Source organism: Notothenia rossii (genome assembly GCF_949606895.1).
Source record: "Notothenia rossii genome assembly, chromosome: 7".
In the NCBI taxonomy this organism is placed as follows: Eukaryota; Metazoa; Chordata; class Actinopteri; order Perciformes; family Nototheniidae; genus Notothenia; species Notothenia rossii.
The window spans coordinates 77,982,286-78,124,420 of NC_136905.1; the positions used below are offsets into that span (position 1 = coordinate 77,982,286).

General features: G+C 39.9%; 12 protein-coding genes across 25 annotated transcripts in view; 7 read left to right on the top strand and 5 right to left on the bottom strand.

The window, feature by feature from the left end:
- The first annotated feature begins 7,488 nt into the window (after window positions 1-7,488).
- Window positions 7,489-12,461, top strand: LOC307046604 (uncharacterized protein). The gene is made up of 5 exons (XM_079693050.1): window positions 7,489-7,632; window positions 8,265-8,387; window positions 8,675-8,855; window positions 9,280-9,830; window positions 10,558-12,461. The coding sequence occupies exons 2-5, from the start codon at window positions 8,265-8,267 to the stop codon at window positions 11,242-11,244; spliced, it is 1,542 nt and encodes a 513-aa protein (XP_079549176.1). The 5' UTR covers window positions 7,489-7,632; the 3' UTR covers window positions 11,245-12,461.
- Window positions 12,462-14,014: 1,553 nt separating this feature from the next.
- mavs (mitochondrial antiviral signaling protein) lies at window positions 14,015-21,024 on the top strand. Its single transcript, XM_079693329.1, has 5 exons — window positions 14,015-14,228; window positions 16,654-16,776; window positions 17,044-17,224; window positions 17,635-18,329; window positions 18,974-21,024. Exons 2-5 carry the CDS (start codon window positions 16,654-16,656, stop codon window positions 19,685-19,687), a joined length of 1,713 nt encoding a protein of 570 aa, XP_079549455.1. The 5' UTR covers window positions 14,015-14,228; the 3' UTR covers window positions 19,688-21,024.
- Window positions 21,025-21,432: 408 nt separating this feature from the next.
- pank2 (pantothenate kinase 2) lies at window positions 21,433-28,046 on the top strand. Of its 2 annotated transcripts, none has more exons than XM_079693849.1 (7): window positions 21,433-21,817; window positions 22,299-22,651; window positions 23,177-23,430; window positions 24,495-24,671; window positions 25,063-25,186; window positions 25,797-25,922; window positions 26,018-28,046. In XM_079693849.1, exons 1-7 carry the CDS (start codon window positions 21,604-21,606, stop codon window positions 26,066-26,068), a joined length of 1,299 nt encoding a protein of 432 aa, XP_079549975.1. In that variant the 5' UTR covers window positions 21,433-21,603; the 3' UTR covers window positions 26,069-28,046. The 2 variants fall into 2 exon arrangements, with proteins under 2 accessions (XP_079549975.1, XP_079549976.1); XM_079693850.1 differs by having other exon boundaries at window positions 24,495-24,638.
- A 1,133-nt stretch (window positions 28,047-29,179) lies between these two features.
- On the top strand, window positions 29,180-48,870 carry loxl3b (lysyl oxidase-like 3b). Of its 5 annotated transcripts, none has more exons than XM_079694162.1 (16): window positions 29,180-29,433; window positions 31,961-32,311; window positions 32,610-32,773; window positions 33,828-34,045; window positions 37,432-37,497; window positions 39,106-39,162; window positions 39,943-40,147; window positions 40,774-40,954; window positions 44,103-44,257; window positions 44,995-45,165; window positions 46,359-46,518; window positions 46,865-47,108; window positions 47,331-47,446; window positions 47,590-47,726; window positions 47,844-47,955; window positions 48,154-48,870. In XM_079694162.1, the coding sequence occupies exons 2-16, from the start codon at window positions 31,969-31,971 to the stop codon at window positions 48,240-48,242; spliced, it is 2,418 nt and encodes an 805-aa protein (XP_079550288.1). In that variant the 5' UTR covers window positions 29,180-29,433; window positions 31,961-31,968; the 3' UTR covers window positions 48,243-48,870. The 5 variants fall into 5 exon arrangements, with proteins under 5 accessions (XP_079550288.1, XP_079550290.1, XP_079550291.1 ...); XM_079694164.1 differs by having other exon boundaries at window positions 29,180-29,428; XM_079694163.1 differs by lacking the exon at window positions 29,180-29,433 and adding an exon at window positions 31,691-31,787.
- Window positions 48,871-52,899: 4,029 nt separating this feature from the next.
- Window positions 52,900-57,348, top strand: LOC307045993 (uncharacterized protein). Its single transcript, XM_079692080.1, has 7 exons — window positions 52,900-52,962; window positions 54,575-54,622; window positions 54,695-54,808; window positions 54,916-54,968; window positions 56,053-56,216; window positions 56,304-56,384; window positions 57,128-57,348. Exons 3-7 carry the CDS (start codon window positions 54,697-54,699, stop codon window positions 57,300-57,302), a joined length of 585 nt encoding a protein of 194 aa, XP_079548206.1. The 5' UTR covers window positions 52,900-52,962; window positions 54,575-54,622; window positions 54,695-54,696; the 3' UTR covers window positions 57,303-57,348.
- Window positions 57,349-57,450: 102 nt separating this feature from the next.
- Window positions 57,451-66,810, top strand: LOC307046457 (cilia- and flagella-associated protein 100-like; the record flags this gene model as incomplete). Its single annotated transcript, XM_079692853.1, has 8 exons — window positions 57,451-57,458; window positions 57,579-57,734; window positions 60,542-60,584; window positions 60,679-60,833; window positions 64,151-64,280; window positions 64,830-65,032; window positions 65,913-66,006; window positions 66,592-66,810. The coding sequence occupies 8 exons, from the start codon at window positions 57,451-57,453 to the stop codon at window positions 66,715-66,717; spliced, it is 915 nt and encodes a 304-aa protein (XP_079548979.1). The 3' UTR covers window positions 66,718-66,810.
- Window positions 66,811-67,431: 621 nt separating this feature from the next.
- mrps26 (mitochondrial ribosomal protein S26) lies at window positions 67,432-69,666 on the bottom strand. Its single transcript, XM_079640748.1, has 4 exons — window positions 69,263-69,666; window positions 68,497-68,643; window positions 68,237-68,360; window positions 67,432-67,840 (listed from the first exon to the last, which is right to left on the bottom strand). Exons 1-4 carry the CDS (start codon window positions 69,481-69,483, stop codon window positions 67,709-67,711), a joined length of 624 nt encoding a protein of 207 aa, XP_079496874.1. The 5' UTR covers window positions 69,484-69,666; the 3' UTR covers window positions 67,432-67,708.
- Window positions 69,667-70,752: 1,086 nt separating this feature from the next.
- On the bottom strand, window positions 70,753-73,997 carry neff2 (neuronal intermediate filament family member 2). Its single transcript, XM_079692699.1, has 3 exons — window positions 72,840-73,997; window positions 72,190-72,314; window positions 70,753-71,953 (listed from the first exon to the last, which is right to left on the bottom strand). Exons 1-3 carry the CDS (start codon window positions 73,845-73,847, stop codon window positions 71,893-71,895), a joined length of 1,194 nt encoding a protein of 397 aa, XP_079548825.1. The 5' UTR covers window positions 73,848-73,997; the 3' UTR covers window positions 70,753-71,892.
- Window positions 73,998-76,247: 2,250 nt separating this feature from the next.
- On the bottom strand, window positions 76,248-77,899 carry LOC307013763 (nanos homolog 1-like). The gene has a single exon (XM_079641304.1). It carries the CDS (start codon window positions 77,768-77,770, stop codon window positions 77,093-77,095), a length of 678 nt encoding a protein of 225 aa, XP_079497430.1. The 5' UTR covers window positions 77,771-77,899; the 3' UTR covers window positions 76,248-77,092.
- Window positions 77,900-97,787: 19,888 nt separating this feature from the next.
- LOC307046306 (uncharacterized protein) lies at window positions 97,788-112,458 on the bottom strand. 3 transcript variants are annotated; one of them, XM_079692701.1, is made up of 18 exons: window positions 112,303-112,458; window positions 112,062-112,111; window positions 111,196-111,271; window positions 109,875-110,029; window positions 109,609-109,692; window positions 109,458-109,514; window positions 108,602-108,802; window positions 107,610-107,828; window positions 107,198-107,252; window positions 106,842-106,932; window positions 106,125-106,266; window positions 105,840-105,944; window positions 104,481-104,649; window positions 104,109-104,298; window positions 103,618-103,692; window positions 103,417-103,519; window positions 102,113-102,216; window positions 97,788-100,452 (listed from the first exon to the last, which is right to left on the bottom strand). In XM_079692701.1, the coding sequence occupies exons 1-18, from the start codon at window positions 112,328-112,330 to the stop codon at window positions 100,317-100,319; spliced, it is 2,040 nt and encodes a 679-aa protein (XP_079548827.1). In that variant the 5' UTR covers window positions 112,331-112,458; the 3' UTR covers window positions 97,788-100,316. The 3 variants fall into 3 exon arrangements, with proteins under 3 accessions (XP_079548827.1, XP_079548828.1, XP_079548826.1); XM_079692702.1 differs by having other exon boundaries at window positions 104,538-104,649; window positions 108,602-108,805; XM_079692700.1 differs by having other exon boundaries at window positions 108,602-108,805.
- A 1,079-nt stretch (window positions 112,459-113,537) lies between these two features.
- On the top strand, window positions 113,538-133,096 carry alms1 (ALMS1 centrosome and basal body associated protein). 3 transcript variants are annotated; one of them, XM_079640668.1, is made up of 18 exons: window positions 113,538-113,697; window positions 114,639-114,819; window positions 115,113-115,233; window positions 115,324-117,193; window positions 118,337-118,496; window positions 118,799-119,830; window positions 120,278-120,393; window positions 122,239-123,265; window positions 124,217-124,339; window positions 125,685-125,840; window positions 126,277-127,217; window positions 127,361-127,478; window positions 127,735-127,929; window positions 128,821-129,065; window positions 129,229-129,394; window positions 129,573-129,630; window positions 131,162-131,261; window positions 132,203-133,096. In XM_079640668.1, exons 1-18 carry the CDS (start codon window positions 113,683-113,685, stop codon window positions 132,245-132,247), a joined length of 6,669 nt encoding a protein of 2,222 aa, XP_079496794.1. In that variant the 5' UTR covers window positions 113,538-113,682; the 3' UTR covers window positions 132,248-133,096. The 3 variants fall into 3 exon arrangements, with proteins under 3 accessions (XP_079496794.1, XP_079496795.1, XP_079496796.1); XM_079640669.1 differs by having other exon boundaries at window positions 114,639-114,813; XM_079640670.1 differs by having other exon boundaries at window positions 114,639-114,795.
- Window positions 132,544-142,135, bottom strand: part of dctn1b (dynactin 1b) — a 40,563-nt gene continuing 30,971 nt past the window's right edge. For all 5 annotated transcript variants that reach the window (XM_079640674.1, XM_079640675.1, XM_079640673.1 and 2 more), the window contains 9 exons: window positions 142,097-142,135; window positions 141,870-141,998; window positions 141,637-141,779; window positions 141,394-141,560; window positions 140,372-140,499; window positions 139,483-139,669; window positions 138,263-138,336; window positions 138,014-138,103; window positions 132,544-135,537 (listed from right to left, as the gene is read on the bottom strand). The exon at window positions 142,097-142,135 is cut by the window's right edge and continues 93 nt beyond it. In XM_079640674.1, coding sequence (XP_079496800.1) covers window positions 135,400-135,537; window positions 138,014-138,103; window positions 138,263-138,336; window positions 139,483-139,669; window positions 140,372-140,499; window positions 141,394-141,560; window positions 141,637-141,779; window positions 141,870-141,998; window positions 142,097-142,135 — 1,095 coding nt within the window. In that variant the 3' untranslated portion in view covers window positions 132,544-135,399. The remainder of the gene's footprint in view (window positions 135,538-138,013; window positions 138,104-138,262; window positions 138,337-139,482; window positions 139,670-140,371; window positions 140,500-141,393; window positions 141,561-141,636; window positions 141,780-141,869; window positions 141,999-142,096) is intronic.

Genomic DNA, 142,135 nt, shown 5'->3' on the forward strand with positions numbered 1-142,135 from the left:
ATTCATTACAAATCAACTGAAATATTGCAAGCCTTTTATTATTTTAATATTGCTGATTATGGCATACAGCTTAAGAAAACTCAAATATCCTATCTCTAAATATTAGAATATCATGAAAAAGTATACTAGTAGGGTGTTCAACGAATCACTTGAATCGTCTAATTAACTCGAAACACCTGCAAGGGTTTCCTGAGCCTTGAAAAACACTCAGCTTGGTTCAGTAAACTAAATCACAAGTATGGGGAAGACTGCTGATCTGACTGCTGTCCAGAGGACCGTCATTGACACCCTCCATCAGGAGGGTAAGACACAAAAAGAAATTTCTCAAAGAGCAAGCTGTTCACAGAGTGCAGTTTCAAAGCACATCCAAAAAAAGTCTGTTGGAAGGGGGAAATGTGGCAGGAAACGCTGCACAACCAAGAGAGATGACCGCAGCCTTAACAGCATTGTGAAGAAGAGTCGCTTCCAGAATTTGGGGGAGCTTCAAAGACAGTGGACTGAAGCTGGAGTCCAGGTATCAAAAGTCACTGTTCACAGACGTGTCCGGGAAATGGGCTACAATAGCCGTATTCCCATGGTCAAGCCACTTCTGAACTCAAGACAACGGAAGAGGCGTCTGACTTGGGCTAAGGAAAAGAAGCACTGGACAGTTGCACAGTGGTCCAAAGTCCTCTTTTCAGACGAAAGCAAGTTTTGTATTTCATTTGGAAGTCAAGGCGCCAGAGTCTGGAGAAAGGCTGGAGAGGAGCAAAATCCAAGTTGCTTGAAATCCAGTGTGAAGTTCCCACAGTCAGCGATGGTTTGGGGAGCCATGTCAGCTGCTGGTGTTGGTCCACTGTGTTTCATCAAGCCCAGAGTAAATGCAGCTGTGTACCAAGAGATTTTAGAGCACTACATGCTTCCGTCTGCTGAAAAGCTCTATGGAGATGAGGAATTCATTTTCCAGCATGATCTGGCACCTGCCCACAGTGCCAAAACCACCAGTAACTGGTGTACTGACCATGGCATTACTGTCCTCGATTGGCCTGCAAATTCCCCTGACCTGAACCCCATAGAGAATATGTGGGGTATTGTGAAGAAGAAGCTGAAAGACACCAGACCCAACAATGCTAATGAGCTAAAGGCCGCTATTGAAGCATCCTGGGCATCCATAACACCTCAGCAATGCCACAGGCTGATTGCCTCCATGCCACGCCGCATTGATGCAGTAATCCGTGCAAAAGGATTCCCAACCAAGTACTGAGTGCATTAATGGACATTTTCAAATGTTTGATTGTGTTTTGCTGTTATAAATCTTTTTTTTTTACTTGGTCTGAGGAACTATTCTAATTTTTTGAGATAGGATTTTTGAGTTTTCTTAAGCTGTATGCCATAATCAGCAATATTAAAATAATAAAAGGCTTGCAATATTTCAGTTGATTTGTAATGAATCCAGAATGTATGACATTTTTGTTTTTTTAATTGCATTACAGAAAATAAAGAACTTTATCACAATATTCTAATTTTCTGAGACAGTCCTGTATAGCAAAGTCTTTATTGTATGTTGACCTTAATATTTATAAATTCAGTTTAAAATGTCTGTATTATATGTCCGGCAGTGGCTCACTCAGTAGGGGCTTGGACTGGGAGCTGTAGGGTCGCCGGTTCAAGTCCCCGACCAGAACTAAAAAATATGGAGTGTGGACTGCTACTTAGAGAGGTCCCAGTTCACCTCCTGCCCTGCCGTTGTGCCCTTGAGCAAGGCACTGGACACCCCCCTCACTCCCATTGCTCCCTGGGCGCTGTAAAGTAGTGGCCCACTGCTCCTAGTGCTAGACTCCTGGTACTAGGATGGGTTAAAAACAGAGAACACATTTCACTGTGTGTGCTGTGTGCTCTGCATGTGTGACCATTAAAGAGGGTTTCATCCCTCCCCAATTCTATATAAAAGTGTCACATATGATATTTAAAGATGTGGTGGCCTGCTTTGTCTTTATGTTTTCATTCTTTAAATATTTGTATCCTTATTATTGTTCTATTTCAATTTTTTCAATTTTTTTATTTTCTTAATTGTCTTCTTTCTGGAAGGTTTGTGTAAAGACAAAATCAACATAGTTTGACATGTTTACATGCTTTAGTGTTCAAAAAGTGCTTTATTTTTAAACGAGAGGCCTGTCTGCTCTGATTGGTTAAGTGTTATGATTGATCAACCGCTTACAGATGTCCCACCCTTAAGCCTGTTACACACAACGCGACGGAGCGCTAGCCAACAGATTGTTACGCAGTCATGTCAATTACAGAAGTAAACAACCTAGGCGTTTCGGGCAGGGGGGGGGGGGGGGGGAGTGTGTGGGAGAGAAACTCCCTCTGGATGGAACTTCTGGATTTTAGCATTTGCAGACCATTTATATGCACAAAAGCCTATATAACACACAAACAGCATAATAGGGCCCCTTTAATATAAGCCTCAATATGCACAGCCTACCAATGTGCATGAAAGTGGTTGTGCAATGAGCATGATTTAACTTCATGATAACATTGGTGAGATTTAAATAAGAATGCAGGCCCTTTGCTATAAATAGTCAATTCTATGATGAAAGAATGAAATTAATTGGTGTTTAATGATGCTCTTCCCATTCTGTTTGCTGCCTTAACTGGGTTAGAACCCCAATGGTGATTTGACCTTTGACTCGATGGTGTTAGTTCATGTGTGAGCAATACACGACTCAGATCACAGACACAGCACTTTACGGACAACCGCCATGCACTCAGCAGGGAGTCAGGGTCGAGGTCAGGGTACTTTGTCATAACCCACAGCGATATGACACAAGTATCATCAATTTTCCCTCCTTCATGTTACTATCACATGAAGAGATACTATTTGCAACAATCTCATTAGAAGTTAAATGTTCTCAGAGATACAGTAAGTGGTCATTTCCATCATCAAAGAAGCCATAATGAATCCTGGTATGTAATGCTACAGTAGGCTATGTAAGCAGCAACAATGCATGGTTCACTTGGCTATTTAAACATAATAGAAATTGAATCCTTCAGGGGATGAGGTCCATACGGTCCCATTTCTGCTTTACATAGCTCCCTTAAGTGTGCAGCTAAAAAATATACCAATGAAAGCCATCCCATGCATCATTCATGCAGACACTGAGCTCCTTCATATGTGGGTCAAAGGTCATCCGTCTCAGCTGAAGGCTGAACTCATCAACTTCAACCAAAAGCTGAACTCATATTAAATGAAGACGCAGTCAGGTTTGATTAGCAAAAGGAAAAGAAGAACAAGAAGGTAGGATTAAGTAGCAGATGTCACTTTATGTATACTTCAAAAGGAAATATTGTACATTTTTGCACAGTTTTTTGACAACCTTATAGCTACATTAAAAATAACCTATAATGAAAATCCTACTTAAAGGGCCCTATTATGATTTTTGGGGTTTCACTTTATTATATAGGGTTAGGGTTTTTGTTCATGTAAATGATTCTCAAAGGCTAAAAAGTTCCCTCCGGAGGTATAGTGTCTCTCCCACACACTCCCCCACTGCCCGAAACGCCTCCATTGGACTCCTTTGTTCACTTCCATGACATAATGACATCACACATGTGAAGAGGTTCAGCCTTTCTTTTTCAGAACTTTCATGATTTTGATTCCTTTGATAATTGTGGACTGTAAGGGAAACTTCTGAAGCAATGGAGAGTCAGGACTCAGAGAGACAGGAGGAGAGTTGGAGCTTTGATGTAAAACTCTGATGGTTAATTACAAGTATCGGCCGGAGGATTCACGTCACAAGTCACAGCAGCCAGAGGTTCTGACTGCACGGGAGAGTTGCCACGTCAATTCTGCTGAAGAGCCTCTCTCTCGATAGACCTTTTAACTACACTGAACAAAAATATAAACGCAACACTTTTGTTTTCGCTCCCATTTTTCATGAGATGAACTCAAAGATCTAAAACATTTTCTACATACACAAAATAACCATTTCTCTCAAATATTGTTCACAAATCTGAAAAAATCTGTGATAGTGAGCACTTCTCCTTTGCCAAGATAATCCATCCCACCTCACAGGTGTGGCATATCAAGATGCTGATTAGACAGCATGATTATTGCACAGGTGTGCCACAATAAAAGGCCACTCTGAAACGTGCAGTTTTGCTTTATTGGGGGGGTCTGGGGGGGTCTGGGGGGGTCCGAAAACCAGTCAGGTTTAACCCTAACCCTGAAAACCAGTCAGGTTTAACCCTAACCCTGAAAACCAGTCAGGCTTAACCCTAACCCTAACATGTCAGTGGGTGACATGTTAGGGTTAGGGTTAGGGTTAGGGTTAAACCTGACTGGTTTTCGGACCCCCCCAGACCCCCCCAATAAAGTAAAACTGCACGTTTCAGAGTATCATATAGTTAATAGCCTACATCAAAATGAGCTTTTACACTAATACATGAGCAAAAATAATGTAATGATAAAATATGTAATAGCTTAACAGTCACAGAGAACCCTTTTCTGCATTCATAATTTCATTTGTAATACTTGAAATACCACTAAAGCTGAGTGGAAACATCTGTGCAGTCCTGTGCAGCATTACATTCTTTCTATGAACACATTTGTGAGCAGAGCGCTGTAGTTTTAAAGCTAAAGTCTTCTGACAAGAAACCAGTCCTGCTCTTTTATTGAGACGTAGATGATGTTATTTTTCCCCACTCAACCGTGATGGATGATTGATGTTGCCCTCAGGCTCTCGCTGTGGCTTTATCCGAGTGCTTCATCTTGCAAAAGAAGCAATGCCCTGCAAGATGGGATGAAAGGTTTGACTTAATTCAAAACAAGACTCACTAGTTTTAGCTTTCTCTGAGCTGCATGTTACAGGGCTGAGGTAAAGATGGTTTGTTGTCTACATTTGTTAATCTCTTGATATTTTGCGCCAGAATGAGTCTATGTGATTCAGCTACACTTTTTCTATGTCCCTGACAGAAATAAAAAAACACTCCGATGTATAGACTGGGCAGTGCTTTGATCAAATATCTTTAGAATGGTTTTCATAAAAAAAACTTTTTTTTCACACACTATGGAAAAAGTCCTGTGGCACTGAGATGCTTTACACAGTTTAGTTGGTCATATGTGATATTGAAGACAAAACAGTTACTTTTAAAAGACAAAAATAATTAATAAGTGGTCATTCAGGCATTACATATTAAGGGTTATTATCTTGTTTTGACATGCAGCAATCTTTATTTGGCAAAAATGGAAAATAACCATCATTTAAAGTTCAATATTAAAATGCATCCCAAATGATTTAAATATTTTACTCATGGATTTATTGTTTTGGTGCTTGAAATTGGTTATCTGTTTGACTGTTTCTATACACCGATTGCATGTATATGTATAGGTGTGTATTCATGGACACATGTATGTGTGTATATGTATATGTGTATGTTGATATGTATGCATATGTACATGTGTAGACATTTGCCAGTTCAAACAACCCCTGTGTACTTTTTCGTTTTTATTTTTATTTTGACTAATTTTGTTTGCTATTTCATTTGTCACTTTCGGGTCTCTAAAAATATGATTTGAAAAACTGTACTTTTAATATAATAAAGAAAGAATAAAAAAATAAAATTAGTTATCCAAGGTCATAGGTTCATGAGAGTAGTGTATTTATATATTAGAAAGGGAAAAATAAATGTAAAATATGTCATTCTGTTTTTTAATTAAAATTGGTATCTGTACGTCTACTCACACCCTAGAAGAATACAAATGGGACTCATTTATAACTTCGCTCTAGATACATCCAGCTTCTCTACGTAATACAGATATGGTTTAAATGTCTGAGTTGCAGTGAGTACACATACTCTAATCTAGGAATAAATTGAGCGGTAAAGTAGGAAAGAGCACCACCTACATGCAGTGACCAACAAATGCATGACAGTTTGTCAGTGCAAAGCAACCACAATAATCCAATTTTTAAAAATGGCAATTTTTTATGAGACACTTTGGCAGATGTAGCTTTACTTTAACATGAATAATGCAAAAATAATATTACATCTTTACAGACATTAAAAGAGCATTTAATCATGAAAAACCTCTACATTCAAGCAGTGCACTTACATGTATTCAATCCCTGTAACTGACCTGCTATATAATGAACGAACATCCGTCCTTGTGTCATTATCCCTGCCATAATCCTTCAGTAATTCAGATTACTGGGATCCTGTTCATGTTAACTCACTTCTGGCATTACCACGATAAGAAACCTTGAGAATAAGACGGCAATTAAAACTAATTATGTGTTTCTTCTGGACCAATGACACAATAGTTGGGAATTTAACAATATATTTACCCTAGACAGTTTTGTGTGTAGTGTACTTGTTTTTTCTTCCATAAATAGATTAAATTGTAGGATTATTGTCATACAAAAGACACATCTTTTTGTAATATCATTGAAGGTCTTTTTTTTGTATTCAGCAGATCTGACAGGGGAAGGCAGATAGACCTGTACAGTATGTTGCCTCACACATTGTTTTAGGGAGAGATACATAAATAATGTATTTGGAGCCTAAAAGTGTACAGACCTTCTTTCGGTAATAAAAAGGGGGTTCATAATAATGATAATATTTGTTTAAAAAAAGTTCTTTAAAGAAATGAATTATGGATAAATGGTGAGAGTAGGTATACTTAAAAATAAATAATAAATCTATAAATAAATAAATATTGCCACTGCAATGCTCATCGTTGTCTGTATAGATTAGTAATGATTAAATGTGGATTACTTAAATTCTGTGCTGCATACTAAAATACATTTGTATAAATCTGTATTTATTATCAGTAGTGGGGCGAAATAACTACGTACATTTACTGCAGTACTGTACTAAAGTATACATTTGAGGTACTTTATGTATTTAAATGTCAAACTACCAAACATATTCATTTATTTAACATTGATCTAGTCCTCACCATCAAGTACCTGGTGCTCCTCTTAATGTAGCTTATTGTGTATCATGTTTTATGTAGATGTGGTTACGGTATCAATTTAATAGCAGATATAGCACAATAAATATTTCAACATTTTGCACGCAAAAAGGTAGGCAAAGCATTTTCTATGCTATACTAACATTTCACCACTGCCTGCTTTAATGCACCTGGATTGCCTGTTGTAGAATACCAGCTTTATTACAATTTTGAAATACAAATGAACTGGTGTGTGTGTGTGTGTGTGTGTGTGTGTGTGTGTGTGTGTGTGTGTGTGTGTGTGTGTGTGTGTGTGTGTGTGTGTGTGTGTGTGTGTGTGTGTGTGTGTGTGTGTGTGTGTGTGTGTGTGTGTGTGTGTGTGTGTGTGTGTGTGTGTGTGTGTGTGTGTGTGTGTGTGTGTGAACCAGAAATCCAGATCCAATTCTGCAGACATTCAAAACACAGCTCAGCAAAAATCAAGATTAAGCACGCCCCGCCATCTTTATAGTTTGGCCTCAATCCTATTGGTCCATTCTTTGATCGACGGTGCTTTTGTCCAATAGGAATTGAGAACGGGGAGTTCGAAGGTAACCTCTGCGCAGATGTGTGTGAAGAGGAAACAACAACGCAGCTTTTAGTGTGAGAGCAGGAATAGCTTTTGCGAAGGAGTCACATACTGCCGAGGCACCACAACTCGAAAGGTGAGCACTTTATTACGATACATTAAACTGAATGTAATGTGTTTCCCCTACCATTGGATGAGGATTTAATACATTTAAAAAAAATCCCTCGATCTTGCATAGTCATTTTTTCTTCTCCAAAACTTGATCGATGGGTTATTTCCTCATGCCAATATGTAGATCTAAATATATCTGCTCTCACTTCTTGTCACTCTTGTTTGCTTGTCCCTACTTGCAAGCTTTCTCAGTAAATGGGAGTTTACTGCTAGATATTTGACCCACCGTCTTGGGAAGGCAAAGATACTGCCAAGTAAAGTGACTGTCATGTCCTGCCAATATGGTTAGGGGCCTGTGCAACTTCTTACAGTAGTAGGCTACTGCAGACAGCTGCAACCTTGAGAATAGGGAGCACTGTCCTCCCATTGAACCCTGTAAGTGTGGTTGTAATCATTGAAGACAAAAACGATTTCCTAAGACTTTTTTTGAATACTTTCACATCTCGCATGTCATAAATATGCCTTGCCAACAGAAGAAGTACAACTTAGCGAAATTGCACTGTAAACAAATGGCGTTGGAATTTAGAGGGGGAACAAATATGGAAGTTGAAGTCTTTACTATCTCTTTGTCTTTTTTTCTATTTTCTAATTTCACAGATGTCATTTGCCAGTGACAAGCTGTACAATGGGTATCTGCGGCGGCAAATGCCGACCATTGTGCGCAGTGTGCAAGTGAGAGAAATAATTATCCACCTGCCTTGCTTGACCTCTCACGACAGGGTAAGTGTTAACAGGAAGAAGGGCCTGACGCAAGAGCTGGGGGTATCAAATCTCCCAAAATTGTTGTCAAATGTTTTTGACAAAAACCCCTAATTAGCATTGACAAGGATGTTTACATTTGTTTATTGTAGGTTGGGAGATTGACAGTTTAACAATACAGTTAATTATCATTGATGACAGAAACAGTTGTTTGTGAATAATAAACTCCACTAAAAATCATCAGCAAGTCACCAACAAGAAGCTGAGGAATTGATGTATGTGTTTTTTTTACATCATCTCAATTATAGGAAAACATTGAGGCAAAAAGAGAGATTTGTGGGAACAGTGAAGGCATGGTGCTTCTGCTGGACTGTCTGAAGAGGAGAGAAAACTGGCCCGACCAGTTAATCGAAGCACTCGAGGCGTGTGAGCATCCATCTTTAGCAGCTGGGCTTAGAAGAGAATACAACACTCTGCGAGGCACCAACAGTAAGTCTTTAATACAGTACCTAGAACTGTGTATTAATGTGTGGAGTTATGCAATTATCGACGAGAAGTTGTGAGTTCAAAATATATTACTACAGCCAAGGGGCATCGTTAAGCATGAGATGTACTGTATAAGATACAGTAAATCTTACCCTGAGAATTTAAGAGGTTTATTTCAGTCCTACACAACTTTCTCAAAACACAGTCATCTCTGATGGTTGCTGTTTTACTTCAACTGTAAAAAGAGTGTATAAAGCTGTGAACTGTCCATGCAGGGGCCAGAAATGTGCAGGATAGATGTGTACCAATGCAACACACAGTGTCTATAAGAGATAATAAGAGTCTGTCATTGAGTGTCCTGGGCTATGATATTGTGTATTTGAAAAAGGATTCAAAATCGATTTGATGATGTCATCATTTGCTTTAGCACCAGCTCCTGCAGAGCCACTTGCCCAGGCCTCACCGCCTCTGGAAATCCCTGTGCAGCCACAAGCCCCCCCGAGTGCAAAAGCCAAAGTTCCTGAGGTGGTTTCCCCTCCACAGCCAACTCAGGGTGAAGTGGAGCCCCCTCCATCAACCCCTCCTCCTGAGTGCAACTCCCACCAGGAGCCGGTGGAAAACTGTGAATCAGACATCGAGGATGTCTCCGGTGATGATGCTGCGATGCCCGATCAGGAGAGCGCAGGAAACAGTGAGGTTTTGATCGACACTGTGGCCCCTCCGCAACCACCTGCTGAGGAGCTTGAAACAGAAACTCCATCCATCCAAGATCCTGTCGAAACAACAATAACCTCCACGGAGATCAGTCCTCCACAGAGTCCCTCTCCATCTCAGATGAACTCGGATGTGACCGATGGATCCTCTTTCCTCACTTTAACCCCAGAGAGGCCTCCGGTCCAGGACACCACCCCCCCTGTGGACATGAAACCTGCTCCTTTCCTGCTGCCTGAAGAGACGTCTGAGCTGCTTGCGACACAGGTGAATACCAAAATAAATGAAGTTTAAAAAAAAAATTCAACTCATAAATACCTTTCACAGAACGTAAATATTATGCAGGGTAAAGTTGCATTCTTTGAGCTTTACTATGAAGGCATTGACCAATCATGTTGTGTGTTACAGAGGTCACGTCAAAACATACACTATGAGTATCTTTATGAGGATTATAAAGTCTCCATAGTCTATACAGTAACAAGGCTGCAAACTTTATCGTTCCTTTCAACATTGGAAAAGGCAGCACATACCAGATCCTTCTGTCCATACCTTTCACAATAAAAGCCCAAGACATATACAGTACACTGCGTAACTGTTTACAAGAGGGGACTTCAGAGCATTTTGCTAAAGGGAATTCAATTAAAATGTTCTGCAGATCTATGTGAACCTTTTATTGAATAAGTGTTGGAATTGTTGCTACTTCCAATTCCTGCCGTAATAAATTGCTGTTATGTTAAATGTTTGCAGAAAAGTATTCATAATGCAAAAGTGATACGTGAAAAGCTACTTTTTGTCAGCAGCATTTTAATACAAATGAGAGGAATTGTATACAAGGCCTTCAATCATTTCTTACCTCTATGGAGCTTATGATGTTGAGTTTTTGTTTAACAGTGAATCAGAGATAGATACATTCATTTAAACTTTGAACATATTGTCTACACAGATTTTAAAAAACAACAACTAGATTTTCATGTAACATGATTGTCTCCTGCAGGTTATTGAAAGCAGCCCGCAGACAGAAACTGAAGCTGCCCCCTCCCCCCTGCCGGTTGCTGCAGAGACGGACACCCCTATCTGTGATGACAGCTCTGTGTGTCTGAGCAAACCTGGCCCACTCCTCAGCATCCACCCTCAACAAGATGCTATCCCTGAACGAAGAGAGCCGGTGCAGCTCTATTCGGGGAATAGTGAGCGTCTGGAAATCAGCGATGCTGCATCAGAAGCTGTGACCTCTTCCCTCCTCCCCGCATGCTCCACCACTGTGAATACCGCACTGCCATGCCAGGAGAACGGCATCGCTCCTAACCACAGCGAACCGGAGGAAAACCAGTACGACTCTCCCTGTGAGAGTTTGGATATGCAAGTGCTGGAGAATGTCGGGCATATATCCGAGGAGCCGTCTATCCTTGACCTAGACGGCCAAAGCTCAATACCACGAGCTCAAATCATGAATGGTGACACAGCCAGAGAGATCATCCCTGCACCACCAGTATCCACCAACACTGTATTGAGTGTAAACACCCCCTCTGGTGAGAACTGCCTCCCTTCTGAGCCCACACCTGCTGATATCTCCCCAGAGCCGAAGACGCTGCAGAAGAAGTCGAATAATACTAAATACATTCTGATGGCTGCGGGAGTGGGCGCCTGTGCCCTGGTGATAGCGTGGAGGTTTAAGAAATAAGTGGATTGAATAAATTACGTGTTACTTGTTAGACACTTTTATCCAAGCGACTTACATACTCAATACTGTGGGCAATCCCCACAGGAGCAATTTGGGGTGAAGTGTCTTGCCTAGGGACACAACAACATCCTGACTGCAGTGGGGTTTGAACCAGTTCTCCCCTGATCGGAACACCTACGCACTAGCCCACTGCACCACACGTCTCCTTGTATATATAATAATAATTGTTTTTAAAGGAGGAGAAGATTAGGCTTTAAAGGGGACCTATCATGCAAAGTGCACTTTTTGATGTCTTTTATACATAAATATGTGTCCCCGGTGTGTCAGGGAACTCACGCAACATCAGAAAATGAAACCCTCTCTCTTTCCCTCCGTACCCAAATCTCTAAAAACGGGGGTACAACGGAGCTGATCCAGATTTGCGGACCCACAGCACTATCAGAAATGTTGCTATCAGAAACATTGCCTGACTGTTTTGGACGTAATATGGTCGGTGTTTACATTAGCATCGCTCACACTCAGAGCTAACCTGTACTGGAGAGCATGTGTGTGAAGAAGCAGGAAATAAAAAGGAACTCACCTTGTGGTATAACCGGCAAGAGAGAAAGCCTTTGAGCTCCATACTGTTTCAGAAATAATCATTGATAATCCATTTACTATTTCGTTTAGACAGTTGCTGCTGGATCCCACATGAGCTCTGCCCTAGGACTGCTCAATTAATCGTATTTTAATCGCAATTACGATTTTGGCCTGCAACGATTACAAAAACAACATAATCGAAATAAAACGATTGTTTATTTTATTTATTTGTATTGGTTTTTCAGTTGAAATATACTTACAGTTCAGGGTTCAACTGTTAAAAACATACTATTAAACATTTTTTTTTCAATAAACGGATGTTTTCAAAGTAAATGATCAATTATTAACCCAAATAATCGAGATTATGATTTTTGCCATAATCGAGTAGCCCTACTCCTTTCTTTTTTTAAATCAATTTTTTATACCCAAAATCAGCAGTTTTGAAACAGGAAGTGAAATAGAGGGATATGAAGCATGGCTACAATGGGTGATCTGTTTGGTATTTTGAGCAAAACACTTCATAGACATGTTTTTTATATATTTTTATATATCTGAGACCTATGCTATTGCCCAAAAATAGCATGATAGGTGCACTTTAAGGCTTTTTAAAAGAGGATCTTAAGTTTATGGTGCCTTATTGTAGTCAGTGAACTTGGAGGGTTCTAGGCAGCTGTGTAATAGCCATGTTATGGGTGTTGTTGGTGTCTCAGTTTGCTTTATTTATATTTATACTGCAACATTATTTTGGACACTTGGTGGCGTGGGTTAGCTGCACTGGGTATGTAAAAAGGGTCATAGGTGACAGGAAAGGACGAGGACACAGGAGGAAGAGAGCATACCGATTTCACCAGGCCGGCAGATGCTCACCACAACTATTGACTGTATGATAAACCTTGGTATGTGAAACGCAAAACAAAACATCATTCTAAACTGCAGCAAAAGACCGGAAAATCATCTGTTTGTGTATGCGTCTGGATCACTCTCCAGCCCTCCTGTGAAGTAATGACAAAGAATATAGGACATTGGAACATTAAAATTGCCATTACCTTTAGTAATAATAGCTGACTTGCCAGACCTTTGATCATGTCATTAATTACAAGTATGTTGTTAAGTTGGGCCGTGTATTATTATTTGACTGTTGAATAAAGTTTGCCCTAGTAAACAAAAAACAAACTTATCCATTTATTTGACATTGATGTAGTCCTCACCATCAAGTAACTGGTGCTCCTTTTAATGTAGTTTATTATGTATCATGTTTTATGTAGATGTGGTTACTGTATCAATTTAATAGCAGATATAGCACAATAATAATAGATTTAATTTGTTAGCGCTTTTACTGCTGCTCAAAGACGCTTTACAGATATAGTGAAGAGAAAAGAAAGGAACAACAAAAAAATATATAGTTAAAGTTAAAGTCAAATAATACAAAAACAATCACACATTAAAAGCCAGATTGAAGAGGTGAGTTTTTTGAAGGTTGTGAGGTCAGTGCAGTCTCTGATGGGTTGTGGGAGTGAGTTCCAGAGGGAGGGGGCAGCGACGGAGAAGGCTCTGTCCCCCCAGGTCCGGTGATTGGTGCGGGTGGGGATGGATAGGAGACAAGAAGACAAGACATATTTCCACATTTTGAAACTAAAAAGGTAGGCAAAGCATTTTCTATGCTATACTTTCACCACTGCCTGCTTTAATGCACCTGGATTACCTGTTGTTGAATACCAGCTTTGTTACAATTTTGAAATACAAATGAACTGGTCCTATTTTTTGTGAAATGTATGTATTTAACAGTTGATTACCCTGAACTTTAAGTATAATTCAACTGAAAAACCAATACAATTTTTTTTTTAAATAAATAAATAATCGTTTTATTTCTATTATGTTGTTTTCATAATCGTTGCAAGCCAAAATTGTAATTGCGATTAAAATACGATTAATTGAGGTGTGTGTGTGTGTGTGTGTGTGTGTGTGTGTGTGTGTGTGTGTGTGTGTGTGTGTGTGTGTGTGTGTGTGTGTGTGTGTGTGTGTGTGTGTGTGTGTGTGTGTGTGTGTGTGTGTGTGTGTGTGTGTGTGTGTGTGTGTGTGTGTGTGTGTGTGTGTGTGTGTGTGTGAAAGGATTAGGATCAGGGATTAAAGACAGATGTATACCAGAAATCCAATCAAATTATGCGGTCATCCCCGCACATCATGGTCAAGATTAAGCACGCCCCGCCTTCTCTACAGTTTGACCTCAATCCTATTGGTCCATTCTTTGATCGACAGTGCCCTTGTCAAATAGGAATCGAGAACGGGGAGTTCGAGGGTAACCTCTGCGCAGATGTGTGTGAAGGAGACAACGCAGCTTTTAGTGTGAGAGCAGGAATAGCTTTTGCGAGGGAGTCACATACTACCGAGGCACCACAACTCGAAAGGTGAGCACTTTATTACGATACATTAAACTTAATTAAATGTTTAATTCCGTGTAAATGTTGTTTAATTAATGTCAATAAAGTTAACTCAGGAAACATCAGTGACATCAGCTTGGTTGTGTCGTATTAATCAGCTGCTAACTTTTAAATGCCGCCGTTCAATTCATTTTTGCTATCTTAATTGCACGATATCTTATGTATTACAGGCAAACATTTGTCCCTAATCGTCATTTTTATTGTTGTTCAGGCAGGTTCTTTGTCTATCTAATCTTTTTAGTGAACTTTGTTATCCATAAAAAGGTTAAAAGAGTATATTTCACGACATATTTCAGTAATAAACAGGCAGGAATCTGTCTCTAATCGTTCCTGTTTGAGCAAAGGCTCTTTATTTTTATTTATAATCTTCTTAGTCCTCTGTTTTACCACTAAATACCCCTGATAAAGTATATTTCACGAAATATTTCAATATTTTACAGGCATATTATCTCAGTCTTTAACGTCCTGCCAGTTTTATGCACAGTCTTATATTTCCTCTCCGTAGTTAAGTCACGTGCTTTAATCCAAACACATGCCTGACAAAGTATATTTTACAATATATTGTAGTTCTTTAAAGGCAGATATCAGTCACTTCATCCTTTTTGTTTGTGTACAGGCTCTTTTAATTCTTTATAATCTTCTTAGTCAATTGTCTCACCCATAAATAGGCGTTAAAATATATCTGTCGCAATATATCTCAATATTTTACAGGCAGATATAAATCACTGTCTTCCTCGTTGTTTTTGTAAAGGTGCTTTTAATTCCTAGAGATATTGTTAATCAGATTCCATATTAAAAAAAGTCTTGATAAAGCATTTTCACCATATATTTGTTGTTTTATACACCAACCATCCTTGATTCATGTTAGCTGCCCTTTTAATCACTCTCAATCTTCTTATGTAGACATTTAACACAACAAAAGCTTGACAAATGTTCATGATATTTCAGTTATAACCGGCATATACGATATACCACTATGTCACTATGGTCATTGTTGTAAGTGTGCAGCTTTTTAAACCCTCGATCTTGCATAGTCATTTGTTCTACTCCAAAACTTGCTCGATGGGTTATTTCCTGATGCAAATATGTAGATCTAAATATATCTGCTCTCACTTCTTGTCACTCTTGTTAGCTTGTCCCTACTTGCAAGCTTTCTCAGACTCAAATAAAACTTGCTATAATAATAATAATAATAATAATAATAATAATAATAACTTGGATTTCTATAGCGCCTTTCATGATACCCAAGGTCGCTCGATGCATGAAATTTGACCCACCATCTTGGGAAGGCAAAGATACTGCCAAGTAAAGTGACTGTCATGTCCTGCCAGTATGGTTAGAGGTCATTCATTGGGCTCAGCTTAGCATAACTCACCCTCGTGTCAAGGTGCTTTTTTTTCTTCTCTCACACCACCTTCCTTGTTAATCTGCAATCTCTCATCAGTTTACACTTAGATGCATGCCTGGATATAATACGCCTAAATATTCCCTTTAAGGCCTGAACACAATGGAGTATATAGGCAAGGCAAGTTTATTTATATAGCACCTTTCAACACAAGGCAATTCAAAGTGCTTTACAAAAATGAAAGACATTAAGAAAATGGCATTTAAAGACAGTCATATACCCAACTGTGTGTTTGTGTGTGTGTGACAGGTACAGTAAACCCTGGCCTATGAGGGCTAATGATACAGGGAGAAAGACTTTGCTCTTTGTTCCTTCCTGTGACATTTATTCCAGACTGCTGCTGCTAGTGCTCTCCCACGTTTACACTAAACTTGAAAGTACTGCTCTATTTGACCTGGCCAGAGATGAACAGATGAACCTGTCAACAGATTATTTCAGCTGACTGTTTATATACAAGCAAAGTGAAGGTTTTATGGTGTATCGGACACAGCAAGCTTGATTTGACCCTGAAAAGGACATGGTGACTTTTAAGAAGACTACGCTGCACATTTGAAGTTTGATATTTGGACCGAGGGTGATTAATCAGTGACTAGTAAGGGCCTGTGCAACTTCTTACAGTAATACTGCAGACAGCTGCAACCTTGAGAATAGAGACTGCTATCCTCCAATTGAAACGAAAGGAAGCTCAGTTTTTATTTTTTATGTTTCCTGTGAACTGCAAGGGAATTTTTCTTTTTACCACTAATGCTGCAGCGTGGCTGATCTCCACTTTTACTTTCGGTTTCTTCGGGTAAAAACCCTGTGAGTGTGTATGAAATCATTGCAGACAAAAAAGATTTCCTAAGACTTTTTTTGGGTACTTTCACATGTCATACATATGCCTTGCCAACTGAAGTACAACCTTGCAAAATTGCAATGTAAAGAAAAGGCATGGGACTCGAAGTCTTTACTATCTCTTTGCCTTTTTTCTATTTTCTAATTTCACAGATGTCATTTGCCAGTGACAAGCTGTACAATGGGTATCTGCGGCGGAATATGCCGACCATTGTGAGCAGGGTGAAAGTGAGAGAAATAATGATCCACCTGCCTTGCTTGACTTCTCACGACAGGGTAAGTTTTAACTGACACTAAATCTGTGAGGGATCAAATCTCCAAAATATGGTCGTCAAATGTTTTTAATTGGCATTGAAAAGGACGTTTACATTTGCTTATTGTAGGATGGGATATTGACAGGGATATTGATACATTTTAATATCATTAATGAAAGGAATATTTCTTTGTGAATAATAAACTTCTCAGAAGATTATCAGCGAGTCACCAACAAGAAGCTGATGAATTGATGTATGTGTTTTTTTTTTTATGTAATCTACATTTTAGGAAAACATTGAGGCAAAAAGAGAGGTTCGTGGGAACTATGACGGCATGGTGCTTCTGCTGGACTGTCTGAGGAGGAGAGAAAACTGGCCCGAGCAGTTCATCGAAGCACTCGAGGCGTGTGAGCAGCCAATTTTAGCAGCTGGGATTAGAACAGAATACGACACTCTGCGAGGCACCAACAGTAAGTCTTTAATACAGTACCTAGAGCTGTGTATTAATGTGTGGAGTTATGTAATTAAAGACGAGAAGTTGTGAGTTCAAAAGATATTACTACAGCCAAGGGGCATCGTTAAGCATGAGATGTACTGAATATCTTATACAGCCAATACAGTAAATCTTACCCTGAGAATTTAAGAGGTTTATTTCAGTCCTACACAACTACAGAGTTATCTCTGAAGGTCGCGAGTGTATAAAGCTGTGAACTGTCCATGCAGGGGCCAGAAATGTGCAGGATAGATGTGTATCAATGCAACACACAGTGTCTATAAGAGATAATAAGAGTCTGTCATTGAGTGTCCTGGGCTATGATATTGTGTATTTGAAAAAGGATTCCAAATGGATTTGATTACGTCATAATTTTCTTTGGCCTAGATTCCAACCCCAGCTCTCCTCCAACAACTGTCGTCAGGGCACACGTGCATCCAGCACCATCTGCCAGTCATCTGTCCACCACAGAGAGCGGTGCACACAGTCAGGCTGCTGCTGCTGCTCTGCCAGCTGAAGCACCAGCTCCTGCAGAGCCACTTGCCCAGGCCTCACCGCCTCTGGAAATCCCTGTGCAGCCACAAGCCCCCCCGAGTGCAGAAGCCAAAGTTCCTGAGGTGGTTTCCCCTCCACAGCCAACTCAGGGTGAAGTGGAGCCCCCTCCATCAACCCCTCCTCCTGAGAGCAACTCCCGCCAGGAGCCGGTGGAAAACTGTGAATCAGACATTGAAGATGTCTCCGGTTATGATGCTGCGATGCCCGATCAGGTGAGCGCAGGAAACAATGAGGTTTTGATCGACACTGTGACCCCTCCGCAACCACCTGCTGAGGAGCTGGAAACAGAAACTCCACCAATCCAAGATCCTGTCAAAACAACAACAACAACAACAACAACCTCCACGGAGATCAGTCCTCCACAGAGTCCCTCTCCATCTCAGATGAACTCGGATGTGACCGATGGATCCTCTTTCCTCACTTTAACCCCGGAGAAGCCTCCGGTCCAGGACACCACCCCCCCTGTGGACATGAAACCTGCTCCTGTCCTGCTGCCTGAAGAGACGTCTGAACCGCCTGCGACACAGGTGAATACCAAAATAAATGAAGTTTTTAAAAAGTATGTCGGTAAAGTATGACGTAATTTGTTTATGGAACAAGGTTGCATTCGTTGAGCTTTACTATAAAGGCATCGACCAATCACGTTGTGTGTTACAGATTACAAGGCTGCAAACGTTATTGTTCCTTTCAACATTGAAAAAGGCAGCACATACCAGATCCTTCTGTCCATACCTTTCACAATAAAAGCCCAAGACATATACAGTACACTGCGTAACTGTTTACAAGAGGGGACTTCAGAGCATTTTGCTAAAGGGAATTCAATTTTAATGTTCTGCAGATTTATGTGAACCTTTTATTGAATAAGTGTTGCAATTGTTGCTTCTTCCCATTCCTGCCGTAAAAAATTGTTGTTATGTTAAATGTTTGCAGAAAAGTATTCATAATGTAAAGTGATACGTGAAAAGCTATTTTTTGTTGGCAGCATTTTTCATTAGAAATGAGAGGAATTGTATACAAGGCCTTCAAATAATTACCTCTGTGGAGCTTATGATGTTGAGTTTTTGTTTAACGGTGAAACAGATATGGATACATTCATTTAAACTTTGAACATATTGTCTACACAGCTTTAAAAAAAAAAAAAACTAAATTGACATGTAATTGTCTCCTGTAGGTTATTGAAAGCAGCCCGCAGACAGAAACTGAAGCTGCCCCCTCCCCCCTGCCGGTTGCTGCAGAGACAGACACCCCTATCTGTGATGACAGCTCTGTGTGTCTGAGCAAACCTGGCCCACTCCTCAGCATCCACCCTCAACAAGATGTTATCCCTGCTATCCCTCAACGAAGAGAGCCGGTGCAGCTCTCTTCGGGGAATAGTGAGCGTCTGGAAATCAGCGATGCTGCATCAGAAGCTGTGACCTCTTCCCTCCTCCCCGCATGCTCCACCACTGTGAATACCGCACTGCCATGCCAGGAGAACGGCATCGCTCCAAACCTCAGCGAACCGGTGGAAAACCACTACGAGTCTCCCTGTGAGAGTTTGGATATGCAAGTGCTGGAGAATGTCGGGCATATATCCGAGGAGCCGTCTATCCTTGACCTAGACGGCCAAAGCTCAATACCACGAGCTCAAATCATGAATGGTGACGCAGCCAAAGAGATCATCCCTGCACCACCAGTATCCACCAACACTGGTGATACGGTATTGAGTGTAAACACCCCCTCTGTTGAGAACTGCCTCCCTTCTGAGCCCACACCTGCTGATATCTCCCCAGAGCCGAATACGCTGCAGAATCCAGAGAAGAAGTCGAATAATACTAAATACATTCTGACGGCTGCAGGAGTGGGCGCCTGTGCCCTGGTGATGGCGTGGAGGTTTAAAAATTAAGTGGATTGAATACCTTTTTGAAGGAGGGGAAGATTAGGCTTTAAGGCTTTTTAAAAGAGGATCTTAAGGTTATGGTGCCTTATTGTAGTCAGTGAACTGAAAGGGTGCGAGGCAGCTGTGTCATAATTACCTTTAGTAATAATAGCTGACTTGCCAGACCTTTGATCATGTCATTAATAACAAGTATGTTGTTAAGTTGGGCCATGTATTATTATTTTATTGTTGAATTAAGTTTGCCCTAGTAAACAAAAACCAAATCTACCCTTTTTATTCTAGTTTGGGAACTTCATGGAAATGGGTTCTTTGCTAAGTTTGTAAATAAACACTTGTGCTGTGTATTAATTATACAAATATTTGTGTGTCTGATGCACTTTTAAGATAAGACTGTTGGATATCATCCAGGGAAGATAAGTGTACCAAGGACCTTAAACTACTGGATCTTGACTGTGGAAGAAAGAGTGCCAGTATCCCACTCTGTAAACGTTGGCTAGTGCACTGTGTATTTATTTGTACATATATAGAGATTATAAAGGTATCCGATTATGTATTTTAGGAAAATGTGATGTCAAAAACATTCCAATGCAATGTCTGCTTAAAAACGATGGCACTGCTTCAAAGTGAGTTTTCTTTAATAGCCCTGTCCTGTTTCTTTTTGAGCCAGAGATTAAGACGACTTGATGTTCCCCAAAACGCACATTCATTTCCAGCTTTACCCAGTCCAATCACACAACTTCAAAATGCTCAAGCAAGTTTTAAGTGAGAGCCAACAAATCATTACATGGAAGGTATTAACTTTGAGCTATCATGTTGTTAGCTGCACATTTAACTGGGTTTTTAAATGTTCACTTTTGTGGTTATGCTAATTTCTTCCGTTTTGATGTTAAAATAGGAACATTTTAAATAGTTGTTAGTGTAAACATCCTCTAATTGTTATCCTTTTAGATCATTACAAAAAATACTCAATAAAATAATAATAATAAAATGTTTTAAAGTATCCTATATGCACTTTGAAAAAAATCAAATCTCATCTCAAACATTTACACCAGATGATGGCCATGAAGCTTTCAAAGTTGTTCCTCTATTTTAAAAAGAAAGTTGGAGAAGAGGTTTTATTGTAAATAGCATTGTTAATATAAGAAATGTTCGGGGGGGAAATACATGTTTTTGCACATTTTATCAGGTTATTTGAGCTGCAAAGATTCTTAAATGTATTCACTATAGAAAACATGTAAATTGTGATCTCAGTTTACGGTTTATCAAAAAAATGTAAAGACTGTCTCTGGATACCCACTTGGCAATTATACCAATAAACCTGAAATAAAACAAATATTTGTTGAGTGTGCATGTTGATTTCACAGAAGAAATAGCACAGATTTATTTTAAGTCCACAATAACTTTTTGGGACTAATGTCACATAGAACAGTTGTTGTTATTATTATTATTATATGTAAATAATACATTACTAACATTAAGAGAGCTTCTACTTATGGATGTTTCATTTAAATCAATAATCTTTCCTAATCTGTAAATGTATAATAGTTATTGCCGGGATATAGCTATACATATGGTGCTTGTTTTGATTTTCATGCATTCTGAAAAACAACAAAATGTGTTTTTTTAATGTGAAAAACTAAAGACAAATGTGACACCAGCCTCCTTTTGCGAACTGTTTTCTGACTGGCTAACTCGCATTCTGATTGGTTCTGGCGTCTTTCAATCAAACGTCTGACCCCGCCCACCCCCGGCTTGACAGCGAGAATAAAAAAGGACATGTACACACGGCCGTTATAACGACACAGCTACTTAGCTAGCTAATTAGCTAGGGCCTAGACTTCATTGTCCACATAAATCATTGACATTTAATAGTTTTATTTATCATAAAGTGACAGTATGTATGTCGTGATTTAGTCATTTTGATGGCGTCCAATGGCCACCAAGGCGACGATGAAAGTATCGACGAAGACGAAACGCCCACGAAGCAGCCGCGGTCCGACAGGGAGAAGCCCGGGTGTTTCAGAAATGAGCCCGACAATGAGGCTGCATCGCCCGCCGGAAGAGCCACATCCCAGCGGCAGACCTCCAACTCGACGGCGAGGCTTCGGAGCGACTCGGTGAAGAAAACAAGGCCGCGTAGGTGTTACCGTTACTAGCATGGGCTTAGTGTATTTACTGGGGATTGTATCGTATACATAAATTAAAAGGCGTAGCCCACAAAAGACAGTCAATAATAATTGAGATTTAAAATGAAGATGTATATACATAAAGCGTATTTAAAATGCATTGTAAATGTGTTGATATTGGTGAGAAGATTTTAGAACTGACAACATAATAGTGGTCTTTGTAGTACAATGTAATATCTGAGGTGTAGTGGCAGTGAATAGCCAGGGTCTATTTTGCAACAAGATGGCGTTCACGGTACACACTGTACTTCTGCCTCTATGGATGAAGCTGCTTTTCCTTATGTCGTTCAACAATCATACATCACCTCTATTTGTGACTACTGTCAATAAGCATTTAAATATGAAATATATTATGTTATGCAATGTTAAATAAAATGAATATTGTGAGTGATTTTTTGTTGTTGTTGCATTGATTATTTCACATAATGCAGCATTTCCCTGGTTTGGGATGGACATTGGAGGCACTCTGGTGAAGCTGGTCTACTTTGAGCCCAAAGACATCACAGCAGAGGAGGAGCAGGAAGAGGTGGAGAACCTGAAGAGCATCCGGCGCTACCTCACCTCCAACATTGCCTATGGTAAAACTGGCATTAGGGACGTGCACCTGGAGCTGCAGGACCTGACGCTGTGCGGCAGGAAAGGCAACCTGCACTTCATCCGTTTCCCCACGCATGACCTACCGGCCTTCCTGCAGATGGCCCGCAGCAAGCACTTCTCCAGCCTCCACACCACCCTCTGCGCCACGGGTGGGGGGGCGTACAAGTTTGAGGCGGATTTCCGCACGGTGGGTCCATGCAGGTGTTCTCCCCTGTTTGCTTTTACAGGCTGGATTGTGGAGATTGACAGGAAGGAAAGAGGAGAGAAAATAGTGAAGTCATATTGAAGATATTTATGGAATGTGTGTGATTCTTACTGAACAGAATTTGATGAAGAGCACCTAAATACAACTTTTAAAGATATAATGCAATTTTGGCATTAATAACAAGGACAAAGACAGCATGCATATCCTCATGAATTTAGCATTAGGCTACCATTGTTTTTCCCGTAAGTACTGTGATAAACATCAATTCTCTAATAAGGACAAATTAAACTGTAATAACACTAAGATTAATCAGAATTGTGGCACTAAAGGTTCCTTCAATTATTTTTATAAAAATGGTGAGGCACATTTCAATTGAATTTTAGTGAAGGTTCCTGTTTTCTTACCCCCCTGCTTTCCCTCCTCCCTGCGTCTCCCTTCCTCTGTGTTCTCCTGACCACCTCCCCCTCAGTGATGTTATCTATGTTCTTTTACCCTCTCAAATAAAAGATGGCGGACCTGCAGCTTCACAAGCTGGATGAGCTGGACTGTTTGATCCGGGGGGTTTTGTACATCGACTCGGTGGTGTCCAGCGGACCCTCGGAGTGCTACTACTTTGAAAACCCCACTGACCCAGAACGCTGCATCCAGAAGCCCTACACACTGGAGAACCCCTATCCTCTGCTGCTGGTCAACATAGGGTCCGGGGTCAGCATCCTGGCCGTCTACTCTGAGACCAACTACAAACGAGTTACAGGGACCAGGTAATTATCAGCCATGAAGATGTAAGACCTTTAAACATCTAATGATCAAAAAGTAATACAAATACAAAAAATGAACTATTCCTAGAGGGCGTACAGGGTCCGCAGGGGTATGCTAATATAAATACATATAATAATAATTATGTGAAATTTAGTCAAATACCACATTTATTTTTGTATTCACACATATTACCCAAATCTATAACAGAGAGCCAAAAACAACTGTTAGTTGGAGTAATAATCTATAACTATTATATCAATAAGAAAATAGTGAAAAATGTCTTAAAATATAAGTAATAACAATAAAAAGAAGTAAGCTAAGACAAAAATAAAGAGAGAAAGATTGGATGGATTAAAAGATGGGAGAAGGAAAAATAAATTAATACAAAAAAACATACAATTCCTGATGAGTGCAACTCATTAAAGATGATATAGATGACGTTGAGACACTAGATGGCGCACTCCCCCTCCCCTCGCTTCATGACAAAGTACTGTGGCTGCTAGTTCAATGCAAAACTTGAATATTACGTGTCTAGATTCCCAGTAGGATAACTCAGAAACCTTAGTTTTGGCTTACCGGCCCAGTAGAAATGTGTCTTCCTCAAAGTTACTTTTTCAGTCCTCAAAGCGCCTTTAGCTCACTCCAACGATAATGTCTTCAAAGAAAAACCTATCTTATAATTAATGTCATCAGAAAAACAAAGCTGTGACAGTAGAGAGACATAAACAGGCTGAGACCTGATTAAGTGATACCTGGGGATTTGCAGATGGATGCACTCCAGTCAAGTGACGTCAGCCCTTCGTGTCCTCCTAGTGCCCTGATGTGAAAAGTAGTAGCATTTTTTTAGACATCTGCCACCCAACAACTTCCCTTCACTTAACTGTCTGCTTGTGAGTTGAAACAAAATAGTTCTGTGTTAGCTGGATTTTGTGTGAGACATGTCCCTTTTCCCCTACATTTTAGACTAAAATTGAGACCTTACAATCCAGACTGGTGTATTTTACATTTATAGAATATACACATTTACAATTTGATTCTCACCCTGTTAATCTGTGTGGTTTCACAGCCTCGGCGGTGGGACCTTCCTTGGTCTGTGTTGCCTGCTGACTGGCTGCTCATCTTTTGAGGAAGCTCTAGCAATGGCCTCTGAAGGGGAGAGCACCAAAGTGGACAAGCTGGTCCGAGACATCTACGGAGGAGACTATGAGAGGTTTGGGCTGCCGGGCTGGGCTGTAGCCTCAAGGTGCGGTTTACAGCAGCTTTTTACTCGAGGTCAAAAGCCTTTTTTTGGTGGAATCAATCAAAAGCACAGTCTCTGCTTTAATAAAACAGAAGCCAGTAAAGTGTGCTATGCTTTCTATCCCAATTAATTGACCAAAAAATTGACAGAATGCACAAAAAACAAAAATTTAAAGAAAAAATTTCACTCACACAGACATCTTGATATCATTATCTTTTGGCCACAATATGAAATTGTGATGGTCCTACTGACCAAATGTTTTTAAAAAATATATATATATTTGCTCTGAATCTTGTTTTCAGGATTCGCTGTTTGATGTATAACTTTGTTAAAGATTGAACGGGCTTTAGCATTTTTATTTATCTAAAATATTGCTTGTGTTTTGATTCGATAGTTTTGGTAACATGGTGTCCAAAGAGAAGAGGGAGACGGTGTCCAAAGAGGACCTGGCCAGAGCAACACTAGTCAGCATCACCAATAACATCGGCTCCATCACCAGGATGTGTGCTCTCAATGAGGTTAGTAGCTCATTCACTGTATATGCTGCAGAGTATTTCATTGGCATCTGAGTTTTGAATGGCATAACAATTCAGGTGGGATGGGACGAATGTCAAGATACAATGGAGAGGGGAAAGATTTCTTTTAGATGAACATGTCTGTGAAAACACCAGTTCTCCTCCAGTGTGCCTGCTGGGCTTTCCTCTTTGCGTTCAGCCTCTTTACGGTGCTGCCTTGTGACGTCTTGATCAAGCAGCATTGTACAGGGCTATGAAGGCGTAGAGGACGTACGCTGCATTATCAACACGTTCAACACAAACAATTATTAAAAACACAAACAATAATGAATCAGATGTGTCTATTGTTCCAGTTTTTTTGCTATCAAAGTAGCATGTCTCACATACATCCCCTTAATCTGGAGTCAAATAAACTGCTTTACAAATTAGATAAAAAAGTTAATATAAAATGAGGAGAGAGAGTGTGTGGACTTCTGATTACCAAGCAGTAATTATAACTTCCTCAACAGAGAAACAAAGCCAGAGTTTGTCATGTAGATAACATAACAGTGTTCATAAAAGAAGCTTGCCTTTTAACCAAAATATGTTATCCCCATTCTCTTGCCTAATTAAGAACATAGAGAGAGTGGTGTTTGTGGGAAACTTCCTGAGAGTGAACACCCTCTCTATGAAGCTGCTGGCCTACGCCATGGACTACTGGTCTAAAGGACAACTGAAGGCGCTCTTCCTACAGCATGAGGTAAATCACTCAACCCTTTATTTCACTATAAATGTACTTTTTTGCTTTATCGGCAAAATGATTTCTGAATCAATGTTCTTTTTTATGTATTTCAGGGTTACTTCGGAGCAGTTGGAGCCCTGTTAGAGCTTCTGCATCCGTCCTAATCCGTCCGAATGATATCCAAAGAAGCACTTGTCAGTCTGCTGGTAGAACATTAGCACTTTAGACCGTCCAGAATTGATCCCACAGCGGGATGCCAGCCAGCAGCCAGTTACTGGTACATTTTGGTTGTGAAAGGCAAAGGTCCTATTTTGTTCCCATAAATCAAGCTGGTTATGTAAAATGCTAAAACAACTCAGGATAAAATCACCACGGTTGCCTGAAATTCTTCGATTAAAACCTAAGCGTCACATAGTATAGTCTTGTTGGCTGCACTTACCCCTCGGTGGGTTACTGGCCAGGTGTATTTTACCCTACTTTGATACCAGGTGCATGGTTGAACGATTGTGTATAGTACGTTTATATAATGGGTGGTAGAACCGAAATATAATCACAGAAAAAAAAGCACAATTAATTGTTTATATCCTAAATGTGTTGTTTAACTGATCAGTCTAAAAAGGTAGAAAGATACCTACGTCTCCTAAATCAAATATGACGTCTTTCAAATACTTTATTAGATATTTGGTTTATTATCATATTAGACCAAAAAGTGCTCAAAAACATTCATATTTCAGAAACTGGAACTAGGATTATTTTTGTGACTATCATGTTGCAGATTATGATTGACTAATCCTCTCAGCTCTTCATACCAGTAGTTATTAATACCAAAATATAGGTAGTCAAACAAAGACTGGGACAATATCTTGGGAATTGTGATGATTGAACTATAGTCAAACACTAACTACCACTAACTTATTCAACTGATATGTTTTGTGTGCTGTAACATGACTGTCACGCAACATATTGTCTTGATAATACTCCCATTTACCTGCTATTCTTTTAGTAAAGATGAAAAAAAGCACTGAAAATAATTTACAACCACTTATTATTAGTCCTTTATGTTTTTGAGTATTTACTTATGTCACCAATAGGACTTTAAATGCGGTTGTGTATGAACAATTATGGTTTTTCTCGTTGGATAATTTACTAAATAATTGATGAAAAAACACAATTTCATCAGATTTACTCTTGAATGGAGATGTTAACTGTTACCGTTATAGAAATGATGAGTCCTTTGAACATATTTCCTGAATTAGATTTCAATACAGTTTTCTAAAGTTTGTTTACCGAGTTCTTTTACTTTGAGCTTTGCAAAGAAATCTGGACAATCATCTGTGGGGTTAGAAAGACTGGAGCCTATGGTATAGATTTAAGTCTCATTCTTACCCCAAACAACTCCCCTGCTGAAGTGCCCTTGAGCCACTGCATCCTGATCTTTGTAGAGAGAGAAATCAAAGCAATTGAAAATGTATTGATACTGAGGTAAAATCAGGGCATTTTATTCCTGCGTAATCCTTAGATTCAATTTTAAAAAAGAGGTTATTTGAATGCAGAAACGAAAAGCATCCCTCCAATGGAGGATTTAGGTCCTGTAACCCTAAACAATGTGTTTCTTGGTTTTGTACATTTGTGCTTAAATATTCATGTTTTGACCTAAATGTATGTTTTGGGAAGGCTTCCCAATGCTTTTGTTTTTCAAGAGGTATTTAAAGATTGATCTTGAACATGTTCAAGATTTAGTCTCTGATTGTCCTATTATTTCATGTAATGCTTTCCGTCCAATTTTGATGTCATCTGTTTGTTATATTGGTCTATTGCTGGATAACAGGGATCATGTTGAATCATTATCTACCCAAAGAGGGTTTTTCAGCTGTAAGTTTTCTAGGTATGAACGTTGTGACGGTTTATATAGTAAATATAAGTGCCTTTAATGTTTTAGTATAATGCATAAAATATTTTTCGCAGCAGGATTTAAACCAGGCAAACTGGGTCGTTGTTCTCTAGGTTTTCCTATTTGTTTGCTTTACATTTGTTTGCTTTACATTTGTAGCGTTACATTGAAAAGAAAACGTTGTACTATTTTTGTAACGAGTCATAACACATTTCTTACTGGGTTGTCTCTATTAAAAACAACTTTTCTAATCTTTGTGAGAACTGACTGTTTTTCTTGAAGAACATACATTATTAGCAGCAAAATATTCTTAAAATCAGAAAAATAAAAGGACATTATTTGCTGCTGGTAAAAAAAATACATTATAAATGAATTATATTTGCTATTATTAATCTGAATCTGCTAAGTAAATGAATGTAGTGGACTATAGAAGTACAATATTTGCCTTGAAATGAGTAGAAGTGTAAACTAGCAGAACATTTAAATTCTTAAAGTACCTCAACATTTTATTTAAGTACAGTAGCCTACCTTAGAGAAGTTACTTTACTTGCCACCACTATGTTTACCCGCGACATTAGAGCAGTGTCTAGTAGCCTACAGACAACTAAAGCCGAAGTTCGCCACCATTTATTATTGGAGTTGAGCGAATCGTAACAAGGGCAGGGAAATGTTACATTAAATGTTATGCAAATGAGGGCGACGTTAGTTCGCTTGGACCCCTGTTGTTTCTAAAAAAAATTAAAACAACGTTGATAATTTGCCTAATCTGACCAAATAAAGTCTCAGTTTGAAATGACGTTAAGTGGTTACTCTACCTGCTTTGAAGACGTTTATATTATCTTTTTTATCTTTAAACATTACACACACAAACGAAAACAAGCGAAAACTGTCAGGGACGATATTTAGATTTGTGTTTCTCCCAGCGGGACTTTCGGTAAGAATATTAAACTTTATTTTATTTTCACGAAAAGTCGAATTATTTAACTTTGGGTTCATTGGGGTAAACTGAGTTTTGGTTAATAGGTCCCTAACAAGAGGTTCCCAAGGTATCAAAATCATGAGGCCATAAATGACCATTTCAACTTTAGCACAAAGCCATAAACATGTCCTATGCAATATAAACTGTGGGTCAATGTGAGGATACTTAATGGATTTTGCAGTCAATATTCACTTTTCCCAATAAACTATTTGCAGCTTTTTTCCGATTGTAAATCTCCTGCGATTTGTCAGGCACGTAGCCTGCGTGTGACATAAGTTAAATGCACTTCTTTTATGCAAGAGACGACCGCCCGCCTGTTACAGAACCATTCATGAAAGAGTTAGTGTCTTTCCAGGGAATAAATCCAGCCCATTTCGGTCTCGCAGCCTCTTCCTCCTCCTCTTCCTCGGTGAGGGCTGCACAGCTGGCAATTTACAGAGAGTAGGCTAACTAACGCTGGAAGGAGTAATTGGCTGCTTGGTGGACCACTGCCCCGCAAATTGGACCCTTGTTTGGTGGAGGAGATGAATTAGCTGAATTTCTGGGATATTTATTCACCTTTAGTCCTTTAGGAACTTCGGGATCAGAAAGATTCAAGACCAAGCTCCCCCTCCTTTTTCACTGGAACCGTTATAACCTCCTCATACTGGAAACGTAAGGTAAGGCTATAGATGTTTAGTTGTAGTTTGAAATGAAGAGAATAGTGATTTTCCGCCAAAATTAACATTTTTTACAAAGTTATCATACTGTACAAAGTTATCATGCTGTACATACACTATCTGGGTATTATCTTCTACCTGATATATTGTATTTAAAGTATGTACTACTTTGATAACTCTGTTAGGCATCAAAGTGCTTTAAAGCCCCATTTATAGGCTAGTATGTATATTAGTAAAACAAACCTTCACTTTTAGGAAGCTGGATATCGAAGAAAAATGTGAGGAATGTTGCAACAGGAAACAAAATGTGTTCTCAAGCCAAATATTGACTTGGAAAAATAGTCTGAAGTGTTTTCACAGAAATCCCTGCTAGATGTCTTGTTTGGTGTACTCAAATGTGTTGGTAGAACTTTGTAATAATCATGTATCATTAGGGGTGAATATGTTTAGTTAGAATAGAAAATGAACTCCTCACACTCACAATATATGGGTTTTGGCCTGGATGCTCTGTAGCCTCTGTTTTCCAGAAAATAAGTGGTGAAAGGGTGCAGGTTGGGTTTTTCTGATTCTTTAACAATCAGAAAAGATTACCCTATTATTATGGTGATTTGTTTAATGTTTGAGTTTACATCCCAATGCTACAGTTGGATATTTGGATGTTGACAAAACAGTAAAGTGGATCAGAAAAACCAACAAAGCATTGCACTTTCTCTTTCTAGGAAATGTTTGACCACCACGTGTTTCCATTTCGATTTTTTCCCCTTCTTTATAGTGTCTTATCCCTTATCTATAATTCAGGTTCTTACATCATCCATTGTATTCCTGTTAATGTGGATCATGCACATATCTGCTTTTTCATATAAAGTTCCACAAAGTTCCTATGAGTTCAAATACATGCTGTGACAAGGCAGTTACATATTTTCTTTGCATCAAGGGAGCCTTTACTCATAGTTGGACAAAAGTTGTATGCTTGTTTTGGTGGGAATGTGTGCATTCAGTGTCTCATTAAAAGAATTTGTGATAACCAAAGTTTTCTGTATGTTGCGCTGGAGAACGGCTGCTGCTGCTGCTTGTTGATTTGAGACTTCCACAAAACCTGATCCATGAGCTCATTGGTATGGAGAGTCCCTCCTTCAGAGTGTGTGTGTGTGTGGGTGTTTGAGTGAGAGAGTTGGTTTGACTCATGCATAAGCACAATAAAATCAGATACTTGGTGGCCTAATGTCATGGAGGTTTCATGTAACAAAGGCTACAAAAGCAATAATGAAATGTTTTACATGAAAACATGAAATAATTGGTGTTTAGAATCATTATGATTGTTTGGTAGTGTGGCTCAGAAGACAGACTGTCAGCGTTGCAAACTTGACTACTTTTTTGTCTAATTTAGCAACTATTTGAGCTAATGCTGCTATTTTCTTTCATTGGGAAAGGGTTGGCCAAACTCAGCTGGGGTTTTACATTTCAAAATCTACCCTACTCTTCATATATTTCAAGGATTACCAACCCTAGCTTAAAATACAGAATATTTCCCCCCCCCCCGCCAAATGTGGCACGACTTGTGGCATGGCTTCAGTTCAGACATTAAAAGCTCCTGCAGACTAAAGCTTAGTGTGAACGCGTGGGTCATTCCATAATCTGTGAAATTGGACTCAGACTGCGCAGTCAGTCTCAGACATGTTTTTGAAAGGGCACCTTAAGTTTATGGTTTCTGTACAAATCACACTACTGTATGTGTGTCTCTGAAGGAACAACCCCCTACTCGCTATAAGCTAAGAAGAAGTGTAGCTGTCAGGGTATCAATAGCAGTCTTATGTTAGCATTCACAAACAGAGCCCTACAGGAAGGTTTAAGAGAGCAGGGTGAACATTTTGTGGGAAAAAGGTAGCTCGTTGTATCAGAAAATATAATGACTAATAACCAACAGGAAAAAAAAATCCTGAAACTGGCACGACAACCATGAATAAAACTGAACAAAAAAGCTGCTTAAAAGAGGAAAAGTTTCCAGTCAAAGGGCAGCTGTTAATATCAATAATATAAACATTCATGTAACTTTTGTGGTCAGCATGATTGTGCCTAAGCATTTTGGAATCTTCCCTGTTATTCTCCCCCATATCTGAGTCAAGTAAACATAACCAGATGGTTTGAATCACATTTCATCAATCTTACTTTACTATGAACTGAGTGTATTTTCAGCCCCTCTTTCAGAACACTCCCGGTTTTAACCAAAGCTATTTGTATAAATGTTTCAGAGTATCATTTAGAGGGCACCAGGGCTGACCAGAGTGGGACCCAAAAGGGTATTTAGGCAAACCGGAGGGTCATTTGAAGGGCGAACTTCAGCTGTTTCCCATCTGGTATGATCAAAACTGTAAATAAAAGTTTTCAAAAATGTAGCAGATTTCTCCAGGTTAAACATACCTTTTAAATTGGGGGGGCTTTTAGACATTAAGAGCAGAAAGGGGACACTTACCGGTCTGCATAAATGTTTTTATTGTCAACTTACTCTTTTCCTTTTTTTTATTTGCAGTTGTAACAATGGAGAAGTCAAGACGCAGGGAAAAGTTAGCAGTCTCCCTTCTGTTTGGGTTGTTGTTACCTTGCTGTTTGGCCCAGACCACACCATCAAACACAGCCACTCGGACCCCCACGCGGATCCCCACAACGTCTTCATCCCCGCAGACCGAACGGCTAAGGGTTAGACTGTCTGGATACCCCAGGAAACACAACGAGGGTCGGGTGGAGCTTTTTTACAAGGGAGAGTGGGGAACCATCTGTGATGACGACTTTGCGATAGCCAACGCCAATGTGCTCTGTCGCCAACTGGGCTTCGTGGAAGCCACAGGATGGACCCACAGCGCCAAATATGGCAAAGGCCAAGGTAAGAGTGACTTCAAAACACTTCCTGGTGTCAAGATTCTTACTTAATACACTGTGTGCTCTGTCATATGGTTATTTGGTGTTCAAAATGACAGGTTTGGATATACACAGAGGACCTTTAGATAATCCACTCATATCATTTTCTGTTAGTTATATTTTACTGTGAAGAACTTTCTGCCATGAGTGCCCAGAGCACCAACATTTCAAGCAACCAAGTGTCACTTCCAGGCCTGGAATGATTACTTTCCGCAGGCCTGGGAGTGTGCTGCAGTCTCACTGACAGTCTCCTGCCTGTCCAGGGAAAATCTGGCTGGACAACGTGCAGTGTAACGGGGGGGAGAGGAGCATCGACTCCTGCAAGTCTCGCGGCTGGGGCAACAGTGACTGCACTCACGATGAGGACGCCGGAGTGGTGTGCAAAGACGAGAGGATCCCCGGATTTGTGGAATCAAATGTTATTGATGTAAGTTGCTGAATTACATTTCTTTTTAAATCGTAATTTTCGTAACAAAACTGTTTTTGTGGTTTATTTGGTTGAGAATAAGATGAATTATTTTGTTTTGGTGTGATTTGTTTATTGTTGTCTTTTATGCCAGTCCCAAAGACAAAAATATACATGTTGTGACCACAAGCCTGATTTTGCTGCTGTAAAAATGAGGTTCATCATACAGGCTTATAATCTAATCTCCCACAGTTTATATACTGTCAGATTTAACCAGCATGGAAGTAGTTAAATGCCTCTTTGCCACCTGTAGCTGCCACACACATGCTGTTGATTAGCTCAGCTCTTTAATGTGTCTGAGCCTGGCAAACGTACAAAATGTAATTTTTAGCCCTCAATAAAAACATTTATAAAGGAGCAGTTTGGTGGTGTCTTGAAGTAGCATTGTTCCATCATTGCAGTCCGTTTTAAAACTCCATTAATATGGCTGACTGGTCCAAGGTGAACAAGGTTGGACCGGGGACTTGTTTTCAGACTCCTGGAAACAGCTTGAATGACTGGATATATGTGTCTCTGTTACATAGAAGGGTCTTATGAAAAAAAGTTTCATAAGAGTTAAGTGGGCAGACTTCCAGATGCGGAACCACTCTCACTCTATCCTGCCAGTTGCAGGCCCAGTCAAATGTGGCGTTCAGACTTGAATCTGTGACCACAAGCCAGTTTTGTTTCCAAATAAACCACAGCGGAAGTGACTCATTGCAAGGCTGAATCACGTTTACCACTTATGAGCTGTTTAGACCTAGAATTGTAGTCTGTAATGGCTGTGGCCCACTGTTTAGTCTGCTCCTCTCATTAAAGAGTCCTATAGAGACATGCTTCTGTGTGCATGGATGTGTCAGTAGGATCCAGTAAGGACAATACTGTGATTCTCTAAGCATCCTTACCTCAATTAAGTATCAAACATCAGTGTCCTTTTTTAACGAATCTACCTGATTTGATTTAGAAGCAAATTTGAATCTGGAATTATTTATTATTATAAAAAAACATCTGATTGTTCTCCACTTTCTCCGAACAGGCTCAGGTGGATGAGAAACAGATAGAGGAGGTGCGGCTGCGGCCTGTAGTCGCCACTGCCAGAAAGAAGCTGCCCATCACAGAGGGCGTGGTGGAAGTGAAATATAAAGACGGCTGGGCCCAGATCTGCGACCTGAGATGGACGATCAAAAACACTCATGTGGTCTGCGGCATGCTGGGATTCCCGCATGAGAGGAAAGTCAACAAGAACTTCTACAAGTAAGATAATAGCTCGACTTCAACCAATAATATCTGATTCTGGTTCATGAGGTTAAAGCTGTGACTTTTTACACAGATAGCAAAGTAGGATTTGACCATTAGGTCTTATAAATTGTAAAAAGGTTGTTCTAACCCTATATTTCGTAATTGAGTGGAAATAGACTGTTACTCATCTATATGGGAACTTAAAGGTACAATTTGATATTTTGTAAATTTGAAATACACTCACTTGCTTTCTTGTTAAGATAAATAAGAAGATTTGAACAACTCTTGTGTCTTTACAGTCAATTAGAAGCTACAGTTAGCAGCTTGTTAGTTTACCATTAAGATAAGAAACGCCTATAACGCGAGTAAAACAGGTAAGGTGTGCTAACCAGCATGATAGGTGCTTCCTGTTTTACTCTATTTCCTTTCTTAATGCCAAGCAAAGCTAAGCTGGCTTGCTGCTGGTGATGGCCTCATATTTAAAAAAAAAAAAAAAAGGATATGACAGTGGTTAAGATGCATAATTGTCATGTGTAGTTTGCCTTATGCAAGTGCCCAAAACAAGTTTCCAGTTTATGCAAATCTAAGAGACAATAAAGTATTCTAAATCTACCTCGGGGTTAGACTCAGATGTGCATAACCCAAAATGTGGAATTGCTTCATCTCAAACAAAGGGGCAGTCTAATTGTTTTTTGTACGCTGCTACATTAAACTATTAGACCTTTCTTTGTTTCCATGAACCAGCAGAGGGAATTAGGCCACTTCGCTCTCATGATGTAACTTTCTCCTTCACTCGGGATGATTGCTCCAGCCTGTTTGACATTCCTGGGTTTTAGTCTGTAAAACAAAGTGGCAACAATTTAACCGAACCACAAGCAGGATATTTAGACATTGTTCCCTGAAGAGTGGACATTATAGGAACTTCTGTTTACTGAAACCTTTTCTGCCATCTGCCAGAACTGCAGCTGAACAACAAACCACACGATGATTGTTCTCTCCCTTGTGCCTCTTGATATAGAAAAAAACACAACCTTTTTTGGTGTCTTGGTCAGGTCACATATTTCATGTTCTTGGTTTGTTTTACCACTTTAACAGGACGTGCCTGCAGAGATGGAAAAGTACAACCAAAGTGTGTTTTGTCCCTCATGTTTTTCATCCGCAGGGCTTTCTTTGACACTGATAGTTAAGACTATTAACAGACAACACATTTATATATATATATTTTTATATTGGGAGGGATGAAACCCTCTTTAATTGTCACAAGAGCACACAGCACAAACAGTTAAATGTGGCCTCTGCATTTAACCTATCCTAGTACCAGGAGTCTAGTACTAGGAGCAGTGGGCAGCTATTGTACTGCGCCCAGGGAGCAATGGGAGTGAGGGGGGAAGGGGGGTGTCCGGTGCCTTGTTCAAGGGCACCACGGCAGTGCAGGAGGTGAACTGAGACCTCTCCAAGTAGCAGTCCACACTCCATTTTTAGGTCTGGTCGGGGACTTGAACCGACGACCCTACGCCTCACAGTCCAACCCCCTACTGACTGAGCCACTGCCGGACTTTATTATCAATAAGGGATTGATACTTTTTGCATCATCATTCTCTTCATTTCACTGATCAACATTATAATATACTAGTTCATATTACCATTTTAATAGAATTCTACTTATTCATCTTGTGATTATATTAGAAAGAAAATAGATGAAGACTTTTTTTTCTCTCTCGATCTACTAATCCTAAAATCAGCAAATTGCTTCAGCCGTGAATGAAAATAATTGTTAGTTGTTGCCCTAAGATCAGGATCTATATTACGTAGGTCTTATATGTTATGTGTAATAATGCACACGTGGGCAGAAACCAAACATTAAAAGGTCAGGTTACAACGATGTACAAAACTATATTGACTTTAGACAAACCAGTGATATTTTAGGTGCACTTGCAGGCCTCCACTTTTTTTACCAAGTTTGTTCTTCCAGTATGACTGCACACATTCCTGGCTGCCCTCCAGCTGAAGCAGTTTTATTCAGATGGCTCACAGTAGTCTGAGGGGAAATGTGTTTTCTCTCAAATGTGTGTGAAGAATGAGGCTCAGGGGAATGATCCGGGGTTGGGGCGAGAGGTCACATAATGAACAGACAACAACGACTGGAAAGAAGCCAACATAAATTAACCAACAGTCAATCTGTTCTGTGTTGTCTGTCCTTATTTAGTCTTTTTGGGTTACATAGTCTAACAGGGGCTGAAGATGGAAAACCGACTTTTCACAATTGTTTTAAAGTCAAATCCAGGTTTAAATGTTACTGTATTCCTTGAAATGTACATACAGAGACAATAATCTTTAGATAATGCATTTTGTAGGTGTAAAATACCATCTGTGTTATTCAGGTCATCCAATTTCTTTACTTGGTTAAGGCATGCTTAAAGTTTAGGAATTTGCTTGGTTGATCTGGCTTGATCAGTAAATATATAATTGGGTACCATCTGCATAAAAACGAAAGTTTATGGAGTCATTTCTTATATTGTTTACGAAGTATATTTACTGTATATGTATTTATAGTGACTAAATACGAGACCTTTTTCTAATCCGTGTAAATTCTATGAGCAACTTTGGCTTGCGTGGAAGATTCATCGTTAACACACACAAAACTAAGAACCTTCAGATAAAAAGGACTTAAACCATACTCAATTTCCGCCTGCATTAAAATAAGTGTTCTGAAAGCAGTACCAACTTGAAATGCATCTACCTACTACTGGAGTTAAGGAGGATTTTCATGAGTCTTAATAGATTTTGAGGAATATTTAAGGGATTATTTTTGCCAAGAATGCACGAAGCAAGAGAGCTGTTCATATTTCTTCTCAAATACAATCAGGTAGAGAGCGCCAGCCATTAACACGTACTGTAGATACTGTATTTATTAATCAGTTGTAACGGCATGAGACTCAAGATAGCCTCCGTAGTTCTGAATAGTTGAAATGCCTCTGTCATTATGATCATACCTCGTTGACCTGAAGTCTGTAACCTGATATACTGGAGAACTTGTGGAATGTCAAAAATGTTATTCACCGCTGACCATCCAGTACTTCTTACCTTAAAGACATGTGCTTGGAGCCCAGAGGCAGTATGTGTGTGTGTGTGTGTGTGTGTGTGTGTGTGTGTGTGTGTGTGTGTGTGTGTGTGTGCGTGCGTGCGTGCGTGCGTGCGTGCGTGCGTGCGTGCGTGCGTGCGTGCGTGCGTGCGTGCGTGCGTGGTGTGTGTGTGTGTGTGTGTGTGTGTGTGTGTGTGTGTGTGTGTGTGTGTGTGTGTGTGTGTGTGTGTGTGTATATAGTTGCAGACTGTGTATATGTTTGTGTTTGCATGTAGTCTCACTCCTCTGTGTGATGAATTTGGATGTCTCACTGTTGCAGACGTCTGAAAAAGCGAGCAGCTGAGAAGGTCTCCAGGCCAAAGGTTAATGTTTCAGCCGGTGGAAGGTACACTGTCACCGGAAAACCCACCGTCTGCAAACTGTAGTTTAGACAGTGGGTTTCCTGTAGGTAGTAGACAATAACCATGTAGCGCCTCTCTTTAGCTAGTTGTCCTTTCTTTTTAATATCGTAGTATCATGATGTGCAGCATGTGAATATGTTCTAGATTTTAGTTATCTTGCTTAAAATACCGTTTGCCTTGCTTGGATGTTGAGTTTTCTCATTATTTCTATCTAATGACTGGTGTCGGTACATTTCTACAAAAAAACTCTTCTATTCTAACAACTGTATTGGAAAAAAGTGAATAACCCACTAACATAGACTGTTTGTTGTTCATGATATTACCATTTAATATCATGCTTTAACTATTACACCTACCTCTAAAAATCTAAAAGCAATGCCATACGCCAAACTTAATCAATGTGGTAACTTGAAGTTCACATTGGAACGATAGAAAAACTACAATCATGGTAGCCTATTGTTTTTACTAACAAACATAATGTTAATAATCATGCTTTACATGTCATACACTACATGGCCAAAGGTATATGGACAGCTAAACAGTAAAAGCATTTGGTCTACTTCCAGTTCCTCGAGGTGCATAGTCAGTGAGTTACAATAGATGGCGGTTTTGAAAAACAGAAAGGAATACCTGCACGGAAAGCAAAACATAAAGCGATACATTATTTAGCTTTGATTGATTGATTGATTGAAAAGTTTATTAACAGCTTGTATATTGGGTACAGTACAGTACAGCTCAAAACATACAATTGTTAAGGGGATGCAGACCAGAGAAAGACTTTCGTCTTGTTTTCATCAGGGTCCCCCATTTCCAATTCATCATATAATTTAAGACATACAAGACATATTTGACATACAGATGGCTTATTTACAATTTACATACAGGTGTTTTTTTACATACAGATGGCTTACTTACAAATTTCGTTTTAGATTTCGTTCTAATACATCCTAACCGGACATTTAAGACATACCAAGTCTACAGATATACAGTTAGTAACAGAGTCTAAAATGCGAGTATATACATAGATGGGGGGGGAAGCTGTCCATTGTACGACAGGTTGAGATTTGTACCATTACCGGAGCCTGCTGGTACTCCTGTCTGTTTCTCCAAACATCCACCTCTGCCTCTACTGTACTACTATAAGTGTAATTCACTGACTTTAGAAAAGCTCCGGTTACAACACCACTTTAAAATTCTGAACTATTCCTTTAAATATTTTCCAAAACTACACCAGAGTATGTCGAAGATTGTCCACATACTTTGACCATGCAGTGTATATGGGTCTGTCCTGATGAAACGTGTCAAAATAACTTTTTATTCCCATTTGTGTTTATTTACATATCTTTTTTGAAAGGATGTGTCACCTACAACAAATCTGTGCGACTTTTGAGTATAACATACCATTTAAAAGCATACTGAAATGTGTTAAAGACTGTATTGTAAATGTTGAAGGGGGCACATCCTTTTGAAGAGTGTCATTACATTTAACATAATTGTGCATCATGTAACCTTTTGTTACTATGATCATTTTCACTTTGTCACCTCATTTGTCTCTTCCTAACTGTGCGGTCTAACCCGTGTTTACCTTGCAGGCAGACACCCAAAGCTAAAGCTAACTCTAAGACTAAACAGAGCAGTCCTGGCAAAAGGTAATCTTAGGATAAACAGTTTGCTCGGTAAATAACCAAAACACTTCCCGAAGCCTCACAAACAAATGTCATTTAAACTAGACCCACACCTCCAGTGCGAGCACCTGGCCTGAAATTGTGGTTGGTTTCAGAACAAAATAACAAAAAGCTTTATCCACCAAACTGTGACTACATATTAAGCTTTTGTTTTTCCTTTTGTTCAATGTATTCATATTCATTTAGACAATATCTTTGGTAATTTGTGTGAGGATGATGTTATTCTTACTATAACATGAGCAGGTGGTGGGTGCTCATGTTTGTTCCTTTGTAGATCAGGAGCTACGTCATTCATTTATTTGTGTGGTCTTTTTAGTTATATATCTGTTTTTGTTTTTTCAGATTGTCATATTGTTAATTGTCACTGTATACTTTTAATGCTAGTAATGCATCATTTCATTTATTTAATAATTTGTATTGTCCCAAATCTAAAACATATACTAATTTGATGAATGTTTTGAGTTTGTAGTGTGGTAAAACCAGACATACAGCAATTAGTAATGTCAGCTGAACAGAAATTATAATACATTTTGATTGGTGCTGAACAGCTTAAAAAAAAGTTAGAAAACTGAAAAAATTACTATTTTAGTGTCTCTTGCTAAAGTTTATTTAGATATTGATATTTTTTGTTTATACAGCATACTATAGTGATAAGTATATAATACATAGGTCACACATTTGGTATGGATTTCGGACACAGTAGGCTACATTTTTTCAGACTTCACAGTCCTCTGCTTCCTCCAGGTTGTATTTGGAGCGTCAGAAGAATCACTTCCACGTCCACTCGGTGGCGTGTGTAGGCACAGAGATCCACCTGGCAGCCTGTCCTCTGGAGTTCAGCAAGCCCAACGCAACGTCCAGCTGCGAGGGCGGCATGCCGGCCGTTGTCAGCTGCATGCCGGGGCCGCTGTTCATTCAAAACGGCTTGAAAAAGAAACCTAAAATATCGGTAAGGCGGCTCGTTTTTCACATTTTGACTTGTCATTGTAGGAATGAAACACAGCTGTAACATATAACATGTGTCCCAATAAGCCATGACAGTGAGCCACCATGCCAGTATGAGAAACCCTGAAGCACCTTTGAGCCTGAAGCCAATATTTATTTATTATTTGCACATGTGCTTTTTCCGTCAAAATATACTATGGAAGTTAACGGCAACAAATATCTTCAAGTTTTCATTTTTTTTTATCAGAATCAGAATTATTACCAATTTATTATCAGGTAGGTTGACACGTACGAGGAATTTGACTTGTTGTCATGGTGCATACATAAAAGTAAAACAAAAATTAAAAAACAGAGATAGATAGAGAAGCATTTTAAGAAAACTAAAATAACATTCAAAAATATTAAAGATAATAAAATATATTGCTGCGTGATGTCCCCTTTCTTTACCTTTCCAGTCTTGTCTGTCCTGTCTCAACATTATGGGAAACATTGCAAATAAAGTCCTCTGTAAATATATCTCCATTACCCAGTTATTAAATATTATTACCCAATAATAGCCAAAGAGCCAAATGATTGCCAATGTTGGCCAGTCTGCTCATACTAACTTTAACGTGTGTTCTTGTTTTCCAGAACAACGTGAGGCTGAAGGGAGGTGCCAAGCTGGGCGAGGGTCGGGTGGAGGTGCTGAAGGACAACGAGTGGGGCACCGTGTGTGACGATCGCTGGAGCCTGCAGTCGGCCAGCGTCGTCTGCAGGGAGCTCGGCTTCGGCAGCGCCAAGGAGGCTCTCACCGGAGCCCGCATGGGACAAGGTAAGGAAAAACACGCTATGACTTAAGGACGACATCTAAACTCTCACTTAAAGGTCACCTATTAAGCAAAATCCATTTCTTCATGTCTCTTCTACATCAACATGTGTCCCCTCAGTGTAAAGAGATCCTGAAAGTTTCAGGAAAAAAGATTGGCTCACTTTGTGTCCTGATCCATTTATATAAAAACCTGTCTGAAAATGAGCTGATCAGATTTTGGCCACTTTATGATGTCATAACGATTTTTTGGCTTGTGTAACCATTAGACAATAACCAACCCCCCCACCTTATCACCTGAATCTCCTCCTAGAGCACCATTGAGTTATTTTTAACCAAATATCTCTCAGAGTGGCGTGGGGAGTGGCTCCCTATTTTCATCTAAAGTAACAGACAGAGAATCAGTACTTTGGAAACAGGGCTGAAACAGAGGGGATTATGGGATGCTGCAATGATCCGTTTGGTGTTTGGAGCCAAACACTTCAGAGACATGTTTGTATATATCTGAGACCTGTAATATATTGATGAAAAACAGTATAATAGGAGACCTTTGAAATGACATGGACTCACTCGGAATAATATTCTCAAACGTTTGTGAACCACTGATGGTTGGAGTTAAAGACTTTGTAGCTTCAGACAGAAGTCCAGTGATAAGTGGAAAGGAAGTAGTCAACCTGTGTTTGAGATGAGGCTCAAAAAATGTTGGGAAATTCAACCAAAGTTTGATTTGGCACGCCTTGTGAAGAGGCAGCGCTCCATCCTGCACAAAGGTCCAAAGGTTATCCCTGCATTCATAGATACGTTTCCAGCTAACCTCTCAGTTCTACTAACTGAGGTTTTACTTATCCAGTGATGGTTTTTATGCATCATTAGAAAGAAGAAGTATAATTTAAAGTGATGCAACCATATGGAGATGTTATTGACTTCAATACAAATATAACAGACACGCTTGAATATGACAAAATGGTTAAATTGTAAATTGTAATTTACACATTTCCTCAAGCAAAGCCAATTCTGCGATTTGCATTAAATCCCTCTTAACTGCTGAAGTGTATAACTTTCCTCAGGTCAGTCATCAGCTGTACATCTGCAGTCTGTCTTATCTCTCAGGTCACCTCTGACAATCTGTTCTCAAAAGGAGGGCACATTCCTGAACTGATTCCTCATTTGGAGCTTATTTTAATAAGTAAAGGAATGTTGTGCATGAAGAAAGACAGAAAGAAACAAAGGCATGAAAGAGGCTATGGAACATTTCACGAATTTTATAAATCCATCTTGTGTCTGGATAAAATAAAAAAAGTAGTATTATGATAAGTATTACAATATTTGTCTTAGTGTGTGTTTATCTTGAGAACATGGAGGTATGTGCACACTGTAAAATGTTTGGCTGTAAAATTACAGTACATTACTGATTACTAGTAGGATTTCACAGTAATTTACTTTAAATATTTCACAGTAATTTACTGTAGATATTTCACAGTAATTTACTGTAGATATTTCACAGTAATTTACTGTAGATATTTCACAGTAATTTACTGTAGATATTTTACAGTAAATTAGAATAAAAGTACAACTAAATACTGTGACTTTACAGTTGCCATGCCCATGGAATTACTGTGATATAGCAGTTCAGAGCTGTGGTATTATGGTACCTTGCTGTACAGAAATTACAGTAATTACCTGCATTTTCACGCGTTCACTGTAGAAGTAATGCAACACAGTAGCCAGTAGTTTACTGTAAATGTACAAATGTAAATAATACGATAATATATTGTAAATCTGACTAGTTAACTGGGATTTTACCATAACTACACAATTCAATCAGCTCAATCAACAAAGAAAAACAAAGAAAATGCCCATTTTAACTTTTTATTACTCCATTGAAGTGCAAAGTACATTTCACAGTGTCTTGGACATGTTGTTACGGACCCAACCTCTACTCCGCTGTTGTGGCTCGTGCTGAGACCCGCAACATGAAAGAATACACGCAATAACCGGTACTACTTGGTAACAAGCATTTATTGATAATCAGCCGTTTGCTCACACAAGCGAAACGGGAAACAAAAAGAGGTCTGGAGGACTGGCCAAAAGGAACAAACAGAAGGAGGGAACCCGAGCCAGCCACACCACGGACCGTAGGACCCAGAGCTTCCCCCCCTTAAGTTTTATGTAAACTGCCCGGAGATTCCACCAAAGAAGAAACAAACGGTCTTTTGAAGGGCGTTTCTCGGGACCGCTGGGTGGGGATGTCTTCTTTCGTGTGTGTACATCAGGATTTCTACCACAGAGGAAGTTGGGGGAAGAGACTCTTTCAACCTTCTCTGTGCTCAGAGACCACCTGGTTGAATTAATCTGGGAATTTTTCCTTAACGTCAACTCAGAAATGTCAGAATACAATCAGCTCATGGTGCAGTGATGGAGTGAGTTTAGAGCGTGAATGTAAACCAGGGTGACGCTGACGGGGAACATGCATGCTCAGCAAACATGCCTCAGGTTAAAAAGTGTTTGTTTGTCGTTTGAAAGGCATTCGAGACTGGAATCCCATAACTTCTAGTTCTTTGTGGAAACATGTACAAATTAAAAATTACAGCAATACAAATCTGAAAAACCTCAATTTAAAAATGCCTTTTTGTGGCTTTTTATGGTCTTTACTAAAATGCATTTAATTTTGTATCCATGAAATTGTACACATTAAAGATGAAAGAAAATTGCTACAATGGAGTTTTTTAACCAAACTAATCTGTTACCTGTGACATTATGATTTTGTTTGGGGGTTAAATGAAACAGTGAATTCACCTGCACCCAATTTTTCATTTTTCAAATGTGCATGATTTTTACTTTTCCCAGTTTTACCCCATTAAAACTTACTTTATTTTGAAACGCCTATTTGCTATTAATTAATATAATAATAGATTTTTAAATGACCTAATTCAATGAATCTTGATTTCATAGAAGTAGAATCTTAATATACACATATCTTATCTCTGAAAGTCAGGTTTTGAAAAGCTTTATATGTATTGTTTACTCAAGGAGCTGTAAATATAAAAGTGGAAAGAATGGATCCAGACCATCGCTTTGCTTTGAACTTAAAACTAAATCCATAAAAAAGTTGACCATCTTTCACTTTAAAGCTGCTTTCTGTCTTTCTGTACAGGAATGGGTCCGGTCTACATGAACGAGGTGAAGTGTGTCGGCCAGGAGAGATCCATCTGGAACTGCCCCTTTAAAAACATCACATCGGAGGACTGTCAGCACGTGGAGGACGCGGCTGTCCGCTGCAACGTGCCCTACATGGGCGTGGAGCACTCGGTCAGAGCTGAACCTCTTTACTACAACGCTCATCTTTAAACTGTGCTTCAAATTTGAGGAAGAGTTAGAAAACTGATTGAATGGTTTATACTGTTATTACACGATGTATTGCATTAGACAGTACAAGAAATGATATAGATTACTTGTGAAAATGCATTTTTTACTTTCTTATGCTTTCATGAATAGGCAAAAACGTTATAATGTCTCGTCTTGTATTTCCTTTTTTTCTTGCTCTAAAATTCCTTTTGGTTTTTCCTAACTAGAGATTTAGACCAGAGAAATCTCAAATGTTTCTCACAACCAATGCTTTTTCACTGCTTTCACCAAAAAACATGACATTTTGTTCAATATATTCTAAACCAGGTCCGTAACTTGAAACCCGCTCAGCTCCGGATTAATTTATGGTTTAGAAATGAATGAACACAAAGTATTTTTTTGGGAAAGCAGCAATTTCCTTTTAACACAGAGTATTTCTGGTTGTGCAGTTTGTATTTACCCAGATCATACTCTATTCCATGTTTCCTTTGGATACACATTCAGGCTGGATTTAGTGGAATGAAAAGTCTTCCCTTTTATCTTCATGATAGTTTTCAATTCGAGCTACACGCATTTAAACCATGTTACATTTCAAATGTAAAATAACAAACCTTCGAGAGATAAAGGTAGACTTTCTATCCAGCCTGGCCCTTGTGTATCTATGCTCTGCTTCCTGGTCTCTAACCCTCGGCCCCGCACAGATCCGGCTCGCAGGAGGACGGACCCGTTACGAGGGCCGCCTGGAGGTGCTGAGCTTGGACTCTAACGGGACGCTGAGCTGGGGTCTGATCTGTGGAGAGACCTGGAACACCAGGGAGGCCATGGTGGCCTGCAGGCAGCTGGGCCTGGGCTACGCTAACCAGGGCGTGCAAGTAGGTTACTAACAGCCCTAAAGCAAACCTCCTGCAGCAGAGCACCGCTGCCTTTTGGTATATTTGACATGTGCAAATATACCCAACTGAATACAGTTAGTGCTTTGCATATGTGTTCAAATATATCCAATACTTCTGTTCAGTCACATATTACCTTATATGTGTAGCATACTAAAACCTGTTATTAGAACTGGTAACACATTCAAACATAGTCCTTAAACTTAAACTATCATGCTACATTTTGGTTCACATGGTTTGAACTATCTCTTTAATGTCTGACAGTAGATTATACGTTTCATATTGGGGTAGAAGCTACTTTTCCTACATGGAAGAACACGATACTGTTGTGGTCTTTTTTATGTGGGCTGTCAAACCAGACTCACATGAAGTTTCTAATCAAACTCAAAGCTACTCACCACTCGAGCTGAAGTGGTGGCCTCATCTGGAAAACACTCTCCCGCCTAGAAAATCTAACCAAAGCTGCTGCTTCAATAAACATTTTCCACTTCTGGAGGGCTGTATATGATGTTAGCTTGAGCCCAGACAGTTCAGAGACAGGACAGGAAGTGTGTCCCGTCACTGACTCCCAGCAGGGCCTTTCTGCAGATCCGGATAGTGGGCGGCCGGACCACGTATGAGGGCCGGGTGGAGGTTCAGGTGGGCTCCAAGTGGGGCACAGTGTGCAGCGCAGGCTGGACCACAAAGGAAGCCATGGTGGTGTGCAGGCAGCTAGGGCTCGGATACTCCATGCATGCCATCACTGTAAGTAGGACAAACAAAGAATGAAGAGATTTGTTCTTCTGTGAGAAGTGGAACAAATGTATTCTTGACAGGATGAGAAGCTGTGGTGGAAGAAGTACCCAGATCTTTTACTAAAGTCAAAGTAGCAATCCAACAGTTTAAAAACAATCGTTTCAAACTAAAGTTTCCATCCAAAATCCTAAGAAAAAGAACTAAAGCACTTCAATGTTGCATTTGTTGAAGGTGGGGTTTATTCTTAATACTTCATATACTGCTGGGTACAAGGACTGATTTTAATATTTCAATATCTGCAGAACTTTTTACACTGTCATCCTGCAGCCATAAACGAGTCCTGAACATCTACTGTTTTCAACTGAACTCTCTGAATGGCTCTTTCCTGATCGATGCACCATGTTTCTCTCTGTTTGCACGTTTGTCTATCCCCATCTAAGGAGACCTGGTACTGGGACAGCAGCAATGTGACGGAGATGATAATGAGCGGCGTGAAGTGCACAGGAAACGAGATGTCTCTGAGTCAGTGTCAGCACCACAAAACAGTCAGTTGCCAGAAAGCAGCGGCAAAGTTTGCAGCAGGAGTCATCTGCTCTGACAGTGAGTGACAGAAACTAAATGAAACATATATATAATATACATATTATATAATTGATTATCATACTTTATTCCAGATTTAAAGATTCAAAGGCTTTATTGTCATATGCAAAAAAGGTACAACGTAGTTTTGGTAATGAAAATCCTAAGTCCCAGGCTTCTTTCACAATGCAACATACTATACTTAAGACACAGAAAGAATACAATTTTGACATAATGGTTCACGTAATAAACAGGAATAAGAAAAACAAGATAACATAGAAGTAAAAGTAAATAAGGTATAGTCAAATAAATACTGTATACTGAGTAAATGTAATCCATTATAAATGAATACTCCTCCTGTGTGCAGCGGCCTCTGATCTGGTTCTGAACGCGCCGCTGGTCCAGCAGACGGTCTACATCGAGGACCGTCCTCTGCACATGCTCTACTGCGCTGCGGAGGAGGACTGCCTCTCAAAGACGGCAGCGCAGGCCAACTGGCCGTACGGTCACCGCCGCCTGCTGCGCTTCTCCTCCCAGATACACAACATCGGCCGAGCTGACTTCAAGCCCAAAGCTGGGCGACACTCCTGGGTCTGGCACGCCTGTCATGGGTAATGTTGTCTTCATTTAACAGGTCTTAGAATACACACCAATTATTGCTCTCCTTTTTTTTTCATCCAGAAATACCTCAGATTTAACGGGATATTTGATTCTCTACTTTAAGTATAAACATTGTTTTTGAAGGGCATGGAATCAAATTGTTTAGGAAATGCTAGTTTACGGATTTTAAATGTACGTTTTTTTAATTTTGAAATTGTCTCTGTATTTTACAGCCACTACCACAGCATGGACATTTTCACCCACTATGATCTGCTAAGCGGAAACGGTACCAAAGTGGCCGAGGGACACAAAGCCAGCTTCTGTCTGGAGGACACAGACTGTGAGGAGGGTGAGTCTGATCAAAACAAATACAGTTTTATGTTAATAGCACAATATTACAAACTACAAATGCGCCTCAATCTATACAACATAACACTCCCTTTGTCCTTAGACGCCTTAATTCAAGATGAAGTTAATCATTTTGCCCCTCAGGTGTTTCTAAGCGCTACGAGTGCGCCAACTTTGGGAATCAGGGCATCACTGTGGGCTGCTGGGATTTGTACCGTCACGACATCGACTGCCAGTGGATCGACATCACAGACGTCAAACCCGGAAACTACATCCTGCAGGTGATCTTCTTCACAAAGCAAATACCACAATAATATTTGTGTGTAATGTACTGTTGTGTTTTAATCTCTGGGATTGTCTACTCTGTTACAAACATGTTTTTTTATGTTACTACACAGATTGTGATTAACCCAAATTACGAAGTGGCTGAGAGCGACTTCACCAACAACTGCATGAAATGTAACTGCAAATATGATGGACATCGAATCTGGCTCCATAACTGCCACATTGGTAAGCAGTCAAAAAAAAAACTACCAAATTAGCAAATGTTGTAAATGGTGCTCGTTTTCGGATTATTGTTTGTTATTTTATCAATATTTCTATCGTTCATACAACTTTAATGGGCCCAAATACTTGTGATTGTTCGTCTATGAATATAATTAGTATTCAAGTAAATGCATATTATTGTTCCTTTCTTCATCCCTACAGGTGATGCATTCAGCGAGGAGGCAGAGAGGAGGTTTGAGAAATACCCCGGGCAGCTCAATAACCAGATTCCTTCAATAAATCAACAATAACTTCCCGACATATGTGCCCCCAGAGTCGGGGAATAAAAACACACTTTACAGGTTTAAAAACAAAAGACAAACATTTATATTTTTGAAAACTGGATTTCCTCACATATCATTCGGAGTTATGGAAGAAGCCAACAGTATTTTCCTGTGTTGAATGTCTTTTTATATTATACTTGAATATTCAAGTTATTTTTCGTTTTTTTTCTCAGTCTAATGTGAGCTAATGCTATATTTTTTATTACAAAAGATTAAGAATGTTATGAATGTTCAGAGTTATGGGTGAAGCGTCTTTATGAAGATATATTTGTCTAAATATTATACAAGTTAGCAGATCAATAAGTACTATTTAAACAATTTTGCAAGTATAATACCAGTAATCTTGTCCACAGAACAAACCGTAACACACCTGCCTCCACACTATTTATTGCTTAAATCGGTACTCAAGAACAATTAACATTGTTATCAGTTTTCCATCTGCTTTAGTCTTGATGTATTGTATTATTTTTAATAAAAGTAATCTAGGGTTTGAATGTAGATGTTATCGGGCAAAAATTAAAAAAACTACACTTACCCTCAGCTACCTACAGCTGATGTATCACAACTGCTGCACCAAATAAAGAGGAGAGGAATACACATTGTGCTGTACCCTTTTTTTTCAACTTATTTAAAAAATAAAATGTTAGTGGGTTCCTGGAGGTTTAGGATTTCCGTTTCCGTTTCCGTTGTTAACCCTGACCTTAAACCCTATCCATACAATAATTAGGTGATTTTAATGTGAGTTTTGATTAACTTGTGTCTGTTAATGGGTTTAAAAATCTTCCTACAATTATTTTGCAGGATTTTACCAAAGTTTTGCAGATAATAATTACTTTTATTTTTTCTTAAGTGAGGTTTTAAATGTATGTGTTTTTGAACATCACATAAGGCATATATACATTTTCTGTTTTTATTTTTACTCTATTGAGGTGAGTGACACCATGTTTCAGTCAATACAATTACATTTTCCACTCTTCCCCTACAACTTTGGAGTATTAAAGTCCCAGAATATTTGACCAGCTTCTATGAACACATTTAAAAAATATAAACATATATAATGGAACGTGAACGTGTACAGTGAGACAAATATAAAAACACCATTTTATATTTCATACCATGGGTTGTTTTATTTATGAAAGTGTTGATTAAACATACAATGAATAAATAGAAGTACTTTAGTAACCAAAATGTGATACAGTAAATAATGTATACTGTATATGTTTACACACGTAAAAAGATAGATTTGTATTTTATTTTTAAATTAAATCTTTCTAATCCAAATTTTAATCCTAATTGTAATGGGCGAACCTGAGCTCCAGGAGAAATCCCAAAAGTGGAAGGGGGATACGGTGGCCCTGAAATGCAAGTCAAAACAACATTTCACAAAACACTTCAACATTTCACATTTTACGGAAAGGGTATTCCTTTAAGGAGAACATTTCTTGTTTGTGATTGGAGAGAGCCAGCCAGAGAAGCACTGCTGTGATTGGTTGTTTTTGCTGCCAGTCAAGAAATTATGCTTCGTGATTGGTCAGCACCCGGCCGACAGCATCCCGTATTTCCTGTTTGGTACTGTTCAGCTGTTTCTTCACGAATTGTAAACTGAGTTGGAAAGAATGGAAGAAGAGATGGAACGAAGGATATACATACGATGTTATCCTCGACATGCTGTCAACCCATCATGACATCAACATGTCCCTTAGAACCAGGGGTGTAGTGCTTGTGACTACCCGATTTGCATCTTTGCCCGACTTGCATTGCGCAAGCGCGAGATGATCCGCCGTATTGGACTGCTACATACGGCAATCCAAATAGGACACTTGACACAGTGGCGTTTGGCAAAGCAGAAAAAGAAAACAAAAAAAACCTGACAACATTAATCTGAACGATATATATATAAACAACATACATACATACAAACATATAACTCAAACAATTCAACACTATCATTTTACTTAAAAGACATCTTACATTCATTTAGAGTTTCTGAAGATGGGCTCATTAGGTCTAGGTCCTCCCTGCAGCCTCTGGATTTCGTTGCTCTCACTGAGACCTGGATTACTCCATCCAACACATCCACCCCGGCAGAGGAAGTGGCACTGGTCTCCTGCTCTCTCCCAAATTGAGCTTTTCCCTCTACCAACTACCTAACTTCACTCCTTCCACAAGTATGCAAGCTTTGTGCATAACTTTATTTAGCTGACTTCCGGTTTGTATGACTTCCGGTTTGTATTGTGTCCTGTAAATCCAGTGTCCAGCTTGTCGCTGTGTGACAACCATAGACTGTTTGTTGCATACCTGCAAGATTTACCTGTGACAAATGTCAGCGATGTGAACAGAACTGTCACCCTACTTTCACCTGCACCCAGCAGCAAGCGGGAGAACGATATCTCATACAGTCGACCCCTAAAACAGTTCACTCAGTAATGGAACAGTTGTTAAGCATTATTTTGTCCAAGTAGTCTACACATTATGAATTTGATGTTTGTCTAAACTGCTAAGAAGCTGACAGCTGAGTTAGAACAGGAAGACATGCAGGCCATAATCACTAGACGCTCAAAAGAGGAATGTGTGTGTAAGGCTTACATGAACTGAATTGAAACACATGTCCATTAGTTGATTAATAAACAAGACATTCAAGTCAAAGTTTTAGGCATTTTCATTTGTAGCACGCTGTAAATATGGACTATGAATGAACACATGCAATGTGGAAACACACAAATAGGTTTATTCTCAATACTCATCGTATCAGACACAATGACTTTACTGAGAGAGAAGATGACATGAACATAGTTACTGTATGGTACTGAAGACAACATACAGTATATTGCATTTACCTCTTCCTCTAACTCTCTCTCCAAAAGTGGCCTCCATTGTTGTGCACAACAAAGTGTTCAAGCTCAGGTTTCTAAGTGATCTAATTTTGTGCATTCTGGGTGCAGGGGCTTGATAATTGAGTGTGGTATTTCAGTGGCAGTGTTTTGCAAACAACACACAGGCTGTCGGTTTTGAATAACGTATCTAATGTAGGCTAAATAAGAGTGAGTAGTTATTTGCAAAAAGCGTATTTTGGAATATCAAACGTAGTGTAAAGCAGACGATGTGCTTATGATTTAGCATATCTGTTCAATAGATGAAATGCAACTTGAGTTTGTGGTTTTAATAATTGTGCCAAAAGTACCAGTTTGTGTCTTGGTAATTGCACAAAACTGTAATAGGCCACAAATAATCACATTTTTCTAATTAAAATAATTCTCTGATAATTCATATTGAATATAATCTATCATTGCAGCTTCACACACTATTTAAAATGTTGTTCTCCATCTTTTATTTTAGTTCATATCATAACCCTATTAACCAACCTGCACCATATGTTTGTTCCTGTTAAATCCTTCAGGCAGATTCTATTTACCTCAAATTAGTATGAACTATAATTATGCTATTATGTTTTTGTTTTAAAGCAATTTTGAAAAATGAATTGTACTGAATGTTGTTAAATGTTACAAAAGCTTTTTGTCTTGATCAGATTTTGAGTCGGTTGCAAATATAATCATTGTTTATTTATCTGTATCTCATTACTCTGAAAAACTACAGTGATTTAAGAAACACCAAACATAATTCTCAACACACATGTTTATTGACATTAATCAACAAACATTTGAGGCAGCTGTGCATGTCGGTAGAGTTGTCTCTTTTATCCCTTGGATCACGTCACTGTCTCTGACACCCTCCTTTTATTTTTGAAAAACTGGGTGACATACAGTCGCCCTTAAATCCCTCTCTCTTTTTCTTTCTCTCCTTTCTTTTCTTTTTTGAAAGCCTGACTTTGTTAGTCGTTGAGACATCGTACACACGTAAGTACTAGCATCCCTCCTCACATGCTCTCACTGGCTGCGTCTCAGGTCGACTATTTTCATTTCCTCGGTCGTCAGCGAGGAGCGATAATGGAGGAGCGATAATCGAGGAACCACCAGACCATCCTCCGATGAAATCCTCAGATACTCGCCCAGCCCCCTTACTGTGTATCGCTCACTGATTGGACGATGCAGTGCATGCACTGATCTGATGCTTCTTGACATGAGAGCAGTTTCCCAGCGGAGTGAAGAAAATACATGAAACTCACGACAGTCACTGCTCAGTTTATACTGTGTTTTGTTTCAATTAATGTATCATTTAGTTAAAAATATGTGATATATCTGAACAAAAAAGTGGTCAAAAATATTTGTATTCATTTATTGGAAACATTTTCATGATCGCTTTTTCGTTTATACATTTTAAGAATGGCGTTTATCTTTTTTGAGGATGAGTTCTTATTTTTATTTTATTTATTTGGGTCTACAACAGATGATACAAATGTATATGTCAGTAAATGTGTACGAACAGAGGCGGGGTTGTGTGTGAAAACAACAGGGACAGAGCTGCTGTCAGACATCAGCTGTGCGGTGTCATCACAAACAGACGTCGCTTCACGTGACTCTCCGGAGGAAAGGACGTCCCATTGCTCTTAAAACTAATTTCCCTGCTTTTCGTGATTTCCTTGCGTCTCTCCATGCTTCCCTGGTGGGAGGGACTAAACGCTGGGAAACGACGCAAGGATTCCATTTAATCGACCTGAAATGCAGCCACTCTCTGCTGCTAGAAAGTGCGGTGCCGCACAGCGTTTGGAGGCAGGACCAAACCATTACATGTAAATAGAGGGGGGTGTACAGAGGTTTTGGATAATTAACTTTTGGAAGAAAAGAAGTGAAATTAATCATAAGTTTAGTGAGTACATTATCAATATAAAGTTATATTAATGTTAATTATTGATGATTGATGAAAGGTTACTTAAAAAAAAATTCTTAATGTTTTAAAAATGTTGGGTGCCGCTGTCAGTCACGGGCCCTTAACAAACGGTGGCATCGATCTGCAATGTTTCCGTTTGAAGCTGTGTGGAAGGCAGTTACCATGACCGCAGGGCTACCAGGAGCAAGCTAACCTAACTAACGCTAAAGAGTTCAATTTACAGTAAGTAGAGCCTCATTATAATATATATATATATAAATACAACAATAATAATATATAAAGTTAAATACCTAAGTTATTTTAAATCGGTTTGCTTTAGGCTATGTATACTCTGTCAGAACAATTTTTGTTCAGCTATTATACATTGTTAAGCTAATTTAGCTTTATTAAGCCAAAGTTCAGTCCGCATAATGCCCCGCTCTGCAGGCTTACTTTTGTGTACGGCTAACGGTACTTATCGTTTAGGATACGCAAAATATTCTCTTCTCTGGAATCAGTGGTGTAAAGCAACAAAGTAGATTTAGTCAAGTACTGTAGGCCTACTTAAAGGTACTTGTACTTTTCTTTAGTATTTTAATTTTGTTGCTACTTAATACTTCTACTCCACTACATTTCAGGTAAATCATGTACTTTTACTCCACTACATGTATTTAATACGTAAGGGATAATGTGCAGCTACGCGGTCATTATGGGGAAAAGAAAAGCTGCACATTATCCCGCTTATTACATAGCCACATTCTCAACAAAGTAAAGATATGACTCCCAATATTAATTGAAATGCTTTTATGGATTCAGAAAAAGATTTTATTGATTTAAAAAAATAGTTAGTATTGATTTAAATTGACATGCATCCGCTAAGAAAAATAGGCCGTTGTTACTGTTTGAACTAATGTAGCAATGTAACTTGTCGCTCTTGTCTTGTCAGTTAGAAAAGCAAACTACATGCAGTTTGCTTTTCGGCCAAACTGTATACATTTAAATCGAACGGACTTGTTTGTGCAGATGTGAGCGTCCTTAACAACGGTCAATAAATCCTTGACAGCGGTCTGTCTGTTCTGGATTAACAACGTGTCACGTGTTCTGAATTGACCAATCAGAATTGAGTATTCAACTAAACCATGTAATAACTTTAGTTACTTTACAGATGTGGATGAATGATGTGAAATATAATCAGGTGTTAAATCAGACTTTAGTTCCACCTGGAGTAAATCCACAAGCTACCCTGCAGTATACAAAGTCATTCAAACTAGCTGCACCTTTACCAGCTTTGAGAACACTTTCATGATCAATCATTATAAAACACATCATATATATTATTCTGAAATGGACCAATCTGCACTATGACTACTTTGGTAGCCTACTTTAACTATATTTTGATGCTTGTACTTTTCTTCTTTCGTATGAGTAACATTTTGATTGCAGGACTTGTACTTGTAACAGAGTATTCCTCCAGTGCCTTCCCTTCTGTCTGCCTAGAATTGCCTCAATAGCTTTGAATTGTTACCGTTCTGCAGCTACTGTAATACGGAGGCAGCACAGCCCCAGAGGCTCAGCAATCTCAGGTTTGTCTCACTACAGGTAAGTATCTACTGTAAAAAATAACTATAATTATAATAATCTAATGCTTCTTTCAGACATGGATCAAATGGGGCAGAAGATAGATAATCCTCAACAAATACAGAATAACTCAGCTCCCTGTAAACAAAGACAAGACAGTCCTGACCAGAAGACATTCCTAAATGAACAAGGTGGTTGAGAATAAGATCAGAGAGCATGTTACATGTTGCAGAGGCATTACTTATGACTGGAAATGATTGCTGACTTCATATTGCAATTATCTTTCCTCTATCCTCAGAGACTGAGAGTGATGACGATCAGTACAATGAACTCAGGAGAAAAGATTGTGAGGTAAATGACAGACGCAGCAAGACTTTTGACAAATAAAAGAAGGCTAGACCCCATCACCCCTGTTTTAGTCTCTCTTCACTGGCGACCTTTCTGTTTTAGAATTTGTTTTAATATTTCACTGATTACTTTTAAAGCTCTTAACGGGTTGGCTCCTGATGACCTCCCTGACTTGTTGTGCCCATATGAGCCTGTCTGCAGTCTCAGATCCTCTGGTAGGGCTCTGCTGGCTGTTACCAACACCAGGCTAAAAACAAAGAGTGATCCAGCGTTCTCCGTCAGAGCTCCGCAGCTCTGGAACTCCCTGCCCGAGATCTGAGGCTGGCAGAATCAGTGACATCTTTGAAATCACTTCTTACAACTAATTTCTTCACTAAAGCCTTCAATGATGCCACTACTTGATTTTACTCAACATCCATGTTTTATTTGTTTTCCTTTGTTTTTTCCATTTGTATTGCTGCTATTGTTAAAACAATGTATACTACAGGGTGGTGGGGATTGTATTATTATACCTGCTACACCTGCTGTTCTACTTCTCGCAGCAATGCTCTGCGTGAGAAGATTGGGGGAGGGGGGAGGGGTGCGGGTAGATCAGAGGACGTCTCTGATTGCTAACTAAATGTTTCCCATAGAGTGGAGCGAAGCTGTACTGTGCTGGTGTTCCTGCTTAAATCACATGCATTGTAAGAGAGTCAGAGAGTGGGGGTTTCTGTTTATAATGTTGTTACTTATTACTTTTGGATCAAATATTGGTTGGATGAATTGGCTAACATGGGTATGGGCAGCACTAAGAGTAAATATAATCACCTGTGTGAGGCGTGTGTGGAAGAGAGGGTGAGAGGCTCGCTATATTTTCTGTTGACAAACTGTAGCGACTTCAAAGTCGCTGAGGTCGGGCCTGGTTGCCTTTGTAAGGCGCGCTATCAAGAATATATGCTGAGATCCAAAAATGTGTTCAACATAATCAATTGAATGAAAATGATCAATTTAACATAACCTGTTCATTCTTCCCTGATGACCCCCCCCCCCCCCCCCCTCTCATTAATGAGCCTCAACTCTCTTTTGCCCCTCATCCTTCCATCCTCAGGAGTCTCTAAAGACCAGCAGGTCAAAGGCGAAGAAGCTAAAGAAAGCCCTTCTTAAAAAGAGGGTACAAGTGAAACTAGTTGAATATAACTTTAAGGAAGTGAATTACATCTCTGAACAGTGCCAGAAGAAGTTTGAGGAGACATCCGTGAATGCCAGAATATTGTGAGCAGCAGTGGATTCTCTGTCATTTTAACTTCAGACTGGATACAATATATTTATCTAATGTTGGAATCTTGTCTCCGTTATCAGTTCTGAAAGACAAGGCAAGATCAAGCAGGAGAAGTATTCTTCAAATGAGGAGTTAGCCAATAAAATAAGGACTAATAAAAGGTAGGCCTATGCTAACATTGTGAATTGAACATAAATAAAGTATGTGTACATCTGCCCCACGCTAAGGCTGTATGTGAACATATGCCCAGTGGAGGAAGAAGTGTTCAGATGCTTTACTTGAGGAAAAAGTACCAATACATTTTTGTCAAAATACTTCTTTACTAGTAAAAGTCCTGCATTCAAAGTCTTACTTAAGTAAATGTACAAAAGTATTCTCAGCTAAATGTACTTAGATTGTAAAAGTAATTATAGTGCAGAAGAATTGCCTTAATGTGTGTATATAATGATATGTATACATGTGACATTTCTAGATAATATTGTTGCATCAAGGAGTATTTGACTGTTGTAGACAAACAAAGCTCTGATTTAGTTTTTTGTTAAATATTTAAATAATTTGACTCTTTTGTGACTTAAAGAGTCACTAGATACCGTTTTAGAGATGCATTTTGTTAAAAGCAGCTAAAGCTTTTCAATAAATGTAGTGGAATAAAAGTAAAAATATTTCTCTTTGAATTGTAGTGGGTTAGAAGTACAAAGTAGCAACACATTGAAATACTCAAGTAAAGTACAAGTGTCGCAAAATGATTCTTTAGTACAGTACTTGAGTAAAGTGACTTAGTGACTTTCCACCTCTGCCCATGGTTTATATGCAAACAGATATGAACCATTAGGTGCTTGAAAAAGGTTTTAAAATAAACATCTGCAATGAACATGGACCCAAACGTACTCTTTCTTCTTCATAGGGAGCCTCCCATGTTTGATGAGATCCGGCCTGAATACAACAGATACCTGAACATCCTGTTGAAGCGGCCGCCTTCAGAGTGGCAGGAGGATCTGAGAAATACACACCTCAGAGAGCCGGCAAGGGTGCAGGGTAAAGTGTTACAACTAAGTGAATCAACATCAGTTACAATATGAATGTATAAGGTATTATTTAAGGCAGGGGTTCCCAAAGTGTGGGAAGGTGAGCCTCCCCTCAGAGAACATAATCACAGCCGCGCCCCCCCTCCCAATTATTATTGCTATTATTATTATTATTATTATTATTATTGTTGTTGTTGCTATAATGCAGGGGTATTCAATTGCATTTGAAAGAGGTTGATTGGCTGAGCATCACCTCCTTAAAACATGAAACAATAGCTTTTTTAAACCTCTTTATCTGCGTCTCCCTTGAAGCTCTCTGGCGCCCCCCAGGGGAGGCGCGGCTCACACTTTGGGAACCCCTGATTTAAGGTATACATTTTTTAAATCCCCTGACTTTGGTTTGAAATCATCCCTGATAACAGGCTCGGAGAGACGTCTGGACTCCAGTGCAGGTGGAGTCCCCCCCGCCCCACACACTGACACGCTGTAAGGACACATCAACGCTCACATTCACCTCAATCACCGCTGCAAGTGTTGGTCTAACTCACATACTGTGGTTCAGTGTTTCATTCTCAAAGACTTCAAAGGTTTTATTGTTCTATACACAGAAGCTACAGTGTAGATATGGCAAGGACAATCTTAAGTGCCAAGCTCCTCCAACAATGCAACAGAATATATACAGTGGAGGAAATAAGTATTTGATCCCTTGCAGATTTTGTAAGTTTGCCAACCTACAAAGAAATAAACAGTCTATGATTTTAATGGTAGGTTTATTGGACTAATGAGAGAAAGAAATTGACAAGATAACATTTTATTTGCATTTAACTGAGGGAAATAAGTATTTGGTCCCCTTGCAGAACATGTGTTAGATCTTGGTGGAGAAAGCCTTGTTGGACACACAGAGGTCAGACTCTTCTTGTAGTTGGTCTCCAGGTCTGTGCACATCTCAGGAAGGATGTTGGTCCACTCCTCTCTGAAGACCCTCTCCAAATCCTGCAGGTGTTGAGGCTGATGCTTGGCTTCTGGAAGCTTCAGCTCCCTCCACAGATTTTCTATGGGATTAAGGTCTGGAGACTGGCTAGGCCCCTCCATCACCTGAATGTGCTCCTTCTTAAGCCACTCCTGTGTTGCCTTGGCCGTATGTTCAGGGTCATTGTCCTGCTGGAAGACCCCTCCATGACCCATGTTCAGAGTCCTGGCTGAGGGCTATCGGCCAAGATGTCCCTGTACATAGCCCCGTCCACCCTCTCCTCGATGCAGGGAAGTCCTCCTGTCCCTTTAGCAGAGAAACACCCCCGAAGCATAATGAACATGCTGACGAGGGGGATGGTGTTCTGGGGTTAAGCCCCGGTCACACTGTCCCGAAATTGACACCCGATGGACCCACGAATATGGAATTGTGAATTTCGCACGAAGATGGCCCCGAACCACACACGAAGGCAACATTTACATTACATTTAAGACATGCAACTGCAACGAAAGTAACAAAAACAATTATGTTAAAGTACTATGATACTGTACTGATATTTTCAGACTTTGTTCTTTACTTTCTCCGTCTTTATATGTAGAAGATATTACGTTTTCTCCGTCATGTTGTTTCCATAGCAACAACAACTTCCTCGCCTTCAAAATAATATATTATATCCTTTTTAGTTTCACAGAACACAAATTGGTTTATTTACATAATATGTTTACATGATTTTGTTGTGCAATAAAACAACCCGATGGACGCAAAGATAAAGGAAATGTTCAAATTCGACTGATCGTAGCAACATCGGGCCATTCGTGAGGGCATCTTAAGCCATTTTTGGCATGCCAAAGATTTTGCCACCGCTCCCGAAGTTGCTGCCGGAGCCTGATAAATTCCACCGGCGGTCATACGATGGCTTAAGATGCCCTCACGAATGCCTTACGAAGGGCAAAACGGACACGCGAAGTCAACACGAAAATGAACCTTCACAAGGTCCTTGGGCAATGCTTTGTGATGCCAAAGATGTTGCCACCGCTCCCGAAGTTGCTGCCGGAGCCTGAGAAACTCCACCGGCGGTCATACGATGGCTTAAGATGCCCTCACGAATGGCCCGATGTTGTTACAATCAGAGCCGAATTTGAACATTTCCTTAATCGTGTGTCCATCGGGTGTCAATTTCGGGACAGTGTGACAGGGGCTTTACAGTCAGCATCTCTCTTCCTCCAAACACGGCGTGTCGAGTTGCTGCCAAAGAACTCGATGTTGGTCTCATCTGACCACATCACCTCCTCCCAAGCCTTCTCTAAATCATTCAGATGTTCATTGTCAAACTTCAGACGGGCCGTTCATGTTCTTCTTGAGCAGGGGGGGGGGGCTTCAGGCGCTGCAGGATTTGATCCATTATGATGTAGTGTGTTCCCAATAGTTTTCTTGGTGCCTGTGGTCCCAGTTGCTTTAAGATCATTAACAAGTTCCTCCTGTGTAGTTCTGGCTGATCCCTCACCTTTCTCCTGATCATCAATACCCCACGGGGCCAGACCTTGTGTGAAGCCCCAGCCCGAGGGCGACTGATGCTCATTTTGTGTTTCTTCTATTTCTGAATAATGGCACCAACAGTTGTCTCCTCCTCACCAAGCTACTTTCTGATGGTCTTGTAGCCAGTCCCAGCCTTGTGGAGGTCTACAGTCTTGTCCCTGAGGTCCTTAGACAGCTCTTTAGTCTTGTCCATGGTGAAGAGGTTTGAATCTGATTGGTTGATTCTGTGGACAGGTGTCTTTTATACAGGTAACAAGTAGATATTAGGAGTACTTTCCTAAAGGAAGAGGACTTATGTAACCGGTCTGTGGGAGCCAGAATCCTTGTTTGTTGCAAGGGGACCAAATACTTATTTCACACAATTAAATGCAAATATATTTGTATCTTTTATATCATGTCAATTTCTCAATTTCTTTTGTATATTCTCACTCTCACTGTTAAAATAAACCTACCATTACAATTATAGATTGTTCATTTCTCTGTAAGTGGGCAAACTTACAAAGTCTGCAAGGGATCAAATACTTATTTCCTACATAGGACACAAAACAAAAACCAAGTAAATGCACGAGACATGTAAATAAAATAAGATAGACAAGTAAAGAAATTCAAATTAAATACTGTACAGTGAAATAAAATAAAATGTATTGTTTATTGTCGTGATATATAATAGAATAAATAAATGGTCGGATGCAAACAGATGAATTCTTTAGGTTATGAAGGCACTTCACAGGGCTCTGTGCTAAACCTTAATCTGTCTCCAGCACAAACCCTGTCTGTGGCATTGCAGGGTCACGGATGGTAACGTGGATGGCGACAGCTCCCAATCTGAGGTCAGTTTTCCTGCTGCTCTACCTCATTGTGTCTTGAGTGTATATTTGCAATGTTCACAGTGTACTCCCCCCCCCCCCCCCCCCCCCCCTGCAGGAGAAGCTGGAGCTCTTCTCCTCTGAAGCCCACCAGATACTGGACCTGGTGACAGAGTTCACAGATCAGGTCTTGTCACTGACTCGCATCTCAAACTGGGTGGATGAGCCACTGAAGGAGCTCATGCAGGACATAGAGACCAACTCTAGGAAAATGTAAGCATGATTTATCCTGAGGTTAGTTAGGTCAAGAAAAGAACAGCCCTAAATAATATGTAGAGGCTAAAGCATTAGATATATGGATATATGGATGTATGGATATATGGATGTATGGATATATGGATGTATGGATATATGGATGTGTATGGATGTGTATGGATGTATGGATATATGGATATATGGATATATGGATGTATGGATGTATGGATGTATGGATGTATGGATATATGGATGTATGGATGTATGGATATATGGATGTATGGATGTATGGATGTATGGATGTATGGATGTGTATGGATATATGGATGTATGGATGTATGGATGTATGGATGTATGTATGTATGGATATATGGATGTATGGATGTATGGATGTATGGATGTATGGATGTATGGATATATGGATGTATGGATGTATGGATGTATGGATGTATGGATGTATGGATATATGGATGTATGGATGTATGGATGTATGGATGTATGGATATATGGATGTATGGATGTGTATGGATGTGTATGGATGTATGGATATATGGATATATGGATATATGGATGTATGGATGTATGGATATATGGATGTATGGATGTATGGATGTGTATGGATGTGTATGGATATATGGATATATGGATGTATGGATATATGGATGTATGGATATATGGATGTATGGATGTATGGATGTGTATGGATGTGTATGGATATATGGATATATGGATATATGGATATATGGATGTATGGATGTATGGATGTATGGATGTATGGATGTATGGATATATGGATGTATGGATGTATGGATATATGGATGTATGGATATATGGATGTATGGATGTATGGATATATGGATGTGTATGGATATATGGATATATGGATGTATGGATGTGTATGGATATATGGATATATGGATGTATGGATGTATGGATATATGGATGTGTATGGATATATGGATATATGGATGTATGGATGTATGGATGTATGGATGTATGGATATATGGATATATGTATGTATGGATATATGGATGTATGGATGTATGGATATATGGATGTATGGATGTATGGATGTATGTATGTATGGATATATGGATGTATGGATGTATGGATGTGTATGGATGTGTATGGATGTATGGATATATGGATATATGGATATATGGATGTATGGATATATGGATGTATGGATATATGGATGTATGGATATATGGATATATGGATGTATGGATATATGGATGTATAGATGTATGGATGTATGGATATATGGATGTATGGATATATGGATATATGGATGTATGGATATATGGATGTATGGATATATGGATATATGGATGTATGGATATATGGATGTATAGATGTATGGATGTATGGATATATGGATGTATGGATATATGGATATATGGATATATGGATATATGGATGTATGGATATATGGATGTATGGATATATGGATATATGGATGTATGGATATATGGATGTATAGATGTATGGATGTATGGATATATGGATGTATGGATATATGGATGTATGGATATATGGATATATGGATGTATGGATATATGGATTTATGGATGTATGGATATATGGATGTATGGATATATGGATGTATGGATGTGTATGGATGTGTATGGATATATGCATATATGGATGTATAGATGTATGTATGTATGGATATATGGATGTATGGATATATGGATATATGGATGTATGGATATATGGATGTATGGATGTATGGATGTATGGATGTATGGATATATGGATATATGGATGTATGGATGTATGGATGTATGGATGTATGGACGGGGGGAGGGTGGGCAGACCCGGATGGATGGACGGACGGGTGGGTGGATGAATACTTTATTCATCCCAAATTGTGAAATAATGTTGTCGTTATCATTACTGTTTAGAGTCATTGAGCTCATATTTCAACATAATATCATAGAGAAAACACAACTGGTGTATATATGACAATGACAGTCTCTAAACAGGTTAAGATTTCTTATATTAGGGATGGGAACGATTAATCAAATATTCGAAATTATTCAGGTATTCGAATATGAGAATATGAGTTATGAATATATATATTTTTTTTGGGTGGGGTACCTAAGTTGATTACATATGATCAAATGGAATAATTCAATGTATACGACAGTGCCATAGATAAATGTGTTAGGTCTAAAGGTGTGTTTTGCTCCGCTCACCGGTCCCTCACAGCGGGCAGAGCTCCAGGTGCTGATCTCTCTCTCTCTCTCTCGTCCGGTTATACTACACTCGCGTTAATGTCCAAATTCCATCATATCTAGCTGGTTTAGCTAATAATATTCCAACTTCTGTTTGAATGTAATCATAAAGGTCTTCTAAATACACCATTAAACAAAATAGATGTTTTAAGTGATATTTACAGAAATTGAAATGTACTTCCCAATAGAAAGTAACCTATAAATGATGTTTTTGTATATATTAAGCTTATCACTATATAATTGAATGCCTTATGTTTAAGTAGACCATAACATATTCTTAGTAAATATCTATGTCTGAATACTTAATTGTTTTGTTAAATAGTTTTTCTTGTTGTGGCACTGCACTTTGCATCAATTTGGTAGAATGCCCCATATAGCAAAGTGAACATATTTTAGACATTACATTGGACATTTTGGAATAGTAAAATAAGACATACAGAGAGGTTAATAATCCTTCACCTCTTTGTATGTCTAACACTTTTGTATTGAGAAATATCATTTTATATTGTACTTTTTTATTTTTAAACAGTATTATTTGTATCTTTATGTTTGAAAAATATCACCGCTTCAATCTCAGGATCCATGTATTTGTGATCCTCTCCAGAATGGAAGTAGTCATCACATACAGAGCATCAACTAGTTCCTGAACAGTGTCCTTCACATGCTGATATCCAAGAGAGGGAGTTCCACAGTCACAAGATGGAGGAATAGAAAGCAGTATTCAATGTTTACTTCAGATTAGCTCCACGTCAGAAATGATCATGCTTGTCATATGTCTCTCTCCATAGAGGCTGAATCATCATGTTAATCACATAGCTATCATATACCTCAAACAGTCCTGATGCTCTTCTAGGTAATCACACATTCTGTCATGTTCACAGCTACAGTTGGGATACCTTTGTTAGCATGTTACTCTCATACTGGAAGAGGACATTCAGGATTTTCACAACACTTTACCATGTTGTGTGAGACTGGCTGTCAAGGAACTTGTTTTAATAAATGTCCAAAAGAAAATCATGAAGTGCTAGATACTAAGCTGTGACCAGCATGTGACAATAAACTGATGGATGTCTCTCTCCCCTGTGTGTGTGCAGGGAAGAGGATGATGAGAAACTTACGCTGCAGCTGGACGAGATGAAGGAAAGGATCGCCAGCGACCAGGAGAGAGCCGCCACGCTCAAAAGGAAGGTTCAGCTCCACGACTCGTTAAAGACAGAGGACCACGTAAGGAAGCCCAGTGTACTGTACGTTAGATGCAGCAGAGTAGAACACTTTCATTTGATTTAACCTACAATTTAAAAAGGAAAACAAAAAAGCAAGAAATCCTCTAAAGTGGTATCCTATCTCACTGTAGCACACATCCCAGCAGACTCAGGGACAGTTTCAGCCCCCAGGCCATGAGACTGCTACCACTTCATACCATCAATCTGTGTGCATCTGAAATATTGATCTATTATTACAATAAACAGTATTTTTTATTTCACTGTACAGAATGTAATATTACATTCTATCTTGTTTTGTTTTGTTTTATGTTGCATTGTTCGAGGAGCCTGTTATTCAAAATCCACTTGTTCATGTCTTTTATACATACACACATGTCCCCTCTGTGTTAAGAGACTCAGAACGTTTCAGGAACAAAGATTCTCTCTCTTTCTGTCCTGATCCATCCATATGAAAATGTAAAAATATAAAAAAAGACTTTGCAGAGGGGTGTGGCCTGCAGCATCTCATTCAGATGTTTTATATGTGTTTCTGTCTGTTCCCTACCTACAGGATACGATGTCAGATGCTCTGGGTGTGAAGATAAGTGAAGTGCATCGCTGCTGCGTGGACTCCCGTCTGACCTACCTCAGCACCTTGGAGAAGCTGTCCAGTGTTGAATACCGTATATCTTTACTGTTCCAGCTCTTGGAGAGCATCCCTAAAGAGAACCTGGAGACACTGAGGCTGATCAAGGACAGCGAGAGGAGGAGCAGGTCTGTGTTTATGAGCCTGGAGTTAAAGGTGGATCCCAGTGGTGTTTAGATCAATATATTGTGGATCACAGTATTTATGCTTTGAGGGGTCAGATCATATATTTCACCCAACATGTACATAATCCTTTGTTTCCTTTTCTGAGTTTTCACATATGTTATAAATGGAAATGATATGACATTAAACCTTTTCAAATGGTGTGTTTTTATTCACTGCAGTTGATATGATTAGTGTGGTTGCCAGTAATGTGAACCTGGACATTTCTGACATTGTCAGGATCAAAGATAGCAGTTTTAACCAGAAGGTGGCAATATGTGTACTCTCTGTGACAGGCTGGTTATTATCCCTACTGCAGACAATTTATCTTCAAAATATGCAATCTGTCCTATCCAAATGATCTAGAGTCCCCTAAATCTTCTAAACCCACACAAAATGAATCAAATCAGCCCACAGAGAGAACAAAGATTGGCATTTTCTGGTTAAAACTGGCATTTTTGATCCTGAAAATGTCAGAAATGGACTCCTCAATAACTGCCAAAACCACTCAGAAATTGTCCAAATCTGCCAATTTTTTAACTAGTGTCTGTACTAAAGTTAGAATCCGGCAGTTTGGATATGCTGGGGACCCGTACTATACATTTCTAACAGAAAACGTTGTGGTACTCAATAAGGTTCCCAATAGGACTCTATGATGTGGCAACTAGACTAATAAAAGAAAGTGCAGAAAAAAATGGGAAGACTTTGCAAATGAGCTTTTTTCAGTGTCATATGTTGCAGGCCAGTCACAAGTAAATGGTTTATTAACAATGTGTAGAGAGGTGCGGTTGTGTGATGAGCTCTGTTAGGTTAAACCTTGTTCTCTTGTACTGCATCATGTTCCAGGCTGCGTGAGGAGCAGCTGAAACTGGAGAAGGAGAAGCACTTAGAGATGCTGAAGAAGTGCAAGCAAAGGTCAATGGATGAGAGCAAGAAAAAAGTGAGTCTTCTCTCCAACAGGAATAATGCCATATTGGAAACATTATACCACACATTTAAATTTAATGCAATTAATCAGGATCATCCTCCACTATATAATAATAATAATAATAATAATAATAATAATAAGATGTATTTCTATAGTACTTTTCATACACCATGCGCAGCTCAAAGTGCTTTAAACACAAGGCACACATCACAATCTAAAGCAGAGAAGAAGAATTTCACATCAGGCCAGACGTTAGAGCCTTTTAGCACATATACCTCATAGCAACATGATATAATGGTTCAACACTTTAAGGGACACACAAGGTAAAAGGTATATTAATTCAAAATAAATCATAATTTAATCAATATGATCCCTCGGTAAAATAAAGGAAGACAAAACAAATAAATACGATCAAATATAAAAACCTATAAAATAAATAAATTAATAAAACAATAAAAATAATATAATACATGTATAAGACTTGGCATCAGGTACGATTAGGAAAAAATCTGCTTGAGTACATTACAGCAACAAAAAGTTAATGTTGCTTTAAAAAATACATTTTGAACCGTTTGAACTTTATCCTTTTTTCTCCAGACTGGAAGAAAGCTCAGGCCCAGGTGCTTCCCTGTTGAGCAGAAGATCACAGTCAGTGAGGAGGACAACATACCTGCCGAGGAAGAACTCCATGCCTTCCTCTTCACCACTGAGGACGACGAGTAGAAAATAAATCAACACATGCCATGAAGAGCCAAACATGTAGAAATATGTGTGTCCAAAAGGAATGGTACTGAAATATTGCCACAAACTACTTTTTTATTTGCACTAAAAAGTGACACAGGGAAAAGGCACCTGCTGCAAGTGTTGTGGTGTAGATCGCCTTGTTGGACAGTCCGCATTTCATGACATGGACATGACAGTAAACACCATAGACTAAGGTAAACACTGACAGCAGACTGCCCACAGCGCTCCCTACAGGCCCAACGCTGCAATCGCAGAAACAAAGGATTCAATTGTGATAGGAAAAACACGTCACCAAAATAAATAAGTTAGATAAAGCAGTCTATATAAAATTAACTTGCAAAAGTTATTAACAAGAATATGTGTTACATTAACACATAGGGGCTAATACTACTATAACTGCACAATTCCTCTATTTATAATTCAATTCATGTTTTTCTCTCAAGTCATTTTCCATTTTTTGTACATGTATGTTGCTTGTACACATTTTTAATTGTTTAATATATTTTCATCATTCATTTACATTTTTTTATGTATTCACCAATACGCCAAAGCAAATTCATTTTATGTGAAAACTTAGTCTATGTTGAAAATTAGTTTAGTACAACCCAATATGGAAAAGTATTTAAATTATTGAGAAATAGAAAAAAAGGGTTCTATTTTTTTATCCTATTCTGTTGAAAAAAAAATAGTCTATTAAAGTGGAAACCAAGAAAACATTTATTTAATTTACAGACATTACATATCATGAGCAGACAGATATGATCAAAACAACATGTAAAAGGTGAATGTACAGCATTCAAAAAAGGAAGAATATAACGCAAAAAAGGCAGGAAACCACTTCGATGTTTCTTAGTTTTACATGTCTGATGATTCTCTCTGGCTGAATGCTTTTCCTGTGTTTAGTTAAAGGAAATCTGCTTCCAGGTTGTTGGATATTTCTTTGCAGTTTATTTCCTCAGATGTTTATCTTTCATTGCAGCATTGTTTGTTTGATAACTTTCCCCTGTTTGTCGATGGCAAAGTTGTAATTCTTTGGATTGTCCAGAGCTTCTTCTATACGCTGATCCACGTTTTCCAAGGTGATGAAGTTCTTTGCATCCTCCTGTAAGAAATTGTAATTGAAAAAAGTCAGATTCGTAAGGTCTTAGTTTGGGAATACTGATGTGTCTCGTGTTGCTGCTTGTTGGGTAGGCACATGTTCACAGTGGAATCCCAATTATCCTGCTGAACAAAACCTCTAAGTATCAGAAACCTTTGAAGGCCACAGACCTTATTTTCTGCAATCATTTAAAAAAGCCAATGGAGAAATCCCATTGGCTTTTTGTTGGGGGAACCAGTGAAATACTATCATCCAAACGACCTACAACAATTAGTCATCCCTGTAACTCTATAAAGTCAAATCCCCATGAAATGCTCACGATGAACACTTTAAAAAAAAGGACATTCACAGCTAAATAAAATACAAAATAACATTTAAACAGAGAGAAAAGGGACTGACCTGCAACTTCAATATTTCTTTCTCTTTTTCTTTGACAATTTCTTGCTGCTCTTGTTCGCGCTGAAGGATAACTTCGAACTTCTTGCGATCAGCTTCCTCTTTTTCCATCTGGACCCTCACAATTCTGGAAAAATACCAAGGACAGTGAGCTCAAACTTGAAGAAAAGGAAATCACATACATGGAAACAAGACCCCAAACCACAAGTGGCTTGCATCTTTATAATAGTTTTATATTTTTCATCTTTTAAATGTCTTCTCACCTGAGTTTGAGCATGCGTTGGTTCTCCAGGTGGTTGAAGTCCATGAGGACACGATGCTCCTGCGCCTCCTGCCTCGACCTTTCCTCTGCCAGAGAGCCTGTGTCCTCCTCGTACTTTTTCCGAAGCATCTCCTCCTTAAACTCCAGACTGAAACACAGAACATAATGGCATAACAGTAATTAGGTTAGTTAAAGCTAAAACATATTTAGATAATATACTTTTTTTTCTGTGTTTTACTTCTATTCTTGTTTAAGTTTATATACAATTTATACCAGCTTTTGCTATTTAGTTATACAATGTTTTGGATTGTAAACATGAGATTATAAACCTATTTATTTGTGCAAATTTAAAATTATGTGTTTATTATCCTTAAAAAGGTATAATACCAGCTTTGACAGAGCAATATTTTTGATCAAGTCAAAGAAACATTTTGGCAAATACATACTTGACATTTTTGCCACCTGCAAGCAAATGTGGCACATTAAAAGAAGTGGGTTGAAACCCATATATACAGTCTATGGTTGAAACAAATGTTATATGTGTAGCTCTTTATACGTTTAGGTAACACTTTCCGGCCTAACAGGGACACAGCTTTGTTTTAACGCTTTGTAAAAAATGCTTTGGCAATAAAACATCTTTGATATGGTCATGCCAATGAAGCTCCTTTGAATTTCAGTTTGATTTAACGTCTGGTCAACGGCTGTTTATTACCGTTATAGTGATTTTAAATCCAGGTTAGTCAGTTAAATAAACGCTACAAACTTACCGGAGCGCCCTCATGATCATCTGGTACTCCCCATATCTCTCCTTCAGGACCACCATCTCCACCGGATCCACCGGGGGAGGCATTTTGATTCGCCCCACTTTGGACTTAGCCACCGGGTCGGTGCGGGACTTTCTGCCCCGGACAGCCTCCACGAGCACGGCGCTCCTCGGTGCAAGGACCCGGGCCGCCTGGACGCTTCTCCCACCGATAACCTGGAACATGTCGGAGTGGAAAGTGTGGCTTCAGGTGCGGTTTGTTAGAGGAAAGGTGTAACGGTTAGTTAAAGGAAAGTTAACATTGAGATTGAAATGTTATCGACAGAAGGAGGCGGCCATGTTGGTGTCCTCTGACCGGAGGAAGTAATTAGCAACGCGGCTCGGGCTAACTGAGGAAAGACCGACGTAGTTTAGCCTCTACCGCCATCTATAGGCAGGAGAAAATGCTTTAAAAATAAATAATAGTGTGCCTTTTCAAACTAGTTTTGAGTAATTACTAACTCTCTAATACGCCGGTGTTTAAACGTAATGCCTAATTACTAACTAAGCTGTCTATAGTGACAGCTAACTAGCTACGAGACTATGTAGCTAGTTAGCTAAATAGCTAGGTTAGCTTAACTGTTTTTTAGCAGCCAGGTACTTTCAAACATTGAAAGGATAGAGGTCAAATTCACAAAATAGCCACTGCGTGATTTTAAGAAATTAAACTCTTAAATCCCAGACTGATTCAATAGTGCAACATAGAATATACTTAAGACATACACATACATTTAAAAAAGTGCAAGTGAGACCATGCAAGTAAATACATGTGCATAATGTATTAAAATATCTATTAAAAAATATAATAATACATGTTATTTGTATAGCACCTTTCATACACTAAATGTATAGCCTAAGGTGCTTAACTAATAGTACAATAAATACCTCTGAAGTCTATTTAAATACAAGTATAAAGAAGCATAACATGGAAAAAGTAGCTGAACATTGTATTTAAATACAGTTATTGAGTAAATATAAAATAAGTATCTAAAAAAAATATTACTTTTGAGTTAGAGAATACTTATGGTAAGACTAACATATTTTGTAGTTGAAGATTCACAACAGCAGAGACCAACTGGCTCTTAAAATTAGACGTACACATATTGTTTTGTGTGCTGCTGAGCTTTAGTTTTACACTCACTATATGTAGTAAATATAAATGTGAATTTTCTTTGTGTGGTTCTTCATGGTTCAGTGAGATGCTGGGTGTCAGCCTGGTGACTGATGATCCTGCCAAGGCGAGGCCAACACATCACAGCTTCTGTCAGCGTGCCAGGAGCAGGGAATGATGGGAAATGGTGCAGTGCTGCTGTGTGCCGTACATTGTGACATTGAGAGCTGTAAGTAAGGTGAAGTTTAAGAAGGGTGAAGTTACCTCTTCTTCTATTGTCATACAGTATTTCAGAAGGAAAACCTTGAAACTCAGATACCTAACCAATCAAGAATATACCTTGATTGAATATACAATGTTATGTTTTTTTATTGTTCTGAAACTTAAAAACCAATATTTTGTTGTACAAGAAAGAGACATATCATCCTTTTAAAGTATCAATAAAAACAGGAGATGTGAACAGGTTTGCAGGTCAGTTATATGTTTATTCAGCTTGTTGCCGGCTGTTACATAGAGCTTAATGGTGGGTACTTGGTTTTAGTTTCACAGATGTAAAGCACCATTTAGATATAACACTGTCAGACGAACAACAAGGAGCTCCTGCACTTATCTTTCTGTTTCATTGTTTAGCTTTGAATGAACTCACAGAACAGAAAATCTAATGCAGATAAGCTGTGAGACACACTGCATGAATATAAGAAGAAACTACTAACAATTAGTCTTCCACAGCATTTACATGTCCAGAACCTATGCACAAAATTACAGTTTTAATTTAAATTAGAAATGTAAACAACTGGCCAAATCGAAAAACCCAAACATATTCTGGTTTAAAACCAACCAAACGAGTAGTATCAGTGTAAATGCAGAGGACGACTAACTTAAAAGGACAACACTTTGTCTTTAATATAGTGAAAATAAATGTATTGAAGGTTACAGGTTCACTGACTATAGAGAACCAGGTTTGCAGGACAAGGCATGATGGATTGGTAGAGTTCCCCGTTAATAACGCTGCATGTTTCTTGCGTCATTTCAAACGCAGATAAAGTCCAAGCATCCAGAGATAAAAGGGACATCCTTCACAAACAATTGGTCAAATGTTTGCACAACAGAAGAGTCAAATAGTAACTCTGCTGTTTGGACCTTAACACGTAAGACAGAAAGAGGAACTCAGCCAAAACATTTCTGCTGCCCGACTTAGCTTTATGTTGCTTATGCAGTGCAGCCACTCTGCATTTTTACAGTCTGCCATCTTCGTGATGTGCGATGTCAGAACGTGTGTAGAAGAAGGGGGACTTCTGGTGGACCTCTTGTTTAGCACAAGGGCGCATCTTTCTTGAGAACGATGAGCTTTGGTTTGCGATTTTTTTTGTTTTTGGGAAGAGTAAAAAGGATGGAAGGGCTATTTTGGGGTGGGCAAAGGTGGTAGAGGGGAGAAAACAACAAAAAGGGGTGAAGTATTCAAGTGGATGCCAGGCTGGTGGCATTTAGTTTAGGGCGGAAAGGGAAGGGTAAGTCAGACGAATCTCCTCCCCCTCAAGAAGTTTCCTGAAAAGACAAAATAAATCCTTCAGTATGCTGTCTATTTGTCTGCATATTTACACATTACAAATGTGTGATAAACATCTGGCCTCATGCAGTCAAATTTATATACGTGCAAAAACTGCAAATTGCCTCTTTTTTTCTTTTCTCAACAGAAAATTAAGAGAAAAATAGGAAAAACTTGAAGAATGTTGCAGTCGAGTAATATTATAAATAAAACATACATGTTCTTTAACTCTCACCTGTATGCAGCTATTTCAATGTCAAGGGCCATCTTCACATTGAGAAGGTCCTGGTAATCTCTCAGGTAGCACACCATCTCCTGCTTGGCGTCGGTGATATCCCGCTCCAACTTACTTATCCTCGTCTATGAATACAAAAACACACAGTCATTAATCATCAAATATCACAGTTAGTGATACTAGACACGGTTACCAGTTTGCCTTAGAGCTCGTGTGTGTGTGTGTGTGTGTGTGCTTGGAAATCGTTGATCTCTTTTTTTGGTGAAGCTACATTTCCTTTTGTTCAGACGGTAACCTTGCGGATGTTCACCTCTGCTGCAAGTCTGCTATCAACTCCTGCTGAGCTCTAAAGCATGGGGAGGATGACGCTGCTGCAGAGAATCATTTACACCTTTTGGCAAAAGGATAGCTCCTTTTGATGTTTCTCTACTTTCTGAACATGAATGAGTGTTCTCTTGTATTCTGAGTCTATTTATATTATTCTATCTCATCTCTGCGTCCGACCTTGATGCCAAGACATCTGAAAGCACTTCTGAAGCCTTTCTGGACACAAACTGGCAGAATACCTGACCAGGTACCACGTATGAGTGCACATTCCCCTGTTAGGTGAATATTCATGCAGATCAGGAATCCTGTTTTCCATCATTCACCTGGTACTTTGACACCTCTTTGGTCTGCGTGTCTTCCAGATCCTCCAGCTGTTTATGTTGGGATTCGATGAAGGTACGCAGAGATTCAATCTCACAGGAGCGGGACTGCAGCAGCCTCCGGTACTCCATGGTCTCCTCCCGGATGGCGTGCACGGCCTCGTTGTTTTTGCTTGCCAGCTCCGCCACGCTGGCGAACTTGCTCTTGTACCAGTCCTCGGCCGCCTGCATGTTCTTGCTGGCCAGCCGCTCGTACTGACCCCGGATGTCTCTCAGGGCGGTGGAGAGGTCAGGCCGGGACACCTCCACATCCACGCTGATGTTAGCCACCTGCAGCTGGGCCTGCAGCTCCTCGTGCTCCTCTGCAAACACTTTCTTCAGGAACACTATCTCATCACACAGGGAGGCCACAGTGGCCTCGGCGTCACAGTTGGTGAGCACGGCCCTGCTGGCGTCGTCCTTGGCGCTCTGCAGGGCCTCCTCAGCATCCATGCGCCGCCTCGCCTCCTCTTCAAATCGTTCCTTCATCTGCTCGTGCACGTCACGCAGGTAGTCTCTCTCCGCCTCCATCCGCATCTTCTCCCCGTTCTCCGAGTCTATCGTGGCCCTCAAGCTCCGCGCCTGCCCCTCATATAGCGTCTGCAGACGGGACGGGTCATTCTGCTGCCGCCTCAGCGCCTCCAGCTCGGCCAGCAGGGCTCGGTTCTGCTGCTCGAGGTGCCTCACCTTGTCGATGTAGGTGGCGAAGCGGTCATTTAAGTCCCCGAGCTGCTCCCTCTCCTGGGACCGCAGGCCCAGCAGCTCTGAGTTGAGGGAGCTAGCCTTAGCCATGTCCATCCGTTCAGAAGCGTCTGGCAGGGAAGAGGAGGCCAGCCTCAGGACCCTCTTCCCAGGTGCAGGAGCTCCAGGAGAGGAGTAGAGAGAGGGAGACATGGAGGACTTGGTGGTGTATTGGGAGCCTCTGTAGCTGTCCCAAGGGCGGCGGTAGGAGAAGAAGGTATCGTAGCTCATGATGAATTTTTTGTTGTTGGTTTTTTAAGAAAAAGGATATGGATGTTTTTAGTTTCAGAAGGTTTTTTTTATGTCCCCCTTGTTCTGCACACCATCAGTGAGGATGAGCAGGCGTTTTGCTCTGCACCAGCTCAGTGATGCTGCAGATCGCTGCCTTTTTATAGAGTGAGGCTGCCCCCCCGCCCCCTCCACTACAGAGAAACATCAGCGCTGTCAGCATCCAACAGGCCAATAGCAGGCTGCTGCAGTGAGGAGAGAACAGGTTGGTTTTCAGAATCACTCTCAGCCTCAGCCGGCAGAGTTTATGTGGTAGAGCAGAGTGGCTTTCAATCTGCCCTAAAAATTACATTGCAATCAATTTCACTCTATAGGCATATTTCACTCAACTTTATTCCCTCAATGCATTCTCAATCGCCTTTGTCAAGCAATGAATGCATCCACATCGAAAAGAGAAAAAAAAACGGGCAAAACTGAAATAATTACTTGAAACAAAATATTTTCCACAACCCTTTTAGAAAGAATCGATATAGTGCGTAAAGGGGCATACAATTTAACAGCAGGCACTTAAGGGTTTTAATGTCATAGAAAACAATCAATGAACTACCACACTGTTACTTAAATAAATGGATGCAGTTGATAAGAGCCCACTGCTTCTTCTGAACGATGGTAATGAATTATCCCACATACATAAATATTAAAAACAATTTCCGATAAATTGCATATTAAACAGACGGTGCTCTATTTTGTTACTTAATACTTAACAAATATTTAGAAAATAAATATTTTCTGCAAACATGTTAATCACCTCCTCTCATCATATTTTCTGCATTAATTGTATAGAATCTTAGAATATAGGGGGAAAATGCTATTTAAAACCCCCCAAAATATTCACTTTAATATGACACAAAACTGAGCAAAGCAGGAAATCTATTTTTGGACTGAAAAAAGTATTTTCTGACAGCATGAAAATGACAATGTTTCCTACATTGACTAACCAATTGGTCGACTTATTGATGCAGATTCTAATGTAGTCTAAACAGTCACTTCTTTGCAAACCTCCTTACTGATGTTGTTCCCAGACTATCTTTAGACATTTCTGTTTGATCTATTTAAAATGCAGTCACTGGTATCTTGACAGTGAGAGTGGGAAGAATGTGGACCTGCTGATACAGAGAAACTGTCCTCCTGACTGACATCTCCAGATGAGTCAGAAGCTGCCTTTAAATCCTCCTTAGTAAGAGGTACGGCAAGATGATTTGGTTAAACACAAATTGATTCAGATTCCTGCTCAATGACACATTCCTGCTCTCTTTAAAGCCAATATTTTTAGAACATTATCTAAAGGACTTGTCACCACTGACAGCTAGAGAAAATAATTAAACATTTCTGGCGGGAAATGGCCTATTTTAAAATGTTTATTTAGAACTGTTACCACCCTGGGAAAGGGAAGATGGCTTAAAAACATTTTGGGGTGTTTTCATTTGCTCCTCTGATGATTCCTTTTTCTGAAGTTGGGAAGTTATTTTTCTGACTTTGGTGTGTCAATGTGGTTATAGTCATATAAACAACACCTTGATGTTGAAGATGTGTTGTTTTGAAGTTTCTTTAGTAGGCAATCGTGTAAATAGTCCCAGTCGGGTACTCATGTTACAGATTATTCCTAAAGTACATGTTTGCAGCACCAATGCCTGATCTAGCAATGTTATTGAAAGTGATTTAGATCCACTTCAAAACATAATGGGTTCGTCCATGCTAGGCCCTTCCACTAGTTTAACAAATATTGGACTACAGTTGTTCTATTACTCCTGCTGAAGGACATACATACAGAGAAACTGAGGCAGACAACACCTTTTTTGATTGAAATAATAATTTTGTGAAATAAAATATGATATGTTTGAGACTTAAGAAGAATGTCCTTGCATCCCCTGGACCGTACCAGCCTAAAAACAAAACAAAAATAAGTATACCAGTAGGTGAGACCACTTAGCCTGGTTGATACCAAACTGAAATCTTAACACCTGCCATACTAAGATATGACATATATATTTATTTATATATTTTATCTCATTGTCAAACTTGCTCCTTAATTGATTTAGTTTGTTTTGACATCCAAAGGCTTTTGTAGAGGGACATGCTTTAACATCTATGTACATTGTTGCAGTTCTTTAAATAGAGGTAAATGTGATTTAAGGTTTCAACACTAGGTGGAGCCTTTGCACCAAATGTGTGACTATTTCATATGTTTTCAGATCAAATACAGCTGGGTATGCTTATTCAGTCATGTTTGACAAAATACGTTTGACTCAAAATAACATTCATTCATGCCGCTGCACCTACATGATGAAAAGCATGATCTGTTGCAAATTAAAATCAGCTGTCGTCGCAAATAGTCCAAGAAAATGCAAATGACATGTTTATTCAGAATCATTTACAGTGAATATATTTCCCAATGGTACATAAGGTAAAAATAAGTACATAAAAGATTTCTATTGACAGATAAAGACTTTGGAATGTCAGGTTTCTAATTGCTCAAATTGTTCACCCCCTTTAAAAACATTTACAAGAATTAAAGGAATATTTTTCCGCATAAAAAAAAGATTTCGTTTTTGAACAGTAAACTCAAGCTACTGTTGGTGAACCAGCAATCTACCTTCCACTTGTTTTTACATTCAATTGTAATCTGCAAAATACTATCCACATAAAAACACATAATGACATCCAACATATAAACAATGACATGACCTTTCAATACAAAAGTGTATTCCTTTGGTAGAAAACATTGATCTCAGGAAAGAAACTGTGCTCGATATAAAGAAGTATATCTTGCATGTCCATATGGGACTGAACATTCATCTCGGGAGTGCTGCATATTCATCATTTATGTTGGAATCATAAACCCAGAGCAGCCTGCTGACATGCACAGGACAGTTTTCTCTGGCACTGTGCTTCTTTAGAAACACAGCAACTTCTGAATACAGCATGAAGGCGGGCATTCACATGTCGATCTGTACAGTGCTTTGGTTCATTTTGATCACAAAGTCCAAAGAGTGCTGGGAGGGGAGGAAACATATTGCGCGTAATGCATCCAAATATAAACTGTGCCCAAGAGAAACATAATGAAGCTTTGACACATAGAAAAAAACTATCATTATTTTACTCCAGACTTGTCTTGTGCATGAAATGGGGGCAAAACAACTGCCATACACACAATGTACAGTGCAAACTCTCAAACTTCATCTCCTCGCTTAGAAGATCTTCAGCCGTTTCCCCAGCGGTCTGCCTCCCTTTGCCACTCTCTGGCTCGTCTGGTCTCTGGACAGCGGGCAGTACTTGATGGTGTGCGCATTGTCGCCGTTGGCACTGCAGAGGGGGCATGTGTACGCCCGGAGGATTGGGCACAGCACTCTCCCGTCCGCTGTCTTCAGAATATGGGTGCCGTAAACCTCCTCCGGCGCGCCGTTATTCCGACAGAAGACGCACACTTTCGGCTCTGGCTTGCACCTCTGAGTCTGTTTGCGCCTCCTTTCCATGGAGAGAAGGTCTAAGCCGGCGAAGCTCCCTCTGTAAGAGGAAGAATCTCTGTCTCCCAGCGGGGAATCAGCAGAAAGCTGCTCGTAGGGCCTGAGCAGCGAGATGCGCTCCTTCAGATCGTAGATGGAGATCGGTGGGGAGCCCGGGGCCGCGCAGCAGCACTCCGAGTGTCCATCACCGTCCCTGCCGTGCCCAATTACGCAGGAGCACACCGGGGAATCATCCTCCAAGCCCAGCGTCGCTTTAAGAGACTCTGTAATAGAGTTGGGTCTGAAGGACGGGAGCTTATTTTTGGCCACGAGTGTCGACAGACCGAGGTAGTCGTTCCAGAAATTGAAGGTGTTATCATACGGAGAGCGCGCGTCCAGGTAGCCACTGTCTAAAAAATCCATCGTGTCAGAGCTGCAGAGTTTAACGTCCGCAGAGGTGAATATGTGTGTTTGTCAGCATGGGTAATCTGTGGAGGAGATCTTCTGTGTTCTCTCTCTGGGTCCAGTATGCAGAGCAGGCAACATGTAGGCACTGATAAAGCCCCCAGAATAAAACAGGTGGGCGGGGTTTGGTTCAAGTTGATTATCTCTCCTGTCCCATAGGAGGGTCCTCAGAGCAGGGAGGTACTGAGCTGAGGAAAAAACTGTTTCCTTTCCAGGATGTAACTATTACCACGAAAAGAGTATCTCTTTGTGTAGCAAGAGAATGATCCCTGTTTGTGTTTCTTTTCAGAAAGATTTATTAGATTGTTGGTTTTTGGCTTTTTTACATTTAAGGAAAATATAGAAAGAAATTGACCAACATGTTTTTTTTGTATTATTCCTATTGTGTGTTAGTTAACTCGTAACTGTGTGTTGACACATTGATTTTTAGTGCTTAAGAAAACAGCTGTCTTTTTATTTATTAGATTTGATACATTTGTTCTTATTTAAAGAAGCCCTTCACTTATGTTGTGTAAAACTCCATAACACTTCCTTAGAAGACTAAAACTAAACAACATGCAAACGGCACACATACATATTGTAAGATAACGTTATTATCAGAGTTCTAGTTGTTTGGTTAATTGTTTAGTATTCTTGCCCTGCTGTTATTGTTGTTTTTGGACCCATAGTAAACGAGCAATGCTGCCCCCTATGTCTTTGGACATTACATATGGAGCCTTTAAACTAAATGTTTCCTTACATCCTAAAGAAAATATTTTATATATATAAACCTGTAATTACGTACAGTTTTAAAATAAAATAACTTAGGGTGGACGGATGGAGGAACAAAGAAGAGCGCTCAAGTTTCTCAACAAAAACAGGAGAACACAAATTGCAGTAAAACCAAAACAAAGACCATAAAGACAAATACAAATCCTTATTGTGCGTTTGCCCACATTAGCAGATCCCTTCCTGCTCCGATGAACCTTTAAAGGGTGTTTACACGTGAAGCTGCCGTTTCCTCCCTGCACCTGTTCTGCTTCCCCTGAGTCCACGGCTTTGTGCTCACAACCAGCCTCCTCTGCTCCATTGTCTCCTACAGCAGGCCGTTTAACTTCATTAATATGCATTAAAACAGAGTGTGCTGTGTGTGTGAGTGTGGCAGTTAAAGCTCAGTAAGACAGGCACACAAAAAAATGTTTTGACAACTGACCTGACTGCCGGGACAATGACTATGTTACTATTTTTGGCAGACATTCAAGTGAAATATTAAAGGAAGTCAAATGTTGAGACAAAAGTCATTTGCGCTTCTCTTATTTTAAAAAGTGAGCTACGATCCAGTATGCCACCACTGTGGGGGTTTCTATTGACCAAAACAAAAAATCAATAAAAGAATATAATATAGAATAAAAGTGAGTCAAAAATATCCTGTGTTTTAGGGAAATGTATACAATAACTTAAACCCATAGTTTTATCTACATTCAGATTCAATGTTTTCACACCAGTTTCTTTAATAGCGTGTTTGTTAAGCATGTTTTTGCCAATGTTTGTGTGCATTGGCAATTCATATAAACGCTTAAGAAAGGCACCCATTTAGTGTAGCAATATGATTGAATATTATATTAAATAATGATCAAATCTGAAGTGTGCATTTCCCTATAAATACAAAATGCATTGGCAGCTACTTTAAAAGTTTCCAGCGAGAGTCGATGGCACAAAGCATGAAGAAAAATCATGTTAGCGAGACAGTTTCCTGCATATAAGAATACATTATCATCAGAATACACCACATGGTCCATTTCCAAGGTCACCTCCAGCTCTGCTTGCACAAAGGAAATCATGAGAGAGCATTTAAAAGATGAATGGCCGCCAAATCACAATAGATAAATTGCATTGGGGCCAATATGAGATGGAGCACTGCTGCTTCAGGATGCCTATTTGACTATTAATGCAAAACATGTTTGGCATCAACAAAGAAAGTATTGATAATGAATATGAAATACATGCACTTATACATTTAAGAGCTTTATTCTGATTCCCAGCATTTGATGGAGGGCAGATGCTGATCTACAGGAGGATTTGGCTGCAACATAGGAGTCAATTCAAGTTTAATTTGTAAGAACATAAGATTTAAGACACAATAAAGATAACAAATACACAAAAAAGACTGATTAGGGAGTGTATTTACAGTGCAGTAATAAATCACCTAAAATGTAATAAGGAAACTAAAGTGCAGAGGACAAGAATCTGTCAAAGACACACAAAAACAAGACTCATATTAATTTAGATTTAGAAGCCAAAGTTAAGAACATGCAGGTTCATATACTCAGTTGCCAGTTTATTGGATACAACTATATGCGATCAAACACAACAGTCTTGCATTAAATCAAATGTTTATGAGATGTGTTGAAACAACTTTACGGTCATTTTTGAGGGTGTAACTTGGACTGCTGTTATTCTTTTCATTACACTGCAAGATTTTTCTTTTATTAAGCCTCCCCTTATTGATATACATGTAAAGTAATGGACGCAATATTAGAAAGTTCTGAACATTATAACCTCCATGAAGGAGGACTTATTGCGTAAATGCTACAATAGTTAGTTAGTTGAATACGTTGATCTAACAAACTGCCAACTTACTGCGTACTACAAGCATTTCAGATATGTACTATCCCCTTTAGGATATGACGTGCTTTAAATAGAGCAGCGCCACCTAAAGTATAAATCTAGTGATATTCTATATGTTTGTTATTATAGAAAATGTAATGAATGCGCAAAAAAAGTATTGTGTTATATTTGATGTAGCTCTATGGTTGTGCATAAATAATAATAAAGAACACGCCTTCCCCATTGAAATAATAGCCTTATGGGAATTAAGAGTCATTTTAACATAACATCGTTAACCATGTCTTTAAAACGCCACTTGTGTTATCACATTCTGGTAAATGATCTAGTTAGTCATGTAGGCATGGTAACATGTTGGTTACTGATTTATGTGCTTTAGTTGATTTTCAAGCCGTCCCACATAAACGATCATGCTGCTGTTAATACCCGCAAGCACATCAGAAGCATAGCTGGGAATAGTCCCTAACAAAACACACTGTTTACTGTTTGAGTAATGTTTACTATATTACAATGCCCAGATATTGTTTGAAAGTATGTATCTAATGTTTTTTTTAATATATTAAACCAATACATACTGGTGTTTCAAGTCATACATTGCTTAATGCATCTCTACATGGCATATAAAGGCACTTGAAAGAGTCTGTGGTAAGCTTATATAACAAAAAGACGTCACTGCCAAACAGTTTCTCTTTGTTTACTTCCCATTCCTATCTGGCTGCTACAGAGAGTGAGTCACATATAGTATTGTTGTTGCTTTAGTTCAGCTCCAGTTAGTGCAGAGACTAAAGAGTTAACAATCTTCATGTGTGAATACGTTTGCTGTGTGTGATGATCACACCCTGAGGCCTCCTAGGAAGCTCTGTCTGCTGAGCAGCCGAGGCTCCCCATTCATCACTGTCAAGTTGAATAGAAAATTAACAAATCCCTTAATTAAAAGACCTCTCTAGACTCTGCGGTGTGTGTGTACGTGTGTGTCAGGCACGTGCCAGCTGCACTTCCACATTTTGCATGCTACAACAGCCTGGCACAGAAAACACACACAACACTCCCCTCCATGAAAACACACACACAAACAGCCCACCTCTCATACAGACCCCTGCCTTTCCTGTCGCTGCTTTCATTACACAAACTGCATAAGAAGCGCTTCATTCTGAATCTCCGTACGTCCCCAGACACAGCGCTGGGTGGGGAGTCAGTTGGGGCTTTGATCCCTGACCCCTGCCTCCCCTCTTGGGAATAAAGGCCTGCATCCCTAACGGTCCGTCCATCTGCACACACACACACACACACACACACACACACACACACACACACACACACACACACACACACACACACACACACACACACACACACACACACACACACACACACACACACACACACACACACACACACACACACACACACACACACACACACACACACACACACACCTTCTGCTCCCAGAGTCAACCCAACTCCAGACACGTGTCGCCGTCACCAGCAGCAATGAGGTATGCTAAGCAAACCAAGGTCAACCCGAAATTAGGGGGTTGCTTCTCGGCCTGTCAAGTGCTTTGTCACGACCAGAAGCCCTCAGCTATTACTTACCCCAAAAAACTCCACCCCTCCTTCCAGCAGCTACGCAATCATGTATTCACACACACAAACACAATGTCCTCTTGACACGGTGGAAGTGGTGCAACTGAAAGGATGTGAATTAATGTCCATAGATCTAGACACCAGATAAAACCTTAATGTGCACATTAATATTAACGTTTTATGGGAGTATCTTGACATTTCAACTCAAATTGATTTTCCATCCAAGTTGAAACACAGAATATCTGCGATTATTTTGATTGTTATAATCATAAAAGTCTCTTTTTAGCTCCCACAATTTAAGGATTTGTTGATTTTGCGCGTTCTATTTAAAAATAACATTGATATATTTGGGGTTGGTACCGTTACTGTTGGTCAGACAAACAGACTCAAAGGTATCTCAAAGATCTTCGGTTCAGATTAGTCTTTAGTGTTTAAACAAACTTTTAAGAGAACAGTGTTTGTATATTGATGATACCTAAAAAGAAGAGCTCCTCTGAAATGCTTTTTTTTATTATTATTTAAAAACTTACAACCCTAACCCTAACCCCTTTTCACAAGCAATATGTAACTGCATTTCTTCTTAGGCTTAGACAGTGACACTTGTTTTCAGTATAAATTCATTGTTTGGTCTAAACAATGTGGGGCAATAGATAGATTGCTTGTTTTATCCAACCATTAGTTGAAAATATTCCGTTTACTATTTCATGTTTTAAAGAAAAGCAACAATATTACTGTAAGGCAAGGCAAGGCAAGTTTATTTATATAGCACCTTTCAACACAAGGCAATTCAAAGTGCTTTACAAAAAATGAAAGACATTAAGAAAATGGCATTTAAAATCAGTCATTAAAAAGAAACGATAATAAAAGTTACAGTGCAGTTTAAGATGTGAATATATCAATTAAAAGCAGCGGCAAAAAGAAAAGTCTTCAGCTTGGATTTAAAAGTAGTCAGAGTTGCAGCGGACCTGCAGGTTTCTGGGAGTTTGTTCCAGATATTTGGAGCATAATAACTGAACGCTGCTTCTCCATGTTTAGTTCTGACTCTGGGGACAGAAAGCTGACCCGTCCCTGAAGACCTGAGAGATCTGGATGGTTCATAATTTAGCAGGAAGTCAGAAATGTATTTTGGGCCTAAACCATTCAGTGCTTTATAAACCAGCAGCAGTATTTTGAAATCAATTATTTGACACACAGGAAGCCAGTGTAAAGACTTCAGAACAGGAGTGATGTATCTTAAGATAATAATCAATTAACAATAAAGTTGCTGATTATCAAATAAAAAAACTTATCTTTTTTGGCTCCAGATAAAGTAGTCAATAACACTGATCTCTCTGCTGTACCTAAACTTGTGAGGAGAGCAGGGGAGGAGAAGGGAAGTTGTGGGCCAACGGATCAGAAACGTGTTTAACTCAACTCAAATCTGCAGAGATTAGAGCGGGAAGTGGTCAAAGGGTTTAGACTAGTGTATCGGTACAATGGGGCCGAGAGGATTAGGTGGATTCGCTGAGCCCCTGCGATGCCCTTCATCTCTGGGGGTCCACAGTCGGAGCACCTTTGTTGGGTTAACTAACGGCACTTCCCATGAACGCAGTGAGCAGACCAATCCCTTTTTAATGATGCAGGGAAAATTCCATCGGCCCTGATTACCACAATGCTTTCGAGAGCTGCCATTGTCCCACACACCATGTCAAGCTTTACAACTGTGCAGCCAGGCGAGGCTACTGTGACACGTCTGAAGTGAGGTGTTTTCGCCTGGTGGAAATAACCTTTACTAAGACAATGCTGATTTGAGCATCTATGGTTGGAGCATAATGCTAACACGAGCACTGCAAGGGCTTTAATTGCCACTGTGGCCAACCATGTCTCAAATATATACGGTAATGTGGAGCTTAATGGATTGTAACATGGCGCTATAAAGTCGTGAATGGTTATAGGAAAGGTTAAAGGTTATAAAGGAACCATCAAAATGGTCTTATGTCCTCTCGTGAGATCCTATTGTCTGCAGGCTTCAGTCCAATCCATATTGAATAAATTGTGAAACATCCCTCAGATAATCTGCAGAGCAATAGTCGCCCGAACTCAGATTGGAAATGCAACATAAAGTAATATTTACTGAATTTCCACACATTTCAGTAAACATTACCAATACATTTAAAAAGGAAACTTGGCTTGTAGAAAGGTTACCTGTATCTTCCCCCTGCCTTAGTTTAGAGTTTTTGGCAGATGTGTCTCATGTTAGCTCCTGCTCTGCTTTTTTCTTGTGATCTTTTAGTTTAACATCTGCTAGCATGTCTGCATTCTCTAATCTCACACTCTTGAAACTGAATTATAAGACACTAAACACTCATAGGTAACAGATACAGCGTAGTTTGGGTTAGCCACTTACTTTGCTGGATGGCGTTAATGTGTTTACAATATATTCACAGTAACATTTGATATTTGGACTAGCTGTTGGTGTGATGTTTTTGAGCTTTGGATCTGATCAAATGGATAGTTATGTTGATAAATGCAGTCCAATTGAACAAGCGTTAAATAATGTTGGTTTCATTTTGAAATAATAAGCTAGAAATATCACAACTACAGGTGAATATTCAAGTATGATTGTCATCTATGAACTCTACGAACAACCTATTTAACACATTGTACCTTTTTGCTTTATTCAGAACATCAAACTCAAATAGCCCTTATACTGTAGCTAAGAGAAAAACCTGTATTTTTGATTGTGGGTTGAACTGACCCTTATACAGTTTACAGTTGACCAGAATATTTCCAGTTGTGCTTTCCAGCATTAGAAAACTCACCTGACACCCGAAACATCTTGCTGCCCATCTGTACACCTCGGGCAGTTTAAAAAAAATCACTAGGAGTGATTTGCTGCTATTAGTTGACCCACTATCCCATCTGCATAACACACACAGACGAGTGGACCCATGTGCAGCCCGGGACAGGTCTGGCAGTGTGATGGTCGATACCACACAGGCCCACAGATGGGTCCCGCTCAGTGGAGCCGGTGGCTGGCGCCTCAGCCTGGGCGCTGGCCAGATGGGCCACCCTGAGAGAGGCTCAGCCTGTCAGACCCAAACAGGAGGATCTTATTACTGTGGGCCAAGCCTGGAGTCTGGTTCCACACACACACACACACACACACACACACACACACACACACACACACACACACACACACGCACACGCACACGCACACGCACACGCACACGCACACGCACACGCACACACACACTCGCATCATCTGGGGAATCCACATTATCATGCCAGACTGTTGCAGACTGGAATCACCATGTTGTATGTGTATGTGTTTTTTTTCCACCTATGTGGGTTTCCCATGTCCAAATAACAACCAAACTCAACCCAGGAACATGGTGCATTCACAGGTTTCTTCGGGATGTGGGAATGATGGATGTGCAAACAGCTACTTCAGTTATACAGTTCGTTTTTTCCAACACGATCTCCAAAGACCAATTTCTTTTATTGTTAAATATTGGGTCTGTGCACTGTTTCCCCCCCCAGTATGTGTTCAGTGAGGAACCGGCATCTTTGTTGCTGTTGACCACTGTTTCATAAATATGAGAATAATAGTTTACCACTCCTTTCTACATTGACAGGTCAGCACAAAACAGAACCTCTTCTTCATTTCTTTTAGCCCTAAAAAGCTCAAATTCATCGAGTATTTCTCTAAAACGAAAAACCTTCTTATAAATTAGGTTATACGACAATTTCAACTCTGCCTTATAAAGAATGCACCACTGGAGTCCCCAGAAGGACCTAAAACCATCTTGTTTTGCTAATAAGCATTGCCTGCCATACAGCCATAAATATGTTTACAAAAAGTATCTCTTTATATTTAAATCTTAATGTATCTAGAAACGCATATGTGGTTCTCTTTCTGAGTTAACATCCAATTAAAACACGATCATATTGCTTTTCTTTAATCAGATCTTGAAATGATAGTGAACACAGGAATCTAAAAATGCTCCTGGAGCTTCACACATCGCAGCTGCAGTCTGATCATGTGGTGAGATTTCCATATACGGATGCTGGATGTGAGGCAGGTTGTCAGTGAGAACATGGTCCGGTGGCAAAGATGTGATGTAGCCCCCTGCTTTGAGTGTATTAATGCCATGCATACATTTTCCTTTCATACTACCTTTTATGGTATGAAAAGACGGTTTTAGGAGCCCTTTTCCACTGAGTTTAACGTTTATGTCATTTTTTAATGGCTTGCTATTTCATTTATTTTATTTGATGATAAAAACTGGCTTAAAAAAAAAATCATAAAGGCAAATAATAGAAAAAAATCAACAGATCAATAAGCAAACTCACACCCAGCATGCTCTGTGAAATGGGTCTGATGATAAATGAAATCTTTAGATCAAAGGACTGACAGCAGTGCTACATTCCTGTTAAAGTGGAGTATCGGTGGGCAACAGGAATGAGATGTCCATATGGAGTCATATCTGCTTTCACCTAATAGCCTGAACTCCATATGCAGGTCATGTGTAGTTATTTTTCAGTTGCCTGTGTCGTCAGCTGTGGTGCTTTTAAGAATGTAAACACTATAAAGGAGAAAAGCAGAATATATTAATACACAAAGTGATTTGAGTTCAATAACTGAAATGGTAAAGAAAAGTGAGTTGCGAGTTCTGAACTGAAAAATCTCATGAAATATTACATAATGCCTTTTTGTAACATACGCTCTCGGTCACAAGAGGATAAATCCTTTGACTTTGGTGACCCCGTGACTTTTCCTGTAGTACCAGTAGGAAGTTAACATTTGTGTTTCTTGGTGGATATGAAATGTCACATTCATGTTCCCCTCAGGATACATTTCATTCACCTTGGTGATCTCTTATCTTTTCACAGTATTCATTTTAATTTGTCCAATATGTTTTTTTTTGTTCAAGTAATCGCATGACGTTCCTAATCAGCCTCAGCCTTGTTTTTTGTTGAGTGCTACTGTTCTCATGCTGACAGAATAAATTTAGCGTTAGTTAGGATTTTACTGTTAATGGTTGAGTGAATCCTCACAGAGACCCTAGTAACGCTGTTACAAAACTCAATAGTAAAAGACAGTCACATGATCCATAAAAGGGCACGTGTAAAAAAACTGAACAAGGAGGTGCATTAACAAAAGCCATTTTTTCTTGATGTCTTTTCAGTTGTCATCTTATGAACAATATTCATTTAGGTAGTATGACAAGAAAGTGCATACTATATTTTAACCTGTCAAATGAAATGAAACAGTTGTGACTTAGCAGTCGAAGTCAATGTTTATATTTGCAAATGCCAAATCATGAATTGCATTGTCATTCCCTCCAAGCCTTAATTTGCTCGTTGCAAATTATGTTTCTACATTTAATAATGATAGAGTTGTATCAGAATATTTTAAGATTTCCATTTCTTTAGTGTCAGCCACTGTAATATAAACCGTCCTCAAAGTGACAGCTCTGAATCAGGGTGAATGAGATTCATAACCCAAGGTCAAGGTCACGGTTTGGGCTGATTCAGGTTTAGACCCCCTTTTCATTATCGGAGAGCATCTTCATTTGAAATTCACGCAACATAAATTCCGGTTTGAGTGGCAGCATGAGCACGTGGGGGTTGTAAAATCCAAAGGAGTGAAGATGGATGGAAGGTTTTCTTACCGCACATTGATTTCCACATTAAGGTAATTAAGGTTATTATTTGGCCTGTGGCTACATTAGCATGTGATTATCTTGGTACCCTACAGAGAGGAGCATATTTAATAGGGTGTAAATCCTCAGTATTACATTTTGATTCTTGGTGTTACAACTAGATTCTGGAGTCAAAATGAATTCTGGATTCCTTAAATAACATTATTAATGCTTAACTTTCACACAAAAAAACCTTTACTTAAAGTTTTGTATATGTATTGAAGAATAACTATTATAAGTATAACTATTTATACAAAAAGATCCTGCCTACAAAATAAAATTGCTTTTATTCCTCAAAAACTTGCCAATTTAAAACATATTGTTCAAATAATAACTTTGAAGAACTGGTATTTCCTGTGGATTTATTCAACAATAAGGCTTGTCACGACTTTGACTTAGTGTGTAGGATTGCTGTCCATCGATAGCAATGTCTAGCTACTTTTTATGAAGAAAAAACCTTTTTTAAATAGATTTTTGCAATATGTGTAACAAGAAGATAAGAATTTCAAATAAATATTTCTCCCCTGAAGAACAAAGAAGGATCACTTTGGTCACCAGGGCATAAACTTGTACACGTTGCTTTGGCTCTGGACTTTTTTTTTTTACAAGCACTGCAGTTCCCCTCAGTCTGCCTCCTTCCCTCTTTTCACTGTTTCCCCCTTTTCTTTCCATCCCATAGCAAACATTTCACCCCGACTCTTTTGTTTGCCAAGATCCAGGTTACCATGGCTACCAACTGGCGCCTTATGAGCACCTCATCCCTCATCTAAATACGCCTAGTTATCTATGGTAATGAAATGCACACACCATTATCTGGCTTAATGAAATACAATCTATTGTCTATGATTAGAGTTTTAAAAAAAAGAAGAAGCTTCATTTCTCAGTAGGCGGCGATAACAACGGCAACACCATTGGAGCTGTGGGCTCTTTCAGATTGTGTTCTTGTTGTTGTTGTGAGCCTTGCACAATAAAGAAACAATGTCCAGTTGCTATGAGCAGCCCTGCTATGCAGTTTATATGCTATACTGCAGCTGTTTGGTGCACTAATTGGCCGGTCTTGTGATAAACTCGCCTCCACTTCTGCTTCCTAACTTATGTAGCCCATTAAAAAAGACAGATCATTACCATAAAATCTTTACATTTTCACTGTTTTGACAACTTAGTCCACAGAAGCGCTGCTTTGAGAAAAGCAAGCACAAGCAGAAATAAAACATTATCTAAACAGTATCTAGATTTGTTATATTTTGTGTGGAAGAAAAAGTCAAAACAACTCCAATACCCGTACAGCAGCTCGACTCATCTGTGCTTTTAAAAAAAAATCGTTTTGAAATAGCAAAAACATCACAAAACAAACACAACATCAAAAATGGCATCTGATATAACTTGTTACCCCTCGATAAAGCTGTTGCTGCGAGTTCTGCTTTCAACTGATGCACCACAAAAAAGACGGACTATAATAATAAAATCTCTCCTCAGCACTACTCAAAGCAATAAGGAGCATCATAAAGCAAATATACCATCATCATTTGCATCTGATATCACTTCCCACTCAGTGAAAAAACTGCTGCTGTAAGTTCTTCTTTCAACTAAATCAACCCATTTACAACAAAAGACCGATCATCAAATTCAAATCACATTTTTACATTTTTCACAGCACAACAAGCTGCAGAGAGCTGCGTTGAGAAAAGCAAGCACAAGCAGAAATAGAACATCATTAGCTAAACAGTATATCTGAATTTAAAATCTTTTGTGTGAGGAATAAAAAGGCACATCAACTTCTATACCCGCACAGGCATCTGTGTCTTTTAAAATCCTTTTAGTGGATCATAAAACAGATCCACTGTCACAATTTGCATCTGATATCACTTGTTCCCCCTCAGTGATGAAAAAAATATAGCAGCGAGTGTGTACTTTATGTATGAAGTGCGCATCTGTGTGAGTGTGCTGGTGTCTACTTCCAATTCAGGCCGGGGTAATATCTGCAGATTGGGTGGTTAAGTCACTCTGCATTTCATGAGCCCGTCTTGTCACTAGCAGTTATCTCCTCACTGCCCTCTGAGGAGTTGTCTAGGTGAAATGATTCTCCGAAGCTCTGAATAATGCATGAAATTACGTAATGCAAATCGAGGCTTTATTTCCCCTGCCTCTCGCAGACGCAGACGCCGAGGCCACTGTATTAGAGCAGCAATGGAGAAACAGTGGGAGTCCCTGGAGTAAAGGAAGTACAGCGTGGAGCGAAAAAAGGTCAATGATAAAACCCGAGGCTCTCTCTTCACGTGCAGCTTTATCAAGTGTGAGCTGGGAGTTATTGCAGGGACGTTATTCACAGCGCTATCATGGGAGGCTTATTGTTTGGAGGCAGTGAAATGTTCATTAAGCAACAGCCGGGCTGCTTTCCACGCTAGCTGCCTGTACAGCCAATGAAATATAAATAATACCGGGAGAGGAGAGCGGGGCTGAATTTTATCAGATCAAGGAATGACACTCGCCTTATAGTCACCAAATTAGGCTACACTAAACTGTTGTTAAGTCCCTGCTTCAACAAGTAGCCTCCCCCCCCCCCCCCCCCCCTCTCTCTCTGTGTATGGGTGGACCTGAATGGCATTAATTGCCCCCTAAGATGACGGGCAGATGAAAGTGAGGTGGTGGTTTGCTGTGGGACATGGGGGCCGCCTACAAAGAGAGGCTGGCAGGTCTCACAGACTTCAAAAGCAGATAAAGGGCCTTTTTACACAAAGGATCCTCTTTTCGTTTTTTCTGCTTAATCTTCAGATTCAGAGGTTCATTCGTGCCAGCCTCCTTGCCTTTGTCCACTTTGTGTCAGGTTTTAACGCCAGAGGATTAAATTGCTGTTGCGGAAATCATTGTTTGTGTTTTCTTCCAACCCGATGCCTTCCCTTTGTCCCGTGACATAATCGAGCGCTCTCTAACAATATGAGAGGTTCATCTCTGTCCTTTGGTGAGAAATGAACAGCGCATGGATCTGGTCACCTTGTTTGTGTGGGGAAACAGCGGCACAATGTGCTGTTTTGTTTAGGCAAAGTGCTCTTAACTCTTTAAGTAGCTTTTTTAAAAATGAGCACAAGGAGGTGTTACTTGGAGAACAGAGGGCGAAAACTCTGAGCTGCCCTTTTGAATTGAACAAATGTGAGGTTGTTTTTCTTTTCTCTACAGACAAAGGAGGTCTGACTTGGAGAAAATCAGAGCGAGAACACATTTGTCCAAAGTAATATATCAAGCGTATTTGGAAACACAATGAAAAACCTTGGGAAAACCGATTTGCTTTCTCTGTCAGGTCCTTTACCTACAGCCAAGATTCCTGTCAGTCTCCAGTGAAGGTATTGGTCTCCAGCCCGCCATCTGCCCATGAATAGGACCAGTCACATTTCTGATAGCATTTAATGAAAAATCCACCCGGGCTTTTGAAGGGACGGGAGGGGGAAGAAGGGTGGATACGAAGGGAGGGTTGTGTAGAGGGGGGGTTTTGCAGAGGAGTGCTCAACAAAGAGTGCCTTTCAGTGAAGTGGAAAGCTTAGATTGCTCCCTCCTCACTCCTGCCTCTCTCTCTCTCATTTTGTCTTTTTTTTTTTATTCAACATCAAAAATGTGCCAAATGACTGGGCAGAAACCCCCTGAGGTTTTCAATGGATGTGTGTGTGTGTGTGTGTGTGTGTGTGTGTGTGTGTGTGTGTGTGTGTGTGTGTGTGTGTGTGTGTGTGTGTGTGTGTGTGTGTGTGTGTGTGTGTGTGTGTGTGTGTGTGTGTGTGTGTGTGTGTGTGTGTGTGTGTGTGTGTGTGAGCGTGAGTGTGTGTGAGTGAGTCTGTGTGGGGGGGAAATGTCACACAAAGGGACAGGTGTCTTGCGGTTTAAGGTGGCAGAAGCCGTGAAGAGGACACAACGGTAAAAGCAAACAATCGGTGAGGCCAAACGTGTTCCCTCCTCTCGTGTGTCACTGGAAGAACATATTGCACCAATATCCTTAAAATATAATATAATCAAAAATAATTGTATGATTCAAATATTCCTCATTTCGATCAATACCTATCTTTAAAACCTTCACACATACAAAAAAAAGGGGTTGCTAAAAAGTGTCTAAATGAGCATTGTCTGGAGTTTATACATATCCATGAGGTGGTTATTTGATAGTCTAACGTTAACTTTTCTGGCAATTACGCTTAAATATTGAATTCATTTGTAATAATCAGACTTCAATGACCGGTCTGCGGCACTCATTCACAGAGCGATTGGTTCTTACTTAAGGTTTATTTATAGAAAAAACAGGTTAAGATCATTTCCAATGCAGCACTGATGATGACACTGTGACCGTTTCAGCCTCTCCCTCTTTAGTTCACACAGCCCAAAAGGGTGAAACAAACCTTAAGACATCAGATAACAGATTCCTAATTTCTCAAAGACGGGACCCAAATGTGTTAAGCATACTTTGCCATCATTGTGATCTCTGCTTTCTTTTCTTTCTTTTTTATCAAGTAAAGCAAACAACAGTGTAGAGTTAGCTTTTGTTCCCCTTGAAGGAGGTCAACCCGACTACAACTATCTCATTTTCTGCGGCAGCCTTTAAGCGATGGGCTTATCTCCATTCAAATTACAAACAACAAACCGCTAAGGGCACGTTGTGCTAACAGGACAGCACACATTGATTCTTTTCTTTGCTCATATCTTAAATGTTAATCAATACCCGAGAGCTTGTGGATGGTCTTCAGAGGAATGTGCCACAGAGAGCTGATCAAGAGTCTTCACAGTTTCCCCAGATGGAAGGTGTGTGTTTTGTATCTGAATCTGCTGAATGGATGACTGACTGCTGGATGGTCCTGTGGGAAACTCAGCTTAAGGGTATTGTCGTAAAAAAAATTCATTACAAAAAAAGGTTTCTTATATAAGCATTTCTCAATTCAGAGCACATTTGAACAGGTTTTCTTGATTGCGTGTAAATAATGAACACGAACATTTAAAAAACAATTTAAGAGTTTTGACCCTTTGGGTATTTTTGGCACATTTCCTCCTGTCAGTGCACAACGTGGTATTTGTCTTGTCAAGAGTTGATACATCCCTGTTTCTCTTGCTCTTCAAATAAACATGAATGTTGAATACTGCTAACACATTTAAGCTAACAATGCTAACATGCTGTTTAACAGGTGTAATGTGTTTCATTTAGCGTGTATAACATTAAAGTAGGCTACAACAACATGGTTGATGGATGGATATATATTTTTGTGGATATTCCACCATAGTATTGAACAAATTGAAATTAAAAAGATCTGGTGATGGCAGTAGTTAAAAATAACTACTCAAAGAATTAAAATTAATAATGTCCGGACCAATTTTCATGGCAATGCATTGAATCGTAGACTTTTTTATAAAAATGTAAATGTTATGACAACTTTAGAGATAAAGTCAGTCTTGGGTTAATGAAAGGGCGATCCATCCAAACTAATTAAACATTTAATCAAATATAATAGGTGTTGCTGATTAATTCTCAGCTAAAGGCGTAGTATATTTTTGTTTTAGTTCTAAGTATAGACATTTCAACCATCAAAGCTCTTCATGTTTTCAGAAGGAAACCCCAGGTGATGAAGTTATCCATCTCTGCCCAGATACAGATGGTCTGTTTCTGCTTGTTGCGTCTGAAAATCATCCATCTTGTAATCTGTCCATTAATGGCAATCATGAACGGCAGGTGAACAGTAGGCTCCAGTACCCGTGCAGCATGGACAGCTGGATAGTGTAAATGTTTGGAGTGGTGGGGGGTTGGCTCTGGGATGTTTCACTTGTTTGTGCAGCAGGGAGGCTGCTGCACAACTGGTGCCAAATCTTCCTGGACACAATTACCAAAAACGCTCGCGGTTCGGTTACCAAGAAAGAAATTAGGTGTCTTTGTGGTGCAACTGGGACACTCGTACAGTAGCGGGGGGGCGAGGGGGGGGTGGAGGGATGGGGGGGGGGGGGGGGGGGTAAACAAGAGGTGGATTTGACCCTGCATGGAAGCCTCTGAGGAACCATGTGCACGTCTGAACGATGATTAACTGTAATTACCTAAGCAGTACCTGGCCTTCATGCCAGGAGGCAGCCCAAGATTAATGGGGCTCCGCTGAAAACGGAACAAAAGCTCACGTTTCCGAGGTAATGAATCGCTCTGGTGCTAAGGCGTCTTCACATGGTGCGCCCGAGCCCCCCAGGGAGCTTCATTACAAACGGGAGGAATAGATGGATCCTCTGCAGCATTTTCAAACAGGGAGAGCAAGCAGGCGAGCAAAGAGGAAGTCTTAAATCGTCCCAGACATCCTGGTTTGCTACACAGCCTCTATTACAGATAAACAGCCTCCAAGTGCTTCTTAAATGTGTGCTAAACACCGCCTTGTCTCCCTCGTACACAAGGTGTTTAAACAATAAAACTCGCTGTTGCAATGTGGTTCAATAACGGAGATACATTTGACACTGTTGATGCTGTAGCAGCTCTGCATACTGTCACCACTTGTTTGTAACACTTATCTGTTGATAGTCCACATAGTTATTTATATAGTAGCCTCAATATATCTCAATATACAAGACTTTTATTTAACTCTACAGTTACATTTTGCATTCCAGTTTTTGCCCCAATATGTTATTTGCAATGTATTTGCTGCACTGTTGGAGGAGAATAGTAAATAATAGTAAATCCTTTAAATCTTGAATCTTTAGTGCCAAAAACATGGCAGAGAATTATATTTCCAGACACCAGAAACGTCAACGAAGCTGACATGCCAGTTAGAATTATCTGTATTTAAAGGAAGCAGGTTTTATTTGTACAGGAAGTTTGGTTAAACACCTGGAGTGCAATGTTTGTATTAAAAGTGTCTCCTGTTATAAATTACACTCCAAAGATTAACCCGCAGATTGATGGTGACATTATTTAGTTCGATGTTGTGGAGGTTAATCTGGTTCTGTTGAAAAATGAGCGACACAAAACGACACTGGACAATGTGTGGAAGAGGCCCACGTGAGATTTAGCATTAACAGCTCTGCAGGAATGAACACCGGTGATGTATGGAAGTGGGCATCAATTATTGGAAGTCTAACTCCTTGAGGCAACAATGAGAGGATTTACGGCCTTGACATTTGTCATGCCCTTGAACATGTTACCTCCAGATATGTAGGTCGATAACAAGATGAAATACAACCTGGCTGCAGGCAGGGGTGGAAGGTTCTTCATTTAAAGCTAAAGTACCAATAAAGCAATGTAAAACAATACTACATTACAAGTATTAGCAGCAACATGTAGTATAAGTATTGTTTTGGGTAATGATATTATATTATATATGACAGTTATATACAAGTTTTGAGACTTTTTCATAATCTTTGATATTTTTGTGAGATATTGGATTATGATTGACATGAAATCACATGGAAATATAAGTCTATATATATAAGGAGACTATACTCTGCTTTATGTAAGACATTATAAGCCAAACATGTTGAAAGTCATTGGTTGGTCTTTAAAAATATGTTGAATTTAAAAGCTTGTTATATTATCCATTGTGTAAAATCTTTATCTTAAAAGTTACTTGTAAGTAAAGCTGTCAAATACATTTAGTGTCGTAAAAGGTATACAATATTTATCCATATTCAAATTTGTACAGTATTTGAGTAGGCCTACTCTCCCCACTGGCTGCAGGTTGTAATGATTGCACTGAACACAGGACACATATTTCTTGCCCCATTAAGTAAATCCTTGAAGGAAACACAGGTGGAGGCATTCCCAGCTCTGCAGAACACCCAAAGGTCTTCTTTGTTTACAAGCCTCTAATCACGTTAATGACACTTCACTCCCTTACAGACCATTTCTCAATCGATCACGGAGACAAAGACCAAAATAAAGTGACAGCGCCCAGGATTTGTGCCCATGCACGTCGCAGGAGATGAAAGAGATGTGAGATTCAACCTTTAAACTGCCATTTATCAGAGGAGACGACAAAGGGAGTCAATGTCATTATCCTCCCTGTCGCCCCGCAGTGTCTGTGGGCGGACATAAACATGCACGTATACGCATACAAACCTGCAAGCTTTAATAATTTATTCTGAGGTAAGGAAACAGGAATATACATTAGGCAGTTTTATTGAACATTGATAAATGAATATGAGTTTCATACGAGTGTTTTCTATCTTAACGCTTTACTATTCTAATCATCACATTACTGCTGGCCATAATTCAAACCATCATGAAGCAGTTAGGATCTTTTAAAGAATGATGATATTTTATGTATTTCTCAAGACCAAAACCAACGTTATAAAAAAGCTCCAATGTTGCTCAAAATCTATTAATAAAACATATTAAAGAGTCACACATTTGCACTGGGTGAGATGTTATTTATTAACAGGGAACTGGACTGATTTAGTTTTGTACCGATAAACATCACATCATTACAACTGGAACATTGTCCGACGCAGGATGGAGGTTTCTTTAAAGTTAAGGTATGTAAGTTTGAGAAACCGGCTCGAGATACACTTTTTGTTATATTCCATGGAATGCTCTTAACATCCCGATAGCAATGAATATCTTAAGTGCTTTGACAAAAAATCCATAAAAAAATGTGGAAGCCGTAGTACTGTAAAAAGCACGACCAATAATTTTAGCCGGCCCGGCTAAAATGATTGGATGGCCTACCTGCCTGTCAGCCTTCCATCTGTGCACAAACTTATCTCGTGCCCTCATTGGTCATGTGCGCGTTCGTGTGTGTTGGAGGAGGTGCTCTATAAGGAAGTGGCACATTTTCTCCGGTCGTGTATTTTCAAATTCTAGCGATCTCGAGCCGGTTTCTCAAACTTACATACCCTACCTTTAAGACAAAATGTAATTTTTAGATGCATGCTCTAAAAAACATGTTCTCTTAAGTATTGGGTTCAAATAATCTAAATGTAGGCTACTGTCATCAGTTATGTAAAAAAGGGACAACAACTATCAGCAGGGCAAGAATACCCTAAGCCAATTTCAACTTTAAACAGCGTTTCAAACTGTGACACAGTAACAATAAGTTAATCTTATTATTTTTAAGATGTGGCGTCTGATAAACTGTACGTTAAAGCTTGCTTAGCTCAGTTTCAACAAGAAAACATCCACATCAATCCCATAGAGAGCAATGGAGAGGAATTAAAAAAGCTTTGTTATGACATTCTGGCCTCCTGTCTAAATACTGTGTACCAAATGTGTATTAATCCACAGCTGAAATAGTCCCATATGCATTGTATACTTCATTTCAAAAAGCTTCTGAAAAACCACAATACCCCCTTTTATGGAGAAATTAAATCTTTTTAATAATAGCAAAACGTTGCAGGAACCAACAGGGCTAAGTAAGTGCTACAGAATTGGTAGAGTACAAGTAAAGTTTTTGGAGACAGACATTATATAATAGGTTGTTGATTTTGTCCGTCTAATAAGATGTGCTGACAACAAGAACATTTCCTTGAAGTCTCTACAAGTTGAGTTTTATCAGTGTAATGAATAGATGTGAAAAGATACATCCAATTATTAAATTACCATTAAAAAAACGTAATGTGTTTGCCCATCAGTGTGAAAGAGGGAGGATTCATGAATCTTCTGTAAGTCTTTCTTTCTGTGTTTAACAGCAGATTATCAGAGATGAGTTGGTGTGGAAGAGGGTAGACAAAAGACTTCTCTCCCGCTCATTTCTTAGCAATAGATACTGCACCACCAGGAATGACAATGTGGACAAAAGAATAGACATTCATTTATCTTCCGCTATATATGACCCTGATGCAAATGAGGAAAATGAAAGCAAGCAATCAATTCCCTAATTGGGTTTTCGCTATTTTAACTTGTTAAGGGGGCCTCAGTCTAGATTAAAGGGAAGGTCAATTTTTCATTGTGACAATTACTGTATTCATTTCACAGAGCAACAAAGGAATCCTGCAAAAGGGTTGAGGAGAAGCTGCAGGGAAGCAGATGCCCCCCCCCATCTATTGTGTGAGTCCACCATCATAACATCTTGTTGATCTCAGATATTATGCACATTACAATCTGCAGACACAATAGTTTGGTCCAAATGATACATCAACACTTAAAAAAATGAATACTATGGAGGCACTTTTTCGACACCATCTGGATGTTTATATAACAGATTTCTGACAGAATTTAAAGTGCAAACAAAACTCAACACAAAAACTTGAGCTTGCAAATTATTTATAATTGAGGGAAATTCAATATATCTCTGCGTTATATATAACTCAAACTATTCTGTTTGGTTTTGGCATAGTCTCCTAGTTAACTTTTACTCAACAAATCTTAAGTCTCCTGAAAAATAAAGTAGGTTTTGAACATTTCTCTATAACTGCAATTATTCCTTAATAAATAAAAGTGTTAAAAAAAACCTTTCATTCAGATTTCAACACCTTGTGAACACATTTGTTAACAGCATTAAGTTGTGTCTTTAATTCAGACTTTTGAATATCGCTGAATCTTGACTATTGCACAGCAGCGTACCAACATTAAACCAGAACACAGACCAAACATCAGGCAGAAATGTCTGCATTAAAATAAACCAAAACCTGTTGGAGTTTATAAAGGAACCACACCCCTCAAAACAAGCTGAATTAGTGAATAGCTTTTCTGGCTATGTAAATGTTCCTGCGAGAATTTGTTGTAAATAAACCACAAATAAGTTGCTCCAAAATACACACTGTTTGTCTGAAGTGGCATTCCTTTAAAACGAGTACAAGCAAACAGCAGCAGCCTGCAGGGAGGGTTATGAAGCTGCAGCGAGAAACCTGAGAAACCAATCAGACGTTTGATACGCAGTCCGCTTCTCCCTCATGTCACATTAATAGTTTATTTACCAGCGGAGAAAAAGCATGGAACTAGAATAGAAATGTGATTATGAATCCCTGCGCTAAAAGCAATGCACTCCGACTCAAAACTTCTCTGCAGAGGGAGGAGGATTTTTTTTTTTGCTGCATAGCTATATATCAGAAAGCACAGAGGAGTGGGAGAGCACCATGTCATGTCTGCTGGTTCTGTTTCCTGCTGGAGAGGAATCTATTGGAAGCTCTACAAACCAGGCAGCCTTTTAACAAGATGCACTTAATCTTCCCGATGTTTGCTTTAGTTAAGTAAGGGATCAGCTTTGTGCAAAGCCTCGGAGTTGCGGGATGTTGATGAACACTAACCTCTTATCAGCTGTATCTGCATGTAAAACAGGTTTTCTAGCGAGGGCAGAGCTAAGCGGACCAATACGATTAAATATAGACCCATTTTATGTCTCAGTGCTTTCTACGGGTTCAACCAGAGTTCATGTTATTAGTATTACAGCTTTTCGTGCTTTCAATCTCACACAGATCAGAGGGGCTTTGTGAGGTATGCCACCATCAGCCAATTAATGCCCAGGAGTACAGCTGTGAGGTCAGCACTAAGCGCTTTTCTACCTCGTTCTTCGGTTCAGCTCTTTGGGAGAATTGTGTAACTCGCACCCCAAAACATTGCATAGTCACAAAAGTGACTTTGAACAGCTCGAGGCAAATAACAAAAACCTGCCGGGCATTACGGGAGAAATCCACAAAAATCCCTCCCACATTATCGGAGAGGACACAAGGCAGGGAGGCATTTGAGGCTTAGAATAACCTCACTGCAGATAACATCTCAGGGAAAATACTTTTCAAAGCGTTTAACTGGCACTTTACTCTAACTCAGGCTGACCTGAGACAAGCCTCCCGCTCAAGGACGCTGCAAGAGGATCCACAGCTGCTGGAGGAATTAATCTGATGTTTTAGTGGTGGGGCGGAGAAAAACTTCCTCTGAACTCACTGATATCCCAAATGACTCAGAGTAACATGCTGAGGCTTCAATAACCTGCTCACACATTATCACTTTACATAAAGGGCTGACTATATTATTCTTGCTATTAGCGTCCAGGTATTTTACTTAATATGTTAATGTATGACAAGACATTTAAATAAGGTTGAGGCTTTAATTCCCTCTGGTTTTTACCCATGATAAACTGCAGCTAAAGTGCTACTAAAAGGCACGTTCTTCTGTCCAAACATCACTGCACTTCTCCAACAGATGGCATAACAAAACATAAACAATGACAAAATAATCAGCAAACACATAAAACAAACACAGCAATCAAAATGACAGAGTAGCTTCAAAATCAAACATGGCGCATTAAATGTGCTGACAGCTTAACTACTTCTATCACAGCCTTTAAAGTGTTAGTAGTTGAGGGTTAAAAGGTAACAGTGCCATCTAGTGGTCACTGAAGAAACAACAGGAACATCTGCTCATTTTAAAACAAGCAAAGCAGCAACTTAAAAATCAAGTCTTTTAACACAATCTTTAAACAGATTAATCTCAAATAATCCCTGAAAAGGTCCTACTGCAAAAGTAATGCTCAAAGCTTGATTTACATTAATTATTACTATGAAGCAGTAGTATATTTAGCTTGGTGTCCTTTGCATTTGTACAACAATGGTGGGCCTTCATGGTGCAGTCTCTTGAGTCTTTTTTTAATTTATTTGTTACAACCAAAACCAAGAGGAACCAGAGGCGACTAAAGTCAGCCCAGGTTTGGCACCACCATTGTGGCCAAAGGAATCAATGCAAGCTTGTCATGTTTGATTTCCTACATGTTAAAGTTCCCCAGTCTGCTGGTGAACTTGTCCTTGTCGACGTTCTTGTTCCCGGGGAGATGTTTGAAGGTGCAGTCCTGCCTCGTGCAGCCCGAGGTCCTCCAGAAGAAACACTCCTTCTTGAACAGGCTACAACAGGAAAGACAATTTAAAAAAATGGCTGATTCATGTTCAAGTTCATTGAGTAAGGGATGGAATTTTTTTATCTACACTGAACAAAAATATAAAGGCAACACTTTTGTTTTTGCTCCCATTTTTCATGAGATGAACTCAAAGATCTAAAACACTTTCTACATACACAAAATAACCATTTCTCTCAAATATTGTTCACAAATCTGAAAAAATCTGTGATAGTGAGCACTTCTCCTTTGCCGAGATAATCCATCCCACCTCACAGGTGTGGCATATCAATATCAATATCAATAAAAGGCCACTCTGAAACGTGCATTTTTGCTTTATTGGGGGGGGGGTCTGGGGGGGGGTCCGAAAACCAGTCAGTATCTGGTGTGAGGGTTAGGATGAGGGTTAGGGTTCGGGTTAGGGTAATGTTGTGAATCGAGTGGCCCATGGTGGTGGTGGGGTTATGGTATGGGCAGGCGTATGGTATGGACGACGAACACAGGCCACTCGATTCACAACCTTACCCTAACACCAGATACTGACTGGTTTTCGGACCCCCCCAGACCCCCCCAGTAAAGCAAAAATGCATGTTTCAGAGTGGCCTTTTATTGTGGCCAGCCTAAGGCACACCTGTGCAATAATCAAGCTGTCTAATCAGCATCTTGATATGCTACACCTGTGAGGTGGGATGGATTATCTCGACAAAGAGAAAGTGCTCACTATCACAGATTTTTTCAGATTTGTGAACAATGTTTGAGAGAAATGGTTATTTTGTGTGTGTAGAAAATGTTTTAGATCTTTGAGTTCATCTCATGAAAAATGGGAGCAAAAACAAAAGTGTTGCGTTTATATTTTTGTTCAGTGTAAGTAATCATGAAGATCAGATGGTCTGCAAAGACAGGGTTTCTCTTCACCAATACAACTATTGTAAAAAAATAAGCAAATATGAACTTAACAATACTTAGTATTTTTGTACAAAGCTTATTTTGAGATTAAGAAATAACCTTTGAATGGCTGTGTTCATATTGAATAAGGTTATCAGACTCAAATCCATCTTTAAAAGTCATTCATGGTGCTATTCAACAGCTGCTAGACCTCCAATGAGAAAACGCCCCCTCCAGTAAACAGGTTGTTTCTGAAAGACTAACCACCGATTCAAATAGTGTGAAGCAGGATATTTCATAAGATGTAATCATTTCCAAGAGTAAAGACATCATATTATCTATCTTTATTGAATAATTGGTGACTTTTGGATTCGACAACGCTCTAGAGTTATTGGAAATGTTTGGATTCAAAGGTCCAAAGGTTTTATTGTCATATCCACAAAGCTACAGTGTAGAAATGGCAATGAAATTATTCTGACCTGAGCTCCTCTAACAATGCAACATATATAATAAAATACAAAATAATAATAATAAGGATCCCATGAGGTCTGAAATAATCTTACGCAGCCCACCAGTGGAATTTAAATTATGCAAATCGTACAAAACTAGAAATATCAAAGTAGCCACGCCTTTATCTGCAGCTGATCATAGAAACAAGCTTCAAGCAGAATATATAAGCATAAAACATTTTACGACTTTTTATTACACTCCATTAGGTCAAAATCTAAAGTTGTAACCAAAGAGTGAAGCTATCGACGTGAGGGAGAATAGCAGCGTGCTCTTACCCGGGGCGTGTGTAGGGGTCAGAGGCAGCTGATCTGGGAGCCCCGAGTCCAGTGAATCTGTTGGGATATCTCACAGAGAGCGGAGCGCCCTCTACCACCAGGCCCTGAAGATACACATTCAACACGGTTAGCCCAACACATACACAGCTTCAAAAAGACAATGAGAAATGACTGAAAAGATTGATGTCAGAGTTCATTTGTGTAATGAAAAAACAATGCTGGAGTTTTAGAGAAGCACACTGACTTTAAAAAAGAAAAAAGTTGGCAGTCAAAGCTTTAAATTACAGAAAATCAAAGCTTTTCTTTAGTCCCCGACTTCCTGCTCTACTTAGATTATTGTACAACCTGCTAAATGTTGCATGCTAACACCTTTATATACATAAGAATAATACAAAATAAACGATATACATGTAAATAAAAATATAAAATTGTCTTCGGGAACCTGCAATTATTTTTTAAAGTTATACATAACCATCAGATGATACACACATTTATATCACAATTAACACCACAATGTGCTTAAAACTCTTAAAATGGCTCCTGAAATGGGGCGAAGCCTGCGAGCTAGTTCAGGCAGTCAACTCGAGCACTTATGCTGTATTCATACATAACGCCCCTTGCCAATCTACGACCAACCAAACAGAGTCTCCTTAATATGCCGCTCTATTTAACCTGCCAGATCTCTCTCTATGCTTTGCTTGCTGCTGCTGCTATTGCTGCAGCTACTTCTACGTCGCTGCTGCTTGCCTGCCCCACCACCACCCCAGCTTCCACCTGTAGGCTTGGGGGGGTTAGTTATTTAATCATCACTCATTGTGCTATGTATATCTGTGGAGTGATGAGGCCCGAGCCTAGACGCCAAACTCAACTATATGCTGCTTCTAATAAACGTGTTAAAGAAACACGTGAGTTGTCTGACTGAAATATCTTAAATGAGTTTAGCAGGACTTACAATTTGTTAAGAAACAGCTAGTGCCGTTGCTTCTCTAAGACGGGCAAGAAACACTTCCCTCATGAGAGTGTACTCACCATCAACGTATTGCTGCCTATTGGATCTTGATCTCTGATAAATCCTATATTGCTCATCCCTGCTAAAACCAGTCCTTCATTTCTTGGCTTGAGATTCAGGTCAATGTTCGATGTGATAAACACTTTGACTGTCTGCAGGGGAAAGGGCATTCTACTCTCTAAATAAAGATTACGGTTTACAACAAGAGATGTCACGACATGAGCTTATTCTGCTGCTTCATCAGTGACACATCAGCTACACACCTCAATAAAGGATCAATTAAAAAGTGACATACATTGATACACTGGATAGCTCGATCGCAGTCTTCCTTTTTGGCGTAGTTCACAAAGGCACACTGCTGCTCCAGGAGCATCTTGATGCTGTACACCGTCCCCGCTCTGAGGGAGAGACGGGAGAGAGTGTGAGATCATGAGATGAAAACGGTATCATCGCTGCAGGGCTAAATGAAATGCTGAGGGAGGCGGTGGGTCCCTACCGGCTGAAGAGCTCGTGCAGGGTGGAGTAGGTGACAGTCGGAGCTAAGGATCCCACCCAAACAGACATGAGATCTCTGTATACAAAACAGAAGAGAATTTTAAATGATGTTGCACTATGGGTCAGCAAAAATATCCTGAAAACCCAAATCTAAAAAACAACAATATGAATAGTTTAATAATATGCATTTTAATAATGTAAAATCATTACACAAATACAATGGAAAAAAGGGCAGTAATCAAAAAATATTAGTGTCAGGCATTATGAACCCTAATAATAATAATAATATTTAATTATTTAAAAAGCTCGTAGAAAAATTACTTAAATTGTTTTCTGACTTTTATTTTATTTTTCAAAATTGAGAAATTGTTGACAGCAAGGCACAAAATAAACACCAATAAATAGAAAAGTACCGGTAAAACCGACAGAGAAGAACAATAACCACGTTAACTTCCTTCAGCATGTTAACACGTTAATGATAAGCAGTCTTACGATTTCATTGCATTCCTGGAATGAGGCGTGGGCGACTGAGAATTGGATCTGCTGTGGCCAAAAGCATCAGACTCCTTGACCTGTTGCATTCTGGGACGGTTTGCCTGGCGGACGGTCCACTCGCCCTCATCGTCGTTTTCTTCCTCCTGCACCACAGGGGGCTCCAAGTCCACCCGACTGGCCCCGACATCTGAGGAGAGACAACGGTGAGTCGATCAAATCATTTTTATCCCCAGGGTTAATTGGATTAAGTGATGGTTTTAGAATAAAATTGAAATATTTATATTAAAATAAAGAAGTAAAAATGTGCACATTATACTAAAATAAATATGTAAACATGTATAACTGTATATTCTGTAGTGTATTAAATACCAGAACAATGTAGTGACAGTTGCTTTCCAGCTGTGGGAAACATTTCCAGACGTTTACCTCCAGGACAGAGTTTACCGTCTTCCCCCCCGAACAGAGCTTCCACAGCTTCCTCCAACGTGCCGTGTGTCTTCAGCGCCTCGGAGCTCTGCGGCCAGCTGAAGCCCATCTCCTGAAGAATGGAGACACAAAAACAAGCTTTAAAAGCTCACCTATCATGCTATTTTTAGGCAATAGCATAGGTCTCAGATATATAAATTAAAAATATATGAAAAACATGTCTATGAAGTGTTTTGCTCAAAATATCAAACAGATCACCCATTCTAGCCATGCCTCATATCCCTCTATTTCACTTCCTGTTTCAAAAGTGCTGATTTTGGCTATAAAGCTTTATAAAAAAATTAAATAAAAAAAGGAGGGGTCTGAGCTCATGCGGGACCCGGTAGCTACTGTCTAAACTAAATACTGCCGTGATGAAACGCCATATCATGGATTATCAAGGATTCTTTCTGAAACAGTATGGAGCTCAAAGGCTTTCTCTCTTGCCGGTTATACCACAAGGTGAGTTCCTTTTTACTTCCTGCTTCTTCACACACATGCTCTCCAGTACAGGTTAGCTCTGAGTGTTAGCGATGCTAATGTAAACATGCACCGACCATATTACGTCCAAAACAGTCGGGCATTGTTTCTGATAGCAACGTTTCTGATTGGGCCGTGGGTGTAAAGCCAGCCCACATTTCAGATATTACGTCATATCGGACGCAAATCTGGATCAGCTCCGTTGTAGCCCCGTTTTCAGAGATTTGGGTACGGAGGAAAAGATAGAGGGTTTTATTTTCTGACGCTGCGTGAGTTCCCCGACACACCGGGGGGGGGGGGGGACACATATTTATGTATAAAAGACATCAAAAAGTGCATTTTGCATGATAGGTCCCCTTTAAATCAGTGGATGGCTGATACATAACCATGTTTATTTTGAATTTAAAACTAAAACAAGCAGAGAAAAGCATCTAAACTCAAACTGTATATTCATCTTCAATCTACAGGGTTTGTACAGCTTAAGGCAATTCAAGACTTTTGTAATGCGAAGTCAATTTAAAACAAACGTTAAAATGACCCCAATTGGAGAAATTATCACTTCATCAATTATCATTCCTATAATCCTTCTTTAAAAATATGTAATTATTTTTAATGACTCTTGAAAGATTGATTAAGGACATTTTAATAGTAATTGGGTTAGTTCGTTTTTTGAATGTTTTTTGTGGAATAATTCTGTAAGATATGCAGGACCCAGATTCAGCGGGTCTCTTTTACTGTGGACATTTAACCATGTGAATTCTTGCAAACTTAAGCTTCCCCTACCATCAGGTGCAGCGTCTGCGCTCGCTTCAGCTCCTGCGTGGCTTCAGCGCTCGAACTTTCCAAATTCAAAACCTCCTTATAGATCAGCGAGGCCTCGTAGTATCTCTGGAGGAGAAGTGGAGGAATCAGCAATGAGGAAGTGTTTCAAATCTAAATAAAATGCATAACTTCCAGTTGAACATCAGGTAAATAACCAACAGGAAGAGAAACTTCACATTAAAAAGGGAATCATTGAGAGTATGCCGTTCAATGAGTGTCATCAGGGGGAACTGGCGCAGTATTCACCTTGAGCCCACACAGAGCTTTCCCTTTCCTAAATAAACCTTTTATCCAGTTTGGCTCCATGGAGAGAGCGAGGTCAGCATCCTGGAGAGCGTTTTCATACTGCTGCATTCTCTCAAAACACAGGGACCGATTACCAAATAACCTGAAACACAGAGTAATGTAATTAATGATTATTAACAATAACTGCTCGTGTGTGTGTGTGGAGAAGACAATTTCAAAGGTCTCCTATTATACTGTTTTTCATCAATATGTTATAGGTCTCAGATATATACAAAACAGGTCTCTGAAGTGTTTGGCTCCAAACACCAAACAGATCATTGCTGCATTACCCATAATCCCCTCTGTTTCAGCCCTGTTTCCAAAGTGCTGATTCTCTGTCTGTTACTTCAGATGAAAATAAGGAGCCCCTCCCCACGCCCCTCTGAGAGAGATTTGGTTAGAAAGAACACAATGGTGCTCTAGGAGGAGATTCATGTGATAAGGTGGGGGGGGGGGGGGGTTACCTTGGTTGCTGATTGGCTAATGATTACACAAGCCAAAAAATCGTTATGACATCATAAAGTGGCCAAAATCTGATCAGCTCATTTTCAGACATCATCTTTTTTTCCTGAAACTTTCAGAATGTCTTTACACAGAGGGGGGGACACATGGTTATGTAGAACAGACATGAAGAAGTGGATTCTCCATAATAGGTGACCTTTAAGTTAAATATCTTACTTAAATTCCTTTGGGTTGTATTTAATGGCATCTGTAAAGCATTTCACGGCCATCTCGTACTGACTGGAGGCAGCCATACGATTTCCCATACCTGCAGGGAGAGAGCGGACATCTTTAGTGAGATGAGATGCTCCTTTATATCCCTGTGGGGAAATTCAGTAGTTTGACAGCAACAGGGTAAGATTGAAAAACAGGACCGCACAGATTAATACAATTAAGGATAACAAATTAAAATGATAAATAACTATAAAATAAGAAATGAATTAAAATGAACATATATACATATTTGGTCATGTGTACATATTATTTTACACGTGTGTATTTTATAATTGGAAAGTCTCAATGTTAATTCTTACCAGCAAGCTCTCTGCTCCTTTTTGCTAACTCTTCTGCAATAGGATCCATTTGTTTCTGGTAAAGTTAAGAGTGTGCGCATTAGTCTCCAAGCACCACAGGAAACACTGATGACAACCAGGTAATGGTACATTCATATCATTGTTTATGGATGTCAATTACAATTAGATTAAAAATAAATACAAAGAATTGAATGGCGTACGATGAAGCAAATATTATAAATGAATAGGAAATATAGGATCCGACAGTCTTAACTGATTACTTATTATTGTTGTATTGTAATAATAGCCATTACCATAAAGTTTAAAAATGTGTCTGATGTGTCGGAAAATATCAGTTTGAGAGTCATGATTAAGATTAAGCCTTAAATAATTATAAATTCATTAAACATATATAAGTGTTCAGTGTTCCCACCTCTGTATGTGGTTCATATTTCTCCTCCTCCTCCTCCTCCTCCTCCTCCTCCTCTTGAACTTCAGGTGGCGCCACCATTTTAGTTTGTTCCTCCTCACACGGCTGAACTTCAGGTAATTTAGTGTTTTTCTTTTTTCTCTCTCTGGCAGGCCTCTCATTACACAATACCTCGGGCGCCGATTTTGTCGTAGAAGCGTGGGAATTATTTATATTGAAATCCTGCAAATCATTCAAAAAGATAGTGAAACACAAGGTATTGGTTTAAAGATGATCAAACACAAACAAACTACAATGTTAATACTGATGGCAATAGCTCAGATCAAACTATATCAGACTTTACAGATCAGGAGCTTTGGGGGCAGAGCCTTCTCTGTGGCAGCCCCGAAGCTCTGGAACTCCCTCCCACAAGACCCTCACCCTGTTCCAGTCCCGCCTCAAGACTCATCTCTTCAACTCTGTATATCCATAAGCCACCAACCCCCCTCAATCAACTTCCTCATGACTGCCCTTTCTGTTTATCTTATTTGTTTTATTTTATTCATTTATTATTATTTGTTGTTTTTGCCTGTCCTTGTTTGTCTACCTTCCCCCCGACTGTAAAGCGTCTTTGAGTTAGAGATTAGCGCTATATAAATATAATTTATTATTATTATCTATTAACTCATCCACTGCACAAACATGTCTAGTTCTGGATTGTCTTAAGTAGGACTAATTTGCTTTGAATTCTGGGTAAATGTGGACTTTTTCAAAAGCAAAAAAACATGACTGATAAGCAAACTTGAAGTAAAACCGTTTGCTTTCTGGAAACTTAACACTCATTAAAATCACCTTAAAACATCATGACGGTGTGATGTTATTACGAAATAGGACTTTTCATAGTGTTGTCCTTCTTGAGGTTTATTTTCACCTTCCATTTATTCACCTGTGCCATCATCACCGGTCAGATATTTCTGCGAGTGCAAACGGTAATTTAAAAATGAATGTCCACAAACCATTTGCTTTTTTTCTTCTTTTGTAATCGTCTCCTCGAGATTGTCCTCTTCATTATTAGAACTGTTCTCTTCATATCCAGACGCCACAGTGCCATCGTGCGTCGCATCAGGTTCAGGAGATTCTCTTGCTTCTGCATTATTTTCAAAAACAGGATTGTCTTTCGGATTTTCTGAGGAGTCTGACTTCCCTTGTTCTTCCTCCTCCTGGAAACCATAACATCAAAGATATGAGGATCTGAAAATGCCTTAATGTCTGGATTCAGGGTCTATGCATGAATCCTGAAGTCAGATGGAAAACTTTTTAAGACCTTTTTTAAGACCCTTTCCATACATTTTAAGACCTCATCGCCACTTGGAGTTTTAACCGGTTACCTTGGCGACAGACTTGACCTCACATTTACTATATACAGTATGGATTGTCCTTCCTCCTTATCTTCCAACCATTTGGACGCAGACTTGCATTTCCCCATAACGATGTTGTTTAACAACCGGCGTAAACGGGCCTTCGCGCGCTATCAAGCAGTGAGCGTGTGATGTCCTGCTCAGATGACGTCAAATTCAACGGGATGCCATAAATAAACTACACAGAATCACACTACACACCTACGCAATGATTACATTCAGGCAGACTGTAGAACACAACCTCTTTGAACAATTTATATACTTATTGAAAACAAGCTACAAATTATAATATCTTGGAAAATGCCGTTTAATACTTTTTAATAGCCTTCATTTTCGCTAAATTGATTTATCAACTTTTAATACTTTTTAAGACCCCGCGGACACCCTGGGATTATATTTCCAGAGATATGATGTAACTTGATTGTATTCACAGAAAAAAAAAGAGAAGACTTACAGGTAAATTGTCTTTAACTGCATTTTCCTTTTCTAACCGTTTCTTTTGTTTTTTACGCTGAAAAAGAAAAGAGAAAAGTGGAAGTGTCAAAAAAGTAAATAAGAAGAAACATTGAAAATATTATAATCTGAATTAATTTGCAGACACGTACCAATTTCTTACGCTTGTTCCTCTCAGTTTTTTCCTTACGCTTTTCCTCGTCTTCTAACAATTCCTTTGCATGTTTATCAGCCTCCTGGAAAAACAACAAGTTATGAGTCTTTACGTGGTGGAGCATGAAGTCAGAAAATGAAATTCACCTGAAGTGAAAGGACACGAGTCGGCCTGAAAGCTACATCAAGTCACAAACCAGGGACACATCGTAAAGGAAGCTTTTTAGTTTCGCTTCCAAAGAAAAGTCAAGCAGAAGGGGAATACCTCTTCACTGAGTTGCTTAATTCGTGGATGTGGTTCTAAAGACCTGTGTGAAACAGTGGGTGTATAAAAGCGATCATCATCTTCATCGTCGTCATCATCAGTATATATGATGTCATCGTCCAAATCTCCCTCAAACGTCCTTAAAAAATCTAAACCTGGGAGATTCAGACACAAACAAACAAAGTGTAAACAAGCAGCATCTTAATTCAGAACAAAGGATATAACCGATCTTTAAAAAGTCGGATCTTGATTGAGCATGGTGCCAAGTCACAACATATAGTAGTACCGGTATGTACTTGTATGTACTTGTATGAACTTCCGAACTTGGCCATTCCCTCTTCTCAGTCTGAAAGAGCTTGGTGAATGTCGTTAGACCAAACATAGTCGACTAAAGATTGTATACTTTGGCTAAACACCCGCCCTCAGAGCTTCTGTTATCAGCTGCAGTGGTTTTGGCGGTCTGTGGCTTTATGAAACTGATAATCTGACATTCATGCCCAGTTTAAGCAATAATTGGCCAGTTGTGTTAAAATCAAAAGAGAGCCTGGGGTTGAAACTTCTATTTCTTTAATTTTTTTATTGCTTACACAATTGTCACTTTTCATTTGAAATATGTTGACACTATACTGCCTTTTAGTAAGGAGTGAAAATGTGCATAGTTATCCGCAGATATTGCGTTGTCTCTATAGCCTCGTCCCCATATGAACTCCAGATAATATCTGTACATCAGATCGGCACCGTTCAGTTAGTCCGAACTCATTGGAAATACTCTCGGTCTCAGTGAGATGTCACGCACTGAAGATGCCGTTATGCATTTATTACAGGCAAACATGCAGTAGGGAACAGTTAAACATTAAACAGGATACAATCTGCTGTCTACTGACAAAGACATTGATAGATAACCGTCCACACCCTTATATTTGTCTATATATACACACAGGATTTCTTGTTCTGCTGGTGACTCATGACACTATGTAGTCAATAAAAGTGCTGTCTATTTGTCTAATGGAAATATTGTTGCATTACCTTGTGGGTCTAAAACAATGTTGACCAAATAAGTAAGACAAAAGGTTTAAGAAGACATATAACCTAATCACTTGCGATTACACTGTACGCAGCTTACATTACCTAACACTTTTTATTATTATTATTATTATTATTATTATTATTATGTATTCAGATATTTGTTGTATCACAAAACTATGCTGATACTGTTTTGTTGCACGGTTTGTCAGTCCAGTAATACTGGGTTGAGTTTCATTTTCCAGTTCTCTTCTCAATCATCAGGTTGAAATCATCTGTAGTTGAGAAATTGCCTTACCTAATAAGCCAGAGGCCAGAACATCTAAAATTGAGTCTCCAGGATGGCGTCCATTGATGAAATCCACCATAGTTTCCTGAGATGAGGAAAAGATCAGACACTTATAATGCATCCAAGCTTTAGACGCAATAATGATCGTATACCTTGCAAAAGTATAAACTAAACATTGCTGAAAGTAACGTACTGTGTAACCCTTGCTTTATTTTGCAGGGTGGGAAGTACATTTTCTTGCAGTTACCACAACACTGATAAAGTAACCGAGGAATAACGCCCCTAAGAAAATCAGCTTTAACTACAATTTTACAGTTGCTCAAATAAAAAGTTATTTTCCTAGTAAAATGTTGTCTAGTCACTGCTTCTCAAATGTGAAGACATGATGCTTCTCTTCTATCCATTTCTGTAAATTGACTAGGATTATGTATGGTTGTTTAGTTTGACAGCAAAACAAGTTATCACACATTATCAGTATTTATTTTACATTAAATAGCGCAAACACTGTTTTGAGTGACTGTTGGTAACATGCCCTACTTCTGTGTTAACAGTTTACTGCTTTAATACACTATGTAATCCCTGATACATTTACATTGTTTGTGACATTATTGTTAATACAACAGAGCTATGATATATTAAGTTATTCATTGAGACTAAATGCCCTAAGCTTATGTATGTAGTTATCCTTTGTGAAGGCTGCACTAAAGTACATGTTATCTGATTGTTGTGGTAAAAGGCTCTCAACGGTGGCAGCTCATATTCAAATGATGTTTGTGAAAGGTAAGGTAACACTCTTGCCATGACACACTTAACATTTGCAAAACCTGTTATGCCAAAATAATAGGAACAACAGAAGTTTCCAGGTGCCTACTCACATGAGTGTGCATGAGTCTTGAGTTTTCTCGGATTCGAGATACAGGAGCACCTGAAATATAGAAAAGTGTTATAATCAATTACGTATAAAACACGTTTCTAAACATCATTGTTCACGTTGTTACAGTCCATCGTCATAACGTAGCTAGCTAGCTAGTAAGCTAACTAAACACTTCACTGTTCTCAGTAAATGAAACTTAGCGAGGAATATGAAACAAATGACAATCACTACTTTAATGATACCTCTAACAATGTCTTTCTTTTTTGGCATGGTGATAGTGTGTCTGTGAAGTATTTTCCCGCGACTGTGTCTGAAGGTATTTATCGTTGAAGGTAAAATGTACAGTTTTGGCTCTGACTGTTTTCTTCCCCTTTCCGCGTTTGATACGGGCACTTTTTTCCCTGCCTTTAACATTAGAGGCTGCTACCAGCCTCCAACAGCCTACACCAATCAAATGGTGAGCATTTCAGTATGTTGTGGTTCAGGGCTGTGATTGGATGATTGACCTGTCAATCATGGTAAAGTAGGCGTCCTTTGAATGCAACGTGCTGCCTGCGAATCTGCCTGAGAGCAAAGCATCAAAGGACCTGTAAAAAGCAAAACAGACTGGTACATACTATAAAATAATTCATAAACCTTACATTTGAATCAAGTTCTCTTTCTTCGTACTATTAATATAAATATATATATATATATATATTAATGTTTCTTAGTGTAAGCATTGTTGGATGAGCCTGCAACTTTGTATTGGCAACAACTACGCTGTAGCTGTTGTGTAAATTACAATGGACTTTGAATCTTGAAATATATCAACTACAGTAAGAGATGAAGAAAAAGATCAGAGATGAAGAAAGAAATCAAGCCAGGGAAGAATTTACATCTGCGATTTAATTAGCCTACAAACCTATTCCTATCTTTTTAAAGGTAGTATTAGGCCATTGACCATCCTATCTAGCAGAAGATCTATCTGTAAGCTGTTTTGCATTCAATGAACTGACTCCATCATATCAGTGAATGTGATGGTATTTTGTACCTACTGATATCTTGCAGGGCACATACAGTGTTGCTGCAATACAAATAAAAAAATATAGTTTTATATTTCTATCAACTGTATTTAATTTAAATCTAATTGGATAATAACATGTGTTTATGGTAATTGTATTTATTCTAAACAATTTGGGGAGTGTTACATCGCTAGAGTTAATTAATGACTCACAAATAAAGCTTTGCTTGTCTACTCTTAATGGGTGGATTAACCTGTTATGGAGGCCTGGGTTAATGCGTTTTTTTGCCATAAAAAAGTGATTTTAGGTGATACAAACAAATAACTTTTTATTTTAGAAACGATGATATAGAGAGAAACTAAACAAAAGCACCAACAAATATCCAGTGGCATTTTATATTATATTTGCCTTTCAACCAATTTCCATTCTGAATAAGTTACGTTTTTTTCTTCTTCTTTAATGCCGTTCTCGAATTCAAATCCATTCTCGCGCCCTCTGTCCTCTTCCCGCGCGAGTTTCCGGGTTTTCGAGTTGTCCTCCACATTTCCTAGCAACGCTGGCTCCTTGGATACAAACAGGAGGGAGTGCGCTCACTGGAGGACTGACAACAACAACAACATGGAGCCTCGAGATGTAATTTGTCTCAGTTTGACCCCTTTTCTCCTCTGAAAGTGTTATTGTGCAGCATATTGTATCCTGGTTCGGTTCGCTTTAACCTGGTTGAATCTGGCTAGCGTTTACCCGACGCTGGCCGTTGGCAATAGCTTGCTAACTGCTAACCGCTTGGCTAGGTTGTTAGCTAATGTATCAACCCGCTAACTCTGAGACAACGTTACTCAGTTTAATCGACCTTGTCAGACAAAACCTTGTGTTTGCATTCTTAGTAGCCAATAGTTGTAGCATGTAGGCTCATTTGCAAAGGGCTATTGTTAAGAAAAGGTTTGCAGATTATAGATACAGTAGTCATGTGTCTCTCCTTAAGCTAACAGCAACCTGTTGCGCTTAGCTAACTTTATTCGGAGCTTCTTAACTATCTGGTATATGATATTTGAGAAAATCTAGGTAAATATAATTGAAAAGGTAACACATTAGCATCTGTTACAATTGCTACAAAGGTGTGTTTTGACTTCCCTTTAGCAGCATTTGATAGCCATTTCAGAGATCTGGTCATAATAGGTCTCTTAACTGACAAACCTGACAGTTTAAAGAGGCCAGATGATCTGCAGCCAAACAGGCAGTATAACTGTTCACAAAATCTCAGATAGATTAGGGAATTGCTGTTGTTATAGGAGCCGTGTCAAATAATTGAAAAACAAGTATTTACAAACGAAAGCGTATTTAAGAAATCCAAATAGTTTATATTAAGTCAAAAAATGTACCTTTTAAATCAGAGAATGGTGGGTTGTCTTTTTCCTGAGTGTAAAGTCTGCTGCATTAAATTAAATTAAATTAAATTGATGTAATTTTCTCCCGAGAATCTTTTCAATTTACACACAGGGTTACTCAGCTTTGTTAAATGGCACAAGAGGCCAGTTACATTGAGTTATAACATTTGTTGTGACTTGGTTTTACAGAGGGTGACGGCTTCTGCTCGGTTGCCAGCAGGTGAAAATACAATTCAGTCTGTTGGACAAACATCCATTAACCAGCCGGGAGCTCAAAGTCATGACCGACAGAGGCAGAGGCAGCCCAGGCTGGACACGGATAGCTGGGAGCTTCAACAGCGATGGCAGCGCTCGTTTGAGCCAGGTCTCGGTAAATACATATTTTCTGTCATATTAAATGTTGAATGGGATAAGGTGATGTAGAACAGACTGTGTTTCTGGAACTCTGTCTTATCCCCCAACTGTCTAAAACAAATTGAGGCATCTACCAACAAATGTTCGGCACTACTTAAATAATAATGAGAATTCAACGCATTCGGATCTCATGGTAATAGGAAAGCTGAGGAAATAATGATTTGTATGTAAGTTTGAAGGATGTATACTTTGGTTGTAAATGTGTTTATGATGCCTGTGAATAACATTCAGCATTTTCTGTATCATCAGAATTTCAGGACAGCAACCTGTCTCCATCCCTCTCCCTGTTGCCTGCACACTCTGGAGTGGAACAAAACTTCACCGAATGTTCTTTATTCCAACAAAGTGACAGTGAATTTGCCCCTTTAAGGTAAACAACAATAGGTTTTGTGGACATAATACTCTACAACATTGTATTTGAATGTTCAGTTATCTAATTGTATTTGTTTACTTTTTAAAGGGCGTTGCCCGACATCTCTATGGCATCAGAGAGGTTTCACGTTCCTCTCCAGGATCGCACCTCTCAAGCCTCTGAGCGCGGCTCCCTGTCCCAGTACCCTTTAGACCAGGCTACCAACCTGTCTGGAGAGGGAGTGAGCAGCTACTGCTCTCTGTCCCAACACAGCTTATCTCCAGGAGACGAAGACAGACGAGAGGAAAAAGTGCACCCACCAGCGATTGCAACCACTTCCAGACGGGGAGTACCATCCATTGATGATTCAGACAGAAGAGAGGAAGACTCAGAGACTCAAACTGACCCTCCAGACACGCCAGTAGGAGAGGCTGCTCAATATGACATATCCTTTCTGAGTAAAGATGTTCCTGCCCAGCATCTTCTAGAGCTCCTTGAAAAAGATATTGGCATGCAAAGCAGTAGTAGTAGTAGTAGTGCTCTTTCCTCTTCCTCTAAGACCTCTGTGAAGGTGGCTTTATCTTTTGCAGAAGATTCTAAAAGCATTCAAGTTTGCAAACCAGGCTTTGAGCAAAGCCTGGGTAAAAGAGAAGGTCCTCCAGGTGAAGCTTCTCTTCCCCAGCAGCAGTCCAAACAACCTGACAGAGGCTTATTCCCAGACCAATCACAGACATTGTCATCGGAGGAAAGCAACATAACCATGGGGCTCCGCAGCACTAAACCTGATGACAGCAGTGAAGAGTTACACAGAGAGTTGCTGTCTGAGGTAGAGAGGCGCAGCAGTCGAGAACATGAATTTAAAAACCAACAGCGTAAAAGTTCTACACCACCCGTTATGTCTCTCACACCATTTCCCACAGGGGCTTCTGAAGTCAAGCCAAGTGCTATCAGAACTCATTTTGGTGGCCTGCAGTCGACAGGGGCGTTTTCAGCCGGCTTTGAGCGCGGTCACAGAGAACAAGACCTCTGGCTCTCTGGGAACCACACAGGGATTGATGGGTCCTACCTGGGTTTCATTCCACAATCTCAATCCACTCCAGGGGTGTTTAAAGCCCCATCCAAATCCAGTGTCAAGGCTAAATTAGGGCAGCTCTCTGCCATAGAATCTAACATAGAGAACTCTTCACAGTCAAACACAGGGATCTCTCCGCACCCGGCTGTTCCTGTAACTGATCCCCCTGAAACAACAAATCAGAGCCGAGGGGAAACCACCTCTGCTGAAGTCCAGTCTCTCCCAAGTCTCAACTACATGCAGAAAGTAGACGCCTGGAGGGCAAATCAGAGTTCAGGCAAGGCAGCACTGTTTGATAGCTTGGCACTGCAAAGATTTTCCAGCGTCTCTCCTAAACAGAACGCTTACGAAGCAGTATCTGAACCCTTGAATCGCATTCTGAGTCAGCAGGCGGGGAGATTACAGCCAAGTGCTGCCAATCAGGAGGTCACACAAAGCTCCTCCAAGGCTCCCTCTGGCTCCACTTCTCCTAGGAGAGGGGAGGCCGTGGGCAGGGCTCCCAGAGACCAAGATAACTCTGCAACAAGAACTTCTGCATCACCCTTTGGCAGGTCTCAGTCCCACTCCTCTCTAAGCACCATTGTCATGTCGGTAAAGAAAGATCAGCAGAGTAAAAGACCTGCAGGTGAAGAGAACGTTGAGACTCATCATCAGCCAAGCACCACAGTTCAGCCCCCGCCTCGCATCAGCCTCGGTCAGTTCAGCGACGTATCTCTTGATCACGATTTGACACTCTCAAGTTCCCAAGGAAGTTACAACAGTGGAGTTAAATTAGCAACGTCCATCGGAGCGTCTTCTGTTGTCAGTCTGGAGGTTGATAACTACGCTCCGTACTGGACTTCGAAAATGTCCACACCACCACCGATGGCAAGGCAACGAGAGATAGACATCGAACAACGAATTCCGGTGGTTATAAAACTAAAAATAATCCTATATCAAGAAACATAGCCCAACATTTGTTTTAATCAAGTTTCCCTAAATGTATGCATTTCAAAATATATATTTTAGAAGATTTTGCAGTTGATTTATTATGAATACAGTTGTATTTAGGCCAGTGGTTCTCAACTTGTGGCTCGCGGACCCGTTTCAAGTGGGTCGCAGATGTTTTTTTATCTTTTCTTTTTCTCGAAAAAAGTCAAACTTTTATTTTGAAGGCCCGATTTTCTAATGCTGTGCATGCAGTAGGCTGGACTGGAAGTACCGGAGACCATAAACGGTTTTGAAAACTTCTGTCACGTACTGTAGTGATCATCTTCTCAATAAAAGATCTTTGCTGATGTTTTTTCGAGTCTTCTGGCCAATCAGAATCAAGATTGTTGCCGGAAGTCCCCACGGAGAATAACTTTGTGGTAGAACTATTCTTTATACATCCATGGGTACAACTTCAGATAAGAATGAACACATAATGAAACATGACCCCCGGTTTGATGATTGACAGGTCACAGAACAATGGGGGCTATCTACCCTTACCCACACTTTAAAGTAATTCACACAGACTCTCTCCTCTTTGCTCTTCTCTCTGTGTGGAGCAGCAAGCTGTCAGAACTAAGTGAAAAACAAACAATGGCATCAAATATTATTAAAATGTCGGGTAGTAATAGATTTATTTATTTTCTTCTCAGAGTGTGCCAGAATGCGTAGTTTATATGTTAGTATTTCTAAAAATCTCCTGGGGGACAATTCCCCGAGACTCCCCTTCTGGGGTTGGGTTTTCAGGATGTGTGCCTTTTTATGTTATACAGTTCAGCTTTGATTCCATCATCTCATTAAACCTTTTTTAAAGCATACTTTAGTTCTGTGAAGGGATATATATGCACTATACTTCACTTTAATTAATATCGTATGCTGAAAAGCGTATATATATTAAAGCACCATTTTTTGTTGAATAGATTTGAGTGGTTCAAAATTCCGGGTTGCGATTTATTGACAAAGAAAAAAGTGGGTCCCGAGGCCTGACCAGTTGAGAACCACTGATGTAGGCCATGTACCACAAACATGTATTTTTGTATTCCTTATCCTGATGTCTTCTGTATTTGTTTTTTCCTTCAGTTGTATCTCCGTAACCTGGGTATTGACCAGTCTCCCTCAACTATTTTAACTCCATTTGCACCAAGAGGGCCAATCAGAGAGCCGGAGTTCTCTCCCACTGATCTCTGTACTATTAAAGGATCTATTGGAACACCAACCAAGAGCCCCTTACCCTCTGAAGGTACCTAAAAAACCTACTAACATTAACAACACAAGAGAATCATTTACATTGTGATCTTAAAATCTTACCAATACCCCTTTAAACCAGAATACATCATGTTTAACCTTCTAGTCCACTTTAGTATAGGGCTGGGCTGGTTGTTAGTTTAAGGAACGTTTTTTTATACTATTCTACCAAGAAAAAAACTATTAAAACATAAAGGTAACAGGTATTATTTTAATTTTAAAGATAGTCTTCAAGACCATGTACTCTAGACAAAGGTTGGTATTTTTTCCTCATGTTGGCGGTTTTTGTATTTTCAGGTGGCAGTCCCCATAAAGGAGAGTTTTCCAGGTGCAGCCTTCTGTCAGTGGACTCCAGTATATCCATCCCGTTGAGCCTGGACAGTCTCGGTGAGCGTGAACGCAGACTGGCTCCCTCCTCCCTGCCGGATAAAGACTCCTACCCTTCCAGCCCGCAACAGCACATGGACAGCAGCTTAACCAGCAGCCAGCACACCATAACACTCGGAGACAGGTACGACTCTGACCTCTCCTTAGCTACCAAGAGTACGGATTCAGACTTGGAGTCTCCCTTGCAAACGAGCCGAAGTTTGGAGCAAAGCGCAGAAGAGTCCATGGTTAGCTCTAAAGCCTTGATGCAAATCCGTAAACTCCTCTCTCAGGCGGAGAACATGGTGTCTTCTGGGTCTTCTGTAGATTCCTCTGCCCCCACTGCAGTGCCCCGTTTGCTCTCTGATGATAACATCTTTCTCTCACTGAGGAAGACACCCAGCACCCTCCAGGACTCTTCCTCCTCAGTTACTGAGGATCCCAGAGCTCGATTCTCCCCGCTGTGGGCCAGATCTGCATCCGACTCCATGCTGACCTCAGAGAGACTGAGGGAAAACTCTATTGGTCGAGAGACTTCGTCGGGGCAGCCCAATTATCCGTCCACACAAGCTCTTACTTCCACAGGTGCGTACAGGAGGCCACAGGATGTCGGTGGAGGCGCAGGATCCCTCGTCCTCTCCCAATCAGCCCGACGTGCAGAGCCTGAGGGCTGCAGCGCTGCCCCCGTCGACAACACCGTCCCACCTTCACCAGCTCTGAGTATACAGCTCACCTCTACTGCTACAGACACAGAGGAGGAAATGCAGGCTTCTCTGGAAGGTCCTATACAGAACAGCTCCCCCCCGCCTGCTCTGGAGAACAGCGATCAGGGAGTGATGAGCGACGGCAGCAGTGAGAGCTTGCTGGCGGTCAGAGTGGCGCAGTTACTGCAGAATGAGTCTCCGGCCACCATGGTGTCCAGTACAGCCAGCATCACTGACAATGAGGAGAGCAAAGCTTTGGGTAAGAGGATTCATGAGTTGTTAATCTAGAGGGAAACCCGTTCATAGTGAGAAGAATTTTTTATATCCAAATAAACTTTTCGCAATCTTACGTAAATATAACCAATCTTCTGCAGACGCATAAAATAAATATTTTTTTGAGTGTATTTTGGAGCTTTGATTATCAATTTGATTCATTAAGTCATTTCTTTAAACATTTTGTTTTCACGAAGACACAATCCTAACTTCAGATTTTATCATATATATTTATATTATTATTATTATTATTATTATTGTTTTTTTCTCCCTTTTTGTGTTCACTGTTTTAAATCATCATCATTAAAGTTGTTTGCCTCATTTCTTCCATCTAAAGCTCTGTGAAACTTATTTTTTAATTGCTATATTAATAAAGTGTAATATGATTATAGTAATAGAATGAAATCAATAAATACATGTTTCCATGTTGCAGAGTGGATAAAGCTGAAGATCTCAGGGCAGCAGTGTGAGCCTCTGGTGTTGGATAAAGAAGACAGGAGGCGGATTGAGGAGATCAAGAGAGATCTGCTGTTACAAAACCCAACGAAGGTAAACCAATGACGATGATCCCTTTAATCAGTCAGAACGATTGTTTACTTTTACAATGACAAAGGTTTAGTTCATCACATATTTCCTGTTAAAAAATGTCAACTGTGAAACCTTTTTGTTGTGATTTTGATGTGTGCCTACCATCGCTGTACAGTTCAGGTCACATGCTTCAGGTAACTGGTGTGTTGCATGCATGGCGTTTCACAACATGCATATTTTGGATACCTGCATTTTTTTTATGTCGCCAGTTAAGATTTTGCTGTGAAAATGTTTATCTGTGGATGTGGTGGATTTAAATCATCAAGGCTAGGCTTATCACGATAATTCATTTAGTTGGACGATACATTTTCCCGGAAATTATTGCGATAAACGATAATGTTGTCGGCACCATTTTAGACCACTGACATAATGATAATATATAATAATAATTCAAGTACATCCTTTCAAACATAACTTTTTATTGAACATTCAACATTGCAAATGAAATGTGAAATAATATTCAAATATATAAATTATATATATAACATTTGGACTACCTATGTTGCAAATGTATTATCTTTTCAATTTACACACGGCATCTATTGCACGTCTGTCCGTCCTGGGAGAGGGATCCCTCCTCTGTTGCTCTCCCTGAGGTTTCTCCCATTTTTCCCTTTAAACTGTGGGTTTTCTCTGGAAGTTTTTCCTTGTACGATGTGAGGGTCTAAGGACAGAGGGTGTCGTATTGTCATACTGATATTCTGTACAAACTGTGAAGTCCACTGAGACAAATGTAACATTTGTGATATTGGGCTATATAAATAAACATTGATTGATTGATATATAATAAATAAAACAAATACATTTAATTATAACAAATGAATAAAAATCACACACAACCAAAACAATCAATTAAATAGAGTCAGGCTGGAAAACAGAGCTCTCTCTCATATATATATATATACATAAATATATATATATATGAGCACACATTGTCTCACAAGCAAAAAAACCCTCCTTAAAACAACATTCAAGTGTACAGTCCACTGTCCATACAAAGACCCAGATGCTGGTTATGTGTTTCAGGTGCAGTTTAAGGTCAGTTGTATTCCTAGCTTTTGTTGCTACCTTTTTTAAACAAATGCGACACACCGCCCGGGTCATTCAAGTCCGTAGGTTCGCCTCGTTGATTTAGCTTAAATCCCAAATATTCCCAAACCGGAGATGTGGTATTAGGTTTTGCAACCACTTCCATCAAATTCAAATTCCCCTCGAGTAAGTCACACGATGCCTCCTGCTTGTTTCTATATTATTAATTTGGCTGCTGCACGCGGAGTGTCCTGACCTGTCCTGGCTGTGTGTGAGCCCCGCCCCTCACAGCGCGCCGGGCCGGCAGACAGTGCGCCTGGCTAAAATGCTGTTCACATCTTTATGTAAACAGCAATTTATCAAGCTCAAAAAATATTTAGCGAGTCCATTTTTATTTATCGTACGATAAGTCAATTTATTGATTATCGCGACAGGCCTAGGCTTATGAATAATATGTTTTCTATTGTCTTTATATCTATTTTTCATATATTCTCAAAAACGTCATAACGGTTTGATTGAACCCCTTTGTGTCATTATTACCAGGGACTTCATTTCAACCTCAGAATGTCTTGATGACATCAAAGCAGAAAGAAAAATATCAGGGACAATTTTGACTGGATGTTCACAATGTAATCTTTTGCAATATCTCACATAGAACAAGCCGTAATACATTGAGTATCTATTTGTTGTCCTCCCCTAGAGTTACTTCTCAGGATACGGTCTAGGATCCTGCTTCATCTCATAGTTTGACACAGACTGTTCTGTTTCTCCTTCCAGAGTCAGGGCAGCACAGATACAGAGAGCAGTGCCGCGTCCAGTATTCAAGTATTCAGGGAGCCGGACCCACTCCAGAAAGCAGCCACACTCCCTCCACCAGGTGTTGCTAACAAACAGCTGCTGCCGGGCCTCCACACAGACCTCTCTTACTCCAGCTTGCCGCTTCAAAACCTTCTCCGCCCAGATCTAGAAGCTCAGATAAATGCGATCGCTGCCAAAGAAGGAGTAACTCTCCCTAGGAAAACCCCTCAAGCCCTCACCTCCATCACCATCGCCACACGTAGACGCTCCACCTCTCCCTCTCCCTCTCCCTCTACGTCGCCTGCACCTCCTCTCAGTCCAGCACCAGGGCTGCTCCACCTGGCTGAGCTCTCCACAGGAGCAGTCCAATTTCCCAAATCTAACATTCAGCTTCCTCCTATGGATAAGGAAGATAAGTCAACAGCATCGGTGTTTGGTACGAGCAATAACCTAACATCTCGGTCAGTACCAGCGAATCAGAAGAGGGAAGACGCTGTAGGAGGCCAGTTTGAAGAACCTCCCCCACCCTCACAGGGTATAAGTCAAGAGGATGCCAAAGAGGGGAACACACAGTGTGACAGGCAGGATGAAGAATTATCCGTCCAGATCAGCCCTGCTCCTGGTGTTGATCAGGAACATGGACATGCCACAGGTTCATCCACATCTGAGTCTCTAGACAGGACCGGTCACGTCTCACATGTCCATCTCACTCTGTCCCCCAAAGCCAAAGATGTCCGCTCCAGTCACACTGATGCTGTTGTGAAGCTGCCTCAGAAAGAGTTTGTTACCCTCAGACCCTCCTCATCTGCTGCCAGCAGTCCTGATGAAGGTGTGGGTCTGAGTAGTCCTCCAGAGTGGTACGACACACAGCGGGGGCCAGAGAGAGCCGACACCTCCACCCTGTTTAAAACCTCTTTGCCTCAGGGAGGGAAGACCTCCACGTCCACACAATCCTTCACACCAAGAAACGTTGTGTCGCAGAGAACTTTACCCACTGTATCGCCAGGTAGGCTTGTTATAAAATATATTTATATGAAATAATCATAAAGCTTATAGATGAGAGTAACACCTACGTTACTTCCGGGCGAAAATGACGGCCCCGCCCACTTTTAGGGAAAACAAAGCTGTCATTTGTATGGCGGTCAATACAAATTCTAAAGTTTTTGCCAATCCGATCAGAAATGTAAGAAAACTGTGGATTTTTGGATCTTCAAAGAGCCCGATCACGATGGCCAGACAAGCAAACAATTACATGAAATCGACGGTCGGTCTTGATATATGGTTAAATTAAAATCAGTAGGCGAGGCTGTAATTTCTCTCTCATGAGCGAGGCGGAAAATAATAGTTTAATGTAACATGATTAATTAATGATTTAATGTAACAGTTTGCCTGAATGGCCATCGTAATCGTGCTCTTTGAAGATCCTAAAATCCACGGTTTTCTTACATTTTTGATCGGATTGGCAAAAACTTCAGAATTTGTATTGACCGCCATTCAAATGACAGCTTTGGTTTCCCCCAAAAGTGGGCGGAGCCGTACTTTTTGCCCGGAAGTGGCGTATGTGTTACTCTCATGTATATGCTAATGGTAATTTCTTCCTGTTCTTCTTTTGCGCTTTGGGAATTTGGGAACGCATTAAGTGCATTAACCTAAATACCATTTATTCTGCATGTGTTTTGCACAAATACACAAAGTCCTGCCGCCCTACCATTTGATAAAGACTCATTTTATGTCATTTCTTGCTCTTTAGCCAAGTAATTTAATAGCTTTACAGAACAGTACCTCACGGTTCACTCTGCTGTTTATCCAACTATAAATGAGGAATAAGTTCTAAACTAGAAGATGGATGAAAACATATTGATCAATGTGTGCATGAGAAATAATTGTATATTTATGGATTTATTCTAAATGATCTGTAGCAGGTAACGGTGATTGTATTCTCCTTCTCCCTTTACAGCCGTGCCTGTGCTGTTGCCGTATAAACCTCGTGGCAGTGACGAGCTGTTCTACATCCCTCAGACCGAAGCTGACGTCTCCTCCATCGAACCCTCTGAAACCACCATGGAGAGCTCCCACACAGGTACGTTCATCCCACATCTTAAGTTATTTAGCAGCTTAGATCACATTTAAACACCATTTTAATACATGGAAACCATTCACTTCAAAGATTGTAAATCACTTTGTATGTCCACCAATGGGCCAATTGAATTGTTTGTAATTTGTGGACCATTCCTCTTTCTAAAGTGAACCCTGGATTAGGTACTTTAGGATGTAGGTTTACTGCATTAGGAATGTTGTAAAATACAAAAAGAAATCTAATGGATAATACAATAGGCAAGGCAAGTTTATTTATATAGCACCTTTCAACACAAGGCAATTCAAAGTGCTTTACAAAAAATGAAAGACATTAAGAAAATGGCATTTAAAATCAGTCATTAACAATAAACGATAATAATAAAAGAAAAAATACATGGATAAAAGTTACAGTGCAGTTTAAGATTTGAATAGTTCAATTAAAAGCAGCGACAAAAAGAAAAGTCTTCAGCCTGGATTTAAAAGTAGTCAAAGTTGCAGCGAGCGGACCTGCAGGTTTCTGTATAAACCAATGGCCCACAAGTACATGAGAAATACTAGGGATGCTCCGGTCGCCAATTTTGGGGCCGATTGCCGGAATCAGTATCGGCCGATACCGATCCAATCGAGTGGGCGGGGCCTATGGGGATCTTCCATTTAAAGTGATGTTTAAAACTCAGTTAATGGGGGCTCATTCACTGGCGCTTCCACAAACAACAACCAACATAATTATTACATTCAAATGAAGTACATTATTCAAGTTTACATTAACTTTGGATTTAACTTTAAAATACTGCCAGACCGGTGAAGCCATTTTGGCGAGCTTGTTTTGCCTGTATTGTCCTGTATTTTACGTCATGTGATCGGCTCTCCCGATCGGCATTTATAGAGAGCACCGATCGATCGGCAGAGAGTGAATATCGGCCGATCGATCGGAGCATCCCTAATAAATACATACCAAAGAGGACTGAAGAGAACTTTTGCTTCTGACAACTGACTTAAACATAATACTGACTTAAAATAATGAAGGAATTGATCAAATTCAGAGGGTTTACATTTTGATCTGAAGGAGGTGCTCACATGGTGCCTGTATGGGGAGCATCTGCTCCATTGTAACCTACACCAGGCAGAGCATTGATTATTCATGTTCAGGGGCTGAGTGAGACAAAGGCTGAGCGGGGCCCCAGCAGAGAGACCGAGGGGAGAGGGCGCTGAACACTCCCTATCCACCGCTTCTGTTCAATACTGGCTGAAAACAAGGATGTTGGTCATTTCTCATGCAGCGATATCTATGTGATGAATCAGTGCCTTTCACTTGAACCTTTAACAAAACATTTTTGAATTCTGACCAGGCTCAGACGACGCTGTGCCCCCCCGCTTCAACAGTGACGTCCTCGGACGCAGAGACGCTGGAGTGGAGCGAGGAGTTCCCATCAGACACTCAGAGGGGATCTACAGCCGGAGGCCGAAGCCAGGAGGCGTCAAGATGCAGGAGCTCAGACACAGAGGTGAGCTGAACTCCAACATGCACACTCATTCAGTTGTATTGTGTAACAGCATGCCATCTGTCCATCATCTACGAATAAAGACTGTCACTAATTGTTCATTTGTACCTTACAAATCAACATTACTGGTGTTTATGTACTAACTGTGTTTGGCAATGCAAACAAAAAAACCTTTTTGAAAAGTGTTGAGAAATGTAGTGAGCAAGAATTTGCTATATATTAGGATGCATCCAGAAAACATTATAGCTCTTTTTACTTTTTACTAACCTAAAGACGTCTAAACTAACATTTATTATAACATTTTATAAAATTAGTTTTTTTTACAGCTTGGTTTTGACTGTTTGTTTGTTCATGAGACACTGATTAATAAATGTATTGTTTAGAAAAAGTGTATTTCCGTAATGCATTCTTAAAACCTGTCATCTCTCTCTTTTCTCAGGTGTATCAGCTGATGGACCCTCACAAACGAGGGAGACTCAAACTCCGAAGCCGTCTCCCCAGGCAACAGCAGCAGCAGCTGCCCCTCCCAGGCTGAGAGACCAGGGGACGAGCCCCCTGCAGTTCCCCAGTTGCGTTCAGCCGGAGCCGAACCGTGTGAGATTTCAGCCTGATGTTGTGGACGTGGACTCCGACACGGCGCTCCATCACCTCACCACCAGCTCTGTCCCTCAGAGAGGAGGGGAGGGTGGCCAGGAGAGGAGGGACTCTCACCTCCGCCCCCCCGCTGGCCCCCCCACTGGCCCGCAGAGCAGCAGCACTCTGGACCAGCTGTGGGAGAGTTTCTGTGACCGCTGGAGCCCGGAGGAGTCCCGCCCGATCAGCGAGAGAGAGGCTTCGCTGCTGCAGCGCCTCGAACGCCTGTCCCGTCTCATCCACAGCACGAGGGGGAACAACATGTCAGGACTGCAGGAAGGAGAGCAAGGAAGAAGCAGAGAAGATGCTACAGGGAAGGAAAGAACCAAGGATGTCGGAGTAGGTAGTGAGCTCAGAGGAGGCAGAAAGGTTGAAGGTGAACCTCCAGTCCTCCGTCAGGCCTGGACACACAGTCTGCAGGGGGAGGAGACTTCTGTTCCTGCAGAGGACGACTCCTTCACCTGCAGCTCCTCCCAGAGTCCCCACCTGTGTCCTGCAGACAGAGACAAGTCAGAGACGCTGTCCTCCATGTCCGGCTCAGGCTCCATGTCCACTGTGGACACGGCGCGGCTGGTCCGAGCCTTCGGGGCACACCGAGTCCAAAGCCTGAAGACGAGCTCCGGCCTCAGGAGACTGTACAGCGCCATCGACAAGCAGAAAGAAGGGAGGGAGCCGAGGAGAGGGGGGGGCAGAGAGCCGCATCACACCTCCACGCTGTCAGAGACCACCGGCACTGACGAGTCCACAGTAAGGGCATATATCATCTCATGTATTGCTGTAGTAGGGCTCATTTAGTGACGGATGTATAAGAATAAATGTTTATAAATCAAGACCTTTTTTTGGTTGTCACCATTCCATTGGAATTCATTTGTAACTGCGTTGGTCTTCAGGTTGCTCCTGATTCTGCGTCTTCAACCAGCACGTACACCCTGCCCTCCCCCCGCGGCCCCTCCAGGACCCTGGCAGCCAAGAAGGCTGTTAGGGTCGTGAGCAGAGGCATCCAGACAGGTCAGTGCAGCTAGAGGCTTTTTTACACTCATTTTGTACTTTTCTTACGTTTTGGTGTGTGTTGAAAAATATCACTCGTCACCGGCTTGAGCTTCAGTATCAGGATACATGTATTTATCATTCAGTATTTTCTCAACAGTCTGTCTTTTTGTTTCCTATCACTTTTATCCGTATCTTATGTTTGTGAAAACAGGCAGAGCACATCATTGAGTGAAGCTTCAAAGCACTCAGTGCAGCCCTAACTCTCTTTCCTCAGGTGACCTAGAGATTGTCAGCAATGGGACTCGACGACACACCAGAGACGTTGGAACCACTTTCCCTTCCCCTGGTGAAGCCCGAACATCTTCCTCATCCAGCTTAGATAGAGGAGGAGGAGGAGGAGGAGGGAGGAGTCAGGGGTCACAAAAACAGAGGAAGAGCAAGAGAAGCCCACCGAAGAGCTACCCCGAAGGTACAGTGCGTCAGAATACATGTGAGGAATGTCTGTATACTGTGTTTAGTGAAGAAGTGTGCAGCTAGATGGTCTTTATTAGGCGCTTTCACACCGCAGTACTTTTCCCACAAAGGTCCATGAGAACTTAGTTCATGAGAACTCTTTAGTTCTGATGAACTAAGTACAGATCGCGTTCACACCGGAATAAGTTCCTGGGGAAGGATTAGTCAAATGAAGCCGCTGACGTCACTTCTTCTTCTTCTGCTTTGGGTTTACTGGCAGGCCGCAAACAACTTCACGGCGTATACTGCCACCCGAAGTCCCCGGCCGGAAGTCCTCGGAGTTGGGGACTGGCTTCAGTAGAAGCTGCTGGGACTCCCAGCAGCTTCTACTGAAGCTTTCCGAGTAAATCGCCAGAACGCCGACACCTCCTCATCTCCACCGCTCCCATGTTTTCTTTTGTGTTGTCATAAGTTAGTCTCTCTGCGTTTCTGCGCTGGGCTAAGGCTAATGCTAATAATGCTAATGCAAGGATAATAAAATGGCGGCTTCACAAAACTTTTTGGGAGTTTTACGGGGCGTGGTTTGCAATCCGCCCAGCCAATCAGACATAGGAACCTTTTTCTCCCACGAAAGTACCTGCTCTCTAGCAGGGACGGAAAAAGGGGTAATAAAGGTTCTGATTAACTAATTTTAGTTCCGGCTCTTTTTGGTGTGAACGCGACATTTCGGAACTATATCGGAACTAAAGTTGGAAAAGTACTGCGGTGTGAACGCGCCTATAGAAACATATAAACTGAGAGCAGTATTGAGTACTCGACAAAGCTGTGTGATAAATAGTTCTATGCCTGAACAAAATGGAATCCTTGTGTTGATTTGGATGGTTTGAATCACCTGTGCCCTCTGCAGGTGTCTCGTGGTTCATCGCTGCTGAGGACCTGAGGTCAGAGGGAAGGAAGGAGAACCGACCAGAGGAGGAGGAGACGAGGAGGCCGAGCAGCGCCTGGTTTGAACCGCACAGCAAAATGCATCTATGGAGAGAACCGCTGCGACAGAGACAAATCCACGAGGAGGGAAACAGACATCATGCTGAACACGATTTAGAGCGTAGAACCAAAACGATATCCTCTAGTCTGACACGCATCTCTCTCCAGGTTGGTAGAAGACTTTAGAGTTTCAAGAGCTTTTAGCCAAAGACATTGTAAACTTGAAGAACAAATATAATTGCCTTAGAACCTCAAGGGGAAAATTGTGCAGAGTAAGAGATAAATCGGGCCCTTTTGTGTTTTCAAAGCATTAATGTTGCTCGTCTTGCAGGAAGCTCTGGAGATGCGGCGTCCGGACTTCATCTCTCAGTCCAGGCGGAGGGTGAAGTGTCTGGGTCTGCAGGCGGAGGACAGGAAGCGACAGGAAGTCTTCATCAGAGAGAGAGAGGATGTCTTCAGCTGGTCCGGAGCCAGAGGGAGGCTGCTGAGGCCCAAAGGTACTCCACACATAATCTATTCTTAGTGTACCTTAACTCAGGTATTGCTCGTTTTGAGTTTGAAATCTAAATATGCATATTTAATATAACATCATTGTTCCAAGCAAAAGTACTTTCTTTAGTTACAGCTGTTTAAGTTTCTACACGTTATTTTAAAATGGATCTTTCTGTTGTCCAGACACCGCTCTGCTCAGGAGAGCTGTTCCCAGGAAGGAGATGATTCAGAGATCCAAACAGTAAGATCTTTTTAAATAAAATGTTTAAAATGGAAATTATGTAGGATTCATTATTCTTTCAACAAATAGTATCAATACTTTCCAATACTTTAGAATCAAAACTAAGGACAGGAAGAAAATGGCCACAACTATCAAGATATTTTTCCAGTTTATACCACATACAAATATTCAAACATGTTACTAGAGTGTCTTTAAGATTGCTTAAACGTTCTTCTATAGTCTGCAGCGGTCAGACTATACAACCAGCACAGCCCCTAGTTGACCCCCCCCCACTGACTATATCACCCCTTGCTGCTAAATAGCAACAAACTATGTGCAATATATATAGATGCCGTTAATAACTGTGTAATATACACCTGGCTGCTAAAAATGTTACAAGGTGTGTATTTTTTTTAATGATGTAACTTTTTATTTTTTATTATATCATAACTAGGTTTTAACGGTACTACTACTTTTATCGATACCGCTTACCGAGAAAAAAATAAGGTAAACTAACTAAACAAATTGTGAGCAAAACTAACATTGCTTTTTATTTAAATTAAATACATAATATTTCACATCAAAAGAAACAACAATGTTTTAACAAATCGTATTAAATAATCTGATGACGGAACTGTAAACAGAATAGCTGAAACTAAATCACTAATAAAAATAAAATAAATAAATAAATAACTCAGTTACCTCTAATCATTAACCCATGTTTGTATAATGTAGTTAACCCCGTGTGTTGCTGCTAGCATACATAACACCTGACGTGGAAACGTTACCCGTGGACGGGGCTACAGAGCTGCTAGAAAGACAGTGGAACCCGGTGCATTCCTCCGTCTGGATGTGGAGCACTTTTGCTAAATGTTTAGACAAATTGCTCGTGTTACCGCCCTGACATGCTAAACTCTTATTGCACTTTTGGCAACGAGCATTGTCCACATCGAAACGGGTAAAGTTTAACCACACCTCGGAGCGCACTCTCTCCGCCATCTCCTCCGTGTGTTGCTGCATGTAGCAGCTGCGTGTGTGTAAACTGCCCCGCCCCCTCGCACACAGACGGGGGAGAGAGATCTCGTCTGGATTGGAAAGATCGAAAATACTAAAAATAATCATAGACGCATTTTGCAGTCTTTTTGCGTATTAGAAACGGAGTTGGCGACACTAAGACTGCAATATAATGTTTGTGTAGCAATAATACATATGACATATATTTTTGACATGTCTCCAGTACCGATAAAAAGACAGATAACGTCGGAGCTTAACGGTTCCACGGTCTTTAATGATTCAGCCCTGGGGCCCGTTTAATTCCGGGGCTCGGTAACCATCCCTAGTCATAACTTAGTTTTTTATAAAATGCATGTCACAACATGTGTAACAATAAGCTGTTGCTCTTTGTCCTGCTGTAACTACGCACATTTCCCCTCTGTGGGACTAATAAAGGGATTCTGATTCTTAAGTGTTCACAAATCCAGGTATGAAAAAGGACTTCTTATTTTTGAATTGGGCTTCTATAACTTAAAGCTCTGTCACCGTGTCTTTTCAGGATTTATGAGTCGCTTCCGGAGGTGCAGAGGAGGAGAGAGGAGGAGAGGAGACGAGTGGAGTATCGATCGTACCGTCTGAACGCTCAGTTCTTCAACAAGGTGAAACACAAACTGCTGACACGTTTACTTTAACAGATGGTTTTATATACAAGTGGCTGCCAGACGTGCTGACCAGCAGAAATACATCTTGTGAGATGTTTTGGGTCAAACCTTGTATTTGTTAGTAATAGTTAACCGTTAGATGCACAAGTGGCTCTTTTTTCACCTGGTGAGGTGGTTTTCTTGAAGTATCTTTGTAATTAAAAATGTGTATCATTTCATATTCCAGCTATTCCTCCAAAAACATGTTTTGGATATCATGCCATTCAAAATTTGTATTTACATTTTAAGAAATTGTAGTTTTTGTATTACTACCCCAAGCTTCCATACGTGGGTCAAAAATGCTGTTGAGAATACATTCACTGTAGACCACACAGACTACATCACAAGTGACACCTCTCAGGAAGATTATTGTACACAGCAAGATCTGATACCTGTCAGTATACTAATCATAATAATAATATATTATAATTTTATAGGGCTTTTCAAGGACTCAAAATCACTTTACAATATAAGGGAAGGTTAGGGTGGGGGAGGTATAGGACTATCAAAGTTGATCAACCGGCATGGATTGATGGGGGGTGGGCTATGAGTAGACAAGAGGAGAAGAGGTGAGTTTTGAAAAGGGACTGGAATACTGTGAGGGTCTCAGAATAGCGGAGATCTTTGCATCAATATGTTGAAAAGGTTTTTTTTTCAAAATGTAAAAAAAATGTCAAATTATAAATAGTGAAAAATTTAATCTAAAATATTCCTAGTGTTAACCAAAATATAACACTAAATATTATACAAGTGATTTTTCTTAACCAAAATGACAAATGGCATAAAAACACATAATTCTAATACGGGTCCTTTTTGACCCACTTATGGAAGAGTGTAGGGTCCAGTCACTCGTGCATCTAAGGGTTAAATTAATAAGTCATATCTTGTTTGTCTTTCAGAGAATCACTAACCATGTCCTTGGCAGAAGAACAGCGTGGCAGTGATCAAACGCCTTTTTTACTGTAGATAAAATCAGTGATATGAACTTTTTTCACAATTTTATGAACATTAAAAACAAGACTACTAACTTTTATATTTATTTGAGATCACATTTTATAGCTGACATTTGAAAGATTATGTACAAAAAAGTAAGGAAAAACTTTTTCCTACTTTACAAACCAGTGATATGTCTTAATTGGATACCATTTTAAAGTGTGTTTGTTGCAACAAAAATAAATCAGATTATTTAAAACTCCCAGGATTCCTTGTTTTGATTGAAGTGAAGGATGACAAAGGTCAATTGGCTTTAATGTCTTTATTGATCGGTTATCTGTTGTGCAGGAAGCCACACGAGGAACAGGTAAGACAAGTTAGACAAGCGGCAGTTTCACACATAAATAACATGATGAATAAATAAATTAAAAAGTCTGCATTTCCCCTCTAACACTACAGCTAAGTAGATGCACTATGCCCATTCGTTAAATAGTCAAATACATCTTCAAGTCATGACAAAACAATGTAAACATAAATACTCTATCAAATCATTTAAATAATTAGCATGGATTAATAACCTAAAAGCCTTTGTTTAAAAAAATAAGCCATGGCAAATGTGATGAAACAGATTCTTTGGCAGAGATGTAGTTTTGCGTTGAATAAATCAAACATCCTAAGGCAGGTGACCGCTATTTTCCACGAGGCTCTGCAGCGTTAAGGCTCGGACGAAGTTTGAAGCGGCAACAGGAAGTCAGCAGAACAAAAGGTACCGAACACATTTCTGGACTTTTCTTTTGTAATTCGGTAAATGTACCGATAGAGAGGCGAGGCCCCTCCCTTTCCGGGGGACCTCCATGGGACCTTATTTCGGAAAAAGTATGTATTGAAGTCAATGGGGAGAGAAAAGTTATCTTTCGATCCCGTTTGAATTGTGCCACGAATTACACATGATGTTTGTCAATTTAAAAGATAATTTTAGAAGTCAAAAAAATTAAGATGTGTCGTAAAACTGTGAAGTAACACTTTTTTGTGTGAAACCGCTCAATGAACTACCTCCCGTCTCACACCACACACCAAGGCCGTTTCTCAATGTCGAGTAAAGCTGCTCCAGAGCCAATGTTTCAAGGATACTACGTCATCGAGTGCCGCCGAAGGACTGTTCCAATCTCCAGCATACTTGGAATATCACGAGGCCGCGTCCTTGGTTTAGGGGTAATTTCGAGGCAGCACATGGGTAGACTTTGCGTCCTTCAAATCCCCACAATGCTTTGCGCACGGACCAATTTCCCCAAATCTGTGGCGGAAAATGTAAGGCGGGGCCTCTCATATGACGCACACCTGCACACTTGCTAGCCTGTTCCACTCTTCGTTTTCCGAATGCCAGGAAGGATTCTTGCCTAGCTTCTGAAGGAAGTGACTCGGAAGACATGTGCTACGAAGCAAGCATCCTCGCGATTGAGAAACGGCCCAAGACGGCCGTCACGTTGGCACATTTCACTTCTTTCTTTCAGAATGAGGCGGAAAGTAAAAAGTGAAAATCACTACAAGTCTGGGCATGTTGAGAGCTGTACATACACACAAGGGGAGTTAGTCGGTTCCGTAAGAGCCAGCATTCGGGACCGGGATTCTGGGATTTGTAGTCTTTCTAGTTGCGTATTTTTCATTGTCTTATATTTCAACAGTTTTACGACAAACTGACTTTTTAGACACGAAAATTATTTTTTAAGATTAACAAACATCATATGTATAATTCGTTGCACAATTCAAATGGGATCAAAAGATAATCTTTCTCTCTCCATTGACTTCAATACATAATTTTTCCGAAATAAGGTCACATGGGTCGGAAGTAGAAGGGCGGGACTTCGCCACTATACAACCAGCGTGTCTTTTTTCACAGAGCGTGTAAAAGAAGCGACCCACTGGAATTTACACCACAAGTGTAATAAATACTGAATAATTGAAGCTATATAATGCTTTTAAATAAACATTACAATCATTTTCAACATTTAATCCCTTGAGGTAAATCATCTTTTTTAAATTCTGTGCAGTCCACAAGGTTTAAATCAAACCACAGAGGGAAATACAACAATGTCTGTCGTTGCATGTAACTGTAATAATAATGTAACATAAAGTTACATCTAAGTAAATTCAACGTGCAGGATTTGTTTTCCTTTATTGTTTTTCCTGTTATGTGCAAAAAGTGTCTTTGATCAAACCACAGTAAAATATCAACGACTTCATATCTATTTTTTTACCATTTCCTTCTTCCCTTTAGACAGTAAAGTTATCAAAATGGAGCACACAAGTGATTAAAAGTTTACAACATGATCCTTCTAATACTGTGCAGCTGTAACACAGAAACATGGAGCAGCATCCGGTGTTTTGGCTGAATGATATAAACGACACTGTGCAGGATCCACACCGGGCCAAACGGGAGTCTCATAAATATTCTACGCAACAAAGAAACTCAGTGAGTCTGGGCAGCATGCAGCAGCGCAGGTACAATAATCTTTGTGTAGTCGTGACCCAGTATCCGTTACAGTTTGCCCGGCAGCAGTCAGAGAGCAGTTTGATAAAAGAGTCACTTCGGAAAACATTCAGTCAAATCTGATATTGGATCGAGACCAATGACACAAAGATCTGAACCGACTGAAAGGTATAACTTTTCATTTGTGGTAATATAACTCTTTAAAGCTAATATGATTGATATGTTTTCTGAATTTTAAGCAGATTTAGTTTGAATATTTCCAGAAATTGGTAGGTATGTTTACAAGATCATTTTCTTGGTTAATCGTTTTGTTGATAAATTGAGAAAAATGTAATTTACCAAAAATCTTTATCGGCTTCTTCTGATTTTTTTCACCAACTGTCAAAAACCCAATGACATTCAGCTCACTGTCATATAAGACTAGTCACTTTTAAAAAGGCGAATGATTACATTTTTTGGTTTAAAAGCGACTGAAACGATTCAAATGATACCCAGAGTGATCTTGAGATCAAACTGGTCTCAGACTAGCCGTCACACTGTCACAGATCAGCGTGCTTTTCACAGAAGATAAAGATTCTCTCCTCTTGAAGTACCTCCTGGTTTCTCCCCTGCAGTGGACCCTGGTCTCAGCGGAGGAGGGGGGTGCAGCAGGCAGGGTGCAGCAGCAGGTGGAGCTCAGGTGCGCAGCAGACTGTGAACTCGATGCAGCTGTGTCTGCGACAGGACGAGGCGGTGCACCTGCTCCTGACCGCGGGAACACGGCACCATGACCCGGCCCACCAGCACCGTGTCGCCCTGCCGCTCCTCCTTCGCCTGGAGAGAGGGAAACATTCAGAGTGGAGATCCTTTAACTTCAGCATACCTATTCTTCATCAATATATTATAGCTCTCAGATACAGAACATGTCTCTGAAGTGTTTGGCTCCAAACACCAAACAGATCATTGCAGCATTACCCATAATCCCCTCTGTTTCAGCCCTGTTTCCAAAGTGCTGATTCTCTGTCTGTTACTTTAGATGAAAATAAGGAGCCCCTCCCCACGCCCCTCTGAGAGAGATTTGATTAAAAAGAACACAATGGTGCTCTAGGAGGAGATTCAGGTGATAAGGGGGGGGGGTTACCTTGGTTGCTGATTGGCTAATGGTTACACAAGACAAAAAATGGTGATGACATCATAAAGTGGCCAAAATCTGATCAGCTCATTTTCAGACAGGTTTTTATAGAAATGGATAGGAGAGAGGGGGTCTTTGTTCCTGAAACTTTCAGAGCCTCTTTACACAGAGTGGACACATGTTGATGTAGAAGAGACATGAAGAAGAGGGGTCACATGTTGATGTAGAAGAGACATGAAGAAGAGGGGACACATGTTGATGTAGAAGAGACATGAAAAAGAGGGGACACATGTTGATGTAGAAGAGACATGAAGAAGAGGGGACACATGTTGATGTAGAAGAGACATGAAGAAGAGGGGACACATGTTGATGTAGAAGAGACATGAAGAAGAGGGGACACATGTTGATGTAGGAGAGACATGAAAAAGTGGATTTTGCAGAATAGGTGACCTTTAAGACCTCTTAATAAAGAAATACCAGGTGGAGAAGCGTTGTATATTTTCTATATTTGATATTGTTGTAAAAAACACTGGGTATTGATGATCAGGGGCGCCGTAAGGGGGTGAAAAGTTAGGACGATTCTAAGGGCCCATGACTGACAGGGCCCCCAAACATTTTTAGAACATTAAGAAAAATGTTTAAGTAACCTTTCATCAATCATCAATAATTAACATTAATATAACGCTAAATTGATAATGTAATCACTAAACTTGCGATTCATTTAACTTTTTTTCCTCCAAAAGTTAACCATCCAAAGCCTCTGTACACCCCCCTCTATTTACATGTAATGGTTTGGTCCTGCCTCCAAACGCTGTGCCGCACCGCACTTTCTGGCAGAGTGAGAGCATGTGAGGAGTGATGCTAGTACTTACGTGTGTGCCAGGTATTAACGACTAAAAGTCAGGCTTTCAAAAAAGAAAAGAAAGGAGAGAAAGACAAGAGGGAGGGACTAAAGGGCGACAGTATGTCACCCAGTTTTTGAAAAGAAAAGGTGGGTGTGGTCCATGAGTGGTGGAAATTAGTCTGTTAGCTAAGCGTAGTCTATTGTAAATAATAATTGTAATGTTTTGCTGACATTAAGTACTGTTGATATCTTCACAGAAAATGCTGAGGTTTTTCATTTCACTGCTCTTTTAGCTGACATTTAATAAATGCAGGTACATTTTTAGCAGCTATTCATACTAAATCAGTTGTCCCTCCCCCTGGTGCCAGGACCAACAGATCAATATTCAGGCTCCGCAGCCCTGTCCCCCCATAATGCTTTGCAGTCTTGTCATGCTGTCCATTGAAAGCCAGTTGGCTATAAGCTGGACTTCAAGGACTTGATCAGTGACTCTGCCTGTAAGAAGGCTAGGCGCTGGGCTCTTGGTGAGTAAGGCTGAGCCAGGGCTCGTAATAACTGTTAAAGGGCAAGGCTATGGTAACGATATTGGATCACACAGAAGATGCATGATGAGAAAAAGACTGAGAATAGGTCATACGCTCTGATTTAGCACCACCACCAGGCCTTTTCATTTCTGTTTTGTTGTCCATTTAAACTTTAATACCCGCTTATTTTGTAGTTGGTATGTATATTTAATTACAAAATCTGCTGCTTATGTTATTTTTTTTGTTATAGCATTTTATAAATGATAATATTGGTGTTAATATTCACTTTATTTTAATTTAAGAGGTCATGTATATTTAAGTTATATTTATTTTGATTTATGAATGCTCCATTCAAAAATGTTGAAAAAGATGACTATTGAGGTCTATTGTCAGGAGTGTTAGTGTTATATCAAATAGTGAATTCTACTGCAGCAGAATGTTGCACGTCTGCACAGTGTTATATTTTCACCGCTCAGTGTCAGTAAATATTGTGCAGTTAGTATTGGACTACAAGACAGATGCAACAAGCCTGTACAGGTAGAGTTATATAAAGCATAAATGAGTCGGTTGGGTTCTGGAGGTGTGGTTACAGCAATTGTGCTTGGTTGGCGTGGCCTGTGCCTGGTGGTGGGGCCCAATGTGATATCTTTTCATGGGGCCCAAAATCCCTGGCAGCGCCCCTGTTGATGATACAGCTTTAAAATAGTCACTGTGACAACTTAAGGCTTTGGTTAACCCTCCTTTATGAATCCCAACGCCAGACCAAATGCTAAATAACAACAAGTGTTGCGATGCGTCTGCAGCTCTTACTTTAACAAACAAAGTTGAGGGGAACGTCGCGAAATCAGACGAGACCCGAGCTCCAGGCTGCTGGTGGACGACGTGCTCTGCTACTTCATCCTGAGAGAAACGAGAGGAAGATTCAACTTAACCAGCCTGTAGGGTGAGTCGATGAAGGGAGGAGGCATGTACTCATATTTACAGTAATATATTCTCCTGTTTGAATGAAACTTTAATATCATGTCTGTGGACTTTCGTTTTTTCTATCAGTGTGTTTACCTTCAGCCTGCCCAGAGTGTCGCTCAGTGATTGTAATCTAGCCGTTTGTTCCAGCAGCTGAGCACCAGGTGTCACTGCAGGACAAATACAAAAAGATGTGTTATTCATACACGGTGTGCAACTGCTTTCAAACCGTGATTATACTTTTTTCTTTTTATAAAGAAGAGACTAACAATCTCACACAAGTACCACTGCACTCAGGTCTGTCTGTAGCCAGGTTTCCATCTTTACGAATTGTAAATGTTTCTGTTTCTATCCACTACTATTATAAGGAGTTACTACATCCATACAATATAAACCCAATATAGCATTACAGAAGAAAAGGGTCAAACAAGGTATCGTAATGGAAGAAGTATAAAACTCAAATGAAATATTAAATATGGGTTGGGGTCTTGATTTTGACCTCATCAGATAATCAAATGTAGAGCTCATTGTAATAACTTGATGTCTTACTGCTGGCTATCTTAACCTAAACATACCTGTCAAAGTGTAATTAATAATTGATTTATGTTTTGAATGATCTAATAATCTATTATCTAACTAGTAACTAACAGCTGTCGAATAAATGCAGTGGAGTAAAAAGTACAATACTGTCTTCTAAAATATAGTGCAGTTGTAGAATAAAGCAACATAAACTGAGACGTATTGGCCTAAGAAAATAGTTAAAGTATCAAAAGTAAAAGTACTGACTGTGCCCAATGTCCCATTTTAGAATCTTATATATTGAATGACTGGATTCTTTCATTTTGTTTACGTTAATGTGTTCATCACAGCTGTTAAAAGTGGAGCAACTTTTACTTGATATACTGCTGCTGGATATCTTAACCTATAATTATATATCACTGTTTATTCATATGTTGTTCAAGATATACATTATTTAACCTACAAAAATGTATTTCTTTTGAACTAGCGTTTATTCCCTAAATCTGTATAAATGTTACTTCATCACATTTATTTTCCTTCCACCTCAACCAAGAAAAAAAAGCTTTCCCAAGCTACTGCTGTTTCTCCTCAGGTTTTTAATGCACAAAATACAAAAAAGGAACAGGTGGATGGAAGCACTCCTAGTCTGTCTATCTCTGTCTGTCAACCTACGTGAATATCAACATTCAACTCTGCTATTTAATTTCTCTCATCTGGATTTCTTAAGGGTAAATCTAACTTTAATTGTAAAACTGTTGTGGACAGGAACAATGTTTTCAATTCTGTTCATTCTGTACCTGGAGACTTCCCGGTGATGTCCACCACCTTCACGTTGGCGCTCATCTGCAGCAGAGTCCCCAGCAGCTGGTCTGTTTTGCGGTACAGCGCGCTGGAGAGAACCTCAGGGCGACCTCCCTCTCCAGAGGGGAGTTTGGTGACGTGGAGGGGGGGCAGAGAGGCCAGCTGAGCGCGCATCTTCTCCGCCTGCAGGGGGCACATGTGGACACAATAAATCCTCAGGTAACAATTAGCTAAATGCTTAAAGGTCCCATATTATACTGTTTTTCATCAATATATTAGAGATATATACAAACATGTCTCTGAAGTGTTTGGCTCCAAACACCAAACAGATCTTTGCAGCATTACCCATAATCCCCTCTGTTTCACTCCTGTTTCCAAAGTGCTGATTCTCTGTCTGTTACTTTAGATGAAAATAAGGAGCCCCTCCCCACGCCCCTCTGAGAGAGATTTGGTTAAACATAACTCAAAGGTGCTCTAGGAGGAGATTCAGGTGATAAGGTGGGAGGGGGGGTTATCTTGGTTGCTGATTGGCTAATAGTTACTCAAGTCAAAAAATCGTTATGACATCATAAAGTGGCCAAAATCTGATCAGCTCATTTTCAGACAGGTTTTTATAGAAATGGATCAGGACAAACAGAGAGAGAATCTTTGTTCCTGAGACTTTAAGAATCGCTTTACACAGAGGGGACACATGTTGATGTAGAAGAGACATGAAGAAGAGGGGACACATGTTGATGTAGGAGAGACATGAGGAAGAGGGGACACATGTTGATGTAGGAGAGACATGAACAAGTGAATTTTGCACAATAGGTGACCTTTAAAGTAAATGTGACTGAGATTGAAATCAAATATCATGCCATGTAAATATGTAGAGTGGTGTTGTACCTTCAGCCGGTTGTTTTCGTTCTTCAGGTGTTTGATGCAGAGTCTCTGAGCGTCGATCTGCTGACTCAGCAGCGGGGAGTCGACCACCTGCAGACCTGAAGCCGAGCCGACGGCCGACATCATGTTCGCTGCGGAGCGAGAGACACGTTATTCACACCTGAGTGCACCCTTACCTTCATTTCCCATTCAGTAAACAACCTCAGCTGGTGTTTGTATTCTCAGTTCAAATGAAAAACAGGTTACAACATTTATGTTAATATGCATTGTGACCATATAGCAGAGGATGTCCATGCTGGAGGATGCAGAATAATGGGATGAATATCGTATTAATAGATCATTTACACCTAAAAACTGGTATTAACTGTTTAATACCAGTTTTTAACAAGATACATTTTAGACCTTTTTTTTTTAATATGACATATAATGCTCATTCCTTGATCAAACTTGGTCGTCGTTGTGTATGATCAAAAGGCTGGAGCGTGGAAAAGAGCCTAGATTCTTATTTTTCTTTAAAGGATCAAAATGATTTCCCTGAATAGATTATGCATGTGGTATTTCACATCCTTCAAAGCATGCAGAATCTAAGAAAGAATAGCATGCGGGATGAACAACAGCAGCCAGGAAAAGCAGGAGATACCTTTTTGTTCCTCTGTAGGAGGGAGGGGAAGAGATTAGGAAGAGAAAGTTGAGGTCAATGGTTGTTAGGGTGAAAAAGAGGACTTCAAATATTGATATTAGAGGAAAAAATCATAATTCATATCATTCATCATCATTTAAAAAGATATTAAAATGTTTTGATTTGTCAGTAGATTTGTAGGAAAGGATATCAGCTCCACAACACTTCATCAAAATGACATTTAAACAAATACTGTGCTTCCTGCCGTTTGAATACAACATTGTAATTTTGATTAAAATGTGGATAATTTGTGCAGCCCTATTCTTTACAAAAAAAACAGCTAAAAGATAAAAATGTTAACTTTAAAATAATAAAAATATGACGACATGTTTTCTCTGTCTCTCACCTCCGGCCCCTCCGCTGACGATGGAGGCGATCCCTGAGGGCGAGGCTCCTCTCAGCCCGTCGGGGCCGACCTTTGATTGGCTGCCGATTCTCTGCTTTAGCTCCGCCTTCTCTGCCTCCAGCTGGTCGATGTCGGCCTGCAGAGCGTCCATCGTCTCCTCGAACTCCCTGCAGATAAAGAAACATCGCTCAGCTGAGGATCTGTTATAAAACACGACTTCCTGTCTGAGGTCCGAGGTCTCACTTCTCTTTCTTCTTCAGCAGCGTCTGGGCCTCGTCCAGTCGAGTCTGAATCTTTTCGACGCGCTCGTCTGCGTCTTTGGACGAACTGTCGAGCTTCTTCTCCAGCAGACTGAGCCGCACGCTGGCCTCGCTCAGCTCCTCGCCCTGAACACACGCACACAGGGTTTCATGCATTTCAAAACAATGAAAATAAGAGCGTTCCAGTCAATAGGTTTATATCCTCGATGTGTTTACCTTGATCTTCAGAGACTTCTTCAGCTCTTTGATGACCGTCTCTCTGTCCTCCAGCTTCATGCCGAGACCTTCAGCGTCGGTGATCTCAGCCCGAAGAGCGGCCGCCCGCAGATCCACGGGAGGAGGATTCTGAAAACCATAGAAACATCAGCTCATGCTCCATTCATGCTGAGGTGAGAAACAAGACATTTGCACAGTGACACACAGAGCTGCTTCCTGACACACACCTTGTTCTGAGGCCTCTCTGAGTCATATTCTCCCTCCTG

Bases quoted from the DNA above. Each gene is read 5' to 3' on its own strand.
- LOC307013763 (XM_079641304.1), bottom strand. From the start codon at position 77,770: ATGGATTTTTTAGACAGTGGCTACCTGGACGCGCGCTCTCCGTATGAT.
- LOC307045993 (XM_079692080.1), top strand. From the start codon at position 54,697: ATGGATCAAATGGGGCAGAAGATAGATAATCCTCAACAAATACAGAAT. The intron at 54,809-54,915 runs GTGGTTGAGAAT...CTCTATCCTCAG, and splicing joins GACATTCCTAAATGAACAAG to AGACTGAGAGTGATGACGAT. The intron at 56,217-56,303 runs GTGAGCAGCAGT...CTCCGTTATCAG, and splicing joins TCCGTGAATGCCAGAATATT to TTCTGAAAGACAAGGCAAGA.
- neff2 (XM_079692699.1), bottom strand. From the start codon at position 73,847: ATGAGCTACGATACCTTCTTCTCCTACCGCCGCCCTTGGGACAGCTAC. The intron at 72,315-72,839 runs GTGAATGATGGA...TTGTATTCATAG, and splicing joins AAGAGGTGTCAAAGTACCAG to ACGAGGATAAGTAAGTTGGA. The intron at 71,954-72,189 runs GTGAGAGTTAAA...TTGTCTTTTCAG, and splicing joins ATTGAAATAGCTGCATACAG to GAAACTTCTTGAGGGGGAGG.
- mrps26 (XM_079640748.1), bottom strand. From the start codon at position 69,483: ATGTTCCAGGTTATCGGTGGGAGAAGCGTCCAGGCGGCCCGGGTCCTT. The intron at 68,361-68,496 runs GTGAGAAGACAT...GTATTTTTCCAG, and splicing joins CAACGCATGCTCAAACTCAG to AATTGTGAGGGTCCAGATGG. The intron at 67,841-68,236 runs GTCAGTCCCTTT...AATTTCTTACAG, and splicing joins AAGAAATATTGAAGTTGCAG to GAGGATGCAAAGAACTTCAT.
- alms1 (XM_079640668.1), top strand. The intron at 129,066-129,228 runs GTTGGTAGAAGA...CTCGTCTTGCAG, and splicing joins TGACACGCATCTCTCTCCAG to GAAGCTCTGGAGATGCGGCG. The intron at 131,262-132,202 runs GTGAAACACAAA...TTTGTCTTTCAG, and splicing joins ACGCTCAGTTCTTCAACAAG to AGAATCACTAACCATGTCCT.
- loxl3b (XM_079694162.1), top strand. From the start codon at position 31,969: ATGGAGAAGTCAAGACGCAGGGAAAAGTTAGCAGTCTCCCTTCTGTTT. The intron at 40,148-40,773 runs GTAAGGCGGCTC...CTTGTTTTCCAG, and splicing joins AAAAGAAACCTAAAATATCG to AACAACGTGAGGCTGAAGGG. The intron at 40,955-44,102 runs GTAAGGAAAAAC...CTTTCTGTACAG, and splicing joins CGGAGCCCGCATGGGACAAG to GAATGGGTCCGGTCTACATG.
- LOC307046306 (XM_079692700.1), bottom strand. From the start codon at position 112,330: ATGCCAAAAAAGAAAGACATTGTTAGAG. The intron at 107,253-107,609 runs GTGGGAACACTG...TAACTTTACCAG, and splicing joins AATATGAACCACATACAGAG to AAACAAATGGATCCTATTGC. The intron at 103,693-104,108 runs GTAAGACTGCTT...TTTTGTATACAG, and splicing joins TCCAGGAATGCAATGAAATC to AGATCTCATGTCTGTTTGGG.
- pank2 (XM_079693849.1), top strand. From the start codon at position 21,604: ATGGCGTCCAATGGCCACCAAGGCGACGATGAAAGTATCGACGAAGAC. The intron at 21,818-22,298 runs GTAGGTGTTACC...CACATAATGCAG, and splicing joins GGTGAAGAAAACAAGGCCGC to CATTTCCCTGGTTTGGGATG. The intron at 23,431-24,494 runs GTAATTATCAGC...GTGGTTTCACAG, and splicing joins AAACGAGTTACAGGGACCAG to CCTCGGCGGTGGGACCTTCC.
- mavs (XM_079693329.1), top strand. From the start codon at position 16,654: ATGTCATTTGCCAGTGACAAGCTGTACAATGGGTATCTGCGGCGGAAT. The intron at 16,777-17,043 runs GTAAGTTTTAAC...TCTACATTTTAG, and splicing joins GCTTGACTTCTCACGACAGG to GAAAACATTGAGGCAAAAAG. The intron at 17,225-17,634 runs GTAAGTCTTTAA...TCTTTGGCCTAG, and splicing joins CACTCTGCGAGGCACCAACA to ATTCCAACCCCAGCTCTCCT.
- LOC307046604 (XM_079693050.1), top strand. From the start codon at position 8,265: ATGTCATTTGCCAGTGACAAGCTGTACAATGGGTATCTGCGGCGGCAA. The intron at 8,388-8,674 runs GTAAGTGTTAAC...TCTCAATTATAG, and splicing joins GCTTGACCTCTCACGACAGG to GAAAACATTGAGGCAAAAAG. The intron at 8,856-9,279 runs GTAAGTCTTTAA...CATTTGCTTTAG, and splicing joins CACTCTGCGAGGCACCAACA to CACCAGCTCCTGCAGAGCCA.